Source organism: Gossypium hirsutum, chromosome A07, assembly GCF_007990345.1.
Source record: "Gossypium hirsutum isolate 1008001.06 chromosome A07, Gossypium_hirsutum_v2.1, whole genome shotgun sequence".
NCBI classification, from domain to species: domain Eukaryota; kingdom Viridiplantae; phylum Streptophyta; class Magnoliopsida; order Malvales; family Malvaceae; genus Gossypium; species Gossypium hirsutum.
In genome coordinates, this window is record NC_053430.1 from 97,949,779 (window position 1) to 98,090,748 (window position 140,970).

Genomic DNA, 140,970 nt, shown 5'->3' on the forward strand with positions numbered 1-140,970 from the left:
TCAATCATAAAATGACATGTCAACCATAGTCAAAATATCTAAGTTGCTCATATTTTAAAGATATTTTCGTTTTATGTTTAAATCATGATTCAATCGTAAAATATATACGAATCGCAATCAAAATAAACATTTACCATTGTACAATGTCAAATTGAGATGGAAATATGATGTTTTTTTTTTCTTTAATTTTGTTTAGACATAATGATAAATTTAACCTTTAGTATTTATTTTTTTTGTTAATTTGACCCTTATTCATTTTTTTTTGGAGTAAAATATGGTCTTAATCTTTTAAAAAGAGTCGAATTGATATTTTCTTTAACAAAAATACTGACTAAAATGTTAAAATTTTAAACATGACAATCCATATATATTTCATGCTATTTTTTAAAATTTTTATAAATTTTTATACTTTTTTAATATTTATAAATTTTAATTTACTTGTTGACGTAACACCAACCGCGAAATTAGGGGAGCTGGGCTGGCGCCTTTGCCAGCCCCCTAAAATGAAAACTTTTTTCAAATGACACATTTAAAATTTTTAAAATTTTAAATTAATAAAGGTAAAGTTACACTTTGGCCCCCTCTAAAAATAAAAAAATTAATTTAATCCTTTAAAAATTATAAAGATATAGTCTATTAAAATGGTGAAATTACAATTTTTCTATCGTAAAAATTACAATTTAATTTCGGCCCCCTGAAAAAATTTTCTGATTTCGCCCCTATGTAACACATAAGATATATAGTGCTATGTCAATATAAAGTACGTATGGAGTATCACGCAAGTTGCCACACTAGCATCGTTAAATAATAATGTTATAGTCTCAATTTTCGTTAAAGAAAAACGATTTGATTTTTTCTAAAAGGTTAATAGCTAACTCAACAAAAGAACGAAGATCAAATTGACAAAAATTATAAAAATTGAAGGCTAAATTTATTATTATACACAATAATTTTAAGAATGTAAGAAAGATGACAAGAAAGAAAAAAAAATGAAATTTTGTAAATAAATTTTATTGTTTAATACCAAATAAAATAAATTAATCTCTAAGCATATAGTTGATAGTGAAAATTAAAAACAATAAACAATAATAAATATCTCTATCTCAATTAGTGAGGTTTGAAAATAAGTGGCAATTGAAAGTGAAACTTTTATATAAAATACAAAAATTAATTTTCAATTTTTTTTAAATTTAATTAGCATTATTTGTAAAGTTTATTCTAGTCCTTATATTAAAAATTATTTTTCACTTTCACAATTTGCTACTAAATTTATGATAATTTATCCATAATCTAACTCGACCCTTAAAAAGTCTGATGCATTTTTGAACTATCGTGTGGCTGAAAGATTTTTTATGGATGGTCGGGGGTTTTATAGATAAAGTTAAGTATATTTTGTTCAAATTATTAATAATTTAGCGATAAATTGTAACCATGTTATGATTTAAATAATCCGGAGCAATTTTTATTAGAACTAAATGAATAATAGATATAAGTATTAAATAAAAGGACCCTTTCTTGATTATATTATTTTTTAAAGATTTATTAATGGATATTTGTAGGGTAATCCCTCCAACTCTTTTGTCTTCACTCAATAGCCAGCAGCCTCCACTAGTCATTAAATCCATCTAAAAACAAACAAAATCTTAACAATTTTGGTTCATCAAGCTAAAAGGACTACCTTATTTTTCCCACTTGCAATTATTTTCCCTTTTTTTTCCCAAGAAAAAATATTTTTTTATCATAATAACTACAATATATATAATAAAAACTTATTATTTCATTTTTATTTTTAATTTGATAATTTTTTTCATTTATTTTACGACTTAGGATCCTTATGTTATAATCAGAAACGAAATCAATAAATTATTTTAAAATGATCAGAACTGAATCATAAATTTTTAGGGAAATATATTTTTATCATTATATTAAATTGAATTTTTTAAAAACTTTGAAGGACAAACACATAAATTTTAGTATTTTCATGTCCATTTTTTTAATTTCATATGCAAAATGTGATTAAGAGCATATAAATTAAATATAAGAAAACATAAATTTAATCTTCATAGCCTTATTATTTATTTAATTATGTTACTTCAATTAATACAAACATGGCTAAGGGAGGTAGATAGATAAGTCCTTGGTCCCCAATTTTTATTTTTTTTTATAATTGTGGTTTAGTGGGATAGAAATTGTAAAATTACAAGTTAATAAAATGATAAACTTATATTTAAATTTTTTAAATTTGTAATTTAATTTTGATTTTCCCGTCTAACTTTGTTCTAATATTTATAAATAGAGGAGGGATTTTTTCACAATTAATATTTTAACGATTTAATCGTTGAATTTATTAATATAATTGTATTAGTCATACACGTAAGTTTTTGAAAAGATCTAATATCTCAGTCATATTGGTAAAGGCAAAACCAGAACTTTTTTTTTGAGGGGTCAAAATTAAGTTGTATATTTTTATGAAAGTAAAAATGCAATTTCACCACTTTAATAGCTTTTATATTTATGATTTTTAAAAGGCTAAATCAATAATTTATCATTCTTAAGGGTTAAAGTGCAATTTTACTATGTACTAACTTAATCTTTTATAAATTTTGAAGAAAGAAAAGTTGAATTTTCCGTTTAAGGGGGCTGGGGCCGCTACCAACATGTCGTCACCACTATTTATTAAATGGTTGAAAGTTTTTTTATATAAAATAAATAACTTAATATTTTTAATTTTATATCAAATTTGACATGTATAATCTATATGAATAGAATATAGAATATGATAGTTGTATCTATGCGTGAATCCCTCCCGTATATATTAAATAAATAAAAGTAAAAGTAAAAATAAAAATTTATATTTATATTCTTATATTTATTTATTTGTAATATTAAAATAAATAATATTTTGCAAAATAAATGAATGCATACTCTTCAAAGACCCAAACGTGTCAACCTTAACTTGGAGATAACGTGGCAAAATCAGAGATTGTTGGTTCCATGTTGAGGAATAATACCCACCCAAATCCAATTATATTTTTATTTTAGATCTCAATGGCTTAAAATATTATGAAAATATTTTTAATTCATATTCAAATAATCATTATGTGCAATAAATCTTTCCGAGTTTTTTAGAATCAAATCGGTGATTGAATTGTTCAGGTTATCAATTTATCAGTTTAATTGATTCGATCTGTATTATTATAGATCATTAAAATTCATAAAAATAAAAAAAATTGGTTCAACTGCCAAGTTCAATCGGTTTTTTACAAGGTTCAACTAGTTCCTAAGTCAATCAGTCTAATACTTCTCTTCGAACTAATACTCTGACTAATTCTTGATCCGACCACTTGTTTCGATCCGATTCAAACAACCATGAAGATAACTTTTTTTTTATTTGTTTTGTCCTAGACTCATGTTTTAATTTGTCTCACCAAAAGGCCAGAATTATTATTTATTCTAACATTAACAACCTAGAATTTTATTTTTTTTAATATTCGAATGAATAATGTGTACTCTAATAATAATCAATTTCGACAAAGGACCTTAAAAAATTTATAGTATGAGTCCCTAGTTTTATTGATTTCCCGGGTAAAAATATTTTTAAATCCACATCCATTTTCAATTCGATTTGATTAATTCAAAACATCCTTGAATTCGTGTCTGGTTGATGTTAGGTGGGGGCATGAATAAAGGGACGAAGGGGAAAGAGTGAGGTTGGCACAAGTCTTTTGTGTGAAGAGATTGATAAGTGAGAATGTATATATACAAGTTATTTGGTTTCTAAGCCGTGTGTCACCTTGTAAGGCCTTTTTAAGTATGCTTGATAATGAGTCAGCGTAGTGATAGATGATGCACAGAGAGGTTTCTGTTATTGGGAAGGTGATGGATCTTCTGGTATGGTCCTAGTGAAGTAAAGCAGAGCAAGTCACACTAAACTCAACCAAGTTCGGATTTTGTTTTTTTTTAAAGAAACCAAACAACAATTTGGACTGATCAACATATAATTTCTTATTTAAAATAATTAAAGTTAAAAAAAAAAAAAAGGCTAGATTATTTTTTTATTGATGTAAAATTTCGTAAGTAGATAATAGAAGTATAATTAAAAGTTGAATTTTTTAAGTGGATAGCTTTTTTAATATATATATATATATGATTGATTATCAAAGTGTATTGGTATCGGAATATATCGGGCGACTGCTCTGGCTTTGCAGCCGGATAAATTCTGTATGCCATGGTTGCAATTGGGATCACTCCTTTGCCAATGCAAAGATGTGAAAGCGTTAAACGCCTTACAATAACCTCCAAATACACAAAAGAGAATTTGAAAATACTCATATTATCCGACATTTACAACCAATGTTTTTTAAACTAATCAAAGTCATCGATTCTTCGATCTGACTAGTTCGATTAAAAATCATTAAAAAAAATCCAATTCAACCGATCTAACCGATTCAAAATCCTTCTCTGGACCAATACCTCGGTCGGCTCCCGATCCAACCAGTCTGACCAGCCAGTCCAGTCGAATTCAAACATCCTTGTTTACAACATAGATAAGAGTTACATGCCACAAAAATGATGGTTGCCATTGCTATATTGCAAATAATAATGTGTTCCATTGAATAAATCAAAAACCCTATTGGCTAGAAATAGTACATTATAATTCACAGGGTAAAAAAAAAAAGAATGCTATTGACAACATCTCAATGTGGTGTGCAGCACTCAAAAGCAAGTAATATCAACTCAACTGAGTCAACTCACTAATCTACAATCAGAAAAAAGTTCTATCTTACAAAAAAAGAAGAGAATAGGGCATAGGATAAACCTGGAAACCGAGGTGCAAACCTGAAGTTCGGATTAGCACGAAAGAACAAATACAATACATTGTCCGAATCCTCTTTTATGGCATCCTTGTAATTGTTCTCTTTTTCAAACAAAAAAGGATGCCAGTGGATGAGGCATTGTCATAATCCTTTTTCCCGCATTTGAAACCACCCACTTAATAAGAGAACTCATGACCTCGCGTTGAGATGTATTTCTTAACCCAGATGGCAATGTCCTCGGCACAAGCCTGAGCTTGAGGAGTCTTTAAAAGCATGTCAAGGGTTGCAAATTCATGAACTGCATCTTTATACTCAAGAACAGGTGCGTCAACGTTTACTTTCCTAAGTGTCTCTGAGTAAGCAATTGCTCGGTCTCTCATCCAGTCATGTTCTGCTACGACGGTCAGTGTTGGTGGCATTAATTTAAGAGGAGGTCCCCTGTCTGAAATAAGTGGATTGGCGGCTGGATGGTCAAGGCTGAACTCTTCCTTCGGAAGAAAGAGTTTCCATGCAAGTAGGCACATTGCCTTATCATAGAAGTAAGAGTTTGCCAACTTTATTTCCGATTGTGTCGGGACATTTCCAATGAAGAATGGGTACATTAGGACCTGTGCTACAACCTTGACAGGATCCAATCGCTTGCCTGCCTCGACAGCCTTGCGAGCCACATAATCCACAATGTTCGCTCCACAACTCACCCCAAGTAGAACACATCTGTTTAAACGATATATCAAAATTAAACATTAGGCGAAACAGCAATACAAAAATTTAAGGAATCAATAAATTAGAAAAAAAGTTGTAAGAACCAGCAATTTTACAGCTTTAACAATTAAACATGATTTGCCAACATTATCTCATATCTCTCTCTCTATATATATATGTGTCAGGTGTGAGATCAAACTTGGGCTCAATTCATATAGATTCTTTACCAGAATTCTATCTCACTCAAAAGCATGGTTTCCAGGTTGATTCGGTATCTTTTGCATGCTTTTGTTCCCCATGAAAACTATATACTCAACAAATACCAGAGATTACAATTGAGAAGTTTGTTTACCAGACTTAAGAAGCATAAACGAACATGATACAATCAATTGTCAACCAGACATTAAGCAATAACTCAAACTCTAGCTATACATACTGTCTCAATAGCCTTTGATCATAACATGTGAACGTAAAATGCTACGTGATACAATGGAAATAAGAAAATTCAGGCATAAGTTGCTTAAAAACAAGAATTAAAAATCATGTTCAAGCAAGCCCCGTCCACAATTCAAGAATTCTCAGGACAAAATCTAATGGTATTCTTAAAAGTATATACTCTCTTTCTAAGGCTTCTGTTAAACCAGTCAAATCAAAATACACAAGAACATAAGCCTAGGGTAAATCAAAACAACTTTTTTATCCTCAAAATAGTAAAGAAAAGGATGAATGCATACTTTTTTACCATCAAAGGACCTCTATGCCACAAACATAAATTAAAACTATAAATAGGTACACAAGCTAGAATCAAGGACAACCATGAACAAAATGTATATATATCTTAAGGACATCCTAGCTTAGACAATCAAATCGAAACACAAATGAAAGGAAGAGAAATGCTTTAGATATACTTTTTTAATTTCAATGTTGAGATCACAATGTGAGATTACAGAAAACATAAATGAAATCAAGAGGTGGTCATGGTGCACAAAAGACAAAGACGAAGCCACAAAAACTTTCCTGGAAATTTCGGGTTTGGAGATTGAATAATATAGTTTCTAAAAGTTCATCATACACAGAACGACAGCTTACTGCAAAGAGCAATCACAAGATATCCATTCAACCTATATCTACTCTCCACAACCACAACCACAAGATATCCGAACCATATTTACTCTCCATTAAAACCTCATTCAAAAGTATCCATTCAACCTATATCTATCTAATCCAATCATACAAATTCAAGTTTACAAGTAGCATTTCCCTAATTGAAATGCACTTCCTAACTCCGAACCATCTCAACTAAATAAAATGCCTATAAAATCTACCAATCATCGAATCAAGCATAAAAATTACCCACATTGCATCTACTAAAACCGAACGAATTTAAGCTTAAAAATTCAAATTTCCCTAATTGAAATGCACTTCCCAACTCCGAACCATCTCAACTAAATAAAATGCATATAAAATCTAACGATCATCAAATCAAGCATAAAAGTTACTTACATTGCATCTACTAAAACCGAACAAATTTAAGCTTAAAAACTCAAATTTCCCAGATCAAATTATCCTTTCTAGCTCCTCTCCTTAACAAAACCAACAAAAACCAATGCATAGAAATTACAGCAGATCTAAAAAACACACACAAAATCAAAGATTGTAGCATTCCATTCATGCCTCGGATCGAATTACGGTTAAATAATTCCAACACTTTTAACCTAATAAATGAAACAAGATCCAAACTTTATATAGGAATAACAACCTTGATGGATCTCCATGAGCAGCCAACCATGGCTCAACTACTGAAGCCCCGAAAGTATCCACAATATGTCTCTGAACTTCAGCCTTGGTGAACTCTGATCCAACCCCACGCGCTCCACTCCCCATCGACTTACTACACTCGGATAAATTTGCTTGCTTTGCTAACCAGTTCAACACCTTCAATCCATCCTCAAACGCTGCCGGATACTTATTCTCCGGTGCCAGCCTGTAACCGACGGCGATGACTATAACATCACACAATTTCGCTATCCTTCGACAAAAGTAATCGTTAGCAACCGACTCATTACTCCCACTCACCCAACCACCTCCATGAAACTGTAACATTATCGGTAATTTTCGACAGTTTTGAGGTGATGGTGAATAACCTCGATAAACATTGTTGTCAGATCTTAAATTTAAACCCTCTAAACTGCTTCTTCTCGGATCGTTTCTCGGAGCTCCGACATTCGACGGGGCATAACTACTCCGGCGGTGATTATGGGAATTCGGGTCATCATTTCCGGACGATCTGAGATTGGGTTTCAAATCGGGCTGTTCTGGAGGAGAAAGGGACGAATCCGGGAGGAAGATCCGAATAGAAAGAGCAGTGAATGGATCGATGTGGATGTCTTTAGTAGCGACACCATCGGTGAACGAAGGATTGGAAGCGGAAACGGATTCTTCGGGTCTGGTAGTAACACCATACGGATTGGATGATTCGTCAATAGCGTTTTGGATCAGGTTCTGCAACCGATGCTTCAAGAGGAACTTGAAGAACACACTGTATAATTTCAAAGCTACGCTTGGCATTTCCTTTGAAAATTTTCTTTTCTTACAAAAAAAATAAAAGAAAATCCCCTTTTTATGATGTTCTTGCTCAAAAACAAATCTGGTTTTTTTTTCTGGGATTTTCTTTTATGGGTTTGCAAAAACCAGAAATAAAAGATGAAGCCCCCCCTTTTTTCCTTTTTGTTTCTTTGTTTTAAATAATTTGTATTGTTTTTTGGGGGGGATTAAGGTTAAGGTAAAATCATGGTTTTGGGGGAAAGGGGAGTTGAAATTGAAATGGTTAATTAGGATTGAAATTTCACATGAAATTAGGGTTTTTAAAATCTGGAGAGTTCTATGGAAACAAGAAACTGGATGGTTGGATGATGACATCTTACATTTACATTCAACAACTGTACCAATTTTTTATTTAAATGCTCTATTAGTTTAAATTTTTGAATGAGTTTAAATACTGAGGTCCGGTGCAATTCGTTTACTTTCGTTACTATTTTTGTATATTAATTATGGGTAAACATATCGTTTATCTAAATTTACCTTTAGTTATTAATTATTAATTTATTTTTTATTTTAAATATGAAATTAAATTTTAATACAAATTTTAGTTTAACAAAATGATTTTACCATTATTAAATTAATTAAGTTTTCACCCTATACAATAAATCTACTCTAATAAATACAATATATGGTGCTCAATACTCATAAATGTTGAGTTTGTAATAATTTTTTTATTTAATGTAAATTTAATTTTAATAAATATATTTCATAGAGTTCAACACCTATAAGTATCGAGTTTTATAGAATAAGACAGTTTACTATAAACCTAACATTTATAAATGTATTAAATGGACTTCAACACTCATTAGTGTCGAGTTTATCTAGAAATTAAAATTTAATTGTTTAGCTCAACTAACCATAATTAATTAGAGGCGTCGACTTCTTACAAAAAGTTATATTATAATGCTTATAAATATCCCCTCCCTCATTTTGTTTGTTCACCTAAGCTAAAGTTATCTCTTATCATTGTCAATTTCTAAGTTCATTTAGAATTAGCGGGATTTTTTAAGGTGACTGAAACACATTTTATTCGGTTGCGACTACTATTTCTTGCTACTTTAGTAGAAAGGTGGAGATGATATGTTATTACTTTTCACTTCGCTTACAATAAAATAACAATCACATTGGAAGACATAGCTCTCGTCATGAACATTCCAATTGAAGGAGCCATTATCGTCGGTTGATTTTGATCTCTTTGAACATGTTATTTAGGCTACTTTGTTGGTGTATTTGGAAGCGCTAGAATGCATTCATATTTAGTTCTGATTAAGTGAGTTTGAAATCGGCCATTGCACAAACTATAGTTTAGCCCTTCCCCTCAAAAAAAAAATGGAAGTTTATGCTTTGGATCCATTGTGACGTGGTTAGACTTGAAATTAGATTGAATTAACAAAGTGAGTACTTTTTTTTTAAAAGAAATTGAATTGGCCGCAAGATTCGGCTCATTTTGTTTCTTGTTGTTCTTCATTTTTCAACCGAGTCAAATGGGACGACGTCCCAGAAGAATGTAATGGTAGCACTCCAATTGCTCCTATTTATCAATAAAACCCATCATCTAATATCGATATATCTACTCTCTGAACTCAACTAAGCTTATTATGGTTTCAACTCTGGAAGTTGATGATTTTACAAACACTTTTATTTTCCTTTTAATAGTAGGTTAATTGAATGAGTGGTAAAGCTCTTTGAGTTTGCCGAAAACATTAATAATAACTACAACAACAATAACTAGAACAGCTTAGCTGAATTGACATCAAACGATTCAAATATGAATTTTATAAAATCAATAAAGTGTAAATCGACTAAAAATGAGTCATCTCAGCTATTAGTGTTCTATCCAATGATGGAGAAGAGTATCAAAAGAAAAAAAATTAAGAAAAGGTAAAAATTAATATGTTTGAGTTTTTGGATGTTTCTATTTTTGGTACACTTTTGATCTATTTTAGTTGATAATTTTTTTTTTAGCTTTTTAAGTGAAAAGATCATAAAGAAAAACAAAACTACAAAAGGGACCAAATTACAAAATGCGTAAACATTCAAAGTTAATTTTCTAAAATCAAAATAAAATTGACATAATATATAATATTTGAGGATTACAGTTTCTATTATGTAAATTTAAAAAACTGACAGATTATCTTTCTATTAACCATTTAAAGGTAAGTAATAAAAAAATATTAAATAGTCAAGCATTTTTTTTATGATAGAGTGATAATAATAATAATAATAACTTTAGAAAGATTAGTGTTGAATGTGACAATCGTTCTGCTATGGAAGGTAATGCATCATCCAATCCCTTTGCTTTAATTAGAAGCATATGTGACCTTTGTAAGGAATAGATATTGGATTGTGGTTTTCAACATTTATCAAAAAGGTTAAAAGTATTTGAGAAGTCCTTGTATTATAGGACTGAATCAAATTAGTCCCTCCATAACTAAATAAATTAATTCAATCCCTACACTATTAAAAAAAGTCCAATTTGTAACATAATTAACACTTAAAACAATAAATGATATTTTTCAAACATTAAACATTAACTCTACTTCAATATGACCTTATATGATTCCTTTCAATAGTACAATAACTAAATTGATCTATTTAATAATGAAGGGACTAATTTAATCAAGTCCCTATAATAAAAGGACTTCTCATGTACATCCACATTTATCAAGAAGTTAAATGCCATTAAGTAAATCTAAATATAAATAAAAGAACAGAAGATATATGTGGAATTCATGGTTTTTCCTTGCCACCCTTAAAAGATTATCAATGAAAAATATGTCTAAAACCCAAACTTTTTTTTTTTTTTGGTCCCTATCCATTGTAGTATATACATTATATGAATATATGAGCAAAATAGGCCTAAATTATAGGAAATCTTAAATGAACCCTGTGATACCAAAATCTAGGAAACCAAATATTCAGAAGGTGAACCAACTGGATACAATGATAAAACTCAGCTTTAATACCAAACCTTATGGTTTGCAAATCGATCTCGTAAACGTACCATTGCCAACAACAATGGTAACCTCGTGTCCTAGCCGGATCACTTGCGAGTAGTTACTTTCAGGGAAATGAGCACTGGTTGATTACTGGCAGCTTTCATTGCTGCAATCTCTTCTAACCGTTTCCATGTGGCTTCCCGTTTTGATTTAGCCTCATTTTCTCGTGCTTCTTCTTCCTGAAACATATGCAAGCACTCCTCAAAGAGCTCGGGGTCATTGTCAGAGAAAATCTTTTGGACGTTTAGTGTCAAGCTCTGCACTGCAGGATTCCAGTGGCTTCTTGCATTCCTTTCCAAGGAAGGAAAGATAATCGGAAGTATAACATTACGGTTCTGCTTTATTAGGGTTTCGATATGATGATTGTTCCATAAGAACAATGCCCTCTCGGCCACCTACAGAGTAATCAAGCTTTTCAAACAGATCAAAAGGGAAAGACTGCAACAAAATTAACATCATCCTTAAACACCGAAAATGCTATTTTGGGAACATAAATATAAGCACGCATGTTTAATGAGACGTGGTTTCACACAAGAAAAGCAGACGGATTACAATTTATCAAATGCATCAGTTTCTTCTGGACCTACTTCAGCAGAATATATCACAGGTTCACAACTGCCTTTCTTGATCTAATACTGCAACAATCAGGCTCAGATCATATGTATTCACTTCACCACCTTAAGCCACCATTAAAGCTTACTTTAAATTTGATTTACTTATTCAGTTATATTCTCTTAAGGGTCTTTTGTTAAAGAAAAATAAAGAATCGAACAGTGCAAGCAGTAAGCTGATGAAATCTTACCTGAAAATGCGAACTACTTAAGCAGCGGCCAATCTGATGGAATAAGGGTACCATGCAACGATGAAACTCCACAGATTGTGTTGCTTCCAAAACTTCCTCAAGTTCACCCAAGAACATGACTTCTTTTGAGCTATTGGTAACCGGCCAGTACTTCAGCAAGCCCCGTATAACAGTGTCAGCAAGCTTGCAGTCTTTCTCGACAAATTGAGTAATGCAGTAAGATAACTGCTGGTGGTAAGCAGGTATGCACTTCGGTTTGTGAAGTGGTATCAGTACACGAACAAGAAAGAGCTTATGTTCCTCCTTCAGTGGTAAAGCAAACCCATTGATTATACTTCCCAGTATTTCTAATAGCTCAGCTATTCCATTGTGTTTTCCGGTTTCAAAAATAAAACGGTAAAAGATGTTGTTGATTGCTTTCCGGATGAATGGACGATGGACCATGAACTTCCCATAAATTCGGTGCAGAAGAGTTTTCAAAGAGTCCCTTTCTCTGGGGTCCTCGGAATCAAAAAGATCTAGTAACTTTAGAATGAAAGTGTGATCTATATACCGCTTGGCCAGTTTTGCATCTGTCTCGGGTGACACCACAAACCTCAAGAATAACTCATAGACAACTTGCAAATGAGACCATGCAGGGTCAACCGATGGCTCCTCATCTTCCACATCAAATGCTTCTAAAACCTTGTTCTCACGTGGAGGTGAAGTAAGTGGTCTAAACAAATTCAGAGACACCGTCTTCACGAATTCCTGCATAACAATCTCTGGGAATTTCCCATTAGCAGATGAAACATAATCTACAAGCTCTAGCAAAGTTTGTCGCTTGATATCCTTTTCTTTGAGGTTTTTTGTTGGGTCACTGAAGTCAAACACGACACGACACAGGTTCAGCTTCTGGATAAACAAGTTCTGCTTCTCGGAATTCGGAATATCTTTAAAACTAGGCAATGTCTCAAATGAAGAGGCCAATACATCTCCATTCAGCTTTGTATTCACCACTTGAGAAACCTTATTCCCTTGATTCAGCCCTAAATTTGGCGTAGAACTAACACCAGAAGAGGCTGGACCGCCAGAATTTGCATTATTTCTTGAACTGGTATAAGCATTTGAAGAAGAGGCAGAGGTTCCACCTCCCTCACGATTGTCACTTGACTTAGATTGTTTCCGTGGAAGCCTATTAAATATTTGTTTGATCATCATAACATAAAACTAATTAATCTCTTCTCGTGCACTAAACAACTAGATAAGAAAAGAAAACCCTTCCAAGCAAATGCACCATCAAAAGGCTCACAAAGGAAAACATCGGCACCATAAATTGTTGGACTCATAAACAGAAAACCACTGATAAATGAGCAACTCGATCCTCACTACCACGAGTTATGTCCAACAAAGAAAATCCCTTGTTTGCTTGAACGGCAACATCAACCAACTTCATACGTTGAAAATATCTAAAACATGAAACCAGTCCAAGCCAGAGTTATCAATCAACTGTAACAAAAGCCCTTATTCATACAGCTAATCTGATTTATATTCATCATCCTTTTTCCAGGTCAGTGGCAAAGCATGCGTCATATATATGTGTGTATGTGTGTGTTGAAAATATCTAAAACACACAAATACAGCCAAGAGTATAGCAAATATAGATATGTGTGTGTGTTGAAAATATCTGACATACACAAAACCAACCCAGTCTAGAGTACATCGAACTATAAAAAAAGCCCCAATTAGTATAACTACTAATCTCATTTAAGTTCACCTTCTTTTCTCCGCTTTAGGGGCAAAGCATGCAGCAGATTATATATATATGTATATGTATATAATCTGTGTGTGTTGAAAATATCTAACACACGCAAAACCAGGCCAATCTAGATAACATCCAACTATAACAAAAGCCTCAATTAATATAACTACTAATCTCATTTAAGTTCATCTTCTTTTCTCTACTTTAGGGGCAAAGCATGCAGCATAATATATATATGTATGTATATTATCTGTGTGTGTGTTGAAAATATGTAACACACACAAAATCAGGCCAATCTAGAGTACATCCCACCATAAAAAAAGCCCCAATTAGTGTAACTACTAATCTCATTTGAGTTCATCTTCTTTTCTCCACTTTAGGGGCCAAGCATACCTAATAGTCATCACCCAGTCTAGACTACATCAATCAACTAACAAAAGCCCTAATTAATAAAGCTAATCTCATTTAACTTCATCTTCTTTTCTTCACTTTAATGGCAAGTCATAAACTAACCCATATACCTAAAGAAAAGAACCCAATTGTCTTCATCCAACCATGAAATTCAGTCCCAAAAGCTTTAATTTTGTTGCTAAATTACTTTTAAAATGAAAGGGACAAAGGATATTTACCTGTTTTGTACCTCCTTTGACTCTAATTCTCATCAGCTCCCACAAATTAACAAAAGCATTCAGCTAGATCAAAAGGTAACAAGATCTGGGTTTGATCTTAAAAACGAACCGCCATTTTCCACCAAAAGAAAGATATGCCAAAACAAAACTTTAACCATCATTATTAATAAAGAAAAGGAAAAAAAAATTAGAATTAGAATTAGAATTAGAATGAATCCTATACTTACAAAAGAGATTGCTGAGCTAATCCTTTCTTGTATATATTTTAGAATCTAAAAGATAAAAAAAATAATGGATTTAGAGAGAAAAAAAAACCACCATCAATCAATCAAAGCTTTGGGTTGTTGCTGTTGTTGATGATGTTTTGTTTTTGAAGGTAAATAATTGTCTAATTAATTATTGTCTAATTAATCATTTAAAAGAAAAAAGAAAAAAAGATTTTATCTTTTCTAAAACTTTCTCAGCAAAAATTTGAAATTTACATCCTCAAAGCTCACATTTTTTCGCTTTTGATTTTCTAAAAGATGAACATGAAATCCAAATGACGAAATTACCCTTCCCAAAAACTCACCTTTATTTCCTTTCGAGTAGGAGGGAAAGGTTAAAACTGGGAAAAGGAGACCAGTTTATCGAGGTATTGGTTTTCACGCACAACTCAACCGCGACTAGGATACTTGCCGGAGAAAAAGAATGAGAAATTTGGTTAAAGTGCGATGAAGGTCCTTGTACTTTTACCCCTCTACTTTAAAAATGAGTAAATTGGTCCTTACATGTTAAATCAAATAGCAGATTTGTCCTTCTGTTAAAGTTCCATCAATTTTTACTGTTAAAAATTGATCTTGTACATGAGTGTGAGGTTTCTATAGATGTTTTATTATTTCATCAACCATCTCAATTTTTAACAATAAAAATAGATAAAATATTTAACAAAAATAATCAGTTTGCTCTTTGATCTAACATATAATGATTTTTTTTAAGTAAATGAGACAAAATACAATTTAACTCTTAATACAATAATCTTGTTAATTTTGTTAATAAAAATTAGATTTGATTTTATTAATTTTGTTTTTTTATAAATTATTAATTTTGGTACTTAAATTTATTAAGTTGAGTTAAATTAAATTAGAAATTATATTTTTTATTATATCAACAAGAAATCAAGATACGAGCCTAAAATTGAAAATAAGTTTACTTTAATATTAAAATTAAGTTAAGGATGCATTGAATTACAAAAAAAAAATTTAAGGATTTAAAAAAAATTGTAGTAATTTAAGGGTTTTTTTTAAAGGAAAAATTATTAATTCATTCAATGAATAAGACCATACAATTCGAGAGGAAAAATAACAAACACCCATTGTACGCGTTGAAGAATAAGTTCCATCAACACAACAAAAGCTTCAGCTTCAGAATCAATAGAACATTATGGCACATTGGCAATTAACTCTATCACAACTCAAGCGCAATATATCAGGGATAATTACAAGCACTTAATACAATTATAATAATTTAAGAACTTTTTTTACTATATTAATCTAACAATATATACATATCTACGTACTTTGTTTGTTAGCTACTCACACTTAATTCCGAATAACATAACTAGTTTCGTCCACGTACGTACTTAAATGTCGGAAAAATATTAATCATTTAATTTCTTAATCATGTTTTTTTCTTCTTTTTTTTACAACTCAACACACTGGTTAGACCAAATTACTTCCAAATACGCACGCACTAGTAACACGCAATTCTTGATGCTCAACCCCATGGTGTTGTATTGCTATTAGTACGTGCTCTTTATAAGTATTCTTTTGTGCTACGATTTAAAAATAAGATTAGAGATTGAAACCATTAGACCATCAATTCTTAATTTATAGTTAATTTAATAATAGTTAATTAATTAATAAATTAAAAATTCATAAAAAAATTAAAAAATTCATAAAAAAAAACCAATTTGACTGTATGTTTTTTCCTATTTTTTTTATTTTTTATCAATTTTGTATGATTTACTAAAAGCCAATTCGATTCGCATACGTACACTGATATTCCTACCAATTCTTAGATATGATGCAGTACATACATGGATGATGTAGCTGAAGCTGGGCTTAGACTAGGATGTCTTATAAGGCCAAAGTACGCAAAGCTCAACTAAAAGCACATGAACAATATAATGAATTAGATTTATTTATTGATGTTTGTTTTAACCTTTGAAATTTTGGAATAATAACATACATAACACTTTATATATATACATTTTTCTATATCAACAATAATTTTTGTTAGAGAATCGATTCTTTTGGGAGAAATCTTTGAAATATTTCCTTAACAATCTAAGATATTATTTATTGAGAAGAAATTTTCGTAGTTAAGAAGTTCGATTCTTAACATTTCTTTGAAATTGCTTACTCAATACCTTTCTTACCAAAATATTTTACGTGGGGTGTAATTTTTATGTAACCATCATTATACCCACTATTTGTATGACATATCTCATGTTATCCATGTTCAAGGAACCTCTCTTATTTCCATCATTCACTATTTTAGCCAGTTCATTCACTGTGACTATCTGTTTTTTTAATTTGTAATGTTTTTTCACTAAAACAAAAGAACGTTTTATAAATCTTAACCATCAAAAATTAAATTATTTTTTTAAAAAAATTAATTGATGGGTAAGAAATAACCAATTACTGCTGTGGCAAACTATATTTATCAAACGCAAATAACAATGATTGATGAAATAGTTAATACCTGACTCAAAAGCTATATATAGATTAGTTAAGTGTATTGATAACGTACGTTATATTGCTAAAAGAGAATGTAAATTCGAATTTTAAAAATAACATTATTAAAAAAATAATCATAAATTTTAAACATAAACAATATAAAATATATCTAAAGAATACTAAAAAAATTCTATATCTAATCTTCTCAGTTATCACCTTAATCTAAAAGGCACTAATGATTCACCAAATTCAACCCACTTTTAGGGTTCTAGAATGTTGATTCTTTCTTTATTAGAAGTATATAATGGTAGTTGATTTCTTATTTAGTCAATTGTCTCCTTTCTTTTCTCAAGAATGTGGAAGTCAATCTTTGAAAAGGAATGAAACTAGATTATTTATATATTTATATAAATTTATAAAATATATTATATAAATAATTTATATTATTATTTTTTATCATTTTATATATATTTTAATGAATTATAAAAGTGGGGCAAAATCTTAATAATAACATGATTCGAACTCAGACTACATATGACACGACAAATACTTTGATTATCATATCAACGTATTATGCGAGGCAATATTTTCTTTTATAGAAATAAAAGGCAACATTGAGTCAATTCTAGAATGGCATCACCCTTGCTTTACTGGTGGGCCTCGTTATTTTGACTAATACTTTGTATTTTGCTAAAATCTTAGACCATTTTGCCTCGTTTTCTCCACACACCACCACCAAAAAAGAAAATAGTAAATTACTTTTAAGGTCATTGAATTATTAATATATTTATATTTTAAGTCATTCAATTTTAAAAAGTTATAAAATTATTATTAAATTATTTAAAAGTTTTTATTTAAATCACTGGACTATTCAAAAGATTTTTATTTAAGCAGTTGAGTTGTTAAGTTTTTTTTTTTTAAAGTTTGGCTAGCGAGCTCTTAGTGATGATTTGACGATCAATACAATGAAGTAGTATCCATCAATGAGTAAAGAACATACCTTAGATCTAAGCTGATCTGATGGTTAATGTTGGAGATTGAAGAAAAAAGTTATTAGGATTTTGGTTCTCAGATTTATGACATTAAAAGATGTTTCATGAAAAAAAAACTAAATTATAAAAGGAGAGCAGAAATGAGAGCTTTCGATTGGTGTAAGCAATGTAAATAGAGAAGACCATACAGCAACGACTTTAACAATTTAGGGACTTAAATGAAAATTTTAACTAATTTAGTGATTATTTTTAACTTTTTTAAGTTGAGTGACTAAAACATAAAATAACTAATAATTTAGTGACTCTTGATGTAGTTTACCCAAAATAAAAAGGAAAAAAAAACATTAGAAGACGTACTACCGAATCTTTGATTTTTATTAGCACTCAATTTTGGACGGAATATAAATAAATATGTTTAATAGACGTCAAATTATTATGTTTATATTTATGGTATGTTTTGTAAGAATATTATTTTTCAAAATATTAAATTTTTATTTATTAATTTTTAATGGTTTGTTCTCACAAAAGGGTAGGATAATTTTTTTAGGGACTTTTTGGATGGATGTCTATCTTTTATGCAGAGTATTTAATTTTTTTTGTCTCACATTACAGTATCTAATTTTACTGTCATCGCTGTTTTTACACTAATCGTAGGTAAATACACTACCCATCCAAAGGGACCCTTAATTATTTTGAATATTATTTTAATGGAAATTTGTTTTTTAATTTTTAATTTAAATTTATACTAATAATACTTATGTAATAATTCATTATTTTCTTATATTAATATACTAAATAACTAAATTTGACATATTAATATTTAATTTAGTTGTACTTATATATACTTATTTTAAATAGGATAAACTATAAAAATAGTCACTTTTGTTTATCTCAGATTACATTTTAGTCATTTATATTTGAAATATTACGTTTTAGTCACTAAGTTATCGTTTTGTTACGAATCCATTACCTTCCTAACGGTAGCCCTGTGTGGCAGTCTATTTAAATGACAATTTGAATGTCCAGTTGCTGGGATGAAATTATGTTTTTAATTAAATAAATTTAATTTAAAGAGCCATGTGGGACATCCAAGTTGGCATTTAAAACCCATTTGGATTGCCACATAAGACCGCCGTTAAGGAGGTAATGGAGTTTAACGGTAGAGTGACCACTTTATAACAAAACGATAACGTAAATGGCTAAAACGTAACATTTCAAATATAAGTGACTAAAATGTAATATAAGGTAAACAAAGTGACTATTTTTAGAGTGTACCCTTTTAAATATTTTATATAATGTTATTTAACATACGAAAATAATAATGAAAAATAATAAAATGAAGAAATCATTTACATAAAAATTCATTGTGAAAAACATTTTTATTATTTCTTTCAAAAAAAATCGATAAAAAATATTTTTTTATTGCCATTATTACGTGGCATTGTAGTATTTGTGGAAGGACAGGTTCATATTAATTAATGGTGTGAACTATCTGTACTACAGCTTTACCCAACCTTCTTTGGCCTATATCTATAATTATTGTTGACAAATGTGCTCAACTACCCACCCAATCCAACCTTCTTGATCATATGCTTTGGATTTTCTTTTATTGGATAATTTAATATTTAAAAATATAAAATATGTTACCTTCAAAAAAATGAAAAATATTTAAATTTGAAATATAAGTAAAAAAATAATTGACTGTAATTATTTTATTTACTAATAGGGTAAAAAAATCACAAATAAAATTACCAGAATTAAGTGAGTGTCGCTTATTTTAATCATTGAGACTTCGATCCCCACTCGAGATAAACTAAAGTTTTAACCACTATTCGAAGTAAATTTTGACAAAAAGAAAAATACCTTAATTTATATAAATTTTTAATTAATATTTTTAAAATAAATAAATTAAAAATAATTAATTATATAACAGAAAAGAATAGTAACCAAAGTTTGCGGGGAATTAATAAAATTATAGAAATATAAGATGAAATAAATAAAAAAGTTTCAACAAAAAACAAAAATATTGTAAAATACGGCGGCTGGTAAGAAATGTGGGCTGATAGTTGGTGAGCAATATAAAAAAACTGCTTAAAACCCAGAAAAATTTGATACCCATTTCTCAAAACTCAACACAAAATCGAACTCTCTCTTCAATTCCAAGGTTTCATTTCTCTCTCAATTCTGCTTTTTAAGGGGTTTTTTTTAATGATATGGGTCCTTCATCCTTGTACTATAAGGAAAAAGCCTTTTTATTGAGTTTAATTTGATTGATTGTTTCATTTTATTTGAATTCTGATTTGGGTTTTTGGCTTTTTCATGTAAATTTTGTTTCTTTCTGGGATCCATGTAATACGTTTTTTTTTGGGGGGATAAAACTGATGAAAGACAAAGAATATTGATTTCATGTCCTTATCAGTTGAGTAAAATAAATAAATTTTCTGTTAAGCTTTAATTGTTCCTCTAGTTTTGGGTTAATCTAATAATTTGGTTTAGTGTAGGATTTGAAGAATTCTTTGATTAAAGTTGAGGCCAAGTTAAAAATTGACTACATATATAGTTCCTTTCAATTCTGGGATCTTTTTGCTTACAATATTCATGGTTTTTTTTTTTTAAATACAGATCAGATTCAAACAAAGGTTATAAGATGGGATCAGGTGAATGGTGCCTTCAAAAAAGAGATAGTTTAAGGAGTGATTCATTTTCAGGCAATGAGAATGTGCCTGAAACTGGTTGTCTCTCAATAATTGTTCTTGGTGCCTCTGGTGATCTTGCCAAGAAGAAGACTTTCCCTGCGCTCTTTCATCTTTATTGTCAGGTTAAGTGCTATTTTCATTGATTTTCTTTATTAGAATCAAAATGGAATTTGATCTTTGTTGAAATGCTGAACATAGATGTTTTGTATGCAGGGATTTTTACCACCAGATGAGGTGCACATATTTGGCTATGCAAGGACTAAGATTTCGGATGATGATTTAAGGAACCGTATTCGTGGGTAAATTCCATCATTTGCTCTACTTCTATGGTTTGTTCGCACTTTGGCTGAAATAACGTCACTCACTGTTTGTTTTGCAGGTATCTTGTCAATGATAGAAGTGCTTCACCCTCAGAAGACGTGTCAAAGTTCTTACAGCTGGTTAGTACACGGCTTGGTTATATGTTTACGACACTTAAATCATATGTTTGGTGGATGGCTTTAATGAACAGTTGCTAATGTGTGTGTAGATTCAATATGTAAGTGGGTCATATGACGGAGCTCAGGGCTTTCAGCTATTAGACAAGGAAATCACAAAGCATGAAATCTCAAAAAGTAGCCAAGAAGGGTCATCTCGGAGACTCTTTTATCTTGCACTTCCACCATCAGTGTATCCATCTGTTTGTAGGATGATCAGGAAATATTGCATGAATAAATGTAGGTATTTCTTTCCCGAGAATAATCGTGTTGGAACATATATAATTTAGATGATTTGCAGAGCCTTCGTGAAGGAATAATTTCATATTATATGATTTTTTTTTCCAGCTGATCTTGGCGGCTGGACTCGGATAGTTGTTGAGAAACCATTTGGTAAAGATTTGGACTCTGCAGAGCAACTAAGTTCTCAAATCGGAGAGTTGTTTGATGAACCACAAATCTACCGTATTGATCACTATTTGGGAAAGGAATTGGTCCAGAACCTGGTAATGAATGTGTAAAACAAGTAATTTTTGTTTCTTGCTTTTTTTAGCAGATTTGCTCATGTCTTGCTGTATGTCACTTGCAGTTGGTACTTCGTTTTGCTAATCGCTTCTTCTTGCCCCTTTGGAATCGCGACAACATTGATAATGTACAGGTGGGGATCCTTCTATTGTGGATGTTACACAAATTGCTATGCAGAATGTATTGCACCGTTGATTACTTTAGGATATGCCCTAGAGGCTGAGTGTGATAGCCGTCTGATAGGGCTTTGTTAACTTTCAAGTCATAATATTCCTTTTATTTATTTTTTCCTCTTTTTCTTCTGTCAGATTGTATTCAGAGAGGATTTTGGAACTGAGGGTCGCGGTGGATATTTTGATGAATACGGGTATGATTCATAGCACTTATTTAAGGTCCTCTTTGTATAGGAAAATTTATGAAGAATCATCCATAGTTCCACGTGACATCAAAGAAGACATGTTAAGTATATGCATTCTCAGTTGTTTTTCCTTTGTGTTCTTTGTGCAGAATTATCCGTGATATTATCCAAAACCACCTATTACAGGTAACGTGATTACTAACCTCAACCGGATGTCATATGGTTAAGAATGCTGCCTTTGCATCATTTGAAGTGTGCATAATTGGAATTTTCTTAAGTTAGGAATATCATTTCTCACAATTTATGCAAGTAAAAGTACCATGGAGGCCTTTATATTGGGATTTAGATTGCATATTGCCCCCTTTACTCAAAAAATGGGCAAATTAGTCCCTGCATGTTAGATCAAAGAGCAAACTGGTCCTTTCTGTTAAAAATTTCATCCGTTTCTACTATTAAAAGTTGGTGTGGTATATCACGTGTACCTGATACTAACGTACAAGGACTAGTTTTTAATAGTAAAAATGGATAGAATTTTTAACAAAAGGATCAATTTGCTCTTTGATCTAACGTGCAAGTTACAGAAGTAAATAGGAGAAAATGCAATCCAACTCCTAGTACAAGGGCCTCCATGATACTTTTACCATTTATGTGTGATCTGTGCTTCTATTAATTTAGTTAGGTTATATGCTGCTACTAGTGGCAAAAAAGAAGTTCCTTAAATCACGTGCTCGTTTTGTTTTCTGAAGCTATTATGTTTCTCGATGCCTTTGCCCAAAAGGAAACCTAAACAAGCAAAAACAAGTTAAAAGGAAGAACATGCTATGTACCAGTCCGTTAGCCAACTTCACTTATTTATTGACTTCATACCAACTGCAGGTTCTTTGTCTTGTTGCTATGGAGAAGCCTGTCTCTCTCAAACCCGAGCACATTCGTGACGAGAAAGTGAAGGTGTGCATCTTTTAGGTTAGGTGAACTAAGCCGGTGCTTTCTTTGCTATATGTTGATTATTATATGAACCCAGGTTCTTCAATCTGTACTTCCGATTAAAGATGAAGAGGTTGTACTCGGACAATATGAAGGTTACAGGGACGACCCAACAGTTCCCAACCACTCAAACACTCCCACATTTGCAACTGTTATTCTCCGTATACATAATGAAAGATGGGAAGGTAATATACATGCATCATTTTGTTTGTTTAGGTGGCTCAGCCCTTGAATTATCTGAATAACTTATTCGGAATTTGATTGTTTCACGTACTTCTTCATTTGGATCGACCAAATAATGAATTTGTATTTGAATTTCTCTTTAGATTTTCTATTTTCACTTGTCGGTTTGTTTCCAGGTGTCCCGTTTATTCTAAAGGCAGGGAAAGCATTGAATTCAAGAAAAGCAGAGATACGTGTTCAATTTAAGGATGTTCCTGGTGATATATTTAAATGTATGACAGCATACCTTTAAGATTATTTATAACTTTGCTTATATTATTGCTTGCTTCTGTTTTTGAGTAATGCAATGGACTTGAAACGCGTTTGAAGTGTCCTAACCTTTTAATCAGCCTTTTGCTTAAATTTTATTGCCTTTTTTTTTAGGTCAAAAGCAAGGGAGAAACGAGTTTGTCATACGCCTGCAACCTTCTGAAGCCATGTACATGAAGCTAACCGTGAGTTCACTAATCTTATTGTGTCCATAATTCTACGAGTTTGGATCTTCCTGCTTGTGTTTCATTTATGCTTCATAATGTACCGAGTATTTATACTATTTCCGGTCTAATTATTGCTAGATATATGTTTGTTTAAGATACATTCAGAAGTAATGATCGTACGTGAGGCTACTCGTTTGTGGTGACTTTTGTGCACTGCTGAGCACCAATCTTGTATACTTGATGCCCCTTTTTTGTGTTATCAGATTTTAGAAACATGTATATGAATTTTCTCGATTTTACGGAAATCCATGACCGCGTTCTACAAAAACTGCTCATATAGCCGACATCAAGCAATAAGACCTAGCTTTATCGGTACTAGAATTTACTACATGCTTATGTATTGACCTGCATTTTGTGACTGCTGCAGGTGAAGCAGCCTGGTCTCGAGATGTCAACAGTGCAAAGTGAACTAGATTTGTCATACAGGCAACGCTATCAAGGTGTTACGATCCCAGAGGCTTATGAACGTCTTATACTCGACACGTATGATCCTATATTTACTTTTTCTGCTTTCAAATGAATGCAATGATTTTCATCCGAGCGTCACAACTGAAATATTGTTATTGTTGTCGTACAGGATAAGAGGTGATCAGCAGCATTTTGTTCGCCGGGACGAGTTAAAGGTAAGGATCCTTGTGTACTTCCAATCAAGATAAGTTATATACGGGAAATGCAAACTAAAATTGTTGATACTGCTTATATAATCAGGCGGCATGGGAGATATTCACGCCTCTTCTACACAGAATCGACAACGGTGAAATGAAGCCAATTCCATACCGAACAGGCAGCCGGGGTCCTGCAGAAGCAGATGAGCTCTCGGCTAAAGCCGGTTATGTTCAAACACATGGTTATATTTGGATTCCTCCCACCTTATAGAAACATTATATATATCTATATATATATATATAGCTTTGCGGTATCCTATCACCATTGCCATTGAAAGAAGTTGAGGTTTGTAACAGATACAATAAAATGCTAAGCCTAAGAGCTTTGTAACTTTTCCCTTTAAATCATGTTTGGAACACTTATATAAAGGGTCTTTCCTTGTTATATTTACAACTTATTCTATTTTGGTTCAAATCTCATTTGAATTCGATTCGGTAATTATGATACCATCATTCTAATTATTTTACTCACATTTGAGGTTATAAATTATCAAGTTTTATAATTGAGTTGAGATTTTTTTAAAATTTTTTTCCAAGTAAATGAGTTTAATAAATTTGAGTAATTTGGTTTAGGCAAATATACTGAATAAGTGATTCTAACTTTTTTTTTTATATATTATTATTTAAGTATCTGATTGAATTGGTGTCATGAGCTAATTGGGTATCAATTTATTTCAGAAAATTACAAAAATTCTTTTTTATAATTAAAATATGTTAGATTATTTAAGAGTATTTTAATATAGTAAAATAAAAATTTTACATGAGATCGGATTTGAACCTATACTATTTACATCAATAAAACATTAACTTTATTTTAATATAATATTTACATTTTAATTATATTATGCAAATTTTATTACCTTCATCATTTGGATATATTGATGAAGTTAATTGAGTTGATGTTTCAAGTCAGCTTGACACTAACTCAAGATTGATGACAAAAGTATGATAAACAATTGTAGTACATTTAGTAATCTTAGAATGATATATTTATGTGTTTAAATTTCATTTTACTCATAATTCAATATTTATTTAATTTTAATATTACATATTTCATGTGTTGTTATTCATTATATGTTATTTTTAAACTAACATTTATATTCTAAAAACCGTAATTTTACATTCATACACATGTGATAAAATTTCCTGATTTTATTTAAAAAACTCTTTGTACACTCAAATAAGTCTTTAAACATCAATTGATATGTTAATATTTAGGGTAAACTACACCTAAGGTCATTAAATTAGTACGTTTTATGTTTTGACTACTTAACTTTAAAAAGTTACAGAATGGTCATTAAACTATTAGAAAGTTTTAATTTAAATCATTGGGCTGTTAAAATCGCTATTATATGATTTTCTCTGTTCGCATTTGTTGCACAAATTGAAAGCTCTCATTTCTCATTCTCTTCTACGATTCCATATTTTTTTTATGAAACAACATTGAATGTCACAAATTTGAGAACCAAAATCCAAATAAATTTCTTCTCTGATATTCGATTCCAACCGTCATATCAACTTGGATTTTAGTTATGATATTCTATTCATCAATGGGTATTGATCCACCGTATTGATCGTCGAATTGTCACTTAAAACTCGCCAGCCAAACTTTTTTTAAAAAGAAAAAAAGAAACCTACTAATTCATTGACTTAAATAAAAACTTTTGAATAATTCAGTGACTTAAATAAAATTTTTTGAATAGCTTAATGACTATTTTATAACTAAAAACTTTAACGTTGCGACATTTTTGGTAGAATTAAGACATCTTCTATGTCCATTTTACGATCCATGAAGACTAATTCACTTAGGGATCTATGGCTACCCCACCCAACAATGTTTTGTCCAAGGACATGCGACTAATTGTCCTTATTGCCCACTTTAGAAATTGATAAGGATTAAATTGTTCTAATTTGTTTAGAGAGATAAATTTGCTCAATATTAGAGTTCAAAGGGGCCAAAAAGGTCATTTTACCTAAAAATTACTATATGATCACTAATGTTGTCAGTTTGTTATATTATACTCATTGAATCGTTAACTGACGTCGACGGTGTGATGACAATCTAATGTAAAATGAACATTTAATGTTCTTCTCAATTCTCATGCTCCTAAAAATAAGGACCACCCAAAAATTCAAGATAATAATTTTATCATTTTTCATTCTTTTAAAATTAACCCTAATATAAGTGTTTAGGGTTAAAGTTAATATTATGCCAATTCTAAAAGCTATCAAGTTATCTTTCTGTTAGTAATTTAATGGTAGGTGATCAAAGAAGAAAAATCAAATAATTAGGTGACTATTTTGTAACTTTTCATAGTTGAGTGACTAAAAAAGAAACTTACCAATAGTTGAGTAGCAAGCAGTGGAATTTACCCAATCTTTAGTATAAAACAATTTATTGGTATTAATTAATTAAATTAAATTAAATTAAAATTGTGAAAATCAGGACCTAAAATTAAATTAAACTCCACCGAAAGGGGCTAGGTCCCTAATTGGCGAAGAATTTCTTCTCCCTCGTTTCTCGCCTCCTCCTCTTTTCCCTGTTTTAAGCAAACTCTGTTTTCTTTCTCTCTGCATTGCTCTCTCCTTTATAAAAACTTAAAGCTTTTTTTTAATTCTTTTTATCTCTCCTCATTCAGATTCTCTCATTATTATAGTAATCTTTCAACAAAAAATTGATTTTTTCCTCTTCTCAAATCCCTTATTTTTCTTCTGTTTTCTCTTTCACATTACCTTCAATTTCACCAAATTTGTTAAAAAAAAAAAGAAGAAAGAAAACCCTTTTTTTTTTAGCTTAGTTTACCCTCCTTTATTAGGTTGTTTTTACAAGGAAAAAAAAAACTCTACAGAAAATCAGGTAAATTTATGTTTTTATATATTGTTTTATCACCTGAAATAATGGGTTTGTCTTGTATTTTGATTATACTTTTTATTTTGGTTTGTTGAATCAGGTTGCCTGAGTTTAGGGTTCTTGATAGAGGGTTCTTTTTAATTTTTCTTGGTTTTTATTGGTGATTGAATAATAAAAATAAAATAAAATAAAATAAAAGAGAGAATGGCTTTGAATTGGGATGATTTTGAGAATTCTTGGAGTTTTTGGAGTTGCAGTTGGGATACTGAAATCTCAAGTGGCAACACTGAATCAAAAGGCTTTTATGAAGCTGTTAATGATGATATTATTGACAGATTGCCTGAAGATCCATTTGGTATGGAAATAAGGTCTACTTTTGCTGCAGCAATCACAGGTTGGTTTCAAGATTTTGAGAATGATTTATGGTCAGATTTCTGTATGTTTGGTATGGAAGATTATGCTGAAAAACAAATTGTTGATCAACAACAAATGTTTAAAGGTTTAAATTGGGTTTGTAATGGCACCATGAGTTTAAAACCTGATGAAAGTATCTCTAGTTTTTATGGTGATCAATCATCTTTCTTTAAAGGTGTGAATTGGGTTTGTAATAACTCTGAGATCAACGAAACATTGAACCCGGATTTTAATGGATTTGAGATTGATAATGGTGGAAGTTTTGTAACCAATGATGAAGTTAAAGGATTGAAGGATAGTAAGGAAGTTATTTGCAATGATAATGAAGGAGGTGAACCAAGTGATGCTTTGTTTTTCGCTCTTGGTTATCTCGGTGTTAAGGACCTACTTGTGGTCGAAAGGGTTTGTAGGTCTTTGAGGGATGCTGTTAGAAGTGATACTCTTTTATGGAGGAACATCCATATTGAACATTCTTTGAGTAGAAGGATTACTAATGATGCCCTTTTGAAATTAACTAATAGGGCTAAAGGCTCTCTTGAATACTTGGGTTTGGTTGGGTGTGTAAAGATTACCGATCATGGCTTGAAGTGTGTGCTCGAAAGTAATCCCAAGCTCACTAAGGTTAGTCCTCGTAGTGCAAGTAACAATAGATTCATTATCTATTTCATAGTTATAATGGTTATGCATTTATCAAATTGTATATATTTATTATTATATATGTATTTTGTGCAGCTAAGTGTACCAGAATGTACAGGCCTCAGTGTTGAGGGTATTTTATTCAATCTAAAAGCCTTTAAGTCTATCGGGTCACCAGGTATTAAACACTTAAAAATAGGTGGATGTTTCAGTGTAACTGAGGAGCAATTCAAGGAGTTAAAGTTTTTACTCGGTGCGGATAACTCAATACAATTGAGAGAGCAAAAACCACAATTTTTCCGTCAAGGTCAATTGCATTTTACTTGTGATGATGATAGGGTGATTGATATCGAGATTTGTCCTAGATGTGATAAACTGAAATTGGTTTACGATTGCCCCTCGGAGAGTTGTAGAATAACACATCACGCTGCTCAGTTGTGCAGGGCTTGCTTTCTTTGCATTGCACGGTGTTTCCGTTGTGGTTGTTGTTTTAAGCATTGTGATTATGAGGAAACGTTTACTTTAGACTTGCTTTGTTTTAATTGTTTGAAGCATATTTTTGGGAGTGAAGAGAACTCGGATGTGATCAGTACCTCCTATGAGCTTTATTTTTATGGCTAATTTAGAAGTTCGATTCCCCTTGTGCTACTGATTGTGGACAAAAATTTTGCACAACTTGAGCTTAGCTGGTCGTTATTGAATACTTGTACAAGTGTCCGGCAACGAAGTTTAACATAATCCATGCATGCGAGTTCTCTTGCATTTCCTATGTTTTCTTGGTTCATTGATCGAACCGAGATGTTTTGATCTTCTGAAGAACTGAGATTGGTATTGGATTACATCAAATAAACATCTCTTAAAAGCGGACGGTTTTATTGTTCATATGAGATAAGACTGAGCATTGTCGGATCATTTGAGCCTTGTTCATGAGGAGAAGCAATATTGTCAAGTAGAAGAGAGGAGACTGGTCTGGATTTCGGATGGTATGTTCCTTGTTTTTCATTCTATTATGATTTGTCAACTTTCTATATATATATATATATTTCATGGACAAATACTACTCAACTGTTCTCTTTTTTCCATTGATTCATATTATATAGGTCTAAATTATAATGATCCATGAACTAATATGAATTTAGTTGCTTGTTATTGCTGTTCAAATTTTAGATTTTTAAAGAAGCAATTGTTTGGGGGAATTTTTTTTCAAAGCAAGGTTTTGGGTTCAAGTATTTGTGCGATGGTGAGGAGTTTGGTACCTTTAAGGCAAGGTTCCGGGTTTAAGTAATTGTGAGATGGTGAGGAGTTTGATACCTTTAAGCAAGGTTTCGGGTTCAAGTGTTCTATTGATGCATGTTTAGTCGAGTGGCGAAGGAAGGTTAGGTTCGAGTATTTGAGGTGGTGGGAGAGTAGTTTTCCATTTGATACTAGTTGCATCCAGGAGTTTAATGATACTTAAGCAAGATCTCGCGTTCAAGTATTTATGAGAGAATCGAGTAGTGAAGATTAAATTGGATCGGATCAAGCAATTCGTAATGACTTTTACTCGAAGGGTTTTTAACTATTTAAACTAACTAATTGTACTATAAAAATAGAGAAAAATAAAATATATGGATTAGATTTGAAGTTTCAGCATAGCATATAGGCTAAACTCACAAAGGAACCCTATTTGTAAGTACCTAGGAAAGAAACTAAAAGAATACTCCAAAAGAAATGATGATAACAATGAAACGACGTATTTTGGAAAGACTAAATCAGAGGCAAACATGTGTCTCGGAATAGTTAACATATAAATATAACGATCGAAGAAAAGCCTCACCAAAGATTCGTCCCAACTTTATAACCCATCATTCATTTAGGGGCAATTGTTATCCTTTTTCCATATCATCCCTTTCCGTAACATCCGGTACACTAGAAGATAGAGGTTGACAACATTTACCTCACGATCTTGCTAGGAGATTAGTTTTAACTTTGCCCTCATTAAATGTCGCATTATATAGGGTGGGCCCTTGCAATCTCCATACGATATATAGGTGTAGCCAAGCGTGAAACAAGAAGTATTGTTTAGAATAGTTATTGTTCACAACAAAGTTTTAGTTAAAACAATTGTCATCTAGTGTAGTTATCATTCGAGAACAGAACAACTAAAGTTTAAAACAACTCTTGTTTAGAATGATGATGTTTTGAAAATGGTTATGTTTAGAATAACTATTATTTGGAACAACTTTTATTTAGAATAATTATGTTTTTTCGGAAGAGTTTTTATTCAAAACAAGCTTTACCAAGAGAAATATTACTATAGAACAACTTTTTTTTGGAACAACTATGTTGAGAGCAACTCACAATTGGAACAAGTCAAAATAATTGTTTTTCAAGAACAACACTAATTTTGCATTTCAAGAGATGTTCTGCGGAAGATGCTTCACATAGTGTCACTTCACACTAAAATAAAAATAACCTCGAAATATGATAGAGTTGTTAGGTTGCCTTCACTTTTGGGATGTTTCGGAGAGCTGTGCTTGGTGAATCAAATATGGATATAGTTAATATGCTTCCTTTTAATCTTTTCCTGCAACATTGAAGTGTTTCCCCCTACTTCCAGAAACTTAGTGAACTCTTGTTCACTTTATCAACAACATCCCCAACAAAACCCTTTTATTTAATAGAAAAGAATCATTAATGCCTTTGTAATTGAAAAAAAATTATTCATTACTTCTACTAATTGTCAGCTTTGTAATTCCTATTCTTGAGACATCATAAATAGGAGCTTTTAACAATTGGTAAAAGGAAATTTGGCACTTTCTTCACCTTACCAACCAATACCTGTCGTTTCACTCATTGTTACTGGATCTACTCAAATCTTCTTCTCTACCTTCTCTCGATACATCTCGTTCAATTATTTAAAACAATCTTCTTTTTTTATTGAAGAGCCTTTTACTGTAGGAAAGAGCTCCTACTAACACTTTTCAATCCATTACCTCCTTAGGCTTGACGATGCTTCGCCCTAGTCATCTCATATCAACTTGAACAATACAACTAGTTGGCAATTTACCACTCTACCTCCTGTACCTGTAGAGTAGAGTACTTGAGGATTAAGACTCATGCCCAACTAGTCTCCCTCTAAATACCCTTTCTTTTATGATCAAAGGAGGAGGATGAACATACCTAAACTTTCACCTTTAGTTGCTCTCTGCATCACCTACGATGTGAGCCACTATCTCAATCAACTCAACACATTATATAACTAAAGTTTTTATAACATGTAAATTGTATTATTAAAAAAAAAACATTTTATTTGGTTCTATGACTTAAAACTAAGTGTAGAATTATATTTGATTCCTCCAAAATTTTTCTTTAGTTCTTATAAAATTTAAAGTTTAATAAGATAAATTGGGTAATCTTTTTAATTGTACAACATTTATTACTATTACCATAAATTTTCTACATTTTTTAGTTAATCAAACGTATACATTTACATTAGCTATTTTCTTAGGGTCTGTTTGAACAACACATTACAATTGAATGAAAGTATAATTGTTGAAGTAGTAATTACAAAGAATTGTAATTCACTAGACATGTTTGCTAACACAATATAATTACATCGTAATTCCCTATGTAATGGTTGGTAGTACAAATTGTAATTGCATAATTGCATAATTGCATAATTACATCATTTATATTTTTAAATATATTAATTACTATAAAAATATTAGTATGATTAAATAATTTTTAAACAAGTAACAAAAATTAAAATAAAATCATCATATGTATTATTTTAGTATAAAAAAGTAGTTGATAATATGATTACTAATAAAAATAATACGAAAAATAAGCATAATATGTAATTTTATCTAATTGTTTCAGTGCATATTTGTTGTGTTAATCCCTGTTTAATATTATCAAGATCTCTCTCTTTCACGTACTTTTTGAAGTATGAATCATGCCAAATCCGCCTATGAATGAAACTATGAAGTATGCAATATGTTAGTACGATCCAAACCTTATCTTTTTTTTTATCTTATACTAAGGTGATGTTAATATGAAAAATATATTTTTAGAACAACAAATGTCCTCTAACCACGTTTCAAAGCCTTGATTGTCTCAAAGTAAAAAGTTCGCGAACCGTCTTTGATGCTTGTGTCTAACTCCGTTTTCTCAAATTGTATCATACTATATAATTCTTGGGTTCAATGTGCAAATAGCATGTAGCTTTAATCATAAAAAAATATATACAAACTTAATTTGGAGAAAGAATTATGTTAAGTTACTACTTTTTTTTTATAATATGTAAATTAAGTAAAAAATAATATAAAATTTATAATATATAATCTTTATAGAAATTTTAAAGTATCTAATATCTATCATAACACTTCTGTGAATAATATATATATTTTTTTGTTATAAATTTATAGTTTTTTTTTACAAATAAGAATATTATTTTTATAATATATAGCATGGACTCGTAAATATGTTATATCATTAACCATAACTTTTTATGGATAAATACATTATAACATTTCTATGACATGTAAATTATATTTTATAATATTTTTTTGCCATAACTTTAAAAAGTTTAAGATTTAAATAATATATATTTTTTGTTATAAATTTATAAAATACATATAAATTAGTTTTGTGATATCATTTTTAAGATTTATAATATAATAAATCTTTGGCCATAATCAAGGACGAATCCAGGATTTTACTCTAAGAGGGGCAAAACTTCTATCCGAACAATATTTTTTTTAATGTAAAAAAGTGAAAATTTTTCTTAGTGTTTTTTCTTAATGTTTTTTTTAAAAAAAACGTGGATGATTTAACTGTAAAAAATTAAAAAAAATCACACTATATAAAATTAAATATCTCTTACCAATTTGCAAAAAAAGAATAATTAATAATATACTAAAAGTTTGATAAATATTATTATAATTCCAAAAATTATATTTAAAAAAACTTAACCTTTCTCAATACTAGTTATCCTAAATTGCACCCTCTGCTTTTTCATAAGATTGAACTCATCAATGATACAATCTGCTGAAAATTCTCGAGCTATCTTTTTTTCGATGTATGCCACCAAGTAAGTTAAAAGAAAATCATCCCCCATTCTATTGCGAAGTCTTGTCTTCACAATTTTCATAGCTAAAAATGCTTGTTCGGTTATTGCAGTAAACACGGGAAGAGTTAGCACAAGACGAATAATTTTATCAAGAAGAGGATAAATACTTGATTTATTTGTCTTAGCTAGCACTTGAAACAATTCGACAACTATAGAAGTTTTTTTGCAACTTTGTGCTTTGACAAGCATTCAGTTGAAAATGCTCCAATTGAATCTTCATGTGTAGCTTTTCTTGCTTCGTAAAATCGCCCAGATAAAAATTATTCATAGGCTTGCAGATATCTTCCACTGAAAAGCTTTGTAATTATTGCGTAGATCCAAAGCGGAGCTAAGAACAAGTAACTCCACTACCTCATCATTAAAGCGAGAATTTATTTCTATTAGTAATGAATCAATACCGACAATGAATATATCAAACCGATAGTGATCCTCAATTGTAAGGTTATTTCTCTAGATGTGAGACTGACCTCGACCAACTTTGTATAGATCACTTAAATTGAGGACTTCTATCTCATGGTCTTTACAAAATAACTTTAGTTTCTCAAACAAATGATTCTACCCATGTTCTCAGAATTTATGGATATAACCTTATGGCTTAAGGGGGTGAATTATATGAAATACAATTTGGCTAATGAGGTGAGTGTTATACAATGTAGACACCAAATCTAGAATACATGATAATTTATATATAAAATTAAAAAATCTAAAAATTCCAAAGGTATCCATCCTTGACCATAACCATCTCAAACACTCATCTGTGCTCATGTTTATAATATAAAAATTTATAACTTAAACTTGTATAAAAAAAATTTTTTAAAAATTTAATTGGGGAGTAATTACTTGCACATTATCCCTATCCCTATCCCTTTACACATCATACAATCCCTTCTCGAATCGGAAAATGTATTCAGTAGGACCTAACAATTATAATGGTTAGCCAAACATATCACGTTAGTTTAATTACAAGTAATTATACCCAAATCCAATTACTAGGTAACTTTTCAAACATTACTTAATTCTCACCATCCGCTAAGAATTGAAAACTGTAATTAGATGCTCTAATTACAATCAATTCGGTAAGATCCACCAATTACAATGGTTATCCAAACATATTATTTTTGTATAATTATAAATAATTATACCCAAACCCAAACCCAATTACTTTAATTTTGTTAATAGTTTCCATTATATGCTTATATTGAAACAAATGTAGTATAATATTTATTAGATACTACATACTTTATTTATTCCAAATGTAAGTAATCTTCTGTTCTTATTTAATAACATTAAATAATTTTATGTATATTTTAATTATATTATTATTTATTAAATATTAAAAACTTTTATAATTATAGATTGTTTAGATGTGCATCGCCAAACATAGTCTATAATATTTTGAAGATTAAAAGAATATTGTATAATATTTCAATATGTATTTTGCTAGTGAATTGTCAATAAATCATGTTACAACATATTCATCTATAATGAATAATTTATAATATATATATTAAAGTATGAATTTGGAGAAAATTTTAAATTAATTAATATAGTCTTTATTGTTAATTATATTATTAAATTTATCATTTTTGAAATATTTTATTATTTATAAGATTTATCATGTTTATAGATAAAAATTATAATTTTACTAAAATATTTTAATAAATAAATTTACTTGATAAAAGATTTACCATACTAATTATGATTTTATTAAAAACTTTCATTAAATGAATTTTTATAATAGTAAATAATTAAATTTTATATTAAATTATTTAGACTCCGTTTGGTTTTAGGAAATATATGCATTTTTCATTTTCGTTTTCATGGAAAATGAAAAACATTGAAAGAAGGTTAAAATTTTTTAAAATTATTTTTAAAAAATAAAAATGAAAATATGTGAAAATTAAAAAACAATAAAAAATTGTTTTCACTAAAAAGACTTTGTAAAAATAGAAATGATGAAAACAATGGTTTTAACTTTAAATGAATTGATTCTTCGTCAAAATCATATAAGCGCAAAATATTTTTTCTTTTCAACCGTTTTTCAAATATCAAATATCAAATCTGGTATCCTGATACAAATGCATATAAATATAATTTTTTTATTTTATTTCTCATGTTTTTATTATAGAAAAAAATTTATCAAATATGTTTTCGTGTATTCATTATTGAAAACAAAATTTTATTTCTATTTATCAAACATATTTTTCATTAAAAAATAATTTTTTTCTGAAAATAAAAAAAAAGGAAAAAAAGAATTTATTTTAGAAACAAGAGCTTCTTAGATAAAAAATTACTTTATTTTTAAGCAATTATGTTTTCATTAACTAAAAAGGTAAAACGAAAAAAAAATCATTTATTTATATAACAAGTAATTATATATTTGGTATATAAATTTTTATAAAAAAATATTATAATTATATTAATTATATATTATCTAAAAATTGTCTTAAGAGAGAAAGGCCACAATATCTATGTATGCAGAGCTGTTCCCTAAAATTTTAAATTAGTAAAAGTAAATTTTACTTTAATCTTCTAAAATGATAAAATTTTGATTTAATCATTTAAAAATTATATTTTTACTATTATAAAAATTATAATTTAATTTCGACTACCCGAAAAAAAATTTCTACCTTCGCTCCTGTATATATGCCTTGTTTTGATAAGATAAATTTTAATTTGAATTGACTTTATTTAATAAACCAAAATTAAATTTAGAAAATTTTAAATTATTATAAAATAAAATAAAATATTTCAACTTATATGAAATCCACTCCATAGAAATTGAGTAAAAGAGTTGGCAAAAATTTAAAGGTATAATAATAAATTTAGCCTTTAACATTTATATCTTTTGTTAATTTAGCTTTCAATCTTTTAAAAAGAGTCGAATTTAATTATTAAAATTTTAAAAATAATCAAATTGCTATTTCTGTAATAGAAATATTGATTAAAATATTAAATTTTTAAACATGTTATCATGACAATCCACATGTATTTCAGGCTTTTTTTATTTGAATAATTTGAATATTTTTTATAATTTTTAAATTATTTATTGATGTAACATATAAGACAAATAGTACCATGTCAGTAAAAAATACGTGTGTATTGCCACACGAATTATCATGCTAACATCATTGTAATTAAAAGTTTTAATCATCATTTTTATTAAAAAATAATTTAACTATTTTTGAAAGATTAATGATTAAAATTAATTAAAAAAGTTAAATTAAAAAAATATAAACTTAAAAGAACTAAATTTATCATTATACCATTTTAAAAATATACTAGCAAACAATTCATGAAACCCATGAACTAATTTAATTTCCAACCAACAAAATTTTCGTATCCACAAATCGGCCCTATGTAGTTGAAAAAAAACCTATAACCCATTAATCGCGTGACTAACCATCCTTTCCCGCCACATGTTTAGTGGTCCCCACTTCCTCCGAGAACTTTCCGCCATTTCTACCTCTTCCTCTCATATATAAACCCTCCCTTTTACCCCTGTTATTCCTTCTCCTAAACCCATCACTCTTTTTATTTTCACTCACTTCACCTGAGATTTTGTTTTCTTTTGTTTTTCAGTAATGGGGAAGATTAAGATCGGAATTAACGGTAATTACATATTTTTTATCTTTGCTTGTGATTTTTTTTTTAAAAATTATGGATCTGAAAATTTATTTGGTGTTTGTTTGGTGAAGGATTTGGAAGGATCGGGCGTTTGGTTGCGAGAGTTGCTCTCCAAAGCGAAGATGTTGAGCTTGTTGCTGTTAATGATCCTTTCATCACCACTGATTACATGGTTCGTAACTCGTAATCTGACTGTTTTTTTTTCTTTCTTTCGTATTTTCTTTTGCATTTGATTCCTTTCTTGTTTTATTGGAGCGTTTCGTTGAATTAAGTCTCGTGTTTGAAGTTTTTTTAGTGGAAATAGAGTAGATCTGAAAACAGTCATGATTTGAATTTATTTTTTCGGATCTGATTCTTACTTTGTCTCACTTGCCTATCAGAGCGATTATATGTTTGATTTATACATAATTTAAAATTTCAACTGATTATTGAAAGATTAATCTATAGGATAAATTGACTGATTGTGCTAGGTTTTCAGTGAGTAAATCTTGTGTTTAAGTTGAAAGTAGAGAATATAGTTGTTTATTTATTTTTAAATTATTCTATAAATTGTTTACTGATGCGCTTTGACAATTTTATTTGTAAAGACCTATATGTTTAAGTACGACAGTGTTCACGGTCAATGGAAGCACCATGAGCTTAAAGTGAAGGACTCAAAGACTCTCCTCTTTGGTGAAAAGCCTGTCACTGTTTTTGGCATCAAGTATGCTTTTCTTTTCCTTCGAACGAGATTATTTTAGGATGAGTTTTCTGTTGTTGAAATATTTTCTTGACGCCCTTATGTGATTGATGTAGAAACCCTGAGGAAATTCCATGGGGTGAGGCTGGTGCTGAATATGTTGTTGAGTCTACTGGTGTCTTCACTGACAAGGACAAAGCTGCTGCTCACTTGAAGGTATGTGATAATAATTTTGAGCAATGTTTGTCTCATGGTCGTTTCAGAGACTTTATTTGAATTAATATGCCTTGTGTGTTTATCAAAACTGAAGAGGAAATTACACATTGTATGTATGGAACTTAGCTTGTACCTGAATTTTTATCCGTGTTTGATACATATTCGAACATGTGTATAGGGTATGATCCTCCAAATTATGGAAAATTTTAGAAAAATTGAGTATACCATGTCAAGCACATGCCTGTATCCGATACCCCCTTCTTAGTCCTTTCAACGTATCATATGTTCATGTTTTGTTTCTCATCCTTTGGTTTTTTCTAGGGTGGTGCAAAGAAGGTGATTATTTCTGCTCCCAGTAAGGACGCCCCCATGTTTGTTGTTGGTGTAAATGAGAAAGAATACAAGCCTGATCTTGACATTGTCTCCAATGCTAGCTGCACAACCAACTGCCTTGCTCCGTTGGCTAAGGTAATAGTGATTCCTCTGTTATTTTTTTAATGCATTGGTTAATACTTTTATCTTTAAAAAATGGTTGCAGGTCATCCACGACAAATTCGGTATTGTTGAGGGTCTTATGACCACTGTCCATTCAATTACTGGTAAGTATTCACCGTGTTTTGTTGCTTCTCGTTCCAACAAGTTGTGTACTGTTGATTGACTTGTCTTTTTGATTCAGCTACCCAAAAGACTGTGGATGGTCCATCAATGAAGGACTGGAGAGGTGGTAGAGCTGCTTCCTTCAATATCATTCCCAGCAGCACTGGAGCTGCCAAGGTATGTATATGTTTTCTGACACTCCTAAACTGGAAAAATTCATAGGCTGTGAAGGGATCCAGAATTATGAAGATATAATTGTTTTTCACTCAATACTGATTTTGTTGTGATAAGAATCTACATATTTTTGTTAAGATTTACTAAATATGGATTTTAGTTCAAATATAATAGTATAATAGTATCGTGATACTTATATGTGATTATGGTCCCTGTATTTTTCCTTTTAGTTCAAATATTCCCCCCCCCAAAAAAAAAAAAAAAAAGAAATCTAACCTCATTAGCTTTAGATGTTAGGACCTGTATTTTGCCTTTGACTAAAAGCTTGCTGGATATAATCGTTGGATAATTGTTGAAATTGAAGTTTGATAGTTGATTATGGTGCTAATCTTGTAATCCAATAGGCTGTTGGAAAAGTTTTGCCGGCGTTGAATGGTAAGCTGACTGGAATGGCTTTCCGTGTTCCCACCGTTGATGTCTCCGTAGTTGACCTTACTGTGAGACTCGAGAAGAAGGCTTCTTACGAAGATATCAAGGCTGCTATCAGGTAAGGATTAGATCACTGTACTATATTTTAATTCAAATGAATGCCTAATCTAGCTAAATGCACTTAATTTTGTGTAGGGAGGCTTCTCAGACCACCATGAAGGGAATTCTTGGTTACGTAGATGAAGATTTGGTCTCAACCGACTTTGTCGGAGACAGCAGGTGCGAAGCATTAATAGTTCGATACAATGTTCTTTACTGTCGTTGAAGCTTTTATGATGCAATGTTGTGTTCGATTTGACAGGTCAAGCATTTTTGATGCTAAGGCCGGAATCGCATTGAATGACAACTTTACTAAGCTTGTTGCGTGGTATGATAATGAGTGGGGTTATAGGTAAATCATACATACATTTCCTTTATTTATATCTGATAATATCTCCATATAATTCCTTAAATCTAACAAAACACGAAACGTGTGTATGTTTCTCGTTGGCACTGCAGTTCTCGAGTGATCGACTTGGTTCGACACATGGCTTCTTGCTAAGTGAGTGAAGTTTTAGCTTCTAACTTCAGCTTTGGCAAGCAATTTAGAAACTAGAAGAGATATTCCTGTCTTTTGGGTGTTGGTCATGCAGATAATAGAAATTGTATGCAACATTTTTTTTTCGTGTGAACACTCTTCTTTTGAGTGGATTGGAAGGGTTTCTATTTTGACTCCCTTCATCCATTTTATGACAATAATAATTGCAAGATCAACTGAAAAAATAATAAATAAATTTGTTAGTCATAACTTAATATAAATATGATAGGGAAACGTATTTTTTTAAGATCTTATAAAATACAAAATATTTTAAATGAAATTATGATAATAAATAATACAAAAAACTTTGATTTTTTTAAGAGAAAAGTATTTTGACTTTTGAGGTTTGTTCTAAATCCAGCTAACCCTCTAATAGTTCCAATAATACATTATTGAAAATTGTATTGTTTTTATTTGAAACAAACTTAATATCAAGAATGCGTTTGTTTTTTAAAGGTATAATGATAACATTTTTTGACCATTGTGATCATGAACTTTTTAAAAAATTGTAAACCATCTCTTTTTCATGAAAATGTATACTTAAATATTAAATTTTTAACAATGTGTGGTAAATTGCGTGACAGTTCCAAGAATTTTATGTTGATGTGTCATAATTTGTTTTATGTTTTGTTAAATAATTTGAAAATTCTAAAAAAAATTAAAAATATAAATATTTTAATTTATTAAGTACATGTAGATTAAAAATTTTGATAATATCTCAGTATTTTGGTTAAAAAGGTCATTAGATTCTTTTTAAAAGTTGATAATCAAATTGGATTTTTTATAAAAATTGATTTAGCTAAAAAAAGAGTAATGCATCGAGTGTTTTCGCCTTATCCGCGGTTAGAGAATCCTCTGTCGGCGTAAAGGCAGTTTTCTCTTTTTGAATATCTCCCTCACTCCCCCCGGAGTGAGTTCTTTTCCGCGGGATTAAGGGATTCCTGTCTTTTGCTCATATTGTCTCCTATGGAGATGGATTGATATGGAGGGTTTCCACTTTTTACTTATTTACTTCTACTTGAACCGTTCGAGTCAAATTGATAAAAATTGTAAATATTAAAAATTTAAATTTTATCATTATGTCATTTTAAAATACAAATTTGTGTCGTAACTCAGGTGATAGTCTACAAGTACTTTACGGTAACGTGTTATGATTTGTTTTGTGTCATGTTAATAAATAAATTAAAAATTATAAAAATATTTATCGTAAAGTCAGTTTTTTTATTGATTTTTTTAAAAAATTTAATGATCAAATTAGATTTTATTTTAAAAGTTGAAGGTTAAATTTATCTAAAAAAAAGTATGAATCAAATTTATAAAAGATGTAAATATTAAAGACTAAATTTATCATTATGTCATTTTTAAAGTAAATATAAATTTATATTAATACTATATATAATGAGTAAATCTAACATAAACATATAAAATTTAATTTTCATATTAAAATCCCCAAATAAGCATAAATTCTGGAAATTTTACATTGGATTTGAAATAAATTTTGATAAAAGATAGAATTTATTATTCCAATTTTTAGAAAAATCGAGATTTTAAAAGTAATTATGTTTATTTGAAAATTTTAAAAAATAATTTTAAAAAATAAAAATAAAAATATATAAAATTTATTTTGCAAAATTAGAAACGTTGACCAATTAATATTATAAAAGTGTCCATTTTCTTTCAATAGTTTTTAAACAAAATCCAAATCTATACAGATATTGAATTTTTTTTTATTTTAGTTCTTATTGGAAAAGTTAGGAAATCTATTTTCCTATTTTTTATTAAAATAAATCTTATTTTTATTTACCTAACATAATTTTAAAAAATTTAAAAATAAAAATAAATTTTAAAAATAAAAAAATAATTTTTGAAAACCAAAGGTGCCTGTGTTTGGAAGAGGGGATTTATTTCGACTAAGGTTTTAAAATTTTTAAAAATAAATTTATTTGTTTGAATAACTCAAAAAAAGTGATTTAATTTTTTTAAAATTTCTAATAATTTAATTTAATTTAATATTATGTTTTCATTATAAAATAAAATTTTTAAACTTCAAATTATAATGTTTATTAATTCTTAATATTTTAAATTATTTATAATTTTTTACATATCAAACGATATTCATATAGCATATTTATAAATTATTTATTTTTCATACAATTGTTTTTTTAATTCATGAAATTTCATTAATCCATTTTTCTGAAATAACTGTTTATGTTTGAATTAATGCATTATAAAATGTTAGAATTTTCCTCTCCATACACACTTTGAAAATTCTATGATACCATGGAAGTATGAGGACAATATATCACGTGAAAATTTTTGGAAATATTAAAATTACAAAAACAAAAATTCAGGTATATTTTCTCATGTGAAAATCTTAAAAGAACAAAATATTCAATAAGGTAGTGTAAACGACAAGTAACTATTTAGTAAAAGTATCATAAGAATTTCTGTATTAAGATTTCTCTGTTCAAAAAATAGATAAAATAATCTCTGTATGTTAGATCAAAGAACAAGTTGGTCATTCTGTTAAAAATTTCATCCATTATTACTATTAAAAATTAGTCCTTATATATACATATGACATATTATGAGTCACTTATTTAGTCAGTTTTAATAGTACAAATAGATGAAATTTTAATAAAAAAATCATTTTACTCTTTGATCTAATGTATAGGAATTATTTTATTATTTTTCGAATAAAAGTTACAAAATACAAGGATCTCTATAGTATTTTTACCATTTTTTTTCCACAAACAAAACTCAGAGAAGACTTCAAAAATTCAAAAAAGAGGCAAAGTCTACGTCATGATGGTTTGAAAAATCAAAAGCATAATTTGAAAAATGTTAAGAAATGAAGTGAAATAACGATGTGTGTGTTAAAAGATTGACTACCTTTGCTACTTTTTTTTTTTGTTGTTGTTGCTTTGGGTATTGACTGGCCATTTAAGTTTGTGTCATTGTTCCTTTTTCCAAGCTACGGGGAAAGTCCATTGGAGATACTCCAAAAGACAATAAAGACTTTTTAGTGCCTCCTTTTTTGAATTTTTAGAGGGTTTTTTTTGCTAGAGTATAAGTGTTTTAAAAAAATTGGTTCGTAGTTAAATCAATTAAATCATAATTTTTGGTTTAATCATTTTGATCATAATATTTAGTGTAATTGGTTTGATCGTTAGTTGAATAATAATTAAATAAGCAATTATAAATATAATTTTTTTGTCTTGATTTTCTTATTTACCCTTGTTTTGTTCCTTCCTTTTTGTTTTTTTTTTCACATCCAAAGCTCTAACATACATTTATGACAACATTAACAGAATCATCGTATCCTTTCTGTGGGGCCACAAGGAGGGGCAAAGTAAAATCTCTCTCTACAATTGTGTCAGGATTTTTTCACTTGAGAAGAAGGTTTCGCTTAAGGTAAGCAAAATTGATGAATGAAACCTTTCTCTCTAAACAAGCCTGGAGAATCATGAACTCGTTAAATCCTCTTGTTGGTCGCGTCTTCAAAGCAAAGTACTGTAAGTTTAATGCTTTTGAAGTTGTTACGGCCAAGTCTTTTGACTTATAGATTTGGAAAAGTATTCTGCCTGCGAAAGACATCTAGATCTGGAACAGGAATAATTGTTGGATTAACCCTATTCCTAATGGGTTTTGTTTGGATATTGTCCAAACTCATAGTTATTCTAAGCGCAATCTTACTATGATTTTAATAGGGAAACTTGGGAAGTTTGTAAAGTGCATGAAAATCTTAGCGAAGAAAAAGTTAAAGACCTTTTAACCAGGCCTTCCTCCATCTTAGGAGGTAAGGATAGGTTAGTATGGAAAGATGATCCCAATGAAACTTTTCTATTAAAGGGTTTACTATTCCTTTTGGAAATCTAGTCATCATAACTGTCTAGCTCAAAGGAACAATTTAGAATTTGGAAAGTGCTTTAAAAGCTCCGTTTTCCTTTTAAGCTAATTTTTTAATGGAAAATCTACAACAATTATCTATTGATTATGAAATCCCTTTTGAAAAGAAATGTTCTCTTTGATAGCTTATGCCCTTTGTGTCAAGATGGATCTAAAACTTTGGAACAACTTTTTGTTTAATGCAAATTTTCAAAGCTAGATGGCTTGGCTCCTCACACTCATCCATGATTTTTTTAGGTTAAATCCGTTCACCTCATTTGATCCTTTTTTATCTTATAGTCGCCATTGTATTTTTCACAATGAAAATGATCATTACTCATATTGGTAATGATAAAATCATTCATCTAAGACCGATGACCCATTGTCATGTTTAATTTTCATTAATCCATACATGTAAATGATAAGATATTATTTACTCTTTTTATTGATCTATGATTTCACTATTTTGAGTGAAGCAATGTTATGGATAAGTCATGTAGCCAACATAGCAACTTTTGACTCACTACTTTGAGTGTACAAGTTTTCAATATATCATCGTACATGAGCCATACACACTTTCATTAACTTACTGAAGACTAAGGTAAGTTACACTATGAACACCATAGGTGAATTAATCCGTAAATGGATCAAGAATAAATTCAACTTGGATTATCTCTTATGAATTGTCAATCTAGAAAGTTACATCATTATCTCTATTTATGGGAGTCAATTTAGCTTCGATAGCCCAGACAAACTATCTTTCCAATTAGACTTATAGATAACGTTATAGTCCTAACATGAGTCATTTACTCAATTTAACTTCATGGACTATGAATAAATTACCTACTAATATAAGTTGTCTTCTTGTATTACAAACTGACTATGTAATTAAACCTTAGGTAATTAGTGATTGGTATTAAGAACAAACATACAAAAGATATTAAATAATCATGTGTACACAATTATTTAATCATTCAGTTTGAAAAATTACTAGATGAAATTACCTTACTAAAGACACAAATCTTGACAATATAGAGATGATTGTTACACAATTGTGCCATTAATTCTATAATTTAATCATATTTAATGTAAATTACTTGAATATATGGACTTAATATTTATGGAAATGTGAACATGCTATTTTATTATCTTTATGTGGATTGCCACTAATAGTTTACATGTAAAGTGAACGGTAGAAGTAAGAATGGATAACTAATTACCTATGTTGAACTATGAGAAAGTGATAGAACAAAGGAGTTTTTTTTTATGCAAAAGGCAACTTTTCATAGTTGGTAATCTAAATATGCCCAGTGTATGGGTTTACAATGAGAACGTAATTATGTCATCTAAAGTTCTTATAGGGGGATAACTTGTCTTGGCTATCATAGCGGGGCAACTTTCAAGTAAAGACATAGATATAATAGCCTAGAATGACAATGCATTTGAAAGAATCCAAGTTGAATGATCTTGAATCTATTTGTAGATGAATTCATTTGTGACATTCATTGTACGTTTAACCTTAACCTTGAGTAAATATATTTCTATGTATGTATCTCTTGTATGCTTTGATATATCGTAGATCAAAGCATCCTCAAAGTAGTTAGCGAGTAAATTTCTATGTTGTGTATGCAATTTATGCATGGTGTGTATTTACTTATAGATACGTAATCATAACTCTTTCAAAGAGTTAAGAGTATCATTTTAAAGACATTATATGGTTGATATAAATTGAACTTGGCCAAGGAATCCACCATATTGACTTGAATCATTTAGTGTGTGAATGATCATTTACATCATGTTGTATATAGCGAATCTTTAAAAAAAGATGATCAAATTTGGTGAAAAGATAAAACCTAAAGGGATCATAGGTGCTTGATGAGGGTTATGCAGATATAACAAGGTCAATAAACAAAACTTGCTTGATAGCTTTCATAATGGTATATAATTGCTAGCTCGGTCTTGAGTCTTTAATGGTATGACACCCAATTATTGTAGCCCAAGGTATATATTTTTATTTGGTCCCTCAAAAAGCTCAATATAACTCTTGATAGATTGCATTTAGCATAAACACTTGCATTGAATTGTAAACGATTGAACATGGAGAAATAAATCATTCTATTTACTCATTAGAGTAATATATTTTTTCTTGGTTTAATGATTAGTTTGATCTAAGGTTAATGTAGTACTTCAAATATTTATTTAATTGGATAAATATTTACTATAGATTGAATAATGAATTTAAAGTGGAACTAAATTAAGAGATCATGTTTTCTAATTATTCATAATGAAACAAAATAAAATAAAATTACACATGCATTTTAATACAATAAGGTTGTCTTGACTTTTGTGAAAATAAAATAGTGCTTGTGCAAATTATTTAATTAGGTAATTAATTTTAATTAATTTAAAATGAATTGAGATTATAAAACACATATGTAAGCTAAAGTTACCCACTTAGAGCTTGGGATGGTCAGCCATATCGAGGAGAAAGTTACTGGCTGCCTTAGTAATCTTAGCTACCTATGGGAAACTTATGGTGTGTGGTCTTGGTATCCTTATGAGACAAGAAAATTGAAAACATTGTTTAATATGTATTATTGGCTAAAGGAAAAAGAGATTGGTGAAAATAAAAACCTTAGCCATTTATACCACATATGATCAAGCGAGTGTTTTTGTTCTTGAGATCATTTCCTTTGTGATTTTTTAATAGAATACTTATGTTTATGTTTCGTATGGTGCCTACACATCATGCAACTTGAGAGTTCAAGAATAGTGGAGAAGATCTGAACTGTTGAAAGTAAAGGTTGTAAGCTCTTGAGAATTCTGAAACAATATCATAATATTCTAAGGGATAACTTTGAGTTTAATTTTGGACCTCCCCAGTTTGATTCAAAAAAGTGCAAATCTATTTGGTAATAGATTTTCAAGTTTTCTTTGAAGTGACTTCTGAATCACTTGATTTGGAGTTTTGTAACTCAATATATGTTCATTGTTTTAAAGTAGTGTAGGTCTTTGCTGGTAGATTGGGATTAATCGAAAGCCATTTTTCGCAATGAGTGAGTTCAGTTTGAAATACATTCAGGTAATAGATTGTTGAAGATTATTGTCCTTAACTAATCGAGGTGAACTTGAATTTGGTTTAAAATTTTAAAAATTGTGTTATACCTTGATTTTTTTTCAATAGTGATGGTATAGTGTCAACCATTCAATTCTTTTTTTAAACTAGTACTGTACTTTTAGCTTTCAATGTAACAAGTCTTTCTATTATTCTAAGAGTTTCAAACTCAACTAAGATGATAGATTTTCAGCATATATTATTCCACCCCACTATCTACAAGTACATTACAAAAATTCTAACAAATTATATGAGAAAATGCTTGCCTATAATCATTATCAGCAACTAAATTGTGTTTATACAAGGGAGGGCTTGATAGATAAAGTGTTTTTAGCTTAGGGGTTGGTTAATGGCTATAGTGGATAACATATGTCACCTAAATGTACTATTAAGGTTAATTTAAAAGAAGGTCTTCAATTCTCTAAGCTAGAGATTTATTCTCCAAGTTCTTAAATGTGTGGTTTCCTTCAACTTTTAAGACTTGGATCAATAGTTGTGTGACTCGTCCCTTGTTTTTAGTGATCATGAATAATTCGACAAAATGTTAGATACGAAATTCTCTTGTCCTTGTACTTGTTCATTATTAAAATGAATGTTTTGTCAGGGGTTCTAAATTTTGTACTGGCATACACAATGTTTGATTATCACCCAAAATGTAAAAAAATTGTAGCTCACGTCTTCACTCAAGGGTTTATTACCTTGATTTAATATATTCTTTATATAATAATATTTAAGAAAAACTACAAATTATTCCTAGGTCATTTTGTGATAATTTTGTTGAAAACCTTAAGGTCTTTAAGATCTAAAAAACTCTGGTTTGAAATTCTTTGATATATTGTAATATTTTTAAGATTATCAAAATCATTTTTGAGTTGATTCAAAAACTTTCTTCAAGGATTTTAACTAGTATGATCAATTTAAGATTGACCCTTTAAAAATCGATCCTCAAAATTAGCCCCCAGCGATTATATTTTAACTAGTATGATTATATTTTTGTATAGGTAAGGGTTGATCTTTTTGTTTAAAGGATTAATCCCTTTATGTGAAGGAAGGGTAAAACTTGCCATTTTTCACTCTCCAACGATCCAAAATAGCTAAAATCCAATTCTAGGGTATAATTAGAGCTCAATAACACTCCAAGAAAAATGGAATAGTGATTCAAGAAAGAATACAAAGAATTTATAAGAGCTTTTGAGAAAATTGTATTTCTTTTGTCATTCTTTGTACATACTTGTTGGGTTGAGTTGAGTTGAATACCTTTGTGCTAGTTTTTATTTGTACTTTTGAGAGCTTAACTTTACAAATACTCAACTATTAAAGGTTGTTTATTGTTTGCACAATTCACCATTGATTTTAAGAGAGTGTTTTAAAGTTTAGGATAGAAAAGCCTTAAGGGATTAGAGGTTCTATCTTAGGCTCGTAAAAGATAAGGAGTTGTAAAGTCATACCTTAACCATGATGGTATTTTTCTCAATAGTGGATTAGGGAAGAAACATAACAAATATAGCTAAGAGATAGGATAGTTGTGGTTAAACATTTATATATCTTGTGCTTAATTTATAAACTCCTCTCAAATTCAAATATGTAAATTTTTAATCACCATATCATCCCTTTTGGTGATACTTGGTATTTGAGCATACTAGGGTCCGTTAACTCAGTAATAGCTATAAGATATATTTTGGGGTTCTTCATTCAAATTTTAACATTGTAGATGATCAATTTTAACAGAGTATTGTTTTGAGCTAATGTTAATCAAAACGTCTTGCAAAGCATATTAGAAAGAATATGACTAGAATTGAGATCTCTACTTGTTAGGTTTTTAGGTGTGCCACTTGTAAAAAAAAGGATGACAGTTAAATATTGCACTTTTCTTATGGAAAAAGTGACTTAGAGAATTAATAGCTAGACAAATAAAGATCTATCCTTTGTAGGTAAATTGTAGCTCATCCAATTAGTCATTTTCAATTTACAAAATTTTTGATGTAAAAAATTGTTCTTACCTTTAAGGTAATGAAGAAGATTATTCAACTTGGCATCTTTTTTCTTTGGAAAAGAAGTGAAGGATTGACTAAAGGAGCTAGTGTAAGTTGGAAGGTAGGTTGTCCTGCAAAGTTGGAAGGAAGATAATGTATCAACTATCAATGACTATGTGACTTGGAATTAGGCCTACAAATGATCTTTACCAAGGTTGGTTTGCTACGGGTTGCCTTACCAATGTATCAACTATCACTATGTTTTGTCATACTAAGGCTTTCCTAGTATGTGTACACCTACATGCTTTGGCAAGATAGAAATGAAGGCTACATCAATCTAATACAAAAAGTTGACCAAAAGTTTGTTGCAATTAACCAGAGGTGAGAACAACTATGCAAAATATGAGAACTTAATTTAGTAATGCAAAGTTAAGAATTGATTTTAGTTTGCTACTATCTTTTGCAACATAACAATGTTAATGTAGCAAAACTCTTGCTTCTTCAGATAATTTTTTTTAACTTATCCAAAAAAGACTTTTGTAGGTTTTAGATTGATAGAGTCATAATGTATGACTTCTCCAATATTTGCAATCATCCTTAATAGGAAAATAGAAACCGAGTCATCATCCTAAATTAGGAAAGGAAAATTGATTTCAGTCTTAAAAGAATGCTTTGTCAATGATACCTTTTCTCTTTTTCCTTTCTTCAGTGAAGTGCTTATCAAGGATATGGCCTCTTCTATTTTGGTTTATTTAATTATGTGGTATATTATTTTAATATTCCCATATCCTTTTGTAATGAGCTCAATGCTTTACTTTATATTTAAGTTGGGAAGGGATGGATCATGAGAGAAAGGAGGTTTACTTGACAAGTTTGAGTAGACTAGAAAAACATAAGAAATTTAAGGGAATAGTTTCAAAGATTTTCATGCTTTTAACATCACCCTTCTTGAGAATATGTTAAATGACTATTATATCTGTCATCTTTATGGGCACAAGCTATGAAAGGTTTTTTTTATAATTTATTTTCATCCTTTTTTAATTCTTAAAAAAGGAAATATGTGTTGTGGAAAAGTGAAGCCTCCTTAAAAGATTTGGTTTTGCTAAAAAGAGGTTTGAGATAAAATAATAATGTAGTAATTCTTTTTGGGAAGACAAGTAAAATCAAACCATTGATAATTTATGTGTGCATGCCTTAACATTGCAAAACTTTTCTGTGGTTATAGTTATTGAGTTAATTCATCAAGAACTAAGAGTTTGGATTATCTTTAAGGGTTGTTAATGGTATTCAATTATCCCTATTAGTTTGGATTTGAAGGATAACTATTTTATTTGGCACTTGATCAAGGATGCGTTGTAATGAGTGAAGTTGGGATACTATGTGCTTGTTAAAGACCAAAAAGACTTCTTCACGAGCTAACTTGAACTCTCAACTTTGAAGTTCAATATGTATTTTGTTGATGACAAATAAGGGAAGGAGGAGAATATGATGTACCATATAATGGATGTGTTTTGTTCTTATAATGGAGAAGGTATGAGTGAGAGATATAAACTACTCCCAATGATAAGGGCGGTATTTATAGGTGGGGGTAACCCTTTCTCAGCTTTAGTATTAAAACATGTATGCCACAAGTCCTATATTGTTTGACTACTTGGGGAGCATTTTATTCTTCCAAATAGGCGAAAATTGGATGGAGATGACTAGGCAAGGTCTCACATGTAAGCCATGCAAGGAAGGGCCCAACATTTATCCTTAGCAAGGTAGATCATAGGAGTTCCATGTGTTAAGCATACAAAGCTTAGTCTTGTCGAGGTGATGACTAGCAAATTTGTGCCATGGTGCAATAAGGGCGGTGAAGCTTAGATAGGCAAGGTACTTATAACTTGATCCCTCTTTTCCCGAGGTCGAGGAGAGGTTATAGAGTGACCTTCCCTAAAACAATATAGAGTGACCATCCCTAAAATAATCCATGATTTTGGTTTGTAGTAATGAATGCGCGTGTAATGCACATTGGTGTAGATGTAGTATGTATTGTGAAAACAAGACTTTTGGAGTGTCCGTTTTAAAGTTTGTAACGGTGTTGTTTGTGTTTTCTCTAGTTATTAAGGATAACACGTGTTCAAGCATTATTGGCTAGTGAACATGTGTAGTGTTTTTTTTTAGAGTTGCACTATTTTGAATCTTCCCTTGTATATTTTTCTCTGTTTGTAAATAAGGTGTCTTACGAGATTTTTGAAATGTTAGATTTTATAATTTTATAAAGAAAATTTTGAAAGCGGTTGTTAGTTATGCACGGTGTAAGCCAACAAAGTACTTATGATCTGTGAAATTGTCACCTTAAGCATTCTGTCTCTTTGCAGAATTGGGAGATAAAACTCAGACCTAAGGCAATACCAAATGTGTTGAATGGTTTGTTGGCTTCAAGTGGACAATACTTTAAAGACTTCTCTTTAAGTATTCAACCTCCCTTCATCAAATATAAACACAATCCAAAGGTTAAACGCTTTATTTAGAGGGCTTATCAAAACACCTTGACCACTAACCAGGTGTCATAGATCCTCTTTTGTTGCCTATTCAAGATGTGGCAATGATATTGAAATAGTCAACCATGTCTTGGTTGTAACACCCCTTACCCGTATCCAACACCGGAATAGGGTACGAGGCATTACCAAAACACATACACTTGTAAACGTATTTAACCGAGTTATAAAATTTCATCAAAATTAAAACTTTCAAAAATAATTAACATGTTTCTATAACTTTTCACAATATATCCTTAAAATATTATAATCATAATAATTAGGGCCTGCGAGACCCGATACATACTCATGCAATTTAATGCTTCATTTCCATTTCATTCAGTTCACAATTTCTCATGCTCATAATTTAAATCATATCACTAGAAATTTCCATTTAATTCACGTACAATTCAATGACATCAAATTCAAAACTAATACGTATTTACCATTTAACTCAATGTTTATTGATTATACCATTCAATAACACATTTATGAAATTCTCAATTTAGCAATGAAAATATCACTTTAGTTTGAATAACAACATCGTCCTGATATAAATACACTACCACTTATCCATTTACTTTAATTCTTTTGGGCCCATTTGTCACTTACCATCTTTAATCAAATTAGGGAACGGTCACGGAAAAATGAGTACTTCACTTTCACTTTGCCATAGTATAACTATGGTCTTACGTATGATCACTTATCACTTGTCCCTGATCAGATAAGTGTAGCCACCTATCACTTTGTTTCTTGATCAGATAAGTGTAGCCACTTATCACTTTGTTTCTTGATCAGATAAGTGTAGCCACTTATCACTTTGTCTCTTGATCAGATAAGTATAGCCGAAGCTATCACTTATCACTTTTCACTTGTCACTTGATCAGATAAGTGTAGCCGAAGCTATCACTTATCACTTTCCACTTGTCACTTGATCAGATAAGTGTAGCTGAAGCTATCACTTATCACTTTGTCATTTGATCAGATAAGTATAGCCGAAGCTATCACTTATCACTTTATCACTTGATCAGATAAGTATAGCCGAAGCTATTACTTATCACTTTCCACTTGTCACTTGATCAGATAAGTGTAGCTAAAGCTACCACTTATCACTTTATCACTTGATCAGAAGTACTCAAATCCGGCGTTCCGCTCAATTTGATCATTTATTCATATATCAGGCTTACCAACATATGTTAATTCATAAACCATTCATGGTATTATTTCATGCCAAATCATATACTGAATATACCATACACACATACTATGAAACTTTATTTTCACACATGAGCTTAAACCATGACCAATAATGCACAAAAATAAGCATCATTCATATTTCATCGTTTATGAGTTATAATCAAACATATGACCATTTATACACGAATCATTCATATATTTCCCAATTTCCTCCTCCTCCTCTCCATTCCACATCCTTAATGTGTATAACACACTTAAACAACATTAACCATAATTTCAATATTCACTAACATGTATATTCAAAGCTGTTTATCCGAGTCAGAGTCACTAAATTATTTTTATCCGGAGCTACAGAGCTCCAAATTAAGATCCGTTAATTTTCCCTGAAACTAGACTCACATATCTTCATACCATAAAATTTTCATAATTTTTGGTTCAACAAAATAGTACAGTTTATTCTTTAAAGTTTCCCCTTTTTCGCTGTCTGACAGTTCCGACCACTCTTCACTAAAAATTAATTATCTCATTGTACAGAATTCGGATGATGTTTTAGCTTGTTCCTTATAAAAATAGACTCATTAAGGATTCTAACCATATAAACTATAACTCATAATAATTTCTGTACAATTTTTAATGATTTTCCAAAGTCAGAACAGGGGAACCCGAATTCATTCTGACCTTGTCTCATAAAATCTATTATATCTCATGATTTACAATTCCATTGCTCACATCATTTCTTTTATAAGAAACTAGACTCAATAAGCTTTAATTTCATATTTTATTCATCCTCTAATTCAATCTCTACAATTTTTGGTGATTTTTCAAAGTTACACTACTGCTGCTGTCCAAAACTGCTTTAGTGCAAAATGTTGATTTCCATTTTGCCCCAAATTTCACAGTTTATACAATTCGGTCCTTTCTCAATTAACCCCTCAATTAATCTAATTTTCTCAATTAGTACTTTACTAGACATTATAAGTTGTTACACAACTATTGAAATTCAGAATTTCCACATATAACTCTATCTTCAAACTCTTTTACTATTAGGTCCCAAACATTCACTTTCTATTCAATTTTTTCAATAAAATCAGCATATAAACAATTTAAAGCTCTAATTTCATGCTAAATCATCATATACTTCCAGCACATATTCATATCAACTTTCAAATTCTTTCATAAAATCAAAAACTAATGAATTTAACAAGTGGGCCTAGTTGTAAAAGTCATAAAAATACAAAAATTTCAAGAAATAGTCAAGAATTGAACTTACTTGTAATAAAAATATGAAGAACCAGCTTGAAGAAGCCCTTCCATGGTGTTTTAGCTTATGAGAATTCAGAAAAATGAAGAGAAATCTAGATAATTCCACTTGGGTCCTAACTTTATTAAGCAAATTTTGCAATTTTCCAATTTTGCCCTTAATTCTCCTTACTTTCTTGCTGATTTCATGCCTCTGCCGTCCAGCCCAAATAGACCTTGGGTCTATTTGCTTTTTAAGCCCTCTTCCTTTTATCATTTAAGCTATTTAATCATTTCCCAAAATTTTGCATTTGTTACAATTTAGTCCTTTTTGTTCAATTAATTATCGGAACTTTAAAATTTCTTAACGAAACTTTAATACTAACTTTTTAACACTCCATAAATATTTATAAAAATATTTATGGCTCAGTTTAAAATCCCCGAGGTCTTGATACCTCATTTCGATTCTAATTATTTTAATATTTATTTCTAGTGCACTATTCACTATTTCAAAAATTTTCCTAACTTCATATTTAACTTATACTTACTAAATTAATAATATTTTCTACCCATTTGTCGAATTTAGTGATCTCGAATCACCGTTCCGACACCTCTGAAAATTCAAGCCATTACATTTTTTTTTCGTCGAATTTGTGGTCCCGAAACCACTGTTCCGACTAAGCCTAAAATCGGGCTATTACATTGGTTCTGTGTAGAAAGCTATGACCTTCAACTACATCCCTAAAACCATGGAAAGGGATATATTTGATGTAAGGCAAAACTCGTCCTCCTCTTCATTGTCTTTGTCATCTTCTTCCTTGCCTCACTATCAAAATTAAATGCCTAAGTTTGGGAAAATCTTTCCACACTGTTACGAGGGATGTAGCTATTGTGAAGGTTTCCATATTCCTTCCCATGAAATATCCCTTTCATTCAGTTGCCAATGTTGAAAATTCCATGAAATATCCATTTTCTTCCTTGTTTAATGCTCAATAAAGGAAAATGCATTGTGGGATAATAATGGAATAATGATGTAATAATTCTATTTAGGATGACAAATGGACTCTAGTCATTGATAATTTATGTGTTCATGCCTTAATATCGTTGTGGTAATAGTTAATGAGTTAATTAATCAAGACTAAGAGTTTAGAAGTGAAATTTTCATAGGGACATGTTTTGTCTAAGGGTTATTACTATATTCAAATTTTCCCTATTAGATTGAATTTGAAATATGACTCTCTAATTTGGCACTTGATCAAAGATAGGATGTATAAAGTGAAGTTGGGATACCATGTGCTTATCAAAAACCAATATAGGATTACAAGCATTGGTACTTTTTCATGAGCTACTTGAACTTTCAATTTTGAAGTTTAATATGGAATTTTGTTTATGACAAATAAGGGAAGGAGAAGAAGGTGATGATTCACATGATAGATGTGTTCCACTCTTATAATGGAAAATGCATGAAAGAGAGACATAGTCCTCCCAAGGCTAAGGGGGATATTTAAAGGTGAGGGCAACCCTCTCTTAGCCTTAGTCTTAACACATGTATAATGCAAGTCTTATGTTGGTCTACTACTTGGGAGCACTGTAGTCCTCTAGATAGGCAATGATGGGTTAGAGGTGACTAGGTGAGGTTTTACGTGTGATCCAAACCAGGAAGGACCCAACACCTAGATCGTAAGAGTTCCATGTGTTAAGCTTACAAAGCTCAAATTGGCGATTTTGTTGCTCTCCACATTACCTTTGGTAGGTGGTTTTATGTCATACATGGTCTAAGGTGCTCTTGCTTTGTGAACTTGTCGCCTCAAGCACTCTGGCTCTCTATAGAATTGGGAGACAAAATTCAGACCTAGGACAATTCCAAACATGTTGAGGGATTTGTTGGCTCCGGGCAAACATTTCTTTGAAGGATTCTCCCTAAGGATTCAACCTCCCTCCAACAAATTTAAACAAGGTCCAAAGGTTAAACATTTTATTTGGAGGGCTTATCAAAATGCCTTAGCCATTAACAAGGAATCATAGAACCTCTTTTGCTGCTTATCCAAGATGTGGGAATGATAGTGAAACAGTCAACTATATCTTTGTTCTATGTAGAAAGCTATAACCTTCAACTACATTCCTCCTAATATGGAAGAGTATGTAAAGAGTGGAAAAGAGTTTGAAGATTGGAAAGGGATATAGTTGATGGAAGGCAACGCTCTTCCTTATCCTCCTCCTCCTCCTCTTAGCCTCACAATCAAAATCAAGTGCCAAGATTTGAGAAGAGCTTTCCAAACCGTTAAGAGGGATGTAGCTATTACCAAAGTTTCCATGTTACTTCCCATGAAATAATATCTATTTCAATTAGCTGCCAATATGGCAAATTCCACGGCTACAAAGTCTTGGATTTTCATTGCTCAAGGTAAATTGATTGATGGGAGTCAACTCCCTAATGCAAACAATTTCAGCATTGGTGGACGGTACCTATGCTATAACCCTTGGCTCCCATACGCTTAAGAATGGAAGATGGCAAAATATTATTGTTAAGGGCATGATAATATTAACCTTGTGCTATTTCTCAAAGGTTAAGTTGGGAAATTCATTTTTAATCTGTTTAACGAATGAGGTCTCCCCAAGAAAAGCACACACACCAATGTATGTTTGAAATGCAACTGCGGCTAAAAGTTCAACTTTAACAAAATATATTATTAATAATTTGGTTTAATTTAAATTTAATCCGTATACTTTATAAAAATTAAAAAATTAGTCATTTTATTTTAATTTATCAAAATTTGATTCTCATACTTTACAAAAATTTGAGAAGCACTTAGTCCACATGCTTATAAACACATAAACTTAAACCGTTGATTTTTACTAATTTATTGCATATAAATTATTAAATTACGAATTTTCTTTCATACAAATTTCACATAAGCTCAACGCCACGAGATAGATCTATAATTTCACTTTCATTTGGAGAATAAGAAAAGCAGTTTTTGCCCTTAAATTATGGATCAATCAATTCAATTAGTTGTTAGGACCACATTAAAAATAAATTATGGCATAATATTTAATTAATAATTTGATTCAGATATAACATGATGGAACAACAAATTTCCCTTTTTTAACTTGAGTTATGACCGAAATGATTCCATGACTCATCCATCTCTCTTAAAAAAAATGAAGAGGAGAAAAAGGTGTATAAATCGAATTAAAAATATAGTGTTGAAAATTTTAATTAATTTTTAAATCGAATTAAAAATATAGTGTTGAAAATTTTAATTAATTTTTAAAAAGCTGAGTGTTGACAAAATTTAATATTAATTTATAATACGATGTTAAAAGTTTAATCTTCGCACGTAATCTTAATGAAGTTCAAGATTTTGATACAACAACTCTTTTTTATTGACTTGGAGAAACTTTTGGGTCAAATTCTGATTTTGGTCCTTCTATCATGTAATCTTTATATTTTAATTTGATTGGTTAGTGTTGATAATTTGGTAACAACATGGGACACTAAATCACATGGAGTGTATCATGCTATCAATTAAGGATTAATCATCTATAATTTAGAAAATTTTTTCCCCCACGTTTTTAGATAAAATTTGTTTGAAAATGAATCTTAATTTGTACAAATAATAATGATAATAGATTTATGTTCTATAATTCAATGGATTGGTGACTCCATTTATAATTATTTATTTTAATTTATTTTTAATTATTAATAAATATATAATTATTAAAGTTCAATATATCCATTAATTTTTTTTAATTAATTAATTATTATTATTATTATTAAAATAATTACAACTGACGTAGGTTCGTAGAATTTAACCTCAATTTTTTTATTTTTATTTTTTGTCACTTGTGAAGTCAAACAAAAAAAAAAGTCACCATCAACAACTGTTGAAGGACCTTTTCCTCTCATTTCCTTTATTACAGGAGCCTTTTTTCCTTTATAAAAACAGAACCAAACCAGTTGGGATTATTTTCCACATCTTCAACTTGTCTTTGTTTTGTTTTAACTTTGGATCTTCACCTTTCATTCCTTTGCTCTTTTTCCTTTCTCTTTTGAGTTTTCAACACCATGGGAACTCAACAACCTCCTCCTTCTGATTACAATGGTGATAACATGTACAACAACAACAACACTGTATGTTCTTATATTATTTCTCTTACATCTCCTTTTATGCCATGCAATAATCTTTGTCTTGTCTCTTTTCGTTTTTGTCTTTGTCTTGTTTCTGTATCATATATTGCTTCTTCTGAATATTTTCTTTTATGAAAAAAAAAAGAAGAAGAAGCTTTAAACCCTCTCTAATTTTAATGAAAGCACAGTTCTATCACGAGAACTTGAAAATGAAAATAAATTTTTACATTTACACTTCTACCCTTGAATTTTAAGTGAAATTTCAGTATATATTAATTTATAGTTTTGAACAAGAACAACACTTCTACTTTTCTCCCTATCCATTAAACTTGAACTCTAATCTGAACTTCATAAAATTACGTTAATACTTTTATTTTTGTTATTTTCTGATCATAAAACTCGAACATAAACCCGAACCCGAACGGTCATAAATTAAAACAATATCTTTGTTTCACTCTTTTCTCTCCAATCCCACTTATCTAAGGTAACACTTTGATCCTATGGTTTTGTATGTTAAAAAAACTCCAACCTGAACTGTTGTTACCCTATATTTTGGAAACCTAGGATTAGCCTTATTTCTGATTTGTTGAGGAGAAAGATGATTTTGGTTCACAGGTTTATATTTCCAACGCGTGTCATGATATCTATGGCTAATGTTCATTAGAAAAGTCAGTACTGTATTGTTAGCTTCATAGGCTTAACTTAAGAAATGTCAATATTATTAACTTTTTGATACGTCACCTTACTTTAAACTATGCTTATTGAGAGAAGAATAAAACACCATTTTTCTAGAATTTTGGTAAAAATATCATGCAACGCTTTTTTTAATATTCAGATTTTATTTTTTTCCCTCTATTAAAAAAATAAATAAATTCATCTTTATAAATTAGTTTAAACAGTAAATTTATTTTTTTTGTTAAAAATTGGTCTCTATACATCAAAATGATGTACATATGACTTTTAATATAGAACTAATTTACCCATTTATCGAGGAACTAAATACAATCTGACTTTTAATATAGAAGTCTTTACAATACTTTTATCGAATAATTTTATTAATGGTTGTTGACTGAAACTATATATATTATATTTAGAAAGTGAAGATATTAATTTACAATATCCTTTTTGCAACTAGTCAATTGCATGTGTTTTAAAATTTGTCACAATCAAAACTTGAAATTAAAGAAACATGTCAGATGATGTTCTCAAAAGTCAAGTTTAACTTGTTCACATGTAACCACATGGTTTAGATTTTAGTAATAAGATAATTATAGACCAGGCAAAAGCTTGACTTTTCTTACAATAATAGGCAACATATGTAAAAATGGCACTTCTAAGGTACTTTTTTGTGAATTAATGTATCACAGTCGGTTGAAAAATCAGCAAAGCAAAAAGCAATTGATGATTGGTTACCAATTAACTCATCAAGAAGTAGAAAATGGTGGTTTTCAGCTTTCCACAATGTTACGGCCATGGTTGGAGCTGGTGTACTTAGTCTTCCCTATGCCTTGTCTGAACTCGGATGGTATGTTCTGAATGTTCATTCCGAAAAAATTGAATCTGAACCCGAACCCGAACCCGAACCCAAACCCGAACCTGAACCCGAATCGAGTCATCTCACATTTTTGTTCGGTTTACAGGGGACCTGGTGTGTTTATTCTAGTGTTTTCATGGATCATTACCTTGTATACACTGTGGCAAATGGTTGAAATGCACGAGATAGTTCCGGGAAAACGTTTCGATCGATATCATGAACTAGGACAGTATGCATTCGGCGAAAAACTCGGTCTTTATATCGTTGTGCCACAACAGCTCATTGTGGAAGTTAGTCTCTGTATCGTTTATATGGTTACCGGTGGACAATCGTTGAAGAAGTTCCATGATACTGTCTGTAGTAGCTGCAAATCGATAAAATTAACTTATTTCATCATGATTTTTGCCTCTGTTGAATTTGTTCTGTCTCACCTTCCAAATTTCGACTCGATTTCGGGTGTCTCGTTGGCGGCTGCAGTCATGTCTGTAAGGTATATTATCATCACAATTTGTGTTGATATCGATGTTAATGTTCGAGAATGGTAACATATTTGGTTTTTGTTTTGTCGCATAGTTATTCAACTATAGCATGGAGTGCTTCACTAGCTAAGGGTGTTCAAGAAGACGTGCAATACGGATACAAAGCGACAACTACACCTGGAACCGTGTTTGGCTTCCTTAGCGGTTTAGGTGATGTAGCATTTGCTTATTCTGGTCACAATGTGGTTTTGGAGATTCAAGCTACAATCCAATCTACACCCGAGAGACCATCGAAAGGACCGATGTGGAAAGGTGTTGTTGTCGCGTATATAATCATTGCCTTGTGTTATTTCCCGGTCGCTTTAATCGGATATTGGATGTTTGGCAATTCTGTAAAAGACAACATCCTCATTTCATTAGAGAAACCAGCATGGCTCATTGCAATGGCTAACATGTTTGTCGTTGTTCATGTTATCGGAAGCTACCAGGCTCGTATCGAACAATTATTTTTACCACTTATTCTTCTTCTTCTTGTTTTGGATTGGATTCCGGATTAACTTTTGTTTACACAGGTCTACGCAATGCCGGTTTTCGACATGATGGAAACCCTACTAGTAAAGAAACTAGATTTCAACCCTACTCGAACACTTCGATTCATCGTTCGTAATACATATGTTGGTAAGTAAAAAACTCTCTTCATTCCTTTTAAACTTACTTGTAGTGCAAGTAACCCATGTTTTTCATTGCAGCATTCACTATGTTCATCGGTATTACATTTCCTTTCTTCGGCGGTCTTCTCGGGTTTTTCGGTGGAGTCGCGTATGCACCAACAACATACTATGTAAGCCACATTCTCGGATTTTTTGGATTTTTCTCATCACAAGTCATTTTTTACATGCTTTTTTTTTTGTGTGTGTGTTCTTCAGCTCCCCTGTGTCATATGGCTTATTGTGATGAAACCAAGAAGGTATAGCTTATCTTGGTGGATTAATTGGGTAAGAAAATCTTGACCCAAACTTCATTTTTTTTTTGATTTTTTTCGATTTTACCGAATCGGCTTTCGATCGATCTCACATGGGTTTCCTTTTGTTTTCCCAGTTCTGCATTGTGATTGGTGTTTTATTAATGGTCTTAGCACCAATTGGAGGGATGAGGCAAATCATAATTCAAGCCAAAGACTACAAATTTTACTCTTAAATTGCTCATTTCACCACAATGAATTGATAGGGATTTTATAGTATGTTTTAATGAGCCTGTAAAGAAAAGGGATATTTTTATGTCATAAATGATGTATTTGAGTAATGATATTTAAGTTTAATTACTTGTTTGAAAAGCATATTTATATATATATTATACATATATATATATATGTACAAAATCCCATCAACGGAAAAGAGCATGAATAATAAAATAATCAATTAATGTTTTGCTTACATTAAGGCCGGCCAAGTTTTTTTTATTTTGATTCGAAAGTGAGTGTTGTATGTATATATTTGATTTCTTTTGAAATTTATATATATATATATATGTCAAAAATGGGTATTTAGCAAAAAAATGAAAATTTCGAAAAACAAAATTTTAACTGTATATAATTTTGTAAGTGAATAACTAATGGTAATTAATTACGATATTATGTGTTTCTTTAATTGTACATAATTTTAATTAGTATAATAACAAATTTAACTTTTGGTGTTTATATATTTTGTCATTTTGGCCTTCATTCTAAAAATATGTAAACTTTAAGAGTTAAATTTATTATCATATCAATTAAAATCATGTTCAATTGATAGAAACCATTAATGTTGTGATTAATTGTCATTAATTGCTTATTTTTAAAATAAATAAAAATTACATTACTTTGAGAGACTAATTTATTTAATTTCAAAATTGAGAGGAACTGGAGAGATTATTTACACAAAATGTACATAGAGACTAATTATATACCAAGCTGTAACCATACAAGGATTCCCTTTACCATAAACCCCGACCATGAAACATAAGTGGGACATGCATATTATAAAAAATAAAAAATTTAATTTTCCCTTTCAAAACAAGTCTTTTATCAGAAAATAAATATGAAAAAATAAAATAAAATATTCATCAAAACTTTTAAAATTAAAGAATGATTTGTATTATTGTGAAATTAATGGAATGCTGTATTCGGCAATAAATTCAGATAACCTTTAAATCCTTCGATAGTATCTGGAAAGAAACTGTCAAAATTGTGAACCTGTTTCCTTATTTTCAGTGAAGGAAATTATTGGAAAATCTTTTCATTTTTTTTTTAAAATTTGATTATTTTCTAAATATGGTCAAATTTAAATTTGAGATATAATTTTTTGATATCAAAATTTAAATTTGAGATATAATTATTTAAATATAAAAAAAATAGTAGAATTTTTTTTGCATGTATAAAGACAAATGAATGAAAACAAGAACTTGGTATTTTTCTACAAATTTGCCTAGGGCGGAGTTTGCCTTACATTTGGAGTCATTTTCAATATTCTTTGATACTATCAATATATATATATCTTTGTATTTCTTTTTGTTTCTTGATCTTCATCTTCTTCTTACATTAGGGTTTAACAATGGGGACTGAATCTCCTCATAAAAAGCTAGAAGACAATAATAATACCCTAACTCCAAGCACTGTAAGTTTTCCATTTATGAATGAATACCATGTTCTTGGAATTCAATTTTGAAATGATTTTATGAAATAATCTTGCAGGTAGATGAAGATATACTAAAGAAGCAAAAGGAGATTGATGATTGGCTGCCAATCACTTCATCAAGAAATGCAAAATGGTGGTATGCTGCATTTCACAATGTTACTGCCATGGTTGGTGCTGGTGTTCTTAGTCTTCCTTATGCCATGTCACATCTTGGATGGTATGTCACATACATACATACATACATACATACATACATACATACATACATACATACATATAAATATACACATGTATATGCTATGAAGAAAGACTAACGTTTGACCTATGATTAAAGGGGTCCTGGTGTTGTGATTTTGATCCTATCATGGCTGATTACACTATACACGTTATGGCAAATGGTTGAGATGCATGAAATGGTACCTGGCAAAAGGTTTGATAGATACCATGAACTTGGCCAACATGCTTTCGGTGAAAAGCTTGGTCTTTACATAGTGGTGCCTCAACAACTGATCTGCGAAGTCGGGGTCGACATTGTTTATATGGTTACAGGAGGAAAATCATTGGAGAAAATCCATAGCTTGGTTGTCCCTCACAAACACATCAAGACTTCGTATTTCATCATGATTTTCGCTTCGGTTCATTTCATACTCGCTCACCTCCCTAACTTCAATTCTATTTCCGGTGTTTCTTTGGCTGCCGCGGTCATGTCGCTCACGTATGTTATGTTCTTTGTATTTTAATCAACTTTAGAGGATAAAACATTGTTTTAATTTGTTACATATGCAGTTACTCTACTATAGCATGGACTGCTTCCGTCCACAAGGGTGTACAGTCCGACGTGGAATACGGGTACAAAGCTAGCACCGCGACCGGAACCGTCTTTAATTTCCTTACGGCATTAGGGGATGTGGCTTTTGCATATGCTGGACATAATGTAGTGTTGGAGATTCAAGCAACAATCCCTTCTACCCCAGAGAAGCCTTCAAAGGGTCCAATGTGGAGAGGTGTTGTCATTGCATACATTGTAGTAGCATTGTGTTATTTCCCCGTTGCACTCATCGGTTACTACATGTTTGGCAACAATGTCGAAGACAACATCCTCATTTCGTTAGAGAAACCGACGTGGCTAATCGTTGCGGCTAACATGTTTGTCGTAATCCATGTGATTGGAAGCTATCAGGTCTGGAATTTGTTCTGTTTTTAATGCGTTACACAGTGTCCTACATTGGTGTTTTGTTTCATTGTTTTTTTTTGTGTAAATGCAGCTATATGCCATGCCTGTTTTCGACATGATCGAAACCGTGTTGGTAAAGAAAATGCATTTTAGACCAACTCGAACGCTTCGATTCATTGTCCGCAATTTTTACGTTGCTGCAACAATGTTTGTAGCCATTACATTTCCTTTCTTTGGGGGCCTTCTTGGATTCTTTGGAGGATTTGCTTTTGCACCTACCACTTATTTTCTACCCTGCATCATGTGGCTTGCCATTTACAAGCCAAAGAAGTTCAGCCTATCTTGGTGTACAAACTGGGTATATTTTCAACAACACATCTGTTTCTGGACACCTACATTCACACACAAAGAACAAGTTTCTTTAAAACATTGTCATATAATATACGTTTTGTTTTTGTTTGATTTCAGATCTGTATCATACTTGGCCTTCTGCTAATGACTCTATCGCCAATTGGAGGTTTGAGGAATATCATCATTAATGCTAAAGACTATCATTTCTACTCTTGAATTGTTTCTGGAAATGTCATACATATCTATATATGTTTATATGAAATAAGGGAAACGGAGGGACCTTGCGATCTCCACTGGTTGGCAAATGGGGAACCATTAATGTTTTCATGGCATAAACAACTCTAGTTTCAGCTTTCTTCCTGTCTATCGCCTGTCAATAGTTAATTAGCTGTTTTGGTGTAGTTGTGTGTTTTTTATTGTTAGTTTTTTTTTATATGAACAAGGATTTGATTCACAACAGTCGATGGGTAGTTTCAAGTGTGTTTTCATGTTTGGCAATGGTCAGTAATGGTGATTGTTCACTTACTGTACATTTTCTCTATTTTCTTCTTTTTCCCTCACCTAGTTTCAAATAGAGTGGAGTTCAATCTATTTCTCCCTCTTCCGGATCATTTAAGGGATTTGGAACGTTAGATGGTTCACCTTCTTCTTCCTCTTCATCCTCTTTCATGTACAAACCGAGTTGTTCCAACGGGTTGTGGCTCCCAAACTTGAAACTACCAAAGCCATCCTGTGAATGATCTGGGCTTGTTTCATCTACCGAGCTTGGCAAATGCTCAGCAGGGGCAGCTCTAAGCATTTCTAAGTCCTCAAGAAACCTGGAATTCTCATTGATTTCAACAGTCTTTTCCATCTACAGAAAACCAGAAAAATGTGGGTTATAAGTCCATAATGAGACAAGAATGGCAAATTATGAACAGGTTAATATAATGCTTTCCTCTACCTTCAGCAATGCCTGTCGTGCTGCATCCCTCTCAAGCTCTCTCTTCCGTCTAGCCTCTGCTGCAGCTTCTGCTTCAGCTTGTCTTTGAGCATCTTCAGCAGCTTTGGCTTCTGCTTGCAACCGTGCCTTTTCTGGCCAACATTAACATAATTGTTGCTTAGAAGCGCAAAATATAAACAGCCAAACTTGCCCTTATTGAAATCATATACATCAGCATTTTGGAAATCCGAAAAGACAAGATTGAAGTTCAAACCTTTCTTCCTTTGATATTCAAGTTCCTCTCTCTCACGACGCAATTTCTCAGGGTCCCCCTTCTCCCCCTGATCCAGAGTAAAAAATGCTTAAGATATAGGCATACAATAGGTTTAGACTAAACCAAAGTTTACAACTAACCTGCGTAGTAAGTGCTTTCTCTCGAGCTTTTAGAATGGTATCAGCAAATCGATTCTTCAATATAGCAGCCCTGTAGCGTTTCTCAGGTGAAACTGGTCTCTCATTTGGAGCACTGTCCCCTATATTTTTAAATGGATAAACAGTGAGACAACTTTAAACCAATTCTTTTTTAAAAAGAAAAATCCGTCCATGATTTTTATGGATCTTACCATCTTGGTGACAATCTGACTCGACAGAACTTGACTTTGCTTGAGAAGTCTGCTCAAGCTGATCGAACCCATTGCATTCTACAAGAGACCATGGATTAACAATGCTTACATGTAAAAGAACATTTATAATTTCATGGCGTTGCTATTCAAATAAGAATTAAGAATATTTCTTTTCTGAAACTAATGGAACGAAGAAATATTATAAATTTTAGGTACTCACTATTCCTATCAAGAGGATTATCAGCACTTGTCTTTTCATCTAATTGATTTCCGGAATCTACAGCTTCCAATACCTTAAGAATAATGCGAAGTAAGATGCAAGTTAGAAAGTAATCCAGCCCACTAGGAAACCCCTCAAGATAAGATGCAAGAATCTAATATTATCATTTTACAACACCTTAGGTGCACCCACCGGACTTGAAGCTTTAGCAGCACCAGATTCACTGTCAGAGGAACTGCCAGAGTCAGAATCTGCAAAGAATACAAAAGAAACCAGTCATGGAAAAGGTATTTGGCTACATAAGAAAAGCTTGTGCTGAACATGATTTGGGAAAAATTAACCAGTAAACAACAGGAGAAACAGAAGAAATCAACTTGAATAATACTAGCAATATCCAAACTTCCAAAGAAAAAGAGAAGCTAATTCACAAAGGCAACTAATTTACCATATGGGGGGTCAAGAAATTGTTATTATCCTAAACAAGTTTCCCTATCCCTAACCCATTTAGAACGTTTAGCCAAAAGCAACTACATTAGCAGGTATGGTATGGAAGCATAAATGTCAAGAACCCAATCTTTGCCAAACAGCTTCTAAAAGAATGTGGGTTGCCAGGTAAATGACAGCATAGAGAACTGATAAATCGGATCCAAAAGAATGTGGTCAACACAAGATTCATCATTTAACAAGATTTAGGCAAAAAAAAGTTACAAATATCCAACTACCTCTAGAGCTTCCAGAATTGAAAGACTTAATGCTTTTATTGCCGATATCATTCTCTATCTCCTTAGGTGGATAGCTTGACAAAGGAGGCTCATTTCCCCTAATGTCAACAACCTCATTAGCCTGGTCATCCCCTGCAAATGCAAAAGATAAACAGAGAAAGTCAGAAGGAATTCTTCAAACATTGCTTAGAAGGTGGGATATTGAGCACAAGAATTTGAAAGATTACCTCTGCATTGTTGCATTGGTGAACTACTCGGTCCAGATTTGTTCAATTGCTGTATCAGGAAAAAATTTCCCAGAAAGCAAACAAAAAAATAAGATCTAGATGTAGGTAACCACTTCACAAATATATACTACTTCAAACCATCAATGGCAAGCAATTATACTCATTTGTCAGCCTTTATATGGTTATGTACCTGAATTTTACAAGGTTCAGCTGTTGATTTGTTATTATTTTTCTCTTGTAAATACTCATCTAAAAGTTTCCGCAATGTGAACAAGGTATCATCACTGAGGTCGTCAATATCAATCTCAATTTCTTCCTCTTCAGACTCCCTTCCATTTGAACTGTGCTCCCTCAAGAAATCAATGATATGCATCGGCATTTCAGTGAGTAAAGACTCCAGCTCTACACCTAGCTTGTGTTTTTCCTCATCTGTCATTCTCTTCACAGGCTCCAGTATAACTTGTTGGGTGACAGAGGTCGTCTTCCTCTTTTTAGCAGGAAGTACTGTTTTTGAAGTTTCTATGCCCTCAGCAGGAGCTTTGCTTTGACTCAACTGGGCACCAATAGCAGGCAGCTTCTTCTCGATATTTTTCCACCTCACTTCAAAAAATTTGTTAAGGGTATCAGCCATAACATGGACATCGTTTCCAGGGGGATTATAGGTCATTGCATTGCTGAATGTAAGCCTCATATCAGCATAAAACTGCAAGGGGCTTGCATACCCGCCTGAATCAATCTTTTTTTTAATTGTTCCTAGATCCATCGGGTGCTTTATAACATTGAAGTAATCCGGAATATTCAACTTCACTACATCTACAGGTTCATTGAAGACCCACCCATATTGATGCCCCATCAACCGTTTCAGCAAACCCTCGCATTGCTTCATCAAGAAAATATTTGCAGTATTTGCTTCAGAACCATGCTTTGCAGACTTAAATTTTCCTGAAGAACCCCGAATCAACTCACGTGCCTTACCATTCCGAGGATTTCCTTTCTTCCCCTTCTCAGAAGCCATCATGGGCAATTTCTGAATATCCTTAACACGAGGTAAACTTTGCACATTGCTACAACTAAGAATATCACTGGAAGATGACACAGTAACCCCATTTGTCCTTAGCAACTCAACTTTCTTCTGAAGCATCTGTATCTGCTCCAGTTCACGCCTCAAACAATGTATCAAACCCTTTCTTTTAGAATGCGACATGTTTGAAAGGGAAAGCACTTGTATAGGGACACCAAAAGTGTCATGTTTATCAGAGTCAAACTGATACATTTCCTTGTTGGTGCACTTGGATATTCTGAAGCAGTTATCTAAGTATCAATTTTGTCCTGAGCTACCAGCTCCTTCGGATTCACCAAGAGGCTCATATGGCCCAAATAGTACCTCCCGCAAACCTATCACTCTTTGCCAATATCTTAGCCAAATTTACTTCCCTTTATTCAATATAAAGATGCTACTTGTTTTAATCAAAATGCATATATTAAACCATGGGAGCAAAATTATCCCATCAGATTTCTGGACTAACTTTACACACTGCCCTTAAATAAACTATTGAAGTAAAGTTTGATAGTAGTTTAAAGTTTGATAGTAGTTTCGAGCAAAATAGATAAACTCTTATTCACGACCACCTCACTACTAAAAACTTAACCATTTCGTTCACTTTTTGAACTACACCCTCTTTTGAAAGACTCAAATTCACCATTTTAAACCCAAGAGAACATTAATAAAATTCCACAGTGAATACACCCAGATTTATATATTTACAAACAATATGATATTTAATTCAACTTATTAATAGTTAACTTAGATTAGCATGCATATACCCAAATCCCGAAGTTCTTCGACCATATTGTTTACCATTTTTTAAAAATCCGCATCTTTAAAAATCCCATATTCACCAGGTTAAACCCTAAAAACACGAAAAAGAAAACACGATTGATGCAGTTAATTGAACTGGTTCGTATTTGAAAATTAATTGCAAGATAAAGAGAAGTTAATTGAACTGATTCGAATTTGAAAATTTACAGTAGCAATTACTAGTTCAAAGCTCAAATCCTTACATGGATACAACAAAACCCTAACCCAAAATCACGCTCCAATCAACCCAAAAAAAAAAAAAGAAAACCCGAACCCGGTTTCAAAAAGAAAAAAATCTAAACCCAATAAAACTTACCAATCTGCCACTGTTCCTCGAATCTCGAAAACCCTGTCGTCAATTCTCTTGTCTTTCCGGCAACGAATCAAAGGATATAAACAAAAGTAAATAAGAGAAAGCCCTATCTCAAGAAACCCTAGAGCTTTAATGGTTGATTTTTTGATAAAATAATAACTAATATATTTTAATGCAAAATTTGAAAATTTGGGTCCCTAAAAACTATTAGCGAGGGCTTCAAAAAATTAGGGGTAAATTACATATTAGTCACTAAACTATGGTTAAATTTTTATTTTGCTCATTTAGCTAAAAAAAATTATAATTTGATCACTAAAATTTTCAAAATTATTTTTGGTCACCCGACTGTTAACTGTCACTTTTTTAGTTGGTATACTAATAATTTGTCACCTGTTTTTATATTCTTCTGTCAATTTCACATTAATTCACCAAAAAAAAAACCTTAAAATTATTTAAAAATATAAAATTCTAGAAAAAAATTTAGAAAAATAAAATTTCGAAAACGTTGTTGTTGAATAACTAATATGTATGAGAAATAAAGAAAATTATAATTCAATAAAATTCAATAAAAAATAAAAATAGAACAAAAAATTAGATCATTACATGCTTCCTCAATGTTTCTCGAAATCAAATTAGTAATATATTCAAGTCAAGTTTCATACCTCTGAGAACATTTAGAACTGATATTATAGAGGCCTGTGAAATTAACTATAATGTCATTTTTTTTAGCCAAAAGATACAACATATACCATAAAATTTTCTTGTCTAAACTCAATTCAAAATTTCCATTCATTTAAATTATTTGTCAAAACTCAAATTCTAAAAACAAATTACATTAGAATTTTTATTTTCCTATAACGAAAAAGCTATGTCAAGAAGCGAAAGAGGTAAAAAAAACATAGAACCAATAATTGTGCATAATATTTTTACTTTTTTCTGTGCTTTTTAAAAAAATAAGTATTGACGATTTCTATATAGATAACACAAAGAGAAAAATCAGAGGGTTTAAAAATAATTTTTCCTCATTTTCTCTCACTTTATCAATATTTGAAATTTGTATCTACTTTGATTTTTATTTTTATTTTTATTTTTTTATCATTTTATATATAATCAGGATCAAATTGATAAAGAGGTATAAAAATTAAGAATTAAAATGATTATTACACCATCTAAAAAAGTGTCACTTAACAATCAGATAATTAAAATATAATATTGAAAACTTTAGTGGCCAAATTATACCTTTATTTAGTTGAGTGATCAAAACAAAAAAACTACTTATATTTTAGTGACTAAATAATGTAGTTTGCCCTATTTTTGTTTATATATATAACTTGGATGAGTTTGGATGGAAGGTACATTTACCTGCGATTAGTGTAAAAGCATCGATGACTGTGAGATTAGATAGTGTAGCTGTAGCGTGAGACAAAAAAAGCTAAACTCATCGCACTGCACCCCACGGCCCATCCAAAATATATATAACTTACACTCCTCCATATTGTATTTAAATATTTTTAAAAAATATTTATATTATCTTTAATTTAATATTTATTTTCATTTTAATAAAAAAACTATCTTGTTGGACAATTGACATGATGAAAATAAATAAATAGATATGATATTTATCCCACTTATTTCTTGTTTAATATCGAAGCCTTGTAAGCTTATAAATTATCAATTTACTTGTAAGATTATTGAGAGAATGATTGTTCTATTTGGTTCTTTTACGAAAGGATTATTTATTTTCTCCCTTTAGGTAAGGTGAGTCGGAGAAAATTCATGCTAAGTGTATTTGAGTGAGGCTATAATTATCCTGAAATTAGAATAAATTGAGTTGAAATCTTTAATTGCATAGTGAGAATTTTTCTCTAAATAATTAGATAAGGCATTGTAAATATTAGTTAAGTCTGAATTGTATTAACAAATCGTTTGTCCTCTCTTTCTATATTTGTGTGTGCCAAATTGTGTAATAAAAACGTGCACACTTCACTTACATTTTTAATATGTATATATATTTATATATTAAAAAAGACTTAATCCATAAATTGGTACTTAAATTATACCATTTTTTTATCTTGATAACTAAACTTCTTTTTTTCAATCACAAGTGGTACCTAAACTATTTTTTTCCTAAGTTAGTACGTTCGTTAGTCAAACCGTTAAATCTATTTTAAAAGGGACTTAACCCACAAATTAGTACTTAAACTATACTCTTTTTCCCAAATTGTTAGTAAACTTTTTTTGTCACTAGTGGTACCTAAACTAACCTTATGTTACCTAATTTAGACCAAAATGTTATATTTGTTAAAAGAATTCCAACCAATATTTAAATTGCCACATCATACAAACTTTAAAATTTATTTTTTAGTTCTTTTATTTTTCTTATTATCTTTTACGTTAATTATCTTTCTTTATTATTTTCTTCTTTCTTTATAATGTCTGGCAATACTAATAATGTTCAAAATTTGCCATCTCGAGATCGAGACACTGACGATTAATTCTATTTTCGAACTTCATTGCCTGTTTTCTCTACTTGATGAGATCGAAAAAGTTATTTCATCAATCAAAATCAATATTTTTAGAACTAGACTAGGAAACGATTGGAGTACTGATCTAAAGATAAGAGTTGAACCAATTAACCTACAAACTGATACAAACCAATTGGACCAAGCTAAACAACCAAGTGAATCGATTTTCTCTATTTTTTAAATATTTTTATTTTTATGAATGTTTTAATAATTTATTTTTATTGAACCAGACAAACTGGTCAAACCAAGAATTGGTGGCTTGACTTGTTCAACCATCGGTCTAGTTTTGGAGAAAAAAAAAGATAAAATAATACTTTTTTGCCTTTTTTTTGCCATACATCAAATTTTAATTGGTTATTTTTTTAAATAAATTTAACAGTTTAACTAACGATTGAACTAGTAGAGATATTGACTTGGAAAAAAATAGTTTAGTGACCACTTGTGGCAAAAAAATTGGTACCAAAACAGGAAAAAAAACATAGTTTAGTTACCAATTTGTTGATTAAGCCTCTTTTAGATACCGACTTAACGGTTTGACTAACGAATGTACCGACTTGGTAGAAAAAAAACATAGTTTAGGTATGACTTGCGACCAAAAAAAAAGTTTAGATATCAATATGAGAAAATGAGTATACCTTAAGTACCAATTTGTGGGTTAAGCCTAAATATATATATTTCCATAAAGACAAATTAGGCTTTCTTTTGTTATTGGGTCGAGAAAGAAAAAGTTAGAAGAGCCTTAAAACCATCTCAAAGAAATTCCTTATCTCCATAAACAAAAACAAATTGAATTATCTCCCTAAAACGCAATATTTTTCGGGCTTTATTAGTTAAAAAATAACCCAAATTTTTTCTTTGATTTTCGCAGCACAAAATGCAACCTTAGAATCTCTCATCCTCTAAAATCCTAAACCCTTCCTTCCTTCTCTTCCATTCTTTTAAACCTTGCCGTTTCACTTCGTTTCCTCGCCAGAGCTATCCATTTTTGTGCCAATATCCTCCTATTTTCATTTTAATCATTATACGTGTTGTTTTCATGTTTTTAGGTTTCAAGAAGCATATTGCTTACTGCCCAAGCCATAGGATTCGGTCTAGAGCTTTCGAGTCGAACAGTTTCTTCTCCTTTGAAATAACTCCGGGTTAATTTTGGGACTCTATGGATGCTGCCCTTGAATCACCACACATTAAGCAAGCTACATTATCAGTCATCAATTTCTGAAATCAAACTTGGTTCGTATTCAACTGTTTCAAGTTAACCAACCAAATAAAGAATCTAATGTATTATGGGCAAGTTAGCTTTCATATCTGATTGATTTTCTAGAATAGCAAGCATAACATAAGTTGAGCCTAATGAAAAATTATCGTCACTCTCCAAACCCCAAAAACAAGAATCTTGGACATGCCTAGTGATTATTTACTGGAATAGGCATTGCGGCGATTTCTAGCCTAATTATGTTAGAGATCTTATAGGCACTGCTCCCAACTCCAATTGACCAGCCCAATTGTTCATTTGGATATCAAGATCATATCATTTAATTTTGCCTTTTCATTTTCACCTTAACCGTTTCGCCCAATGAACCCTAGTAAATGAATTTGGATACACAAGTATCTTCGTTACATCAATTGCTCGTCCAACATGAATATATATTTGTGTTAGGTTACCAGTCCAAGTTAAACCTTTATAACTGTAGCGACGTAAAAAATTTTAGCTTGGCCGCTAATTGTGGCGATCTAGTGAAAAAGTTTGAAAACTTGAGTTCGATTTTGAGATAAAAAGGAGTCGCCACCGATCCCCTTTTTATAGGTGTGATCGGGCACCTATTAGATCTATATTATTTTTTAAAAACAAAAGAAGGCTAAGTTTGGGTCTACGTCGAAATCTAGAGAAAAAGTAGGGCTCGGGAGTCGGTTACACGTGAGGAAGGTATTAGCACCCTCGCGACGCCCAAAAATTGGTATCCCATAAACATGTGTTGTCTAGATTTTCAAAAATACGAGTTCAATGTAATGTTTAGTCGTGATCTGATTGAAAAGACGAGAAATTTTAGTTTTTTCGGGTTTTCAGAAGGATATACCGTTTTAACACGAGTCAATGGAGTTTCACCCAACATAGCGATGAAATTCGATGACTTAATGTCAAATCAATACGTTACCTTATTTTTGAAATTAATTAAAACATAGGAAAAAAAATTCCTAAAGTAAGAATTTAAAATAAATCAATGATGCAAATAATGACATTATGAATGAAAAATATTAGCATGGGACAATATCAAATACATACATGGAAATATATAAGCAATATATAACTAATAATATCAAAATATACACATAGTAATATATATAAAAGATATATGTATATATATAATATAATATTAAAATATAATAATACAACATAAAAAAATACATGATACATATAAAGTATAGTATTAAGAACACATATATATAATATATGAAGAATATACATAATACTAAAATATTTAGGTAATATATACGTATTAAAAAAAACTAGTAATAATATTACCTAGGTATATACCAATATATCAAGTATATATACGTATTATAAATATATAAATATATAACAAAGCATAAACTAATAATAATAATAATAATAATGATAACATTGGAATATAAAAGAAACAAACATAACATTAATAAAATATTAAAATAAAGTGAAATAAAAATATTAAATATGAAAAAATATATATACATGTATACACGTACATAATAAAAATATATACTAATACATAATAATAATAATAATAATAATAATAATAATAATAATAATAGTAATACTAATAATACTAATAATATAAAAATAACAAGGATATTTAATAAACATATAAAAATAAACGAAAAAAGGACTAAAATTAAATTAAAAACAAAGTTGTGGGGCCAATTTGAAATGAAAACAAAGAAAAGGGACTTAATTGTACGCGCGTGAAACGTTGGGGGGACCGAAACAGCAATATTTCCACTCCCTCTAAACGCAGCGCATCAACAGGACTAATTTGATAACCTCAAAAAATTATGGGGCCGAATTGAAAACCATAAAAAACTTAATTGCGAAACATCAGAAAAGCGGAAGGACTGCGCGCATAAATATCCATTCAAATGAAAACACGCGGATCCTTTAGCGGCTCGGGTCGGATGGGTCGGGCATGGTGAAACGACATCGTTTTGGGGCTTAAGTATAGCCCCCAAAATGACGTCGTTTTGGAGGGCTATAAATAGGCCTAATTTCAGAAAAAAAATCATTTGTGAGGGGAAAAGAAAAAAAAAAGAAAAAGAGGAAGAGAGAGGGGGGCCACCGGCCAGAGGGCCGGTCACCGGACGGCCACCGGAGGCTCGTCGGCACCAGCGCCGGCCACTGTACACGGTGGCCGGAAATTCAAGAGGTAAGTTTTTTTCTTTTTTTCTTTTATATTTTTTACTATTTTTTATATATGTGTATATATATAAATGCTGAAAAGTATGAAGAAAAAGAAAAAAACGATTTGAAAAGTTGAAAATCACCTTGGTTTCGTAATTCTAATATTTCGTTTTTGGTTCTTTGATGTTGAGTATTAGGGTCACTGTTTGTACAAGTATTGAATTCTAACTTAAATATTTTCCTTAAGCATTTGAATAAACATCAAAACGTAAACAAGAAAGAGGAAAAAAAGAGCACCCCCCTAAAGTATTTTTTTCAGTTTTTATAACCATTTTCCCCTATTAATCTATTACCCCTGTCCTTTTGTGTGTTTCTTGCAGGACATGGGCAAACGGTGGAGGTAATAGAGGCTGGTATGGTGGTGGCAGAGAGTGGGTGAACGGTGGGTGGGGTAGATTCGACGCCAGTAGGTTTAGGGGTATGGGTGGCTAGGTTCAAAATTGGCCTGTACAGCTGCCCCTCTTTGCTTATTTTCGTACAACGGGAATAGAGCAAAGACATAAAGAAAGGCCAATTTTGTTCAATCTTGCCGAGTCTTGACTTCATTGGCGCTCTTCTTGTTCAGGTAGTCTCCTTTCAGTCCACCATATCTTGTAACTTTGGTCCATTGCATCTTCTGATGTATGCCTTGTAGCTTCAATCTACTTCAATGTAGCTTCAAGGACATGAGATTTGTGACTTCGATCTACTTCACTTGTAACTTTGGAAAGATTAGATATACATCTTCAATTGGCTCTTCTATCGCTTCAGTGAGATAGGGTTTGTGGTTTTCTCTTTTGTAACTTTGGAAAAGCAAGATCTGAAATCCTTGATCAGTTCCACTGCAACTCCAGGGGAATGAGACTTGCAACTTTGACCTACTTCACTGTAACTTCAGGGAGGCCAAATCTGGAGTCTTTCATCAGCTTCAATCTTTATTCTCACTTGGCATGTGATCTTGAGTTCAACTCGTTTCTTGCAATACGAAATGACTCTTTAAAAATAGACATTAAATATAGAAATTGAGAATAGCTCGGCACGTGAGCCAAAGCTTAACTCACCTCTCGCAATATGAGTTAGCTTTTTGAAACTTAAAAGCAGATTTTGAAAAACAGAAATTAAAGGGCTCAACTCACCTTTCGCGATATGAGTTGATTTTTGAAAAACATGAATTTAAAAGGCTCAACTCACCTCTCGCAATATGAGTTGATTTTTTTGAAAAACTGAAATTACCTCAGCGTGTCCTGAGGCTCAACTCATCTCTCGCAATATGAGTTGATTTTTTTAAAACTTGATTTGAAAATTAGATTTTGAAAAACAGAAATTAAAAGGCTCAACTCACCTCTCGCAATATGAGTTGATTTTTGAAAAACAGAAACTGAAAATAGAAATTGAAAATACCTCAGTGTGCCCTGAGGCTCAACTCACCTCTCGCAATATGAGTTGATTTTTTTGAAAACATGAATTGAGAAAATAGAAATTGCAATTACCTCAACGTGTCATGAGGCTCAACTCACCTCTCGCAATATGAGTTGACTTTTTGAAAGGTAGAATTTTGAAAAACAAAAATTGAAATTACCTCAGCGTGTCCTGAGGCTCAACTCACCTCTCGCAATATGAGTTGGTTTCTGAGAACAGAAAAAATACCAAAACCTGTCATTTGGAAGAACTCAAGTGTCTTTTCCTTTGATTCAGTACAGCTATCATCACATCTTCTTGCTATACTGGAGTGCCTGTATATGTCATGCATGATGTTATCATGATATGCACATGTGTCTTAAATACCTTTATGCCTACATGATTATGCTATGCGCCTTAGGCATGTTTGTTGTATGTCCTTTTTGTTATGATTTTTGATGATCTGCTTTCATTGCTTTGACTCTTAACTTTCTCTTCTGGCCCTGTACCCGTCCTCAAGTTTCACAAGTAACCTGTGTTTCTCAAATATCACTCTTTTGCCCCTGTTGAATTTTGTTCTTGCTTTGAGGCTCTTGTACTTATCAAATTCTCATCCAGATGATACTCAACATTTCTTCTGTTTAGAGTATGTCATTTCACTATTTATCATGTAAATGAACCACATAATGAGATGCATGAAAATGGTCAAGTAGGGACAAAAGGATATCTCACATTTATTCGTTTCAAATGTAGCAAACAAAGAAAGTTAACCAATGATAGTAAAAGAGTGTCATAAAGAGAAAAGGGATTGCATTCAACGAATACAAATGCTATAAATATTCAATGCATGAACTCTTCCACGTTCCTCAATCAAGAATCTTTTCGAACATGGCCTCTTGCGTAGGAGATTTCGAGCTTTTAGAAATGTTTCAAATACTATAGTCTCACTATTTGACCCACCGTTCAAAACGCCTTGCTTTTTACCAGTGCTTACTTCATTAGAACGCTCTTTCGGGTTTTCATCCTAATCTTTTGTGTTAATCAAGACGCCCTTTTCGAGTTTTCACCTTGATCACCTTTTTTTTTAAGGCGTCATCACCCATTGCCCATCAAGGCTCTGTTACTAACGTAGTACTCTGCCCTATTGCTCGATTAGTATTTCGACCCAAAATAATTGCGTTTTGCTCAACCAGCTTTCCCCACTGTAACTTCAGGGTCCATTCTATTGTAATTTGGGGACACAAGGTTGGCACTATCTTTAAACTATTCCACTGCAATTCCTGGCTATAGGATCTGTATCCTATTGTAGCTCAAGAGTGTATGATCTGTAACTTGTTCCATCGACTGATATTTTTTGACAAAAAATTCGAGGAGATAAACTCAATTTGAGCTCAAATATTTCTAACCCTTACACTGGGTGAGCTCTTAAACAACCAACTGGTTTCAGGTTCCTGTACTATTTAGAAGCTTTCAGAGTAATACGCGAAACTCCTTTTCCAAAAGTATGATTAGTCCATTAATAATTATTTCAATACGAAATGCTTGGAGATGATTATACTAATGGACAAGAAGACGATTGACTAAGAGCATAACTCGAAACAAACAAGTTAAACAATGGGAGCAAATGCAAGTTTATTGGAAGCGCATTTTGAAAAGAATAAGATAATCAAAGATAAATTCAGAAATGGGTAAAATGGAAAGCTAAGTGCCCCAAATATCGCAGTCTGAGCTTCTCTGTACAAACTTCTTCGAGACCATTTTGAGTTCAACATGTGTTTAGGGGATTCAGAGTACTTTGTCGATGCCCCAAGACATAGCATACTTCTTCACTGTCAATTCAAGTATAGCAAGACTACCATATGCCCCACCTTTGAACAAAATTTGAGCCACCTTTTTCAGGTTTTCAACTCAAAACCTCTTTGGTCTCAAGGCGCCCTTTGCGGGTTTTCACCTTGACCTCTCCATTTTCTTTTCTTTCGTTTTACTTTCTTTCTTTCTTTTATTTTTTTTGTTTGCTTTTGAATGAATGAAGGTCATAAAGCGCCCTTTGCGGGTTTTCACCTTGGCCTCTCCTTTTTAAGTATCTCTGGACTGAATCCAAATTCAAGATTGGATCAGTGCTCTTTCGGAGAAAGCCTCCTTTACCTCATAAAGTTCTTAAGCATTCATTTTCCTTTGAAATCCTTTTGTATAGAAAGGATCTTCTGCAATACCAAGTTCCTACTATGAAATTCCTTCGTCATAACTCAGCATCATACACGTTTGACTTTCAAACCCTTTTCTGCAGTCAAGTTTACTGAAGACATTTTACTTCATCCAATTATTGATTCAATCAAAGCTTGGAGAAAAAGAATCTTAATTTCCATGGACAGAACCACCTCTAATGCCTCGGTGAAGGTCCTGGTCAACTTTAATAAGCACAAAGAGTAAAAGGTAGCTTCTTATGCCAATATTTACAAGTCTCGGTCACATTCCATAACTTTTCTTTATTTTTGTATTTTTCTTTTCATGACTGTCGACTTTATGATATTGGCATATGAAACAACATTCACCTTCTTAGTGAAGTAATTGACGGCCACGACGATGATGTCGACTAGAAGCTTTTGACGAGATCATCCCCATAACATCTATGCCCCACGTATTGAAAAGTTTGTGAAGAGATAGAAGAAGCACGTGAGTTTTGACGACATAACTGATGCCATTCCCTTCCCATGGTAGACCAACAATATTCGATCCTCATTGATTAGCCTGGCTATTGCAGAACCATTATCATGTGTTCTCCCTTATGGACCTCTTTCAAGATGTTCCTAAGTGCTCTTAATATGATCGTGCGAAAACATCCTTGAATTCTTAGAAATAACTCAATAGTCTTGCTTTATTTCTGCGGTGAGCTAGGTTTCGATCTTCATCTCTTTCCCAAGCTCACAATGTCAATTGGCCATTTGTAAGTTAGGGTCTGTCTTTCATCTCATTCTGTCATCCTTCACGAATTGGAAGACAGACATAATCTCTGTCATCTTCGAAGTCCTGAGATCCCTCTAGACACATACCTTGCTCCAAAGGGAGTTAGTAACAGCGTCGCTCGTGACATTGATATCTGGGGACTACTGTGCGTACGAAGGCGAATTCCAGAGAATAAATTATTCTAAGGATGATTATTTGTATATGATGATCATGAATGTGGAATAAAAGAATAAAAGTCCAAATAATGAAAGAATCTATAAATAGAAGAAAATTTACTCAAAAAGATGCATTTCATTGAAATAAAAATCTTAGACCGAAACCTATTTCTCAAAAGAAGTCTTATCACTTCTAGGTCTTAAGGCAATAAGTATGTTTTGAATATTACTCTAGATTAGCTTTAAAAGTACACGGATCTCTTCCACTGTCCCATTGTTCAAAACACTCCCAAGTATGTGAAGTTCGGAGGTGGGTATATCGAGGTCGTGGTTGAGTTGGGTACGAATTAGAAGTATAGTGGCTTCCTGTTCCCACCACATGGGTTTCTGGCTCTTTTTCTTCATGGGTGCTGCCCTTTTGAGCTCTCGGGGCCTTCTATCCTTCCGTTTTTGATGGCATTCTCAAGAAGTTCTCCTGATATTACAATATCCGCAAAGTCCTTCGTGGCATTTCCCACTAGTTTGTCATAGAATGGCGCTTTCAACGTGTTGATGAAAAGGACCGTTATCTTAGTCTTAGTCAGTGGAGGCTCCACTTGGGCCGAGATATCTCTCCACCTTTGAGCGTATTGCTTGAAGGTCTCCGTTGGTTTATTCTCCATCATTTGCAGAGTCATTCGATCAGGCACCATATCGGATACGTGTTTGTACTGTTCACTGAACACTGACGCTAAATCCTTCTATGATCGGATCCTTTCTCTATTAAGTTGATTGTACCACCGAAGAGTCGACCCTACTAGACTATCTTGAAAACAATAAATGAGTAGCTTATCTTCGTTCACATAACCCGTTATTTTTCGGTAAAACATTACAAGATGTGCTTTTGGACATCTTGTCCCTTCGTACTTTTCAAAATCGGGCACCTTGAACTTCGGAGGCAGAACCAGATGGGACACCAAACTGAGCTCTTTGGCACTTAGTGCAGAGAAGGCTTCAGTACCCTCTATTGCTTTGAGTCTTTCCTCTAAGCTCCTATACTTCTCTTGAGCCTCGTGGTCAACGGTTTTCAACTTGGCTATTTTTGTTGGATTGTCCAAATCTGGAACGAGTGGATCAGCAGGACTAGCCCTCGGGTTTGATACGAATACTCCCTGCCCTATGTGAGCAGGTGGCACCGCCCGTTGCTCCAGGTCTGTGGGTTCTCCTTGGGTGTACCCTCTTTGTGTTGCGTGGGCATGCGGCGGAGTGAATCCTAGGGGATAGAGTGGATCTTGACTGTGATTAACTCTTGATCGAGGTTCCTCGACGTCAGGGCTCTGCATGGGTCCCTTTCCTTTAACTAAAGCTGACATCATCTCCATCATCTTGGCCATTTGGTCCCTTTGTTCGAGTGATTCTTCTCGAGATCTCACCATTAAGTCTCTTGTCTCTTGCTGTGACTTAGCCAGTTGTTCTTGTAATTCCTTTTGGACTCTTTCCATTCTTTCGATTCTTTCATTGAACTCAGCCTCCATTGCCCTAGCTTGTCGACGTGTTCTATACGAATGGCGTGATTCCAGATTTGAAGTGTTGTGACTGCGAATTATATGATTCTAACCTTAGCGAATGATTATGGGATAGATATATGCAATGAATGAGTGCATAAATAAATGTCAATCATGAGATATATGCAAGAAATGGGTGTTGATTTCAAGATAGCCCCTATTTAGGCATTTCATTCATCAAAAGAGTTTATTACAAAACATTTTTCCATTTTCGATTCAACCATTACACAAACTTCCTAACTATATCGCCGTATTTCTTTACTCGTGCTAAGAACTCTGATATGTTTGATCTTCGACTTGGAGGGAATTGGCAAATAAGAATTTCAGCTTCTTCCGATAATTGTACCACGTGCATGGCTACCCCATGAACTTCATTGATCAAATAGCTAAGTTGCATTTCTTTTTCTTGGAAGCCCTCTTCGTAAGCGCGAACGTCTCTCTCATACTGACTATCTTTTTCTTCCAAAGCCTTCAAGAGAGTATCTAGCTATTGTTGACGATCTTACAGCATATCTTCTAACTCTCGTATCCTTTCTTTTAGCTCTTGACGTTTAGATCGACTAGTCATTACCTCGGCAGATACAGCTTCATATTCGGCGTTCTTCTTCCTCAGTTCTATCATAGCCCGCGCAGCCTTTTCCTCCTCTTTTTTCGCTTTTCCTTTCCAAAATTCCATCCAGCCTTTAATGTTGCTTATTTCTTCTTTCCATTTTGCCGACGACTTGCCCAGCCCACTATTTTTTATTGTGCCTCTTAACTTTTTATTTTCCAGATGGAGATCCTTTAAGTCATTTCTCACGACTTCAACTTCTTTTTGTACTTTCTCGGTTTTGGATCTTTCAATCTGAACGTCGATCTTCAATTGATAGTTTTCCTCTTGAAGAGCACTGAAGTCTCGAGACATCTTGGCCTTTTCTAACTCAAATTCTTGTCTTGCCATTTCTAGCTCAAACGGTATTTCCCCCGAGAAAGGATTCTGGATGGTGTAGTTCATTGACGAGATTTGCTGACTGTTCACTCGTTGCTTTCTCCATATGTCGTAATCTTGGGTGAGGGTATCAGCATATAGAGTCAATTCCATGAGATGAACTTTCTTCCAAGACTTTGCAGTGTTTCGGACCCTCTTCATATACCCTTCACCCGCGAAAGTGAACTTGGATTGTGCCAATCCTCCAGTGGCGGGTATGAATTGTCGCGAAGAAAATTGCCTTTGGACTAATAGCGGGGCATATCCAACTCCTCCCCATAACCCGAGTAGTGGTACCCAATTTTGATCTCCGACCTTGTATAGCAGAACCGAAGGGCGTATCCACGGTGCTCTCCACGTTATATCCTCAGCTCGAAGGTTCTGAAAAACTGAAACCCAATGCTGTTCAGTGACTTCCTTTGGCCATTCTTTCTTGAGATAAGCTTCCAACGGGACAAATGTTTTTGAAAACATATGGAACGGAGTGCGCTATACTTTCTAAAAGTGACTCAAAATCCAGACATTTAGTAACTGCAAGCATTCGATAAAGCGTCCTTTCCCCATTTTTCTACAACTATTTAAGGATCTGAAGGTCTCGGCTAGGATAGTCGGAACAAGGTTGATTCCTTATTTTAATTTTTCGAAAAAATCCACCACCGCAACTTCTATGTGTCCAAGGACTTTCGGGAAGATGATCAAACCGTAAATGGCCAAAGCGAACAGATTTACCCTTTTCAACATGTCAGGATGATTCAGAACTAATTCTCGTAGGGAAGACCATGGAATGCAAATGGTTTCATTTTTCTTCTTTATCTGTTTTTCGGCCCATGCGTCAGTCATGTCTGTTAATCTTACTAACTTTTTCTTGAAGGTCATCGGCTTAGGCTCTTTCACGTATACTTTATAGAATTGCGCATTTTCAACACGAAGAAAAGCAACGTACTCCTCAATAGTCGGAGTCATATCTTCTAGATTGAAGGTAAAACATTGGTAAGCCGGATCCCAAAATCTAATCATGGCTTGGATCAATCGTTCGTCTACGTTGACAGCAATCAAATTGGCTATGTCTCCATATCTCTCGGTAAAGATACCCCTAGTGTCCGAGTCCCACTGATTCCAAACCCGGACCAAATCTTCAAAGTTATTCTGGCGAACATTCACAGTTACGTACTCGGGCAGATTAGCAATACATCCCTCCACTAGACTATCCCCTTTTTCTTTCTGAGTTTTTAGAAACCAGTCCCGAACCACGGTATTCTTCTCGGTTGTTTGTATAATTGACTTTTCCATTAGAAACCCGTTTTTTGGCAACCAATCTCTAATCAACACATTCTTAATCGAAATGCCTATGATGCATGGTGAACAATAAAAATAAAAACAAACAGACTTGGTTAGTAACCACAACAAATATAATTTGAGAAACAAACTAAGCTACCCGATTCAATTTTCTTGCATAAATAGAGAAAATGAAAGGCAAGAGGCACTTTCCCCGTGTACTTGTTTGGGTGACTACTAATGGACAGAGGTTCGGCATAGCTCTAATTGGGTGGCTCGTACGGTTCACTATATGCGGTTTCAGTTCTAGATAGGTACTCAAATTGTCCGTACTGTCATCTACTAAGATTAGTACGAAGCCTCAGTCGTAGCCCATCACAGACTCACGAGTTCAATTCGAGGGATTACATTTACTTATGCCCATGCGGAGGGACAAGTTAACTCACGAAAGCATAAGTCATATGTAACCCGAAAGTATTCACTAGCCTGTGCGGAGGGACGAGTTAACTCACGAAGGCATAGCGTTTACTTTCACTTAAACGGACGGAGCCCGGGTATAGAGCTCATGTTATGCAAAAATGCACGTGCACGGTGTGTAGGGAGAAACTCACAAACCTTTACGTTTTATTTAAAAACTAAACTACAGAAAATTAAAACCATGAAAACGTAGAGCTGAAAATCGACGAGGAAAACGAGTTAGAAGAATATTTACAATATGATTCAAATGCATGATTTTTTTTTTAAAACCAAATTTGAAGATCACGGCTAAATATTAATTTGAACAAGGAAATTCGAAAATTTTGACAGCACGCGTTTAATTCGATTCGACTCTCAAAAATTGGTCCCCAGTGGAGTCGCCAGCTGTAGCGACGTAAAAAATTTTAGCTTGGTCGCTAATTGTGGCGATCTAGTGAAAAAGTTTGAAAACTTAAGTTCGATTTTGAGATAAAAAGGAGTCGCCACCGATCCCTTTTTTATAGGTGTGATCGGACACCTATTAGATCTATATTATTTTTTTAAAAACAAAAGAAGGCTAAGTTTGGGTCTACGTCGAAATCCAGAAAAAAAGTAGGGCTCGGGAGTCGGTTACGCGTGAGGAAGGTATTAGCACCCTCACGACGCCCAAAAATTGGTATCCCATAAACATGTGTTGTCTAGATTTTCAAAAATACGAGTTCAATGTAATGTTTAGTCGTGATCTGATTGAAAAGACGAGAAATTTTAGTTTTTTCGGGTTTTCAAAAGGACATACCGTTTTAACACGAGTCAATGGAGTTTCACCCAACATAGCGATGAAATTCGATGACTTAATGTCAAATCGATACGTTACCTTATTTTTGAAATTAATTAAAACATATGAAAAAAAATTCCTAAAGTAAGAATTTAAAATAAATCAATGATGCAAATAATGACATTATGAATGAAAAATATTAGCATGGGACAATATCAAATACATACATGGAAATATATAAGCAATATATAACTAATAATATCAAAATATACACATAGTAATATATATAAAAGATATATGTATATATATATAATATAATATTAAAATATAATAATACAACATAAAAAAAATACATGATACATATAAAGTATAGTATTAAGAACACATATATATAATATATGAAGAACATACATAATACTAAAATATTTAGGTAATATATACGTATTAAAAAAACTAGTAATAATATTACCTAGGTATATACAAATATATCAAGTATATATACGTATTATAAATATATAAATATATAACAAAGCATAAACTAATAATAATAATAATAACAACGTTGGAATATAAAAGAAACAAACATAACATTAATAAAATATTAAAATAAAGTGAAATAAAAATATTAAATATGAAAATATATATGTATACACGTACATAATAAAAATATATACTAATACATAATAATAATAATAATAGTAATACTAATAATACTAATAATATAAAAATAACAAGGATATTTAATAAACATATAAAAATAAACGAAAAAAGGACTAAAATTAAATTAAAAACAAAGTTGTGGGGCCAATTTGAAATGAAAACAAAGAAAAGGGACTTAATTGTACGCGTATGAAACGTTAGGGGGACCGAAACAGCAATATTTCTACTCCCTCTAAACGCAGCGCATCAACAGGACTAATTTGATAACCTCAAAAAATCATGGGGCCGAATTGAAAACCATAAAAAAACTTAATTGCGAAGCATCAGAAAAGTGGAAGGACTGCGCGCATAAATATCCCATTCAAATGAAAACACGCGGATCCTCAGCGGGTCGGGTCGGATGGGTCGGGCATGGTGAAACGACGTCGTTTTGGGGCTTAAGTATAGCCCCAAAACGACGTCGTTTTGGAGGGCTATAAATAGGCCTAATTTCAGAAAAAGAAAATCATTTGTGAGGGGAAAAGAAAAAAAAAGAAAAAGAGGAAGAGAGAGGAGGGAGAGGGGGGGCTACCAGCCAGAGGGCCGGTCACAGGACGGCCACCGGAGGCTCGCCGGTGCCTGCGCCGGCCACCGTAAGTTTTTTTCTTTTTTTTTTTATATTTTTTATTATTTTTTATATATATGTATATACATATATATAAATGCTGAAAAGTATGAAGAAAAAGAAAAAAACGATTCGAAAAGTTGAAAATCACCTTGGTTTCGTAATTCTAATATTTCGTTTTTGGTTCTCTGATGTTGAGTATTCGAGTCACTATTTGTACAAGTATTGAATTCTAACTTAAATATTTTCCTTGAGCATTTGAATAAACATCAAAACGTAAACAAGAAAGAGGAAAAAAAGAGCACCCCCTAAAGTATTTTTTCCCGTTTTTATAACCATTTTCCCCTATTAATCTATTACCCCTGTCCTTTTGTGTGTTTCTTGCAGGGCATGGGCAAAGGTGGAGGTAACAGAGGCTGGTATGGTGGTGGCAGAGAGTGGGTGAATGATGGGTGGGGTAGGTTCGGCGCAGTAGGTTTAGGGGTATGGGTGGCTAGGGTTTGGTATGTTGGGTCTTGGGTAGTTGGGTTGAGGGTAACTGGGTTAGTTAGTTGGGTTTGGGGTTAAGTGGACTTGTGGGATATAAATGGGTTTGTAAAAAATGTAAATGGGTTTAGGGGTATTGGGTTCAAAATTGGCCTCTACAATAACGACACGTCTAATTTCTTGTCCAAGTTGAATATATACATGTCAGGTTACCCCTCCGGGCTAAACCTTTAAAACCACATTAGGTTACTAGTCCATGCTAAACTTGTGTCACATGTATCTTCAAGTCCGTAACAAATGTTGAATCTTGGTAACATCTGTAATCAATCCATACAAGTTTCCATACAAGACCTTATTGGCATGTAAATCATATGCTAACTTTTACCAAGTTCAATTGGGCACCTATTGCATAAATTAACATTTCTTTACAATTTAGTCCAAAACACACATTTATACCAATTACCACAATTAATTCACAACCAAGCATAAATACACAAATCATTTAAATACATTTATACCATATGAACTTACTTAGTCAAAATAGCAAACAAGTTGAATTTGCATGGACTAGTCAATAATTTTGACTTTTCCCCGATTATCTCTAGTTTGACGCAATTCTCGATTGATACAATTATTTTAAAAAAATTATCAAAACCAAACACTTTTATATTATTCGATAATATGTATGAACCTATATAATTTCATTTTTCTAATACCCCAAAGTTCTACATTTTATTCAATTTAGTCCCTAAAACTGAAATAATCATATCTTTCAATTTTGAGCTTCGATTCTAAACCCGATTTCAATTACATCCACCATAGACCCTCTACTGTCTATTATTACAAAAAATTCGTATCAATTTCATGATTTATTTACTTTAGCCCTTTTATTCAAAACTAACAATTAAACATTAGAATTTAATCCTTTTCACATCTAAGCTTAAAATCTAACAATTTAACACCAATTTATTCAAGAAATCAACAATGGTAACTTTCAAAAACTTTAATAGTTTTATAAATTGGTACATGGGCTAGCTAAATCAAGCTCTCATAGCGTCAAAAACATAAAAATTATAAGAAAATGACTTTAAAATACATACCAATTGAGGGATCGAATGTTGAAACTCTTAGAATGTGTTTCTTATTTTCTTTTCTTGAAGTTTCGGGTAAGAAGAAGAAGATGAAGAAATATTCTCTTTCTTTCCATTTAATTTAAGTATATATATAGTATAATTAAACTTAAATTAATATTAATTTATTAACGTAATTAATTTATTAATCACACTTTAGTGTATAATCCATTGTCATCCACTATCACTTATTAAAAAATGGTTTAATTGTCAAATAAGTCTCTAAATCTTTGGTCAATTAAAAACCTATAGCGATTGGACTTTTACAATTTAATTATTATACCTTAGTTGAACAATTAATAGACAAAATTGAAAGACTAAACTTTAATAAATTTTATACCAACTCCGTAAATATTTTAATTTAATATTTTTTGACCCGATTTATGAAAATAGGATTTCAAGATTGCTTTTTCTGGCACTACTGCAAATTGAGCTATTACACGTGTGGTTCTAAAACTATATCATGCATGCTAAATATAATTTTGTACCTTAGGATGAACTTCTTTAGATGGAAATACTTATCAGTTATATGGAGTTTTTGAATGTTAAATTAATATAATTTTAGTCTTAAAAGCATTTAAATATGATATAAAATGTTTGAAGGTGATTTTGACTTAGTTTTAGGTGTTTTGCGCAATTTGTCTCCGGTGTCGCAACATCTAACTTTTGGTGTCACGACATTAGACATGAAGTAGAGTAATTTGTCTTCGATTTCACGACATCAACCAATGTCACAACATCCAAAGCCAGTGTTACGATATTGAGCATACTGCTTTCATTGTCGCGACATCCATTTCCTAGTGTCGTGATATTAAATCTGTTTTCCTTATACTGACCTGATGAAGCCCCGAATGATTTTTGTCTATAACCAAACTTTAAAAGAGACTTGAAAATGAACTAATCAGCTTCAAATGAGTCTAATTATATTTAAAACAAAGTTTTAAAATTGATTTTCATGTTATAGAGCGTTAGTGTTCAAATGTAACATCCTTTGCTCATAAGGTACAAGTTCATCTTGAGTAAGGGATGATCAGAAATTCGATCCCGACTAAAGAATTAATTTTTCTGGCATTTACAACAACAAAAAAAAAAAAAAGAAAATAGTGATTTTTTATATCTATAATTGAGAGCATATGGCTTTGGAATGGATATTTCTTTTTCATGTAATAATTGAAAATCATGCATGAAACTTTGCTTATAAGTAGAATATATGGAAAAGATGCTAGAAGCAAACCCTATATCATCCACTGCTAATTCTTGTTCCTTCCATTTCAATGGATCTTTCTTCTCTTTTGTGGGTTTCGCTTGATTATCTTCACTAGCCAACAGGCCTCTCAGTTGTGAAAACTATGTATCCCAAATTCAATCTAAGCACTACTCTACTTCCATAACCCATTGCTGCCATTTTCCAAATAAGTGTTGTTTCAAATTTATCAGCAACTGTTGATGGAAGTGATTCTGGTTCCTGATCGTTGCCATATTTCTTTGACAACGGAAATCCACTTAGTCCGGAGTTGCCATCGAAGGAATCATTTGAGAAAGCATCGAAACTGCACTGGGATTGTTATGAGAAAATGTCAAGTCAGTTAACTGCACTGGGTTCTTCCTTGAATCTTGTTTGACGAGAAATCCAAGGATTCAAGTGTTGCCAATTTTCCAAGTGATGGTGGGATGCTACTTGCTAAGCTATTGTGTGAGAAATTGAGCAGTATGAGTGAGTTAAGTTCTCCAACTTTTTTAGGAATCGACCCCTTGAAATGGTTGCTTGAAAAATCAATAACTGTGAAAAAGGTTTGAAATCTGACCCTTTCATTGTTAGAATTACAGAGCCTTGATGATAATCTCCTACCATGTACTTTGAACCACTTTTGTCTATCTGAATTTCTTCCATTGATTTTAAATTTTCAAATAGCTCAGGTGGGATGTGACCATTGAATGATCAATCATTCGAAGGCTGCTGAAGGAAAATGTTTCATTGAAATTTTGTATGTTACCATGGAATCTATTAGAACTTGCAAATTTGGAAGCGTGGAAATGTATCATTTATGTTGTTGTTGCCCAAATCTAAAACTTTCAACCTGTAGCAATGACTGTGGAATTGATCCTTCAAGTTGGTTACCACTGAGACTAAGTGTTCTCAAAACAATCACTGACAGCTGGTCGCTAAAAGTCCCAAAACAATCTGGAATAGTTCCACCCAACTTGTTTTTAGACAAGTCAAGTACAGAATGAAGAAAACTCAAATTGCAACTCTTGGAAGAGATTTCTCCCACCAACTCCTTGTTTGAGATTAAGAAATAACTTAGTTCCTGTGGTGGAGTTGGAAGTGGTCCTTGAAGTGAATTGGAGCGAAGGTCCAGAACAAACAGATGCTTCCTTGGAATTTGCTCAACGCTAGACAAGAAGTTCATAGAAAGGTTCAAAGTGACCAAGTCCTCCCATCCTTCTGCTTGAATTTGGTTATTAGAAAGATCTAAAACTTGCAAGTGCTTGGATACATTCAAGAAGCTTGCGAAACGGTGCATGTTGCAAGAAGAGAAATGGAACTCAATTATCATGGGTAGGGTAGAATTGACATCATTACTACACCTAGTTAATGATGGTAAGTTGTTAAATAAAAGATCAAGCGACCTTAGATTCCTAAGCTTCACATGCATGCATGACTTGATATTTCCACTCAAGTTATTAGATGAAAGGTCAAGAAAAGTAAGGTTCATGAAGTCAAAGAAAGAACTTGGAATTGTGTCAATGGGACCATTAAGTTTGTTAGAGCTGAGGTCTAGATACTCCAAAGATGGTAGACTAAACAACCAACCTGGTACTCTACCACTAAGCAAGTTTGCATATAAGTCAAGATACGAAAGTCCACTTATGTTGTTGGGAAGGGTACCCTGAGGGAAATTCCCAGAGAAGTCCATGAAAGTAAGGCTGGTGAGATTAAATGCTGATGATAGCAAGACACCGCTGAAATTGTTAGAAGGAAAAATCCATGTAAAACATCTGGAATTTGCCCTTGAAACATGTTGCCTGAGATATCCAAGAGGGTGATTTTTGTGAGGTTTCCAAGTACTGATGACCCCATAAAATCACAACGATAAAGGTTTAAGTGTTTTAAGTGTTTAAGATTACCAATTGTGCCGGATAACCCTTTTGAAAACCTTGTCCATGAAATATCCAACAAACTAAGGGGATTGCTCCAATTTGTTTCTGGTAGATAAACAATGAGATTTGGATTACTTTTTTAAATGATGTTTTGAAGATATGGAAGATGGAAAACCTGGGTTGGAAATTTCCTTGCAAATGACAGTTGAAAAGAATGCTTCAATGAGACAGTCAAGTTAAGGAAAGAATAAGGTACAACCAGAGACAAATCCATACCGTCAAGGACCATGTTTTCTAATTTTGTAAGGTTATGGACAAGCATGTAAAAATCATGGTTCCTAAAGAAAAGATAATTCAGACCGAGATCAAGCCAAACTAGTTCTGACAAAAGAGAGATTTCAGGTGGGACAAGACCTGTGAGTACAGTGTCAGAGAGAGAGATTGAGATAAGTTAGACTCCTCAACTTACCAAACGCAGATGGAATTTCAGAGTTGCCGAAATCATTGCCGGTAAGGTTGAGCCAAGAGGGAACTGTTTGATTGGAGAGAACCAATTAGTCCCCTACAACAAAGATCAAGGCCAATCACATTGCCTTTCTTGTTATCACACACCACACCCTCCCATTTGCAACAGTCAGTACCTTCATCCCAAGAAGTCGTCTTATGAAAAGAAGCAATGTGAACTCGGTGTGAACAAATACTAATGGAAATGGAAAGGTTGCAATGCAGAACTCTGTTGGGGACGACATAAATGTGTTGGAGGAAGAGACAAAGAAAGGGATAACATTAGCAATGAAGAGTTGAACAAGCCCAAAAGGAATATTTGATTTGTTCAATATTTCTAGCTGGCCTAATGTTGAAATAGATGAAACAGTTACCATTGTTGGGATTTAAACATTTGTTCAATTTTACTTTGTTAAGTCAAAATGAAAAGTCGTTGATCACTTCTGCAATGTGCCTTGCAGTATATTTTCTGGTGTTGAAGTGTTGGTAAATCTTTTTATGTATCCTGCAACACATACCGACACAGTCCTAGTCAATCTTTCTCCCATGAACTATGATAACCATATAAGAATTGGCATAGCTTCTAAGATTCAACAATTCAATTAAAGATAATCAAAGATCATTTTAATAAAACATCATCTTATTGGACAATTCACATGGTGAAAATAAACAAGTAAATATGATATTTATCTCTCTTGCTTAATACCGAAGCCATGTAAGCCTATAAATAATCAGTTGACTTGTAGGATTATTGAGAAAGTGATTGTAACATTTGGTTCATTTAAGAGAGAATTATTGTGAGTGCTTTGTATTTTTACTTTTGTGTTATTTATTTTTTACCTTTAGGTAAGGCAAGTATACTTGAATGAAGCTATAATTATTCGAGAGTTAAAGATAGAAAGTAAATAGGTAAAACACGAAAAATATAGGTTAAATTTGAATTCTATTAGTAAGTCTTTTGTCCTCTCTTTTTGTACTTGTGCGTGCCAAACTGTGTGATAAATGTATGCACACTTCACTTACATTTCTAATCATTCATATATATATGTATATATATTAAAAAAAAGCTTAATTCTTAAGTTGGTACCTAAATTTTGTTGTCACTAGTGGTATCCAAACTAATTTTATATTCCAATATTTACTCCAAAATGTTATATTCATTAAAAAAAATTAACCAATATTAAACTGCCACATCATATAAACTTTAAATTTTATTTTTTAATTCTTTTATTTTTCTTATTATCTTTTACATTAATTATCTTTCTTTATTTTTTAATGCCTAGAAATACTAGCAATGATCGAAATTTGCCTCCCAAGGTCGAGACACAGACAATTAATTCTATTTTTGAACTTTATCTCATGCTTATTCCACTAGATGAGATTGAAAAAGTTATTTCATTGATCAATATCAATATTTTTAGAACTAGACCGAGAATCGATCAAGGTACTGGTCTAAAGATAAAAGTTGAACCAATGGACTTGCAAATTGATACAGATCAATTGAACCAAGCTAAACAACCAATTGGACCAAAAAATTATGAATATTTTTAATAATTTATTTTATCAAGCCAAAAAAACTAATCAAATCTGAAATTGGTAGCTTGATTGGTTCAACTATCAGTTTAGTTTTGAAGAAAGAAAAAAAGAAAATATACATGAGAGAAAATAATATTTTTTTGTCTTTTTTGTCACATGACAATTTTTAATTAGTTATTTTTTAAAATATACTTAATGGTTTAACTAACGATTGAACTAAGAAAGATACTGACTTGAAAAATAATAGCTTAAACACCACTTGTGATAAAAAAAAATTAGGTACCAAAATGAAAAAAAACATAGTTTAGGTACTAATTTGTGGGTTAAGCCTCTTTAAAATAGACTGGCAGTTTAATTAAAGGAGGTACCAACTTGAAAGAAAAAAAATTAATTTAAGTATCACTTGTAGCCAAAAAAAATTTAAATACGAAGATGAGAAAATGAATACAGTTTAAATATCAATTTATATATTTTTTAATAAAAAGAAATTGGGCTTTCATTTGTTATCGGGCCGATAAAGAAAAAGCTAAATGGGCCTTAAAACCATCTAATAAAACTGAATTTCTCTCCCTAAAACGCAGCGTTTTGGGGGTTTTAATTAGGTGAAAAGAAATCCGAAATTTTTCTTTTGACTTTCGCAGCACAAAATGCAGCCTCAGAATCTCTCCTTCTCTAAAATCATAAACCCTTCCTTCCTTCTCTTCCCTTCCCCTAAACCTTGCCTCTTCGCTTCATTTCCCCACCAGAACCGCCCATTTTCGTGCCAATATCCTCCCATTCTTTCCGTTCACCATCGAGACATCCGTGCATTTGCCGGCCGGAGCAAGAAGAAACCGGGGGACCAATCTTCGAGTCGACTCGAAGGAAATTCAGAGATAAGGCGCGTGGCGAGGCAAAACGCGCGTCGGAAACAGAAGAAGCGAGCCGAATCACTCTTCTATCGGTTGAAAAACCCGGGAAAAAGTATCCATGCCGATAACTTCACGGAAGAAGACTTGGAAGCAATCGGGCTCGGTTATGACCGGATGGTCCGGTTCATGGAAAAAGACGACCCGAATTTGAAACACCCTTTTGATTGGTACAAGTATGGTGAATTTGGTCCCTATTCATGGCGTGGGGTTGTTGTTGGGGAACCAATTCGAGGGCGGTTCTCGGATGAAAGGGTCACAATGATAGGGGAAGTGAAGAACCATGAAGAATGGGAGAAGATAGAACAGTTCGAGATGGCTTCAGAGTTTGGTAAAAGACTGGAAATGATGGATAGAAATGTTGGTTTTAGGTATTTCTGGGTATTTGTTAGGCACCCAAAATGGAGGATCAGTGAATTGCCTTGGGAACAATGGACTTTGGTTAGTGAAGTAGTCCTTGAAGCTAAGAAAACTGAGAGGTTAGATAAATGGAGTTTGATGGGAAGATTAGGAAACAAAGCTAGGTCGTTGATTACACAATGTGCAGCTTGGATGAGACCAGATATCATTTATGTTAAGAAGCCTGTGTATCAGTGTAGATTCGAGGGTCAAGATGAGTTCTTTAATGCATTGATACCGTTTCTCGATCCGAAAACAGAAAGGGATTTTTTGTTTGAGGTTAAAAAAGAGGATGGGAGTGTGGAAATGTGTAGTTATTTTGAAGGATTATGTAAGATTGTGAAGGTGAATCAAAAGGCTTTTGTGGATGATGTGGTGAAAGGGTTTGAAAAGTTGAGTGAAGAAGGGAAGTCTAGGTGTTTGGGGTTTTTATTAGGGAATCATCCTTTGCCTCTTTTGCATCCTTATACAAAGGAATGGAAGGCTAAGTTGGAGGAGATGGAACTCGGTTGTGATGCCCCAGATGATGATGAGGATGTTGGTAGACATCGAGAGTCGGGTGAGATGCAGTTCACAGATTGGATTGAGGATGATTATGGTGGTCGTGATGATGATGACGACGATGATGATGGAGAGGAAGCAGAGGATCAAGATGATGTAGTTTTGGACATTGAAGATAAGGGAGACGAAGAATTAGGGACCAAAGAAGAAGAATCGGATGAAGAAGAGGATGAAAAGTATTGGGAGGAAGAGTTTCAAAAGGCATTGAGTAGCTCCGATAGGATGGAAAAGATTGTGAAACGAAGTGTTGAGGTAACTACAGAGCTCTACAACAAACAATTAGCAATGCTAGCTGACAGAAAGGAAAGGATTATGGAAGATGGAGATGAAACTGAACTAAGAGGTAAAAGAGCAAAAGTGAGACCAGAAGAGTGGAAACGGGCAGGGATCGGTCGATGGAATAAGAGGATTAAGAAGAGTAAGATCCCACCTGAGCTGTTTTTGCGAGCAGCTGTTCGACCATTTACATATAGGAATCTTGTGAAAGAGATTGTATTGACAAGGCATGCCATATTGGAAGGTGAGATTGGTAGGAAAGATTAGAATACAATGTAGATGACCAGAGACATACATGATAAATATGTCTATTGCTTTTCCAAGCTTGCATTTCACAACTGTTAAGCTATTTGTAGAGGTGTAGTTAATGTATGTTGTAGAAGTAGAACAATTTTGATCAGAGTTGGAGGGAGTCATGAGCTTAATGTTTGCACAGGTTTATTCTATCTTGTGTTAATTTTACAATGTAGAATTTCATGTTGATGCTTCTAGTGAAATGGACATGCTTTTTGGCACTGATTTGTCTTGTGTTTCTTATGATATAGAAGATATTTGGAAGAATGACAATTTGAACTTTCAAATTTATAAAGAGATGGAGTTATTCTATGCTCCTCTATTAATTAGTTCTTCTATTTTAAGCATCATGATTTTCCAACAGTTATTCCTATCGTCCTTGAGGATTCTTAAGCTCAGAGAAGACCGCCCCAGAAATTAAAACTTCAGAATATCTGGTAGCTGAAATATTTTCATCAGTCGGTGCGACGCTAAACCTACTAAACCCTTCACCGCTTACATCTGCGCACTCGAAGACATGAAATCTTGGGGCATCATCACCATCCCCTGCATGTATTTCAATCCCATCTCCTCCAAATTTTATTTCCTCCTCAGCACTTTCCTGCAACTGCAGTGCGAACTCAAGGCCCCACACCACATCGTTCATCGATGGCCGTTTGATTCCCTCATCATGCAAGCAACTTATTGCAACCTCAGCATATTTCTTCAAACACTCTGGTGCAACCTTACCTTTCAAAAATGGATCAATAATTTGATAAAGGGTTCCATTTCGATAGCATTCTTGAGCCCACATTGCTAAACTCACTTGTCTTTTTTCTGCTAACCGATTGATTGGTGGTTTAGCACATAAAACTTCACATAACACAACCCCAAACGAATATACATCGGATTTTTCAGTCAACTGTTGTCGACGGTAATACTCCGGATCCAAATACCCAAAACTGCCTTTCACCAGTGTGCTAACATAGGCTTTAGACATGTTGGTTGGCCCAACTTTGGACAATCCAAAATCCGAAACTTTAGCCACCCATTTTTCATCCAACAAAATGTTGGTGGTCTTAACATCACGGTGAATTATTATATGATTTGCCCCACTATGGAGGTATTGCAATCCACGAGCTGCACCGATGCAAATCTCTAGTCGTTGTTTCCATGGAAGATGAGGGTTTTCAGTGTTGTAAAGATGATCACGGAGGGTACCATGAGCCATGAAATCATACACAAGGATCATCTCATTATCATCATTGCAATACCCAATTAAAGAGACTAAGTGGAGGTAACGGAGTTGGGAAAGCATCTCAATCTCTGTCCTGAACTCAAGGGCCCCTTGTCGGGACTCGGGATCTAACCTTTTGATTGCCACCGGGGTTGCACCACCATTGATGAATCCTTTGTATACACTGCCGAACCCTCCAACGCCAATTATGAACATAGTATCGAAATTGTTGGTGGCCGCTTTGATCTCAGCTATTGGAAACAGGCGACAAATATCAGATGGTAGGTATGAGCTATTGTTAGACTTGATGGACTTGTTGCTGTTGGAAAATTGGCCCCCGGATGCCGAGCCTCCATAACTAGAGGTTACATCTTTGACTCTCATCCTGCGCTTGATAATGAAGAAACATAAGAGGGATAGTAGAACAAATCCAGATATTCCAAAACCACCACCAATAATTGTTGCTTTCTTCTTCTCATGCTTCCCATGTTGACTCGATTGTGGAACAGTTATAGGAGGAGTTGTTGGCTCAGGGTCAGGGTCAGGGTTAAGCCCACCTAGATTGCCGTTGTTGCTTAATTTGAAGATTTCAACCCCGTTGAGGATTGCATCTGAAAAACGGGTTTTCCACCTTGGGGCAGGGTGCAAGGCAATGGAGAGATTTTGTTTCTTTTCATTTCCTTTCAGTCCCATCCCAACTACATAATCGTTATATGTTGGGACTCCTTTTCCACCACTCCGGCTTATAACATCCATGTCAGTTTCTGCTGTTATATTGGCTATGAAGATCTCAAAAACTCGGTCCCCTGGTTGTGTTATCTCAATCTGGAACTCACAAAAATGTAACCTAACAAAATAATTAAACCCTGAATCAACAGGGAACTCCCAAGTCAAGTTGTAATGTTCATTTAAAGTAGAATTCGTCCCCATTGTCCAAGCTGTTGTATAGACAACATCCGGTGCAGAAAACGATGGCTTATCATCACTGTAGTTAAGATTGATGCTGAAATTAACAGAAAGAGCACCTCCTGCAGCTTCTGTCCGATAATCATCATCGGCTGACCAAAATCGGTACATGCCAGTGTCATCTTCGGGAGAGATTTGCTTCCCACCTACGTTGATTCGATTCATCAACTCAAGGGCAGTGTTGTTTCCCACGGTGTATAAGCTTCCCTGGCTCTGGCCTATAAACTTGACCCCTTCATCATTAGCTGGTCGATAATAAAGATCATTCGGCATGGAAACAATTTCAATCCCGTTTACGAAAGCATATGAATCCGAAATGTCTGGACTTGGAATAAACGTTAAGTTTAACCCCTGACCTCCCTCAAGGTTAACACAGAACTCTTTGATAAGCGTTTCTTCACCTTGAGCATGAAGAGTAGCACTGAAATTCTTGAGAAGGGTAATATCACCAGCTTTAACGGAAAAGAGAGCTTTGGAAGGGTCAAAGCTTGGATATGAAGTTGGAAAGAAATACAAGCGAATAAACTTTTGGCCGGATGTAAGGGGAATTACGTAGGTGAATTCAGAGTTGGAAGCCCGAGCTGTGGCGAAGGGGACTTGACCAAGACTAGAAGGGGGTTGCTGGAATGCTTTCGAAGACACTGATTTATTGTTTTTTGATTCTACAAGGGACAACTTTGGCATACTATCTCCAGTCCAAACCCGGCCACCTAGACCAATGTTGTCATTAGGAGAACCACAGTCAATTGTGATGTTCTCTGTAGGGGTGAAAGGAGGAGGTGAGTCACCGGCAACGTTGACGGTGGTTGAAATATCGAGTATGAGGAAAAGATAAAGTAGGTTTTGGATGGTTGAACACTTCATAGTAGAGAAAGAGAGAGACTACAAAATGAAGAGAGCAAGTCTGTGAATGTGTTAAAAACCAGTGGGCTTATACAAAACATAATTCCCACAAACTCGTGAAAAGAGAGCATGATGAAAGTGGGATTGTTTATGATGGATATTCCACTTAATTTCCATGGCTATATATCACCGTAAATTTGACGAACATTGCTTAATGTCAGACTTTAAATAGCTGCAACATAATTCCCACCAACTCTAGAAAACAAAGTGGGATTGTTTATGATGGATATTCCACTTAATTTCCATGTTCACTTAAACCAGCTAATAGGATAGGGTTAATATAATACTTGCCCCCCAATGTTACACCAAATTTTCATGTTGGTACTTAAAGAATTTTTTTTATCAGTTAACCCATTCGTTAATGATGTGGCGTGCTCTCAGTGCGCCACGCCACCCAATTCCTATTGCCCTGAAATTAATTCAAAAAATAGGAAAAAAATGCAAAGAATTCTAAAAAAAATTTAAAAATAAGAATTATATAAAAATCCCAGAAATTAAAAAATATTTATTTTTATTTTTTAAAAATACATAAAATATAAAAAATGAAAAAAAATATGGAAAGTCATATAAAATATCCAGAAATTAAAAAATATAATTTTTATTTTTAAAAATACATAAAATTTCCATTTTTTTGTTTTATTTCAGGAAAATAGGCATTAGGTCCACGTCATCTTTTTTTAATGTTGTTAACAGCTAGGATAAATTAATAAAAATTGAAACTTCAAGTGCCAATTTGATAAAAAAAAATTAGGTACTAAAATAGTAATTGAGTGCAACTTTGGAAGGCAAATAATACATTAACCCAATCAATAAGGTATGATGAAAGTGGGATTGTTTATGATGGATAGTTAGCGCAATTAGCAATAAGAACAGGATCTGATGGAAGTGGGATGGTTGATGTCATGATGGATATTCCACACACGTTGTCTTGTCTCTCTGTATTCTACAACACTAGCATTACTCTTTCTCTCTTTTCTCTTTCACACGACCACAAGTAATCTCAATTCTCAAGTGCTCCCTACACATACGCAATTTATAGTACGGTGGCGTGTAAATTTTAGGTAAAATTAAATTAATTCGGTTAATCGATTGAATTTGGTTAATTGATCGGTAAATCGAATTAATTCGATCGGAAGTCGATTAATAATTTTTTAAAAATTTGATTAACAGTTAATTCGGTTTAAAATCCAACAGTTAATCGAATTAACTGAACTTAATAAATAATATTATGATATATAAGTATTCGATCGGGGTTGGTCGGTTCAATTAATTTTTTAGAAGTGTAAATTAATCGGTCGGTTAATTCGGTTAATTTTTTATATGTTTTATACTTGTTTTAATTAAAAATAAAAAAAACATAACTTAATAAATAATATTATAATATATAAGTATTCGGTTGGGGTTGGTCAGTTCAGTTAATTTTTTAAAAGTATAAATTAATCGATCGGTTAATTCTTTTTATATGTTTTATACTTGTTTTAATCAAAATAAAAAAAAACATATAAATTTTGGTTAATTCTGTTAACCAACCGAATTAACTAAAAAGTTCGATTTAGTTAATTTTTTTGAAAAAATTTCGATTCGGTTAACGGTTAAAGGTTTAAAAGGGTCGATTAATTCGGTTAATGGTAGTTCAGGTCAATTAAACAATTGAACACCCCTGTTACATACACCTTTTTAAGCAACATTTTAGTTCAAAAGTAGAAGTTTTTTTTTTTGAGTTAGATATTATTAAAAGGTCCTATACCTTTGAAATTTTGATATTTTAGTCCCTATATATTATTTTTTTTATTAATGGCAGCTAATGATAACTAGTGTGACATTAAATCAAATCAAAAAATTTACAAACAAATAGAATAATGTGGCTTAATTATGATTAACGTGGACCAAATTACAAATAATTTAAAAACAATAAATATGTACAAAAAATAGAATTGAGAACAATTTGGGATAAAAGTAAAATCAATTTCTTAGATTTATTCGTTCTTTAAAATTGTTATTTAATTTTTTAATTTTATTTAATATTTAATTTAATGTCACGTCATTCACGTTTAAACAAATCAATTTCATTATTGTCAAAATTAATGTGCAAATACTAAAATGCTAGCTTTTCAAATGCATAATGATTGAAATGTTCCTTTCAATAATAGAGGGGCTGGTTATAATATGTTACAGGGACTTATAGTGAACTTTAACCTGAAAGTGGCTAACACTGAGGGGCTCAATTTTTATAATTTTTTTAATATCTCTTTATTTATTTTTTATAATACTTTAATAATTTGTATTCTTTTTAATTATTTTTTTGCAATTTCTTTTTTACAATATTTATAATTTTTTACAACTTTTAAAATTTTAAAATATTTTTTTAATTTTTCAAATGATGACACAATTGTCTAATGCAGGGCAATTCATGATTGAATGCATATCTTAATCGCTTTTTTTAGACCTAAATAGCTGCACTAAAGACCGTCTGATAACGTTAAGGATTAAAATGGACCAAAAAAAAATATCTTTAATGACCAAAGTGAGAAAAATGCTATCCTTTAAGGACTAAAGCATGATTAAACATTTTATATAAAATTTATTAAAAGAACCTTAAACACAAAGTAAATCTTAAAAAACAAAACACACATGATAGAAATTGAACTTTAAGATATCAAGATTCCCAAAATCCTCAATTTTGTCATTTCAATTAAAGATTCATTGGTTTCTCCAACAAATGTTGAATGCAATTTTAAGAAATGTTGCGCTCTTAAAAAAAGAATACAAGTTCTAATATTCAAGACAACATTGTTGGGAGGGGCAACCATAAATCTCAAATATAAATTGTTAAATTTTAGAATTTTTTATATTTTATAATTTTTGAGATTTTCTAAAATGATTTTATTTTTAAAATATTATTTAAAAATTGTAAATTTTTTAATTTTTTTCAGGACTTTATTGAAAATATTTTTAAAATTTTCTTTTCAGAACTTTTATGTAGTTTTAAAGAGAATGGACCAAATTGAAAATAACTGTAAATACAAGAGGACTAAAAAAGTTATTTGACATAGTTATATTTATCATCAAAATAATGTTAACAAAAAATTGGACGAAAGGACGAAAAACTTTAAACCAACAAAAGTAAAGGGACTTATAGCATATTTGAACCACGAAGGTGGGAGTCAGTTTTTTGAAAACGAGTCTGCCAGTGCCAAGGCCCAGGAGCCTCCATGTAGGATTAAGTTTCCCATAATTAGAAATGGAATAACTTCATAAAAGGACCTTGAAGTTTATCAAAAAATTTTAACTTTAATTATTTAATATTTTTATTTATTAGTAATATTAATTTAATAATATGATGAAAAATAAAAAATAATTATATATATTACAAATTATAGATTATAAATTTAGCCCTCACTAAATTTTCCATACTTGTACTTAAATTTAAATATGGAAGTAGGTGGTGATAGATTTAGGCAAAGTATTTTTGTCTCAAATTTAGTGGTGGCCCCTTTTACATCTTTGTCCCATTTGATTTTAACACTTGTTATGTCATTTAATCCTCCTTTGCTTAACCTGTCTTTCGGCCTAAAAATAAGAGCCCACTTTTCTAATCATTGACTCCCTTTGTCTGTTCCTCATGGGATTAAACATTATTCAATCTCACATTCCATTCATTGGTTACTGATTTACTGTTTTTTTTCTATTAACCATTTATTATTGTTGATGTCTGGATCCGGCAAGGTGAAGATAACGATGATGTTGGACGGTTCATCTCATTAGATACAAAGTGGAGAGCCATCATAGGGGTGTTCAGGCAAAGGTGGTATTGAGGTTGGGTGAGACGAATATTGGAGGAGAAGATAGGGAAAGAGAGTTGGAAAGATCCCCTTTTTAGTTAGAGATGAGGGTTTTTATACCACAGTTATAATTATCATGATTCTATTAGTAGATCAAACATAAGTGATCAAATAGATTGTCATTTTAGGTGAATAAATATATTGTTAATAACTTTAAATGGAACGTGGTAATTGACTTTAAAAATAACAATTAAGTTGAGTATTTTCGAGGGATACGTGCGAGGAATAAGTAGAGCTCTCGTGAGGAGTAAATCTAAGAGATGTGGCCATAGGGTAGTCTCTGAAGGACAAAGCTATAATAATTATGTAAGAAAATTAACATGCCAATCATCCCTCTGAAAAGTTGTACTTACACCATGCTAAAACATGGCTTACTTGGAACATGTGAACTATAATATGTTGGGTTTTGTAAATAAAAGTTTGATGTTTTTCAATTAAGGTTTCGAGTTCAAATATTGTAAATGAATAAATTAACTTTGAAAATGTGAATTTAATCAAAAGGCTATCGATTATTGTAAATTTCAAATAAAATAAAAAGGCTAAAGGGACATATAAGTCCCTGAACTTGGCGAAAAAATCAAGTAAGCCCCTCCGCAAAAAAACACATTTAATTAAGCCTTCAAATTCTCAATTTGCATCAATTAAGTCCTTTGACAAACAATTTCCATTTTTGATCATTACAACACTGATGTGGTCATTAACAATATTGACATGGTGCTCTATGTTAGCAAAAGTCATTGACGTGGTGCTCCATATCAATGGCAATTGCTGACATGACAATGCTACATTAACATAAAATTTTAAAACAATTTTTTCAAAAAAATAAAAGAAATATTTTTTTTACTTTTTTCCTAGAATGAACCTGGACAATAATTTGTCTAGGTTCATTCATTTAAAAATTTAAATTTTTTTAAATTAAAAAAAAAATAATTTTTTTTATAAATTTTTAAAAACCATATTAAAATTTATAAAAATATTAAATAAAAGTAAAAACATAAAAAAAAAAAAAACCATTTTTAATTTTTTTTATCAAAGTTCATGGGCTTATATTCCTGTTTAGTGAAATAAAAATAAAAATCTCGGACATGATAATTATTTTAATATATATAATTTCAATAGGTTAGGTGTTAAACATGTTTGTCCTTTTCTGACAATTCTTAATGTAATTACAGTATCTCGTAGTCAAATTCATCATTGGGTCCAATGAAAATCTGAACATTATATTGTAAGATAAAGCTGCCCCATCTTTAAACTCTTATCAACAACTCTTTTTCAAAAGACTAACCAAATTAGAATAGGTCAAAGAGAAATGAAAATTTCTTATTTTTTAAAAATTATATTTCAGAATTTTTTTAATATAAATTATTGATTTTTAAATTTAAAAAAATTACATTCAATTATTAATTATTTTATTTTATTTTATTCATCATTTTGAAATAAAAAAATACTCACTTGATAATCATATAACAAAAAAATTTCTTTAAAGCTACCATCTCACTTAATAACCATGTAATAAAAAAATAATATTCGTTAAAATCACTAGTTGGTATCGTTCATATCTGTTTTGTAATCTATATTTGAATTTTATGACTGCCTTCCCGAACAATATCATCTTCAAGATTTGAACTTATGTCTTCCCTCAAAAATGCAATATGCTTTACCACTCCACTTAAAACTTGTTAGTAGAAGAATTTTAATGATATTAACAATTAAATTTATATTTTACAAGTGATTGGAAGAAGTGGCGATAAATTTTTTTTAAACATTTGTATGAAATTTGAATTTTAAAGTTATCGTTATTGAAACGATTCATACCATCTCACCCTAATTTGATTATTCTTAGATTGTAAAATAAATGATACATATGATTATAAAAAGTTATTAAAAAAAAGAAAAATAATTAAATTCTTGAAAAATATAAAGAATCAGACTTGAAATAGACCCAACCTTTTATACCAATCAACTTTAACATATATCAATAACCAATGATGATGATATCTGCAATGAAGCTTACACTGAGTGAGATGCCATGTCCAAATATGAAGATTCCAAACCAAACCAAGCCAGCTACTTTGGTCTGCTCCCTCAGCCAACATGCCTCTTTGTCCGCCCTTTTTCCACTATCAAGAAACCACTCCACTTTATGCTTCACCTTGAAAGTCGTGTGATCACGAAGGCATATTACATGTAATTATTTTATTATTCTATTAATTATATTAATTTTTAATAATAAAAATAAATATAATTTTAATGAAAAAATTTAATTTACTTTTTATTTTAACTTATAAAAATTAATTTATTTATTTTTAAAGTAATATAAGAATTTCTACTATAATTTTATGGAGTAAAATTTGTCATTTGGTGGTGTAAAAGATGGGCAAAAGCGCGTGGGGTTCAAGGTGTTGAAGTTGATGATGGGGCAAATTGTGTAACAACGTGGGTCTTGCCTTCAAAACAGGCTGTACCTCCCAGGATTAATAGAGTGAGTGCAAAGCTTTTTTAGCAGTAAATCCAATTTCCAATGATAATGCCTATTTATTTATTTCCAGTAACCCTTTTTCTTTTGAGAAATGACATTGAAAGTGCTTTTTATCTTTTTGCCATATATACATATATATATGTTAATCAATTATAGAGATAATTCAACTGCAGATGATTAGCTTATGATGACAGTTGATGTTCTATCATTACACAAAGGAATGTGAGATTAATTAAGAACTAGGTGATAATGCAAAATTACATTATATTATCGAATCTTAACAGGGTTGATAATATTATATTACTTGACTCAAGATTATCTTCTTCATTCAAATAAACATAAAATATATTAAAAAATTTATATGTAATACATTTTTATATTCGTATTTGAATATAGGATAAGAATAAAATTTAAATATGAATTGGAAAAAAAAAAACACCCATGTGATGCCTTTGTTACAAATATCAGAAAACTCCAAGGTCATTTTGGATGATTCCCAACAGTTAAAAATATATTAGTTATAGTAGTCTCTCTCCATTTCTGCATTTCTTAGGCAATCATCTTTCTCTCTCTGCAGTCTTCACTTTGCTTTGTCTCTTTCTCTCAAGAAAAAATAAAGGCCTTCCTCCATTAATGCACCTCCCTTTTAATTGCCTTATCGGTTACCTTTTGAATGTTTCTTCCTTTTCAACTACCCACCTTCCATTTGCATTTTGCAGCCAAAACTGCAGGCAGGTGCAGTGCCTTAGTACACTTCTCCTCAATTTCTCGCTTCAATATTATTACTTCCAATTACAAAAACTCAACCAGACCATGTTCAAATTAACCCTTGCAATTTGCTATTATTAATGCTTCAAGGTACAAATTTTTTTTCTTTTTTACCTTGTCTTGGTTTCTGGTTGGTTGTTCATTTCCTAGAGAGTAGCAAGAGAGAGAGAGAGAGAGAGAGACAGAGAGAGTGATAAAAGACATTTTCATTGGATCATGAAACTTGCTTGTTTGTTAATGCTCTCTTGTGTTTCTCTGCTTTGGGTTTCTTTCTTTTTTGACTGAAAGTTAGTTAAAGTGTTGAACTTTTCTTGGGAAATAACACCGTCTTTGATTCTTCCCAAGTAAGAATTTTCTTTTTCTTTTTGTTTTTTTTTTATCTCCAACAAGCCTTTTTATGCTTTTAAGTGTGCTCTTGAATTTGCAGTCCTCAACACCACTGAAATTTCTGCGCTTGGGTTTTTGCAAATAAAGATTCAACCTTCAGGTAAAAGACATTGCTTATGAAAGCTTCCCTATTGCTAGGTATGTTTCATTTTCTTCTGAATTTTAACTTCTTTTTTTTTTTGCTTATAATTCTAGGGCTTTTACATCTGGAGTTTGTTGCATCACGAGCTTCCTGAATGGGATTCTTCTACTTGTTTCTTCTAGTATTGTTTTCATGGAGTTGCCATGGATTACAAACTTACCAAACTCAACTTTTGCTGCAAATAAGGAAGCATTTAGAGTACCCTTCACAGCTACAAATTCTGGATAATTACAATGGGGATCTCTGTAACTTGTCTGCAATGTCTAATTTGACTATATCTTGCCAGGATAATTTTGTCACTGAGTTTAAGATTAGGGGAGATAAGGTCGCAAATGTTAGTGACTTCAATGGATATGCAATTCCTAGTAAAACATTGTCTAAGACTTTCTCCATTGATTCATTAGTTACCACGTTGACAAGGTTAACCAGTTTGAAGGTGCTTAGTTTAGTGTCTCTTGGAATTTGGGGACCACTTCCTGATAAGATTCATAGGCTATATTCCCTTGAATTTTTGGATTTAAGCTCCAATTTCATGTTTGGTTCAATCCCACCTCAGATATCTAGAATGGTTAAGCTTCAAACTATAACATTGGATGGTAATTACTTCAATGATACTATTCCTAATACACTAGATTCCTTGTCAAACCTTAGTGTTCTAAGCTTTAGAGGCAATAGGTTGAAGGGTCAGTTTCCTTCCTCCATATGTCGAATTTCGAGCCTAAAAGATGTTGCAATGTGCCACAATAAGCTTTCGGGTAAGTTGCCTGATTTGAGTTCCTTAACTCGCTTGCGTGTGCTGGATGTAAGAGAGAATCGGTTTGATTCCGAACTGCCTGTCATGCCCCAAGGATTGGTTACAGCTCTTCTAGCTAAGAACTTATTTTCCGGTGAAATTCCAGCACAATTTGGTGTATTGAGTCATCTTCAACACCTAGACTTGTCTTTCAATCAACTGAGTGGAGCACCACCCTCTGCTTTGTTTGATTTGCCAAGCATCAGTTACTTGAATTTGGCATCAAATGTGCTGAGTGGTTCACTTCCAGAGCATCTAACATGTGGTAGCAAACTTGGATTTGTCGATATTTCTAATAACAAGTTGGTTGGTGATCTTCCTTCTTGCTTAGACAATAAATCAGATAAGAGAGTAGTAAAATATGGTGGGAACTGTTTGTCAACTGATGGCCAACAACAGCATCAAGGTCTTTATTGTAAAGAAGCAAACACAAGGAGAAGTGGAAGAAAGATAGCTGTATTAGTTGCTATTATTGTAGTATCTGTTCTACTTTTGATGCTTTTGGCATTTGGGATTCTTATTCTGTTTCAAAGATGCCGACCAAGACGGACATTTGAAACTCATATACTGCAAAAGGTTGTTCAAGACAATCCAACAACCGGGGTTTCATCCGAAGTTCTTGCAAATGCTAGTAAGAAAATGCTATTCTAACCCGGTTTTATAGTGCTTCAAAGGGAAATTTGAGTAACCATTGATGCTAATCTCTAATCATTGATTACTTGATGTTTAGGATTCATTTCTGAAGTTGCTAGACTTGGGACACAAGGTGCTCCAATATGTAGACTGTTTTCCATGGAAGAGTTGGAAGAAGCTACAAATAACTTTGATTCATCAATGTTCATGGGTGAAGGCTTTACTGGAAAGGTATCCTCAATAAAACAGGGTGGGAAATTATGTACTTGGTTCTGATATTTGCATATGGTATCATCAATGGCCTATCTAACTTCATCTGTTTCTATTTTTCAGCTCTACAAAGGAAGATTGGAGAATGGAACCTATGTTGCCATTCGATCATTGACTTTACAGAAGAAATATTCAATTCAAAATCTTAAAGTTAGGCTTGATTTCTTGTCGAAGCTTCATCATCCACATTTAGTAGGCCTTTTAGGTCACTGCATTGCTGGTGGCGTACAAGATGATTCCGGCGCAAGCAAAGTCTTCCTCGTATATGACTATGTGCCTAACGGGAACTATCGTATGCATTTGTCAGGTAAATGTTGTGTTTGAACGTTGAATATTATATATGCTGGATTCTGAGTAACATAATATGGAAAAATGGTGCAGAAACTTGTCCAGAGAAGGTTCTTAAGTGGTCAGATAGATTAGCGATTCTAATCAATGTAGCCAAGGCTGTACATTTTCTACATACTGGGGTTATTCCCGGAGTTTATAATAACCGGTTGAAGACGAACAATATACTGCTGGACGAGCATCGATTAGCAAAGCTGAGTGACTATGGGATGTTTATCATCATGGAAGAAAATGAAAAACTAGAGGCAGGTTTTCTAGCTATTTATGTTTAACTTGTTACTTGCAAAAGATATCATTGGTCCTAAGTGGTTATTCTGAAACATTATATTTTTCTGCAGGCAAAGCGAGAGAGCTTAAAGTCTAGGTATCTATATTTAACTTGTTACTTGCAAAAGATACCATCATAATGCATCTTCATATATAAGATAATGGACATGTATCGTTAGTAGAAATTATGGTAGATGGAAGACCATTTGGTAATCTATTCTCATTGCATGAGCAGTTGCTTCTGTCTAGGATTCGGGTATGAGTGCCGGATATAGGTACTTGTCTAACATGTGTATGTTTAATTTTTTTTCGAAGTCTTTCATGTATATAGAGAGTCCTTGATATTCAAAAGTGTCGGACACTAACACTCGAAAAAAATGAAAAGTCAAAGGAACATAGGCTTCTGCTTCTCCCACTTTTGCACCATGGTAATTGCTGGAGCACCCTTGCCTCAACAAAAGTACTATAGACACCATTGTATTAGGAGTCAGATTGCATTTTATCCCCTCTATTCAAAAAATGAATAAAGTAGTCCTTGTACATTAGATCAAAGAGCAAACCAGTCCTTTTGTTAAAAATTTCATGCCATGTGTACTTTATGTTAACATATAAAGACCTCTTTGAACTAACGCATAGGGATTAATTTTCCTATTTTTTGAGTAGTAGGAGCCAAATGCAATCTGACTCCTAATATAGGGGCATCTATGAGACTTTTTCCCCCTTGCCTCAGCAGTTGACATGGTTGTCTCTCAATGAACAAAGCTGTATCTAAGGATCATCATATTTGAGACTAGATTTGCAATTTGTTGTCTATATAATCAACTACCTTTCATTGTATATTGCAGCCAAAGGAAAACATTAGAGGATGATGTTTACAATTTTGGATTTATATTACTTGAGTCACTTGTTGGGCCTATTGTGAGTGGAAAAGGAGAAACATTTCTTTTAAATGAAATGGTAAGCCATTGTTAAAATGCAATCAAAATGTGTCAAGAATCTGATCATTAATGACTTATAAGATCTTGTATCACACATTACAGGTATCTTTCGGCAGCCAGGATGGCCGAAAGAGAATTGTGGATCCGACGGTGTTGACCACTTGCTCACAGGAGTCGTTATCCATCGTAGTATCAATTACTGGCAAATGCATATGTCCCGAACCATCATCTCGGCCATCGTTTGAGGATGTTCTTTGGAACTTACAGTATGCAGCTCAAGTTCAGGCTGCAGCCGATGCCGATCAGAAATCCGATTCTACATCGTAGTCAATTGTATATGGTTGGTACACACCGGATGTTTCGTTTTCGAGAAACCTGCTGATACTGCTCAGATAAAGCTCTTGGAAGGTGCTTTCCTATATAAAATGAGTTAGAGCTAGAGATGTAAAGCTGAAAATGTCATATTTTAGACCTTATAAATGGCAAATTTTGGTAAAATATATATATGTCTTTGCATACATTTTTGTTGCAAGAAAGTTGCTGTGAGGCCATAAATGGGCTCCAAATACTGGTTTCCAATAACCAATATTATTAGCTTAGCTCAAAGGTCTGTTCTATTCTTTTTATTCATTTCTCTTTATGTGATTTTGATTTGCTATCCTAGCTATAGTTAAAAGTAACATGGAAGTCCCTATTAAAAAATTCATTCATTTTTACTATTAAAAACTGATATGATTGATGGAATAACTAGATAGTTACACATGGCATGTCATCTGTACCTCATGTTAACGTACAATGACTAATTTTTAATCGTAGAAATGGATGAAATTTTAATAGAAAGAGCAATTTACACTTTATCTATCATATAAGAACTAATTTGCTCATTTATTTAGTAGAGGGCGCAAAATATAATCCAACTCCTAACAAAATGACCTTCACGGTACTTTTACTCCTAGCTGTATTACACGGATTCGGATGGATGTCAAATATATGTTCAGTTTTTTTTTAAGCTTTTCTATATCTTTGGAATGTCGAATACTAATAGTTATGTCTAAATATGTATCGAATACAAATATTTAATATGAATACTTAAAAGAAAAATGAATCGAAATAACAAATCGAATATTGTGGATGTCAATTTTTGGAATGATCTTCAAATATACCCTATCAGAACCACAAACCAGGTCATCAAAATTATAATGCCCCATTGCTTTCAAATTCAGGCAAAAAGTTCACAAGTTTTTGGTTTCTGGTAGATCTACCATTTGCCTGCAAAGCAATGGGCTCTCCCATTCCCAGTAGAAAAAAGTTATACAAAAGTCTATGATTTGCAAGTCAGTTCCCAATATATATATAATATTTTTCATATTAATATTATAAACTATATTTAAAATTTATGATTTTCTCTTTTAACAATATTATATTTAAAAATCAAACTACATTATTCCGGTTCTTATCACAGAGTAGGAAATAACATAATCTATGTCCCCAGTTCTATGTCATATTCATACAAAACAGCCAATCTTTTTGTTGATTATGGTTGCTAGCTGTTATGTAATGAATCTTACAAGATAAGACAAGGATATAGGTCAAACCCTACCTGAAAAAAACATGGGTTTTTAGATTATCAATACAAGTACTGTACAATAATGATCTTTAAAAAAATTAAAAAAAGATTGAATATTTATTTTCAAATGCCAATCACATAAAATTTTAACCTTCACCAACTCTATGGTTATGAACAAATCTTCTACATATAGAGTTTGACATCTCAACTCTCCCCTTTTTTCTTTGGTGATAGTGTTTGTTTGTTCCATTGCTTTGAGTTGAAGTTCATTTTTCTTGGAACAAACTGTGAACTACAATTTGATTTCACCCCCTTTTTTTTGTTGGGTAACTTGTTTACTTGCTATTTTTCATATAATATTAGGGTTTTTTTAAAAGAATTTTCTTTTAAATGTCAATGAAAGTGAAGTTACATGTAATAATAATATTTTAAATTATTTAAATATTCTTATTTAAATATTTGATTTAATTGAGTGTTTTTGTCTTTTTTATTAAGTTAATATACATTACCTCATCACATCAACTCATTAAATTATAGATTATTTTTAATATATTATATATTTTTAAGAATATTTTCTTCTTATTTTAAGTTTAATATATTTCTGGAATTTAATTTTTTTTCACTTTAATTTTAAAAAATTAAATATAAAAAATAATATTACAACTAAAAATTAATAAATTGAAAAATGTAGAGATAAATTGTTAATTTATTTATTATTTGATCATTTTCTTCGGTTCAAGTTTCATTTTATGAAAAGGATAATTTCATTGAAGCCAAAAAAGCGTGGATCCACTTTCCTAGATTGCGTTTGTTATTAATAGGAAAGTGGACAACAACAGTGACATGTCGGCGAAAGGAAACACCTGTTTCACTTTAATCCTCCCACGCGAAATTCCGAAGCGTGACTAAAACCTACACAGAAGGCATCGGAGAGTTTCCTTTACATTCCAGTAAAGCGCGTGACAGAATCTCTTCTTACGTCTTCGTAATATTTAATTAAGATGAAGCATTTCCGCCATGGCATCACAATCAAAAGTGAAAACGGACGCGATGAAGCCTTTCAAACCCACACCGTTTTGGCTTTGACAGAATCAGTTATGGTTTTAGAAAGGTCAAATTCTGACATTAGTCCCTATACTTGTGAATTTGACCTTTTAGAAACCTTCTTGCAATTTTGGGTAAAAACATTTTTTTGTCCCTTTCAATTTTAATATTAAGCAAATTGATCCCTCTAACAATTCTGAGCAATTTAGTTCTTGTCAAAAGAACAAGTAATCACAATATTTTTCTATCAATTTATTCTACATTTGATTGGTATAACAACAAAATTAACCTTTAATGTTTACAAATATTATCAATTTTCTCCAGATTTTAAAAATAATTCAATAAAATAGAATAAGAACCAAATTGGTAAAATGCATAAACATTAAGGATTAAATTTATTGAATTTTTTAGAATTAGGACAAGTTGACAAAATGTCTAAGCATTGAAATCTATTATACTGAATAAAAAATAGGATAAATTGACGAAAGAAGTGAACACCATGATTAATAGTCTTTTCGAAATAGATAGGGACTAAATTGAAAGAGAAATCAATCAAGAAGTACTGGAGAGGACTTTTTACCACAACTTTTTTCTAGTTTTCATTTCTGGTGAATTTTCTAGTTCCCTTCTCGATGTAAGAAAATAATTATTTCTATTTTTATTCTTCTCTTCAATTTTCATATATTCTTTTTGTTTTTGGGTCAGTAGTGTACTCAAAAACCAGCGACCATCTGAAAACTGGACCTCAAAGAAAAGGCCTTAAATATCTCTCAGCTTGTATTATTCTTCAACCATGGAATTGGAAACCATTCCCAAACCAACTGTTTCAAGCTTTTAGCTTTCCCATTGCCTCACTTGCTGCTCTTTTTCTTCTTATTCTTCTAATTTTCCTGGAAAATTTTCTGGCCACATTCAGTGTACCCAAGGTGAAAATCGACTGCTTTTCTCATTTTCTTGTTCTTCTCCTCTTTGTTTTTTTTTTAACCTCTACATTGTAATAATTCCCTTTTTTCTCAGCCTAAAAGTTTTGAATTTTTTGGACCATATTTTGTTTATTTGAACTGGATCTGATGCTCATGAATAGAAAAGTTTCCATTTAACTTGATGAACTTTTAAGTTTCTGTTTTTGGTTATGTTTTGTTTTATTTTAAAGCTTTGTTTAACTTATTTAATGTTCATTGCATGAATGAGCTCAAAGTTCCTTTGCCAATTTCATTGCTTTAATCCTTTTTCCTTTTTTTTTTTGAAGAAATAATCCTTTTTCCTTATTGGTAGCTATGATTTTTAAGCTCTTTTTTGGCATTATTTCTTCATTTCTATGCTAATCATTTCTGCCTTATTGGCTTAACTTTTCAATGCATCTATCATTTGTTACTTTATGTTTCTTTTATATGTTTGGTTGTTGAGAAACTGCGGGAAAATTTGAAGGGAAAAGAATTGCCTTTAATCTATTTTTGGGGTTTACAAATCAATCTTATTTAGCTGAGTTTGGTGGTAAAATGTGATGGGATTTAGAAATTAGGATTATAAGCTCGGATTTGATTAGTTTTGCATTTAATTCTTGGTGCAAAGTTTTCTCTATTAAAATTATAATGTTTTCTGCATTATAGGAATTCAACTTGGATTGATAAAATACTAGTATATCTGCAACAATGGTTCTCGGTTTGAATGCAAAAAACCGGAGAGGACCGACAGTTCGAGTTGATTATCTAATCCACATTCAGGAGATTAAACCTTGGCCCCCTTCACAGTCACTTCGATCACTTCGTTCCGTCTTGATTCAATGGGAAAACAGTGAACGTAACTCAGGGCCTACCAAAACTACTTCACCGACACTCGGTTCCATTGTCGGTGAGGGAAAAATTGAGTTTAACGAGTCATTTAAGTTACCAGTGAATCTAGTACGGGACTTGTCTGTTAAAGGTAGGGATGTTGACATGTTCCATAAGAATTTCTTAGAATTTAACTTGTATGAACCTCGAAGGGAAAAGATCCAATTGTTGGCAACTGCCATTGTGGATTTGGCGGAATACGGTGTTATCAAAGAGCCATTAGAGATTACTGTTCCAATGAATAGTAAAAGGAGTTATAGTAACACTACACAGCCGATGTTGCTCATTAAAATTGATCGAATTTCCAAGGGTCAGAACATTTCTTCATCAAGAAGCGGCCTGTCAAAGGAACTATTTCAGGATAAGAAAGGTAGCGAGTCGGTTTCTTCTCTTATGGATGAAGAATATGCCGAGGAAGCTGAGATTGCTTCATTCACCGATGATGATGTTTCCTCACACTCATCTCTGACTGTGTCTTCATCAAATTTAGAATCTAATGGCAGTTCACTTCCTCAAAATAAAGAGGTAACTCTTACTTATTTGCCAATATCTCCCATATTTTCCCTTCAGATTATGATGCAATTGTTCGGGGACATGGCCTTTAGTCAGCTTAAAGGGGTGTCTTGGTTTTTATTTGATAAGTTTAATTACACCTGGTAATATAGTAATTCATACTGAATTGCAGAATGGATTGGTCGCAGTAACTGTTGGAAAGGAAGTTAAAGGGGAACATATACTGGCTTCGAAGTTGAACCTGGAAAGAACAAATGTGGCGAACTCATCATTAACAGACTTATCATCCGATTTTGAGAAATCAGTAGATGTGCGTGCTTCAGCACTTAACTCTTATGGTTCCAATTCATCTGTACAAGAAAACATTGTTAACCATAAATTTCAATTTACTTCATCATCCTTGACTAGTGAAAAGACGCACAACGAAATCAACTCTTCTGGTTCTAAGGCTTCAGTTGCTGATGATGCATATGGTTTTTCTTTGGAAGCAAACTCGGGATATGGTTGGCAAGAAAATGGACATGAAGGACAGTACTCAGTAGACAAGAGGTATTTTACCAAAGATGAACAATTGAATGTTCAATCACAAGAGAATGCTTTAAGAATGAAGGCCAATGATGTCAAATCCATTCGACTTTCATCAGACGTGGTTAATGAGGAGTTGAAGGAAGTTGGTTTTGCAGTGGATGTACACCATAGGTCAGGAAGCTCCAGAAGCAAATCGAGCAATGAAAGGAAAGGTTCAAAGGTATATCCCAAGGATACTCGAAGTGTCATTTTGGATAACAAAGTGCAGCAATTGGAAAACAAGATAAAGATGCTTGAAGGAGAGTTGAGAGAAGCTGCTGCCACTGAGGCTGCTTTGTACTCAGTAGTTGCCGAGCATGGAAGCTCCATGAGTAAGGTGCATGCTCCAGCCCGTCGCCTTTCTAGGTTGTATCTTCATGCTTGTAAGGAAGGTTCCCAATTAAGGAGAGGGAGTGCTGCTAAAAGCGCTGTTTCTGGACTTGCTTTGGTAGCGAAAGCATGTGGAAATGATGTTCCAAGGTATGTTCCGAGTGCATGTGGACTTGCTCTTTCTTTTTAACTCATAGATCATATGCATGATTTCTCATTTAACTTATAGATCATATGCATGATGACTACAGGTTGATGTTCTGGTTGTCAAACTGTGTCGTTTTGCGAGCAATTATAAGTGAAAGTACTGTTGGCCGCACGGAAAGAAATGGAGTTGGGAAGGGGAAGAAACAGGCATCACCTCCATTGAAATGGGGAGAATCCTCTCCTGGTAGAAAGGAAAATAAAAGTTTTAGCGACTGGGACAACCCGCTTGCCTTTACTTCGGCCTTAGAAAGGGTCGAAACATGGATCTTTTCTCGAATCATCGAGTCTGTCTGGTGGCAGGTAACCCATAAACTCTTTTTTGTCCTCTATTACATGATGGCATGGTACAGAATGTCTCAGATAGTTGTCTGACCAAACTATGTTCTGTATTTCCATATCAGGCACTCACTCCGCAGATGCAGTCGGCAGGTAAAAAGGAAATTTATGAAGGCAAGGTCTCTGGCTCAAGTAAAAGCTATGGGACGATACCTAGTTCAAGTAATCAAGACCAAGTGAACTTTTCATTAGACCATTGGAAGAAAGCTTTCAAGGATGCTTGTGAAAGACTTTGCCCGGTTCGAGCTGCAGGGCATGAATGTGGCTGCTTATGTTTGCTGTCTAAATTGGTAATTTACTTCTCTTTTTTTCCTTTTGCTTTTGAAATCTGACTAAATGGCACACAATTTTGCAATGGGCCTACGTTGGCTTCTGAATCTATTAACATTAAATGAGCATAAAGTTGTTATAATTCATTGTTATCATATATCTAGATAATGGAGCAATGTGTGGCACGATTAGATGTGGCAATGTTCAATGCCATTCTCCGTGATTCTGGTGATGAAATCCCTACTGATCCTGTGTCTGACCCTATTAGTGATACTCTGGTGCTTCCTATTCCAGCTGGGAAAACAAGTTTTGGTGCCGGTGCACAACTGAAAAATGCGGTAAGCAATGCAAATGTGTAGTCGTGACTTTTTAAGTTTGATTACACCTGTAGCCAAAACGATTTTGGTTACATTGTTGACTGTACCTTGGTTTTTCTCCTTTGAAGTAAAGCAATTCTTGTTGAAATTCGTTTTTGTGGATGTCAGATCGGAAACTGGTCAAGATGGTTGACTGACCTATTTGGTATAGATGATGACTTGGTTGGAGATGAGAATGATCGGGATGACAATGATGAGCAACAAATCACATCATTAAAGTCCTTCAATCTCCTTAATGCCTTGAGTGATCTCATGATGCTTCCCAAGGACATGCTTCTAAGTAAACATATCAGGGAAGAGGTTCAGTATCCTATCTCTAGACCTTTTGTTTAATCTCCGGCGTTCATGATCATTGCATTTATTCACCGTACTTGATCTTATTTTTAAAAGGTATGCCCGACATTTGCTGCAACATTGATTAAGAGAGTTCTCGACACTTTTGTCCCTGACGAATTTTGCCCTGACCCAGTTCCAAATGCTGTGCTTGAAGCCCTGGAAGCCGAGGTTAGTCTAAAAATCTTAAAAGCACTCAGACTAGACATCTTCCATGTGCATATAACTCAAACCTAACCATTTTTGCCTCTATTTCGATTTAGGATCCTCTTGAAGCTAGGAAAGGCTCAATTACAAACTTTCCGTGTGTAGCATCTCTGCCGGTTTATTCATCACCTTCAGCAACATCCGTTGCTAGCATCATTGGAGAAGTTGGAAGCAAATCTCAACTGAGAAGAAGTGGGTCTTCAGTTCTTAGAAAATCACACACAAGCGATGATGAGCTCGATGAATTGAATTCACCCCTATCATCGATCTTCATTGATGGCTTCTTATCATCCCCTGTTCAATCAAAGCCTAACAGGATATCAAAGGGAAATAGTAACCAAAGGGCTATCAGATATAAACTACTAAGAGATGTATGGATGAACTCTGAATAAACCATCGATTACATGTTCATGAGCATATATGCAAGTAAATTTTGGTTTGTATTATAATACGTGGAAATGAAATGACAAAGCAATCCTTTGTATGTTAAGCTACTTTTATATATATATGACAATGATCATCAAACTGCATTACATAGCAACCCACAAAAGGGAAACAAAACTTCAGAGACAAATTTGCCGCACTCAAAAAAACTTGACTATCACTCATAGTTACATGTTTACTACTATGCCGGAAAAGAAGGGAAGGGTGAACACTAGTTTTGAAAGGATTAATGAGGGTTTTATGCCGTCAGCTTCTGTGAAGAAGTGAGAGCATTAATATGTTGAAGATGTAATGCAGCCAAAAGACCTTGCCATGCATCTGCTGGTGCAGCAGACACCTGAAAATTGAGAAGCTTCTTTTGCTTACTGTAATAATCCTCCACTGACTTGGCCTATGTACATCAAAAAACATTATTTGGTTAGCAAAAGAATCAAATAGTTTATCACAAGCTTTTTATGTTGGCAGGCCAATATATGTTGAGAAAATGCTGAAATCCTTACAACCAGTACCGAACATGTTGGTAAAAGTATTGAAAAAGCCTTTGTATTAGGAGTCAAATTGTATTTTATCTCTTTTATTTATACAATGGGTAAATTAATTTTTATACGGTAGATCAAAGAGCAAAATAGTCCCTTTGTTAAAAATTTCATCTATTTCTATTATTAAAAATTGATCGTTGTAACGCCAAAATGAAATACACATGACAGATTATGTGTAACTGTCAAAATATTCTATCAATCAGACCAGTTTTTAACAATAAAAATGGATGAATTTTCAGCAAAAAAACCAAATTACTCCTTGATCTAACATATAATAACTAATTTGTCAAGTTTTTAAATAAAAGTAGTACAATGTAATTAATCTAAATGATGCTTTTACCAACATGTTGCTGCACAACTCTATCAAACAGGGATATCAATACCTGCTCTGAGTATACATGGACATTTTTCTTCCAGGTAGTTCCTACATCTTTAGAACTGCCAATGTGAAGAACCTCACTTTCTGAGCTCTTCAACATATACTCTTCAGTACATTTAAAGTTGACAACCAGATCAATATCAGTAATTTGATCAAGAATCTCCTGAAAGAGACGAAACATGAGATTGATTTGCATCTATCTATCTATCTATCTATCTATATATATATACATATAATTGAATCCTATAAAACATGCAGAAAAGCCATCAAAATCTTAGATGACTTACAGCCTGAATCCTGGTTCGTGGAATCCCATCAAGAATGAAACCATTTTCACCACCATAGTAACCTTCTTCAAGCCTCTTAGACAATAAAGCAAAAATAACATCCTCTGGAACAAGCTTCCCTTCATTCACAGCATTTGCAATCTAAACACAAATGATTATATTAAACGAAGTTAAAAACAAATAATAATTATAAAAAAATAAAAAAAGAACTTTCTCCCATAATATAGGAACCTTTACAGCACAAAAAAACAACATAATATTCAAATACCCAACTTTGAGAAAAGATCAAAACTTATTCACAAAGAGAAAAGGAAGACCTGTTTGTAAAGAGAAGAGTGGGGATTAAGCTCTTGTCTAACGAGGGTACCCATTGAAATATGTGGAACTTCTAGAAGTTTCGAAAGCCTTTCAGCATAAGCATGTCGTTTGACCCCAGGCTCTCCTATAAGTACCCATTGGACTCCCCTGTCTGTCGCTGACCCATCCACGTCAATCTTCGGCTGAGCTGAGCGCCGATCCCGGTGAGCTTGTTCGTACTCGTAGTATTCATCCTCGTCAGGAAGCTCCAACGCAGCTGCTGATCCGAATGATCGTAGCCCATGTCTGAGTGGCTTAAGGAAGGTGGAAACGGAGACGGCTGGGGCGGTGGCAAGTCGGAGTTTTGGCAGGCATGCTATTGCCATGGTGGCGGTAGGGTTTTAAGGAGAGAGAGAAAATGGGAAATATGTTGGTTTTAAGCAACGAAAGGGAGGATCTTTCTTTCTTGTGATGGGAAAAGTTAAAAATGCCACTGTTGAACGAGAAATTTACGGTCGTGGTATTGACAGGTGTCAGTTTCTTATTTGATGATTTGGAACTCGGAAAAAATCTTGTGGTTGTGATTTGTGGAATCGTGAAAATGTTGCCGTGTCGACATATGATTGGTTGTTTGGATCACAAAAGTTGTCGGAGCTTTGCAAAGTGGTTGGTTGAAAGGTTTAGAGAGTGACGCGTGGATTTAGTTGAGCTTCGAAAAGTCTAAACCCCAAATATAGCCTTTCAACTAAATTAATGGTTAAACTTCCATAATAGCCCTTAGACTATATCCTGAATTACATTTTAATCCTTATTCAGAAAAAAGTGGAGAAACTGAACTTGTAAGAGCAAAATAGTCCATTTATATAAATTTATATTATCAATATATAATATATAATAAATTTAGTTCTCATTATTTATCCCTTAATTCAAATTAATCCCTGTAGTTTTTAAATTAGTCAATTTTAATCCCTATAATTTTTAGATATTGAAATTTTAGTCCTAACTAAAATAATAACAGTTAAATCCGTTTAGTTAAATTTAATTACTAATCATATATTAAGTATATAATTATAAATTTAATCTATATTCTCTAATTGAATTATTTTAAGTCAATATGCTCCACCACTTAAAATAACTAAATTAATGTATAGAGATAACTCAAAGGAGTTGCATGCATGCATGGGCTCTCACTTTAATCCTATCTTAAACCCACTTTTTATGCTTCATTACCATTCACTTTCCAATTCACATTTGGATAAAGAAAAGTCCAAATTTTGGGTTGTCGTTTTGTGTCTTTCAGCAACAATATATATATGAGTGAACTTGAAGCTATAACAAAAGCCATGAATCAATACGAGAGGGTATTTAACGACATTGATAAAAACGGAGATGGGAAGATATCGGCAGCGGAGCTTCACCAGTGCGTGAAGGCAATAGGGTTGGAAGTGCCGCTTGTGGAGGTGGAGATGGTGGTGGTGGAGGGTTTGGATAGAGATGGAGATGGACTGTTAGGGTTGGAAGATTTGATTAGGTTAGTGGAAGATGTTGAAGACGATGATAAAATGAAAGATTTGAAAGAGGCTTTCAAGATGTATGAGATGGAAGGGTGTGGGATTATTACACCACTGAGTTTGAAGAAGATGCTTGCTAGATTAGGTGAATCCTCTTGAAGTTTACAAGATTGTAAAATGATGATTGCTCATTTTGATCTTAATGGTGATGGTGTTCTTGATTTTGATGAATTTAGGCTTATGATGTTGTGATATTACATATATATATATATAACAATATGGATGTAGATTTTTTTTCTTACTCTATTCTAATATATTTTTATTCAACACGTTATTGTCTATTTTAAGATTTTATTATAGTAAGATCCTTAAAATAAAAAAATAAAAAAAAACAATTGATTCCAAAAGGATATCATGAGATTTCATCTAATTAATTGTGATTTTAAAAAAATTTCACTTATGTTGTAAAAAAAATTAAGAGAAACAACTAAGATATGTAATCACGTATAGTTAAATTCTGTTATTAGTCTTTATATCATATATAAATTATGTTTTTAATCTGTCTCAACTCTAATGGTAATGATTAAATCTGTTAGGTCAAATTCTACTATTAACAACCAGTGTATTTCAATCCTGACTCAAACAATAATTATTAGATTCTTTAACTAAACTGAAAAAAAAAAGTGACATATGATTTTAGAAAACACAATTTAACTTCACAAATTTAATAGCTAATGTTTATCAAAAATTAATATTTGAAAATTTGAAAATTTGAAAAAGAAAAAGAAAAAAAAAACAAAAAATATCAAATTATAATACAATAACTAAATTCGGAACTTACTAAGAAATCAATAGCATAATTTAACCACAACCCTATACCATGCAGAGTAAATATTATGAGAGAAGATTGTATGAAATTGTGATTTTTCGTCATCTTATCCCTTTCCTATTAGAAAATCATTGAAAAAGAATAAGAATAAAATAGAATCACAGTTTTATACAATTCCTTCTCAAATTTCAGATACATATCCAATATATGGTTATTATCAAATTTTCATATATCTGTATCATTTTATTGAATTTCAAAACTTATCAAGTGAGACCAATCTATTGTACACATATATTGTCATGAACCGCCCCCCAACAAATGCAATATCTTGCAATGTTTTTTAACTTTTCTCCTGATTTTCCAAAACACTCTTTCTCATAAGGGATATAACTGTAGCTGGCTCTGGAGCTCCAAATACTGAACTCCCTGCCACTATGCAATTTGCTCCAGCCGATGCAGCCACATCAATAGTTGAAGGCCCTAATCCGCCATCGACCTGTAAAACAAAGCCAGACAAGCTTCAACGGTAGGTCATTTCATCTATGTTACTCGGACTCCTCTTTAAGCGTCAGATATGGGTTTTATCCATGTATTTGGAGGATTCTATTGTATCTCCATACCTATGTCCATGGTAAAAGTACCAAGGAGGCCCTGATACTAGAAATCGGATTGCACTTTGCCGCATCTACTAAAAAAATAGGTAATAACTAGTCACTATTCGCTAGATAAGGTACATGTGAACTATCTGGTTATTCCGTTAGCCACGTCAGTTTTTTAATAGTAGAAATAGATAAATTTTTTAATAGAAAAAAATAAATTTACTCTTTAATCTAACGTATAGGAATTGATTTGCTCATTTTTTGAGTAAAGGGGGGCAAAATGCAATCTTAGTATAGGGGCATCCATGATACTTTACCATATGTCTATATATGTATTGGACAAAGGTACATTAACGAAAAAGAAGAGTTATTGCCAAATCCAAGTGATGAAAATGTTATAGAAGATTACGAAGGTAAAAACGTTAGTTACCTCTATATCGAGAGATGGATACTTGTTCCTTAGCACGCGCACCTTCAACACAAGTAAAGAATGTCATTCAAATAAAATCTCTATATATGATATTAACTTGAACAATGAGAATAGAGAAATGATGTGAAACCTTATCCATCATTTCTGGCATGAACTTTTGTCCACCAAATCCAGGTTCCACAGTCATCACAAGAACCATTTCCACGGGATTTTCGCTGTTGATCTAATAGATAATCACCCACCCGAGAGAAAAGACCATATAATAGTGATCATCCATTCAATTCCGAGAACCGGCTAAAACAAAAGATTCGAAAGCTATCAAAGAAAAGTAAGGAATTCATACCAGAGGATAAACCTCCTCAATCGGTGTTCCAGGCTTTAACGCCACACCAGGCCTCATGCCTTTCAACTTAATTTTTTGGATAAGTTCTTGCCAGTTTTCTGCAAAAGTCGATATAAGATGGCAGGAAGCAAAATGAAAATGAAAAACAGAAGGCCGGATCAGATCCCACCTTTCGATACCTCAACATGAAAAGTGAAACCGGATGCACCAGCTTTACCCAAAGGTTCAACGTAATCAATCGGATTAGTGACCATAAGGTGGCAATCCAAATATGCCCTGTATGAAAACCAGAAGGATCCTTGATCTATTTAGAGTTGTAAACTTGGTGATATTAAAAAGCTAAAAAAGTGCAAGGGGCATAAAGAAAGTTTACTTTGTGTGCTTTCTTAAACTTTCAATGACTGGAGCACCAATGGTTAGGTTCGGAACGAAGTGCCTGTATAAAAACATAACAATCAACAAGTAATCATCTACAAGTACTCAATAAGATAAACAAAAAGGACTAGGCAAATCCAAATAACCATAGCAAATTATAATGAACAAAGCTTGAAAACATGATTAATTGACACATTGCAAAAATTTCAAAAGCTAAAATAACAACATATGGTAAAAGTACCATGGAGACTCTTATACTAAGAGTTGAATTGCATTTTGCCCCTCTACTCAAAAAATGGGCAAACTAGTTCCTGTATATTAGATCAAAGAGCAAATTGGTCCTTCTGCCAAAAATTTTGTCCATTTCTATAGGTAAAAACTGATCCCTATACACCACCATGATCTGATTATTTTGCTAGCCACGCCAGTTTTTAACAATAGAAATGGAAAAATTCTAACAGAAAGTCCAATTTGCTCTTTGATCTAATGTAAAAAGACTAATTTGCTTCTTCTTCTTTTTTAAGTAAAGGGGAGCAAAATGCAACTCCTGGTAAAGGGCTTTCATGATACTTTTACCAGGTAAATATATAGATGATTACTCAATTTTCACAAATGTTTCTGATAATTTTCCAAGCTATCAATTATATATATAGTATTAATACCTCAATTTCCTAACATATAAAACATATCCTCAGCCTAAGTACAAAATTCATAAAAAATTCTGCGTAGCAGCCAATGATTCATAAAAAAGAAGTCACAAAAATAACAAAATAAAACGTTGAGGAGAATGAGAAAGAGAAGAACCAAAATCCTGAAAGGAGAGAGCTTTAATGAAACATACCCATCCTGCAGAACAACACCCAGAAACCAAAAAAGGGTTAGATTTTTGAAAATCTATTTGTTTGCCTTTAGAATCCATTAAACAAAAAAGGCAAATTAAGGAACTTTTTTTTTCTTTACCATGATATCCATATGAAGCCAATCAGCTCCGAAGTCAAGCATGCGCTTTGCCTCTGATGCTAAGTTAGCAAAATCCGATGAAAGCATGGATGGAGCGATTTTTGGTGTTACACCCATCTTTGGGATCCGACCCGATTTCCCTCTGTGTGTGTGTGTGTGTGTGTGTGTGTGTGTGTGTGTTTTTGGTACGGTTTTATGAAGAGATGGTGGACCGCTGGCTATGGTGGAACTGGAAGTTCGTTGTAGTTGAGGACTTAGGTAGATTCGTCTAATGGCTTAAACGGCGCCGTGTTTCTCTTCAAAGTTGTTGGCGTGCTTACCTACTACCTTCGCTCCTCAAATTTTTATTAGAAAGCGAAACAGATTGGTTAAAATATGCCATACATCCCTATATTTTTCACAAATTTAGAATTTAGTTTATATACTTTTATTTTTTGGAATTTACAATTTAGTTGTTAACACTATTAAATTTGTTAGTGTGACATTTGAACTAAAAAAAGTTACTCACTTGATAGCAATGTAACTACAAAAATGATGTTGTAATGAGCCTGAATTTAACAAAATAATTTTAAGAGTACTAACAATTGAATATGAATTTTAAAATCTAAAAAGTATATGGACTAAATTAAGGGATAACTAATAACCAAAATTGCTTGTCACAATGGTGTCGCAACACGCAACTTCGAACCTAAATTCTAGAGTTGGTTCTGCTGTGTTGCGACCCCGTAAGCTTGAGTTGCAACCCAACTGTCATTCCTGATGTTCTTAGGCTTGAAATTTGATTTCTTGCACACTCAATTAAGCTCGTTAATACTACCTTGGGCCCTTATTTGCCCATTAGGTCATCTAATGCTAAATCATGTGTAAGAATACTTATTTTGCTAATAATTGAATATAAACTAATAAAATGGAAAAGTAAACAAGTTAACATAACATGACTTAAAAACAAGCTCATTAAGTGTCGGACAGTACCTAATTTGCCACAAAGAATTGTGGTAGCTCAAATACTCCTACACTTAACTTGTTGCTTGTCCTCAAGAAAACATGGTAAAAATAAAGTAGAATGAAAAAGAAAACACACAACACAAACAATGTAGTCAAGCATCCTTCATACACAGAATTGGGTTGGAACATTGGAAATAGGAAAATTTGCTAAGCGAGCAATTTTAGCTAGATGTCTAAACGATTCACGATTTTCACTTTCAAACATGCTAGTTCAGTAAGTTACAAAATAAACAAGTTAAAGGAAGCTAAACATATAGTTCCATCAAAACATATACACAAGTATGACATCTAAGATTGAAGAATAAAGGTGGTTCGAATTCTACTTACTCAATTTCTTTTATCTATGCTTTGAACTCTAATATAGTATTTACAAGTATAAGCGATTCACGAGTAGTTGTGCGAATATAAGTGAGATTTTCTCAATTACTCATACTTTTTGATTTATTTCAATTTCGTTCACTCTTCACTTAAATTGCTTTTAACCATTTTATACTTTTATGACACTCACTTTGCTTTTAACCCTCACAATGTTTTTGGTCACTCATTAATTTTCATTTTTAAGCACATACATATAAGGTTTTTATACTTATTATACTATACTATTGTAATAACCATGGATTCAATAATTGAGTGAACGAATTTAAACATACTTTAATTCAACAAACATATATGCCTACTTGTGTCTACCTTTATCATTTGCTACATTTAACTATTTTTTCCTATTCACAGTTCAACAAATTGAACTAACTAGCCTAAATGCAAACGATCTAAAAACATTTATTCTCAGGCTAGATTTATAGTTTAAACAAAACAACCTATTCACATGCTCCTAACCAATCACTTGTATTTCTACAAGTTCAAGCACAAACAAACACATAATAAAATAAACAAATTAACTAAAATTTACTGAAAATAACCAAAACAATAACAAATAATTTAAAATTTTCTATGTTACCCCCACAATTTATTTGGCACATTGTCCCTAATGTGCACTCAAAATTTAAGAGTAGAGACTACCTGGTTTATTGTGGAGGTGTCGTGATGGTAGTTAGGTTGTCCTACTATTACTGATTTAGTTCAAAATTGTAGTGCCACCTAATGTGTGGAGTTCCTACAGAAAAAGAAACACAGTTTTTTTTCATAATATTAAATAATTAAATAAAACAAGAAACACATAAATAACTAGAACACAAAAATCCCTACACTTTAGAACATACATTACCCTTAATGTAAAATAATTAAAACACAAACAATAAAACTTCCCTGAGGGACTGAATCCTTGTTGTCGTGATGACATCGGGGTCATGTGTGTTCCAAGTGGATGGAAAATACCTAAGCAAGAAAATATTAAATCCAAATAAAACACAAAGTTAAACAAGATGACAAACTAGAGTTGTTGAAATTATGGGGAACAAAGAACGGCGAAATAGAAGAAAGCAAAATTGCATGGAGTGACTGATCCCAATGTGCTCGTCGCGCGATATGACAGATTGTTTTGTGTCTCTCCATGTGAAGTTTCACTTATTCGATTCTTTGATGAGCTCAACAACTCCTAAAAATAAATAAAAACATATAATTTAAAGCTTAAAATAAGATAAACAAAAATAAACAAATAAAATATAAAATTTAAAATAAAAGCCTTTTTTTTTTAGAATCAAGATGATCTATATCGCCATCAAAGAGACTTTCAATAGGTTCTCAACACTTTGATTCTTCATTTGTTCTAGTGTTGATGTATGTGAACCAACAACTTTGTTCGATTCCAATGATGTTGCCTTATTTTCGATTGTCGTGACATCTACATTACAAGCCATTTGGTACCAAATTCGGGTTAATCCCAAATTATTTTTTGGGTATTATTGGCTCGAGCTTCCTCCCCTTCATGTCGAGAGAAGTTTTAGTCGCTCAAATGTTACCTCTATCATCGTATGAGAACAAAATGAATCCATCGACTCCTTCGGTTGACACCTTCTCGGTTTTGACTAGAAAGTGTATTGACTCTTTTACACTTTCGTTCAGGAATGGTTCTAGCTCAATGTTAGTTGTCCATACTACTTCTACGTCTATTTCTACATATATTGTTATGTCAATTGGCTCGGAGACACCTTCGATTATATTCAATTCGTCCCCGTCTCTGATTCCAAACTCTTGTTCACTTTACAATCTAATTCAGGATTATTAATGAACATATAATGATCCTTATGGTCATAATTGGGCACATCATGTACGACCTGTTCCAATGGAGTTATTGCTTCATACCTTCGTTGGAGTAGTTCTATCATTAGCGGCAATTGATCTGACATAACCTCTAATTGCTCGGATATGGACTGCTTAATTACTTTGCACGAAGATATCTCCTACGAATTACAAGAGAGCTCATCTGAATACTCAAGCATATCATTTTCTAGATCATATGACTCATAAGGTGATTTGTATGAATACTCATTTTCTCCACATCCACTACTCGAACTCCATTGGTTCGTTGAGGCTCCCTTTGACCATCTTGATCTTTGATTACTTTTATGTTGCTCATACAAGTATCTATATTTGTTATCATCCATGATTAACTCCAATTCTTGCTAAGTTAAATATTCGGGCAAATCGTATTCTCCAACATAACTCTACCAACTTGATCCTTCGTTATTGTTCCGATCGTCGTCCCAAGAGGTCATCTCCTCCAAATCACACCACTTCTAATCAATTTCATCCATGATTAAATTTGATAGTCAACAAGGTAAATAAAATAAAATAAAAACAATTATAGTTAAAAAAAAATAGTACACTATCTAGCTCGTTAGACTTTTAATTAGTATTTTTTTACAAAATAATCAATTCAGCAAAAAATTTCACCATTGATATCCCCGACAACAGAGCCAACAATTCGACTGTCTCCCAGCGTGTGAATGTTTAGTGTAAAAGTCATGCAAATAAAAAAATATATATATATACTTAAGTGCGATATCTGCAAGTGAACATGTCAAATTGTAATATAGTTTTGTTTACAACGGAACACTTGGAAAGTATTCTAAGGATCGTACTCAAGGGATTGCAGACTTGAGAAAAATATTATGAAATTCTTTACCAAAAATAATTGCTAATCTACTCGAGTGACTAATTATTAGTATTGATTCAGAATTAAAATATTAATTAAACTAATTAACCTAAAATAACCTAATAGAATTTTCTATTCCTAGTGTCAACAACTCGAGTTCCTAGCTTATGATCAATTAAATCTGTAACACCCCTACCCGTATCCGTCGCCGGAACAGAGTACGAGGCATTACCGAGGAGTACAAAACACTTACAGATAATTTAAATATATTTTCATAACAACTTGTCTCGATTTCATACTATTTCATATTTAAGATTTACTCACCAAAGTATTTGAAATATCATCTTTATGCAAATAGCACACATGAGGTACATAGTTCCATAGTTAAGAATGAACACATTTATCAAACATATTCCACATTCATATATCAATGTCTTACATTTCCATATATCAATAACCGTCATTTTTCTTGTTTTTCAGATAATTATGTGTAACCATTGATAACCATGTAATTCACTGTTTCTTCCTGTCAATCACAATTTCAAATGACAAATTCGTGTGAATCAGTTCAACCTCATTAGGTGTTTAAATTCTGTCACTTTGATTCACATACTCATAATTTACTAACATATCCTGTCAAACACAACCTCTGAATGATAAAATCACATAATTGAGCTCAATAATAATAATGATAACATTACTTACATTTCTTTTTCCACATGTTACATTTACGACTTACCAACTTGTTCATCCAAGGAACAGCTTATGGATTTGAGTACATCGTGATTTGAAGCCCGAAATCTAGCTGAAGCACATAAGTGCTAAACGGAAGCCCGAAGGCTAACTGAAGCACATAAGTGCTAAACGGAAGCCTGGAGGCTAACTGAAGCACATAATAGCTGAACTGAAACCCCAAAAGGGTTAACTGAAACTTATATGAGTTAACGGAAGCTCATAAGAGCTAAACGGAAAGCAAACACGAGAATTCACAACAAATGCTGAATCTCGGCTTACTTGGGTAATTTACCGTCAATTCATCTTTTTCACTGAAAGATTGTACTCATTTCTTGCGTTCCGTTCCTCCGAAATTCTCAGTTTAATTTCATAACTTTTGTACATAATTTACTTATTTTCAACAATTAATATACATAAATATTAATCACCATTCATAAAATAATATTGAAATTTAATAATATTAACAAATGGTCACTAAATTTAGTTATATAAACTCACAAGTTCGATTTTTGAATTATAGCGATAATCATAATTTCATAATAAATATTCCAAATAAAATATTATATCGTTTCTAATGCAACACTTATCGATTATAATCGGGCATGTGATCAGTTTATACACGAGTCATTCATATATTTTTGTATATTTTCCTCCTCCTCCTCACCATCCACATCCTTAGTATAAACAACACACTTGTAGGTAACATTATTTATAATTTTCACTATCTACTTATGTGAATATTCAAGCTGTTCATCTGTGTCATAGTCACTAAATTATTTTTATCTTGAGCTACAGAACTCCAAATTAAGATTCATAAATTTTCTCAGAAACTAGATTCACATATCTTCTTACCATAAAATTTTCATAATTTTTGGTTGGGCAAATTAATACAGTTTATTCATTGAAGTCTCCCCTGTTCTGCTGTCTAACAGTTCCAACCCTTCTTCACTAAAAATTAATTATCTCCTCGTACAGGATTCAAATGGTGTTCCCGTTTGTTTCTATTAAAAATATACTCATTCAGAATTCTAAACATATAAATTTAAGCCCCTAATTATTTTTATCCAATTTTTTATGATTTTACAAAGTTAGAACAAGGGAACCCGAAATCATTCTGACCTTGTCTCACAAAATTTATCATATCTCATGATTTACAATTCCATTGCTTATATTATTTCTTCTATAAGAAACTAGACTCAATAATCTTTAATTTCATATTTTATTCATCCTCTAATTCCATTTATACAATTTTTGGTGATTTTTAAAAGTTAGACTACTTCTGCTGTCCAAAACAGTTTTAGTGCAAAATGTTGATTTCCACTTTGCCCCAAATTTCACAATTCATACAATTCAGTCCTTGCTCAATTAACCCCTCAATTAAGATAATTTTCTCAATTTATACTTTTCCTAAACATTATAAGTTATTTCATAACTATTGAATTTCAGAATTTCCACATAAAACTCTAACTTCAAACTCTTTTACAATTAGGTCTCAAACATTCACTTTCTATTCAATTCTTACAATAAAGTCAACATATAAACAATTTAAAGCTCTAATTCCATGCCAAATCATCATATACTTCCAGCACATATGTATAGAAACTTTCAATTTCTTTCATAGAATCAAAAAGTAATGAATTCAACAATAGGACCTAGTTGTAAAAGTCACAAAAACACAACAATTTCAAGAAATAATCAAGAATTGAACTTACTTGAAGAAAAAATATGAAAAACCAGCTTAATAGAACTCTTTCATGGCGTTTTTCTGATGAGAATGCAGAAAAATAAAGAGAAATCTAGATAATTCCACTTTAGTCCCAGCTTTATTAAGTAAATTTTGCAATTTTCCAATTTTTCCCTTAATTCTCCTTATTTTCTTGCTGATTTCATGCCCTTGCCGTCCAGCCCAAATACACTTTGGGTCTAGTTTCCTTTTAAACCCTCTTTCTTTTATCAATTAAGCTATTTAATCATTTCCCACAATTTTGCATTTGATACAATTTATTCCTTTTTGTTCAATTAACTATCAGAACTTTAAAATTTCTTGACGAAACTTTAATACTAACATATTAACACTCCATAAATATTTATAAAAATATTTATGGCTCGATTTAAAATTATCGAGGTCTCGATACCTCGTTTTCGATTCTAATTATTTTAATATTTATTTTTAGTACACTATTCACTATTTCAAAAATTTTCCTAACTTCACATTTAATTTATACTCACTAAATTAATAATATTTCCTACTCATTTGTCGGATTTAGTGATCTCGAATCACTGTTCCAACACCACTGAAAATTAGGCTATTACAAAATCCTTAATTTCCAACTAAGTCACTAATTACCCTTAACTGAGTGGTTACCACCCTTAGCTAGGAACACCCTCTCAGTCTCATCTTCGTTAAGGATTACCACCTAAGATACCCTCTTGGTGTAACATCCCTTACCTGATCCGGTTGGTGGACCCGAGTAATAAGATGATACGACAAAATTCAACAATCAACATATACTTTACTAAACAAAATTCCAAATACTTAACATCAAATCACATATAGTCAAGCATATTGAAAATTTGTAATCTACATGGACCTACTTGTAAAATTCAGGCATGTGGTAGGATTAAATTGTAAAATTTTTTAAGTTTAAAAATCAATATTAGAAATTCACAATTGGTATCGATACCGAATCAATAGCTTACTGAAATCCATGCCAAAATTCAATTATGTTTTCTTTGCAAAATAAGGGTATCGATATTTATTTCATGGTATCGATATTTTATGAAAAAGTATCGATACTTAAATAAATTTGCATTTTGTTTGTTTTAAAACTGTTCATTTGATTAAGTATCGATACCAGATGTAAAAATATCGATACTTGAATTTAGAAATGGTGAAAACTACTTTTTAAAATATGCACTCATGCTTAAAACTTGCCTAAACTCAATTAACATACCTAAACATAAATAAAGGCATGCAAATCATCATCGAAACATCTTATCCATGTACAACTCAATTCAATATATCAAAATCTAAGCCAAATATATATTCTTAAGATCAACCAACCTAAATAATTAGCCATTAAGTTATTAAAGTACCTCAACATGAACAACTAAGCATTCAAGTTCATTTATAAAGCATACACCAAAGCGTTATCATCTATTGAGATCAAACCATATATGTAACACCCTTAACTTGTATCTTTCTGTAACACCCCTCGCCCGCATCCGACGCCTGGACGGGGTTCAAGGTGCTACCTGACTTTTATTAACACTTCCATACTAAACAGGGCCATGAAATCTCAAATAATTAAAAACTTTTCTTTTCTCATGCAATCTGTCCTTTATGCGAGCTTACGAGGCCCAATACATGCATTCGGGATGGTTCGGGACCCAACCGAGAACTCATGAAAAAATAGGAAATCTCTTGTATCAAGGCTCCACACGCCCGTGTAGGTATAGAACACACGCTCGGGTGCTAAGAACACGCCCGTGTCCCGAACCCATGTCCAAAACCTGGACAAATACAAGGCTATTTTCCAAGCCATTTTGTCACACTCACAACACATGCACGCATACTTATACAATAGCATACAACATGGCAAAATTAGGCACTTAAACCTTCCTAACATGACATGACCATGGTAATTTCACATGCAACCATTACAATAAGTTTTTCTTTCATCTTTACCATATTAATGCTATAGCTATCAACATGTCATCAAACCTCATGTCCATCACAAAGCATGAATAATCATATCCACAAACCATTCATGAAGCATTATTAACTATTTACCAATCACTTAATCCTGCATTAGTTATTAGCTCATCAATGAATCTCAATTCAATCTCTAGGCATACATGTTGTAAGCCACATCACAAGAGATAATAACATACATGCATAAGAATAATCATATGGCCCATAACGATATTAGCCGACATAGGCCAATTTACATGACTAATACTACCTTAATAACAAGCCAATGCCTTTGGCTAAATCATAATATTACATACTCACATTAAAACCCTATACATGCCATAGACTAGAATCACTTGAGTTTACTTACGCCGATAGCGTTAACTCGACAGTGTGATAATATCTCTGATGGCCTTCAACCCGAGCTAACCTGGAAACTCTAGAAAACATGGGAAAGAAGGGGGGTAAGCTTTCGCTTATTAAGTTCATATGAAAACAATAAGCAACTCATTAACTTGTTTTATCAATGTTTACAACATATTCTCAAGTTCACTGCAAGCTGTCTTCCTGAGCAATAGTCACTAAATTATTTATATCTGGAGCTACGAAACTCCAAATTAAGTTCCGTTAATTTTTCCTGAAACTAGACTCATTTATCTTTCTTTCATAAAATTTCCAGAATTTTTGACTTAGCCAATTAGTACAGTTTACTCCTCAAGTTTGCTCCTGATTCACTGTCTGACAGTTTCAACCCTTCTGCACTAAAGTTCAATTATCTCATAGTACAGGATTCGAATAATGTTCTCGTCTATTTATCTTGAAATTATACTCATATGTATACTTACTAATTTTTTTATAGAATTTTTGGTCAAGCCATTTAGTACAGTTTATTAGTTAAAGTCTCCCCTATTTCAGGGTATGACCACTCTGACCCTTGTGCACTACGAACCGAATTTCTCCCTGTACAAAATTCCAACGATGATACCATTTTTTCCCTTAAAAATAGACTCAATAAGGAATCCATGCATGTAAGGTATGACTCTTAATAATTTTTTACAATTTATGATGAATTTCTAAAGTTAGAATAGGGGATCTCGAATTCATTCAGACCCTGTTTTACAAGAATTCAAATATCACACAATATAGAATTCTTTTTCTTCCTCTGTTTCTTTCATGTGAAAATAGACTCATTAAGATTTAATCTCATATTTTATTCTGCCTCTAACTAATTTTCCACTATTTTTAGTGTATTTTCAAAGTTACATTACTACAGTAACTCAAATCTGTCAAGGCTAAGTTGCTCATTCATGATCATTGTTCACAAAATTAATACAACATCATTTCATCCATCATGGTAAGAACACATATTATGCATCATAGATCATCACATATCAAGGCATTCTCATAGGCTTAATATACATACTTGCACAACTCGTAACATAACTCAAGTGTATACTCACCAATGACTTACCTCGTTGGGACCATCATCAACTCTTTCCTTGGATTACCCGTTGAACACTTGGAATACTAATTGGATACTCGGAAAAGCCTTTGCACATAAGTGCCTCAATTGTAGCTAAAGCTACCTCATATCTCATGACATTTCAATGCTCACTCTCGAGCTAGTCATCTAGACTCATAATTTCTAGTGACATGTCACTCGTATCCTATTCTATTTCTAAGGTTCAAACGGGATTTTTCCTCGTCTATTAAGGCTTTGTCTTATCATATTTCTATTAATCACATACATTTAATATCTGTACAATTCATGTAATGATAACATTTAAATACATGTATAGCATGGTATTGTTTACATACAAACTTACCTCGATACCACAAAGGTGAAAAGGACATAATCATCCCTTAATCGATTTCTTTCCGTTCTAGGTCCAAATCTCGATTTTCTTGATCTATAATATCACATTTAGCCTACCAATCAGTCACAATATTCATATGGGTCTAAAAATTATATTTTTACAAATTTTCATTTTGACCCCTAAACTTTTGCATATTTGCACTTTTGCCTCAATGCTCGTAAAATAATTTTTATCACATTTCTTTACTCCTTGAGTCTAGATGAACCATTTTCATAACTATAGCAACTCATAATTTCAACTATTTTACACATTACAACTTATTTTACAACTTAGCAATCTAGCCCTTTTTTAAGGTGTTTTCATGTAATTTCTTTCACAAAAGTTGTTTATTAGACAACTAGGACTCATAATCTTCCATAAAAACACAGAAAACAACACATTTACTCTCATGGCAAAACCGTAGACTCTTCGTCATTTTGCAAAATAGTCCCCTCTTATGAAAGCTCATGCTTTAGGGGTTCCAAAAATGTAAAAATCATCAAGCAAAGACATTAAAATCACTTACAAGCAAGGGAAATATGTTGCTGAAATTTTCCAGCTTCAAAACCCTTTCTTTGCTGCATATTTCGGTGAAGGAGAAGAGAAAAATGATAGCTTTTTCTTTTTAATTTGTTAATAATAAAACTAGTCAAAATTGGTGACCAAATTTCACCTAATTTTGACTTTTCAACAATTTTGTCTCCCATGGCCGGCCATCACACTTTCAATGGCCTAATTTCACTTTAAAGACCCCCAATTTAAGATACAAGGCAATTTAACACACCTTTAGGTATTAAAACACAACTTTTACCTTTTACGCGATTTAGTCCTTTTTCGAAATTGGACTAGAAATTGCTAAAATTAACTTACCAAAATTTACATGCACTTATAAAATTATATTATAACACATAAAATAATACTAAAATAATTTTATCTAGCCTCGAAATAGTGGTCCCGAAACCACTGTTCCGACTAGGCCCAAAATCGGGCTGTTACACTGTCGCCGGAATAGGGTTACGGAGCATTACCGGAGTTTACGTTTCAAAACAATAAAAAATTTTAAACATTTAATTCACAACATCAATCATAGTAAAATCAATCAATAACATACATATTGTCCCTTATAGGAGCCCTCGAGGCCCTAAAAACACATTAGAAACAAGTCGGGACTAAATCGGAAACATATAGAATTTTTTAGGGAAAAAGATGAAAATTTTCAAACTGCAAGGGTCACACGGCTATGTGGCCAGGCAGTGTGACTCACATGGCTGAGACACACACCGGTGTCTCAGGTCGTATGAGCATTCGAAATAGGGACACACAGCTGTGTTCTAGCCCGTATTTGTGCCCGTATAACTCTTTGACTTGGATCACACGGCCAAGCCACACGCCCGTGTGCCAGGCCATGTAAATTTCGAAATGCAACCTTTAAAAACCTACAAAGGACACACGGCCGTGTCACATGGCTGTGTGTCACACATGGCTGAGACACACGCCCTTGCCTTAGGTTGTGTGGACAAGAAATAGGCCAAATTCAAACCATTTCTTTCATCCTAAACATACCCACACATTCAAGCCATTTGTACATATTTCAAACATTCAAAATGCACTTAAAAACATGCATAAAAAAAAACCTAGATCAATATGCATATTTGCATACAACCAATATACCATACAAGGCACCTTAAAAGTAAGCATACAAATTCACCTAATCATGTATACTTACCAAATCTTCATCATACTTATATAATTCAATACTACTTCTAAAACATACCATAATTATGATTATTATAACTTCCACACAAACATACCATTTAGTCACTCAACATGCACCATAACTTAGCCATATTCACACACATCAACAAGGCACCAAAAGTAACAAGATTACATCAACCAAAATGACATATACATGCCAACCTCATCAACTAACATTCAACCATAAGTCCACCTATACATGCCATTATAACCTTGACCAACACATCAAAACTACCGATATAGTCGTTGAATAGTGTGATAGATCTCCGACGAGCTTCCAAACCGATCGAGCCTCCGGTAATCTGTAAAGTAAGGGATAAACAACTATGTAAGCAATAAATGCTTAGTAAGCTCGTACAAACTTTAAACATAATATTCCAATTCAATAATGAAGTTTATATGATAAATATAAAGATATACCAACGCCTCAAGATTTATCAACTACGTAACCACCAACTCATAAATGAGTAAGTCTATTAACATCATATATATTTTTATTCCTAAGATAATAGGATTTTATAAAACATTTTACACCATCATTAACCTTTTCATAAAACTACGAGTAACTTCCTTTACTTACTTTTCATTCCATTTACTAAGCATAAACTTAAATAACAACATCAATTAACTAATTAATATATTTATTCATAACATAGGTAAGTTCAACCATAGCATACGTAATTTCTCATATATAAGTACATTATTCAACTCTTCAATCCATTTTCATCATATCACATTTCAATTATGAACTTACCGTTTCATTGCCTTTTCTTACCGTTTCATTTGTATAATACCAGACATAATCATATACGTCAATCATAATCTCAAGCTTGACATAAGCATATACATAAATCATAATCTCAAGCTTAACATAACTCATTTGGGGTCAATCACATGATAAACCATTTTAGAAGAAATTACACCTTTTCATGAACATAAGCATATTTCCATTTGGCCAATTACCATTTCAATGTATATCATTAATATTAAACATGATATAATGCAACCAAAAGCTCAGCACAAACCTAAGCATCATTGACAATCTCAAATGATGAATTCATTTATGTTCAGGTCAATATTCAATAAAAAAAACAAATCTTTGAAATTCATTAAACAAATTATATTACCAAGATTTTCCATAAGAATAAAGACTTACGAATAAAAGTACATTGTCAGTCCAACCAAACACACCAGGCGCTCACACGAGTCAACCTTTCCAACACACCAGATGCTCACATGAGTTAATCCCTCCAACACACCAGATGCTCACATGAGTTAATCCCTCCAACATATCAATGCTCATAAGAGTTAATCCAACCAACACACCAATGTTCATAAGAGCTAATCCAACCAACACACTAAACAGAGTGTATATGAGAGTTCTCAACAAATGCTGCACCTCGGTTTACTCAAGTAATATGAATATACATCACTTCATACTCATCTCCACTCCAATCCCCCGTAACACACCAAATCACAAATTCAATATTATATCTTAAATTACCATTAATTATCAACAATTAAAAATAAATATACAAGCTGTACTATGTTAATCTACTCAAAAAAATTCATATAGATGTTAAATTCTAACCGTATGAACTTGGCTAAATTATAGAAATGTCAAAGTATAAGGGCATTTTAGTAAATTTTCATTCTCCTCGATTTTCCACTTGACCTTTATCTAAATTAATAATTTCATTCAATTTATTAATTCAAATAGTAAAACAATTTATTTTATGAAATCTAATTTTTTTACATTTTTATAAAATTGCCCCTAACATTTTACTTTTATTCAATTTGGTCTTTGAGCTTAAAACATGCAAATTAATCATTTTTAATGCAAACCCATGCTAGCCGAATATTCATGGTATTCAATACAACCCATTTTTGTAATAATTTCACAACAGACCCTTGTATTTTTACTATTTTAACAATTTAGTCCCTAATTAGAAAATTCATCAAAAATCCCTTAACAAAATACATTTAAATACCAACCAATATTTCAAATTCATAATGTAACATAAAAAATCACTAGATTCATCAATGGCAACATTCAAAATTTTTAACAGTTTCAAAATCAAAGGTACGGATTAACTAGGCCTAGTTGCAACGATCTCAAAAACATAAAAATTAAAAGAAACGAGACTAAAATGACATAACAATTAAGCTTTTGAACATGCCGAAATTCCTAGGTCTAAAATAGTTCCCTTCTCTTCTTTACAATCGGTGAAGAAGACATGAAAATGGTGATAATGGTTTTTCTTTTATTTAATTAAAGTTTAATTATAAAATTATAATTTTGTCAATTTAAAATTCAACCAATTTTCAAGCTTTTAATTACCCAAAACCGTCCACTAACTCTTTAAATAGTTTAATTACCATTTAAGTCCCTTTTCCTTTATTCAATAAGCTATTTAATCACTCAAATCAAAAAGTGATCAAATTTTACATCTTTTATAATTTTAGTCCCTTTTAATTAATTAACTATTGAAACGTTAAAAATTTTCAATAAAACTTTAATACCACTTTAATGACACTCTGTAAATATTTATAAAAATATTTACGACTCAGTTTATAAAAACGAGGTCTTGATAGTTCATTTTCTAAAACCACTTGACCTTAGGGTCTTACCCCTTGAACTTAATAAATCACTTAAATAACATAAATTATCAAATCAAAAACCTTTCTAAAATCACATTTGACTCATAAATATTAAATAATAATATTTACTAACTTACTCGTTGGATTTGGTGGTCCCGAATCCACTATTTTTGACACCACTAAAAACAGGTTGTTACAATATCTTTACTATCATTCTCACAACTATGAATTAACCAAAAACTCAACCAACATAACACCTCAACTGTCTAATCATCATGCATATCATCAAATTACTCTAGCAAGACACCTTCAAAATGATCATTCCTACCAACCACACATATATACACAATACTTACAAACTTAGAACTCAAATACCATCAGGACACAAAATGAACATTACATATATCTAGAACATCCTGGGTACATGCCAAGATCAAAAGAACAGTTCACCAACAGTTGAGTTCGGGCTGGTCGTTAGATGCTGAGTAGACTATTGAATCGATAAGTACCTAAGCTATACACAAAAACAAAATCGCATGTTGAGTATAATTCAACGGTATTTCTATAATCCGAACATAAAGTAAAATGCAATACAATTATATGCTCAAATTAAATTAAATGATGCTATGCAATATTATCTCAATCATAGTTCAATTCATTTAATACTTAATTAAACATCATTCCTTAAATACATATCCATTCACTACTTTAGTTTCCAATTCATGTTTCCAATTCATATTTCACTCCATTCTATCACATTTACTATTCAATAGCATTGCCATTTTCAAATCATTACCATCTTAAGTTGTTATCTCGAGTTTACCGTTTACTTCCCCTATTAATGTAACTTGGACTCAAACACGTGGATCCAACCATATCATTTTCATATCAAATCCACATCTCATGAAATTATTTCAAAGGAATAACTCTCCTTATATATATACTTACCAAATAATGCAATGTATAAAAGCAACGTTTTTGAATAGTTTAGATTATAAAAACACAAACCGTAATCTCTGAGCTATTCATCAATGACTTTACCTTTTCCCTTATTTTTGAGGAATTTTAGTTGGCGTTAGGTACGAAAATAAATAAACCATACATATCATTAATACACAAACAATTTCACATTTAATTGCAAATTTATACAACTTTTACACTTTATTCAATTTAGTCTCTAAAGTCGGGACTAACTTAACTTCCATATTTAACCCCAAAATTTAATATCAAATTCACTCAAAGCCAAATTAATTTCCCTAATTCTCATTTATACCTCTAAATTTAAAATTTTTACAATTTGGTCCCTATTACTCAAAATCAACAATTAACTTCACAATTTAGTCATCTTTCATTTCTATCCTAAAAATCTATCAAATAAATCCCTAGAGCTTTAACTACTTAACAATGATAACATCCAAAATCTTTAACAGTACTGAAAAATTCAACATGGGTCAACTAACTTATGGTATCAAGATTTCAAAAACATAAAAATTACGAGAAAAAGGCTAAATTACACTAACCAGTTTGAAGTTTAAAAATTTTAAGCCCTATTGTCGTTCTCCCTTTTTCTCTTCTTCTCTTTTTCGATTTTGCATGAAAGAACATATGAAAATGTCTTTCATTTCTTCCATCAACTTTATTTTATTAATTAAAATATGTTTCATCTCATTTCATTTATTATTATTATTATTATTATTAACACTTATAACACAATTCATCATTTTAAACAGCCACATTGTCGTCCACTATTAATCTATTGGTATAATTATCTTTTAAGTCCCTTTCAGTAAGTTCTAATTAAAATTCTTTAGTAAATCACACATTTATCACTTCCGTGATTTAGTCCCTATACTTAAATTAAACACTAATTCGACAAAATTACATAATCGAAATTCAATTCGCCTCTAATATAACTCTATAAAAATTTAATAAAAATATTTATGAGTCAAATTTATAGAAATAAGGTCCTGATACCTCAATTTCCAAAACCACCTACTTTAGAACCGATACACTTATACCTTGTCTAGCTTTCCAAATATTTAAAATTATTAGACCAAACCTCAATATAATACTGTAATACCCTCATAAATATTAATAAATAATATTTAAAAATTCTATCATCGGAAAATAACATTTTAAAACCACCATTTTCGACTCCACTGACTTTTGGGTCATTACACTTGGTCTCACCGTTCAACACAAGTTTTACTCAGCAGGATCTCCTCTCAGTCTCCCCTGCCTAGATATTCTACTAGGGTCGCCACTTCCCAGTATACTAAGTCTCTTGAATAAACACTCAATTTTAGATAAACAATTATTTAATCGATTAATCAATCAAATAACTGAATCATGCAATATATAAATAAAACATAAGATTTCATTCCAATATTCATACAAACATTAATTGATCAAGTTAACGAAATATAAGTAAAGCAATAAAAGATAAGAGAAAGCTCATGAATAAATTAATGGAAGCGCGATTTGGGAACAATCTCTGCTTGCAATCGTCTTCACATCGGAATAGAAAGAACTCCACTTATAGAAACATAAAACTAAACTAAAATTAAAAAAAAAACTATAAAGAAAGTTCTCTATCTAGGTCAACTCTCCCCTTTAAACTCAGCCCAAGCCTTGCTATTTATAGGCAATTGTACTACTCTAACTAAGTCAAATACATGCCTTAAAACATATAAAATTTTATTGCACAGACGAAAATGCCCCTGACTTAATTCTAACCCTCATCACAACGGTGTTACGACACACAACTTCGAACCTAAACTTAGGAGTTAGTTTTGCCGTGTTGTGATCTGATTGTCGTTCTTGATATTTCTAAGCCTAAAAATTGGTTTTCTATACACT

The 140,970-nt window shown here is 32.3% G+C and overlaps 16 protein-coding genes across 29 annotated transcripts; 9 read left to right on the forward strand and 7 right to left on the reverse strand.

Annotated features, from left to right (window-relative positions):
- Positions 1 to 4,269: 4,269 nt before the first annotated feature.
- LOC107926523 (probable carboxylesterase 11) lies at positions 4,270 to 8,450 on the reverse strand. Of its 2 annotated transcripts, XR_005929972.1 has the most exons (3): positions 7,279 to 8,450; positions 4,820 to 5,531; positions 4,270 to 4,531 (listed from the first exon to the last, which is right to left on the reverse strand). XR_005929972.1 is itself a non-coding variant. In XM_016857401.2 (2 exons), exons 1-2 carry the CDS (start codon positions 8,085 to 8,087, stop codon positions 4,994 to 4,996), a joined length of 1,347 nt encoding a protein of 448 aa, XP_016712890.2. In that variant the 5' UTR covers positions 8,088 to 8,450; the 3' UTR covers positions 4,563 to 4,993. The 2 variants fall into 2 exon arrangements, 1 of the variants encoding a protein (XP_016712890.2); XM_016857401.2 differs by lacking the exon at positions 4,270 to 4,531 and having other exon boundaries at positions 4,563 to 5,531.
- A 2,390-nt stretch (positions 8,451 to 10,840) lies between these two features.
- On the reverse strand, positions 10,841 to 14,832 carry LOC107926494 (serine/threonine protein phosphatase 2A 59 kDa regulatory subunit B' eta isoform). 3 transcript variants are annotated; one of them, XM_016857357.2, is made up of 4 exons: positions 14,519 to 14,832; positions 14,292 to 14,387; positions 11,922 to 13,369; positions 10,841 to 11,514 (listed from the first exon to the last, which is right to left on the reverse strand). In XM_016857357.2, exons 3-4 carry the CDS (start codon positions 13,119 to 13,121, stop codon positions 11,164 to 11,166), a joined length of 1,551 nt encoding a protein of 516 aa, XP_016712846.1. In that variant the 5' UTR covers positions 13,122 to 13,369; positions 14,292 to 14,387; positions 14,519 to 14,832; the 3' UTR covers positions 10,841 to 11,163. The 3 variants fall into 3 exon arrangements, with proteins under 3 accessions (XP_016712846.1, XP_016712844.1, XP_040972787.1); XM_016857355.2 differs by having other exon boundaries at positions 14,292 to 14,439; positions 14,519 to 14,785; XM_041116853.1 differs by having other exon boundaries at positions 10,841 to 11,557; positions 14,292 to 14,439; positions 14,519 to 14,785.
- A 5,128-nt stretch (positions 14,833 to 19,960) lies between these two features.
- Positions 19,961 to 24,811, forward strand: LOC107926532 (glucose-6-phosphate 1-dehydrogenase, cytoplasmic isoform). Of its 2 annotated transcripts, none has more exons than XM_016857409.2 (16): positions 19,961 to 20,167; positions 20,626 to 20,821; positions 20,913 to 20,998; positions 21,079 to 21,139; positions 21,229 to 21,415; positions 21,524 to 21,681; positions 21,765 to 21,833; positions 22,009 to 22,067; positions 22,208 to 22,244; positions 22,935 to 23,006; positions 23,080 to 23,227; positions 23,402 to 23,497; positions 23,649 to 23,719; positions 24,129 to 24,244; positions 24,339 to 24,384; positions 24,470 to 24,811. In XM_016857409.2, the coding sequence occupies exons 2-16, from the start codon at positions 20,651 to 20,653 to the stop codon at positions 24,635 to 24,637; spliced, it is 1,545 nt and encodes a 514-aa protein (XP_016712898.1). In that variant the 5' UTR covers positions 19,961 to 20,167; positions 20,626 to 20,650; the 3' UTR covers positions 24,638 to 24,811. The 2 variants fall into 2 exon arrangements, with proteins under 2 accessions (XP_016712898.1, XP_040972788.1); XM_041116854.1 differs by lacking the exon at positions 19,961 to 20,167 and adding an exon at positions 20,290 to 20,421.
- A 2,098-nt stretch (positions 24,812 to 26,909) lies between these two features.
- LOC107926344 (F-box protein SKIP14) lies at positions 26,910 to 29,403 on the forward strand. 2 transcript variants are annotated; one of them, XM_016857179.2, is made up of 3 exons: positions 26,910 to 27,283; positions 27,378 to 28,312; positions 28,424 to 29,403. In XM_016857179.2, the coding sequence occupies exons 2-3, from the start codon at positions 27,482 to 27,484 to the stop codon at positions 28,946 to 28,948; spliced, it is 1,356 nt and encodes a 451-aa protein (XP_016712668.2). In that variant the 5' UTR covers positions 26,910 to 27,283; positions 27,378 to 27,481; the 3' UTR covers positions 28,949 to 29,403. The 2 variants fall into 2 exon arrangements, with proteins under 2 accessions (XP_016712668.2, XP_016712669.2); XM_016857180.2 differs by lacking the exon at positions 26,910 to 27,283 and having other exon boundaries at positions 27,295 to 28,312.
- Positions 29,404 to 36,861: 7,458 nt separating this feature from the next.
- Positions 36,862 to 40,006, forward strand: LOC107926571 (glyceraldehyde-3-phosphate dehydrogenase 2, cytosolic). The gene is made up of 11 exons (XM_016857459.2): positions 36,862 to 37,052; positions 37,139 to 37,239; positions 37,655 to 37,770; positions 37,863 to 37,962; positions 38,284 to 38,430; positions 38,501 to 38,561; positions 38,639 to 38,736; positions 39,138 to 39,280; positions 39,358 to 39,441; positions 39,524 to 39,613; positions 39,721 to 40,006. The coding sequence occupies exons 1-11, from the start codon at positions 37,025 to 37,027 to the stop codon at positions 39,761 to 39,763; spliced, it is 1,011 nt and encodes a 336-aa protein (XP_016712948.2). The 5' UTR covers positions 36,862 to 37,024; the 3' UTR covers positions 39,764 to 40,006.
- A 17,679-nt stretch (positions 40,007 to 57,685) lies between these two features.
- Positions 57,686 to 61,196, forward strand: LOC107926381 (lysine histidine transporter 1). The gene is made up of 8 exons (XM_016857226.2): positions 57,686 to 57,865; positions 59,230 to 59,387; positions 59,503 to 59,886; positions 59,970 to 60,363; positions 60,448 to 60,553; positions 60,625 to 60,716; positions 60,802 to 60,870; positions 60,974 to 61,196. Exons 1-8 carry the CDS (start codon positions 57,800 to 57,802, stop codon positions 61,070 to 61,072), a joined length of 1,368 nt encoding a protein of 455 aa, XP_016712715.1. The 5' UTR covers positions 57,686 to 57,799; the 3' UTR covers positions 61,073 to 61,196.
- A 1,116-nt stretch (positions 61,197 to 62,312) lies between these two features.
- LOC107926506 (lysine histidine transporter 1) lies at positions 62,313 to 64,438 on the forward strand. Its single transcript, XM_016857374.2, has 6 exons — positions 62,313 to 62,526; positions 62,604 to 62,764; positions 62,882 to 63,262; positions 63,334 to 63,727; positions 63,813 to 64,079; positions 64,190 to 64,438. Exons 1-6 carry the CDS (start codon positions 62,464 to 62,466, stop codon positions 64,286 to 64,288), a joined length of 1,365 nt encoding a protein of 454 aa, XP_016712863.2. The 5' UTR covers positions 62,313 to 62,463; the 3' UTR covers positions 64,289 to 64,438.
- A 79-nt stretch (positions 64,439 to 64,517) lies between these two features.
- Positions 64,518 to 69,126, reverse strand: LOC107926504 (transcription factor GTE8). Of its 6 annotated transcripts, none has more exons than XM_041116856.1 (11): positions 68,961 to 69,126; positions 66,977 to 68,181; positions 66,787 to 66,835; positions 66,560 to 66,691; positions 66,015 to 66,088; positions 65,838 to 65,910; positions 65,618 to 65,695; positions 65,409 to 65,527; positions 65,269 to 65,335; positions 65,016 to 65,146; positions 64,518 to 64,925 (listed from the first exon to the last, which is right to left on the reverse strand). In XM_041116856.1, exons 2-11 carry the CDS (start codon positions 68,057 to 68,059, stop codon positions 64,656 to 64,658), a joined length of 2,076 nt encoding a protein of 691 aa, XP_040972790.1. In that variant the 5' UTR covers positions 68,060 to 68,181; positions 68,961 to 69,126; the 3' UTR covers positions 64,518 to 64,655. The 6 variants fall into 6 exon arrangements, with proteins under 6 accessions (XP_040972790.1, XP_040972793.1, XP_040972794.1 ...); XM_041116859.1 differs by having other exon boundaries at positions 66,030 to 66,088; positions 68,961 to 69,125; XM_041116860.1 differs by having other exon boundaries at positions 66,030 to 66,088; positions 66,977 to 68,189; positions 68,961 to 69,125.
- A 19,497-nt stretch (positions 69,127 to 88,623) lies between these two features.
- Positions 88,624 to 91,288, reverse strand: LOC107926427 (receptor-like protein Cf-9). The gene is made up of 5 exons (XM_016857278.1): positions 91,049 to 91,288; positions 90,877 to 90,939; positions 90,435 to 90,487; positions 89,384 to 90,332; positions 88,624 to 88,860 (listed from the first exon to the last, which is right to left on the reverse strand). The coding sequence occupies exons 1-5, from the start codon at positions 91,286 to 91,288 to the stop codon at positions 88,624 to 88,626; spliced, it is 1,542 nt and encodes a 513-aa protein (XP_016712767.1).
- A 1,781-nt stretch (positions 91,289 to 93,069) lies between these two features.
- Positions 93,070 to 95,106, forward strand: LOC107926530 (uncharacterized). The gene has a single exon (XM_016857405.2). The coding sequence runs from the start codon at positions 93,095 to 93,097 to the stop codon at positions 94,856 to 94,858; it is 1,764 nt and encodes a 587-aa protein (XP_016712894.1). The 5' UTR covers positions 93,070 to 93,094; the 3' UTR covers positions 94,859 to 95,106.
- Positions 95,107 to 95,172: 66 nt separating this feature from the next.
- LOC107926529 (receptor-like protein kinase FERONIA) lies at positions 95,173 to 98,097 on the reverse strand. The gene has a single exon (XM_016857404.2). The coding sequence runs from the start codon at positions 97,929 to 97,931 to the stop codon at positions 95,256 to 95,258; it is 2,676 nt and encodes an 891-aa protein (XP_016712893.2). The 5' UTR covers positions 97,932 to 98,097; the 3' UTR covers positions 95,173 to 95,255.
- Positions 98,098 to 104,809: 6,712 nt separating this feature from the next.
- Positions 104,810 to 109,463, forward strand: LOC107926570 (probable inactive leucine-rich repeat receptor-like protein kinase At3g03770). Of its 4 annotated transcripts, none has more exons than XM_016857458.2 (9): positions 104,815 to 105,403; positions 105,487 to 105,546; positions 105,642 to 107,012; positions 107,112 to 107,245; positions 107,348 to 107,591; positions 107,666 to 107,877; positions 107,971 to 107,996; positions 108,745 to 108,856; positions 108,940 to 109,463. In XM_016857458.2, exons 3-9 carry the CDS (start codon positions 105,683 to 105,685, stop codon positions 109,162 to 109,164), a joined length of 2,283 nt encoding a protein of 760 aa, XP_016712947.2. In that variant the 5' UTR covers positions 104,815 to 105,403; positions 105,487 to 105,546; positions 105,642 to 105,682; the 3' UTR covers positions 109,165 to 109,463. The 4 variants fall into 4 exon arrangements, 2 of the variants coding, with proteins under 2 accessions (XP_016712947.2, XP_040972795.1); XM_041116861.1 differs by having other exon boundaries at positions 104,815 to 105,149; XR_005929973.1 differs by lacking the exon at positions 108,940 to 109,463 and having other exon boundaries at positions 104,810 to 105,403; positions 107,971 to 108,174; positions 108,745 to 108,852.
- A 2,662-nt stretch (positions 109,464 to 112,125) lies between these two features.
- LOC107926499 (uncharacterized) lies at positions 112,126 to 116,945 on the forward strand. Its single transcript, XM_016857362.2, has 9 exons — positions 112,126 to 112,374; positions 113,059 to 113,805; positions 113,966 to 114,840; positions 114,942 to 115,197; positions 115,299 to 115,523; positions 115,668 to 115,841; positions 115,989 to 116,180; positions 116,271 to 116,384; positions 116,477 to 116,945. Exons 2-9 carry the CDS (start codon positions 113,101 to 113,103, stop codon positions 116,810 to 116,812), a joined length of 2,877 nt encoding a protein of 958 aa, XP_016712851.1. The 5' UTR covers positions 112,126 to 112,374; positions 113,059 to 113,100; the 3' UTR covers positions 116,813 to 116,945.
- Positions 116,842 to 118,979, reverse strand: LOC107926500 (probable adenylate kinase 7, mitochondrial). Its single transcript, XM_016857363.2, has 4 exons — positions 118,387 to 118,979; positions 118,070 to 118,210; positions 117,787 to 117,945; positions 116,842 to 117,255 (listed from the first exon to the last, which is right to left on the reverse strand). Exons 1-4 carry the CDS (start codon positions 118,750 to 118,752, stop codon positions 117,103 to 117,105), a joined length of 819 nt encoding a protein of 272 aa, XP_016712852.1. The 5' UTR covers positions 118,753 to 118,979; the 3' UTR covers positions 116,842 to 117,102.
- A 653-nt stretch (positions 118,980 to 119,632) lies between these two features.
- On the forward strand, positions 119,633 to 120,204 carry LOC107926466 (putative calcium-binding protein CML23). The gene has a single exon (XM_041116862.1). The coding sequence runs from the start codon at positions 119,680 to 119,682 to the stop codon at positions 120,034 to 120,036; it is 357 nt and encodes a 118-aa protein (XP_040972796.1). The 5' UTR covers positions 119,633 to 119,679; the 3' UTR covers positions 120,037 to 120,204.
- A 650-nt stretch (positions 120,205 to 120,854) lies between these two features.
- LOC107926357 (ribulose-phosphate 3-epimerase, cytoplasmic isoform) lies at positions 120,855 to 123,731 on the reverse strand. Its single transcript, XM_016857196.2, has 8 exons — positions 123,414 to 123,731; positions 123,295 to 123,299; positions 122,452 to 122,514; positions 122,248 to 122,354; positions 122,079 to 122,176; positions 121,866 to 121,958; positions 121,736 to 121,777; positions 120,855 to 121,202 (listed from the first exon to the last, which is right to left on the reverse strand). The coding sequence occupies exons 1-8, from the start codon at positions 123,528 to 123,530 to the stop codon at positions 121,047 to 121,049; spliced, it is 681 nt and encodes a 226-aa protein (XP_016712685.2). The 5' UTR covers positions 123,531 to 123,731; the 3' UTR covers positions 120,855 to 121,046.
- Positions 123,732 to 140,970: the final 17,239 nt, after the last annotated feature.

Bases quoted from the DNA above. Each gene is read 5' to 3' on its own strand.
- LOC107926532 (XM_016857409.2), top strand. From the start codon at position 20,651: ATGGGATCAGGTGAATGGTGCCTTCAAAAAAGAGATAGTTTAAGGAGT. The intron at 20,822-20,912 runs GTTAAGTGCTAT...TTTTGTATGCAG, and splicing joins TCTTTCATCTTTATTGTCAG to GGATTTTTACCACCAGATGA. The intron at 23,720-24,128 runs GTGAGTTCACTA...TGACTGCTGCAG, and splicing joins CCATGTACATGAAGCTAACC to GTGAAGCAGCCTGGTCTCGA.
- LOC107926504 (XM_041116856.1), bottom strand. From the start codon at position 68,059: ATGTATCAGTTTGACTCTGATAAACATGACACTTTTGGTGTCCCTATA. The intron at 66,836-66,976 runs GTACATAACCAT...TTCCTGATACAG, and splicing joins CTGAACCTTGTAAAATTCAG to CAATTGAACAAATCTGGACC. The intron at 66,692-66,786 runs GTAATCTTTCAA...TTGCATTTGCAG, and splicing joins ACCAATGCAACAATGCAGAG to GGGATGACCAGGCTAATGAG.
- LOC107926523 (XM_016857401.2), bottom strand. From the start codon at position 8,087: ATGCCAAGCGTAGCTTTGAAATTATACAGTGTGTTCTTCAAGTTCCTC. The intron at 5,532-7,278 runs GTTGTTATTCCT...TCGTTTAAACAG, and splicing joins GCTCATGGAGATCCATCAAG to ATGTGTTCTACTTGGGGTGA.
- LOC107926466 (XM_041116862.1), top strand. From the start codon at position 119,680: ATGAGTGAACTTGAAGCTATAACAAAAGCCATGAATCAATACGAGAGG.
- LOC107926506 (XM_016857374.2), top strand. From the start codon at position 62,464: ATGGGGACTGAATCTCCTCATAAAAAGCTAGAAGACAATAATAATACC. The intron at 62,527-62,603 runs GTAAGTTTTCCA...ATAATCTTGCAG, and splicing joins ATACCCTAACTCCAAGCACT to GTAGATGAAGATATACTAAA. The intron at 64,080-64,189 runs GTATATTTTCAA...GTTTGATTTCAG, and splicing joins TATCTTGGTGTACAAACTGG to ATCTGTATCATACTTGGCCT.
- LOC107926500 (XM_016857363.2), bottom strand. From the start codon at position 118,752: ATGGCAATAGCATGCCTGCCAAAACTCCGACTTGCCACCGCCCCAGCC. The intron at 118,211-118,386 runs GTCTTCCTTTTC...ATTTGTGTTTAG, and splicing joins ACTCTTCTCTTTACAAACAG to ATTGCAAATGCTGTGAATGA. The intron at 117,256-117,786 runs GTATTGATATCC...TGATGTACATAG, and splicing joins TCCATGTATACTCAGAGCAG to GCCAAGTCAGTGGAGGATTA.
- LOC107926529 (XM_016857404.2), bottom strand. From the start codon at position 97,931: ATGAAGTGTTCAACCATCCAAAACCTACTTTATCTTTTCCTCATACTC.
- LOC107926494 (XM_016857357.2), bottom strand. From the start codon at position 13,121: ATGATGATCAAACAAATATTTAATAGGCTTCCACGGAAACAATCTAAG. The intron at 11,515-11,921 runs GTAAGATTTCAT...ATTACTCTGTAG, and splicing joins TAAGTAGTTCGCATTTTCAG to GTGGCCGAGAGGGCATTGTT.
- LOC107926344 (XM_016857179.2), top strand. From the start codon at position 27,482: ATGGCTTTGAATTGGGATGATTTTGAGAATTCTTGGAGTTTTTGGAGT. The intron at 28,313-28,423 runs GTTAGTCCTCGT...TATTTTGTGCAG, and splicing joins GTAATCCCAAGCTCACTAAG to CTAAGTGTACCAGAATGTAC.
- LOC107926499 (XM_016857362.2), top strand. From the start codon at position 113,101: ATGGTTCTCGGTTTGAATGCAAAAAACCGGAGAGGACCGACAGTTCGA. The intron at 115,198-115,298 runs GTAACCCATAAA...TTTCCATATCAG, and splicing joins TCGAGTCTGTCTGGTGGCAG to GCACTCACTCCGCAGATGCA. The intron at 116,181-116,270 runs GTTCAGTATCCT...TATTTTTAAAAG, and splicing joins GTAAACATATCAGGGAAGAG to GTATGCCCGACATTTGCTGC.
- LOC107926530 (XM_016857405.2), top strand. From the start codon at position 93,095: ATGCAGCCTCAGAATCTCTCCTTCTCTAAAATCATAAACCCTTCCTTC.
- LOC107926570 (XM_016857458.2), top strand. From the start codon at position 105,683: ATGGGATTCTTCTACTTGTTTCTTCTAGTATTGTTTTCATGGAGTTGC. The intron at 107,013-107,111 runs GTAAGAAAATGC...CTTGATGTTTAG, and splicing joins CGAAGTTCTTGCAAATGCTA to GATTCATTTCTGAAGTTGCT. The intron at 107,592-107,665 runs GTAAATGTTGTG...AAAATGGTGCAG, and splicing joins CTATCGTATGCATTTGTCAG to AAACTTGTCCAGAGAAGGTT.
- LOC107926381 (XM_016857226.2), top strand. From the start codon at position 57,800: ATGGGAACTCAACAACCTCCTCCTTCTGATTACAATGGTGATAACATG. The intron at 60,554-60,624 runs GTAAGTAAAAAA...TTTTCATTGCAG, and splicing joins CGTTCGTAATACATATGTTG to CATTCACTATGTTCATCGGT. The intron at 60,871-60,973 runs GTAAGAAAATCT...TTGTTTTCCCAG, and splicing joins TATCTTGGTGGATTAATTGG to TTCTGCATTGTGATTGGTGT.
- LOC107926357 (XM_016857196.2), bottom strand. From the start codon at position 123,530: ATGGGTGTAACACCAAAAATCGCTCCATCCATGCTTTCATCGGATTTT. The intron at 122,355-122,451 runs GTAAACTTTCTT...GTTTTCATACAG, and splicing joins AGTTTAAGAAAGCACACAAA to GGCATATTTGGATTGCCACC. The intron at 121,959-122,078 runs GTATGAATTCCT...ATTATCTATTAG, and splicing joins TTGAGGAGGTTTATCCTCTG to ATCAACAGCGAAAATCCCGT.
- LOC107926427 (XM_016857278.1), bottom strand. From the start codon at position 91,288: ATGGTAACTGTTTCATCTATTTCAACATTAGGCCAGCTAGAAATATTG. The intron at 90,940-91,048 runs GTACTGACTGTT...CCAATCAAACAG, and splicing joins GACGACTTCTTGGGATGAAG to TTCCCTCTTGGCTCAACCTT. The intron at 90,488-90,876 runs GTAAGTTGAGGA...CAATCCCCTTAG, and splicing joins TGAAATTCCATCTGCGTTTG to TTTGTTGGATATTTCATGGA.
- LOC107926571 (XM_016857459.2), top strand. From the start codon at position 37,025: ATGGGGAAGATTAAGATCGGAATTAACG. The intron at 37,771-37,862 runs GTATGCTTTTCT...TGATTGATGTAG, and splicing joins GTCACTGTTTTTGGCATCAA to AAACCCTGAGGAAATTCCAT. The intron at 39,442-39,523 runs GTGCGAAGCATT...TCGATTTGACAG, and splicing joins GACTTTGTCGGAGACAGCAG to GTCAAGCATTTTTGATGCTA.